Genomic DNA, 124351 nt, shown 5'->3' on the forward strand with positions numbered 1-124351 from the left:
TTCCTTCGTTTCTATCGACACAGTTACGCAAATTAGATGCGTAACCGTCTGGAAATTCCACATCGTTTGAAATCCAATCAAAGAATGCATCTTTTCCCTCTGCATCAAGTCGGTATATGGGAAAAGGAGCCCTACCATTCTCATCAACATGAAGTTCTGAACGAGCACATATATCGACTAAATCCAGTCTTGACTTCAAATTATCCTTTGTTTTACCTTGAACGTTAAGGATCGTGTTCATGAGATTGTCAAAAAAGTTCTTCTCAATATGCATGACATCTAAATTATGCCTCAGCAGATGATCCTTCCAGTATGGCAAATCCCAGAAAATACTCTTTTTGTGCCAGTTATGTAGTTCTCCAACAGCATCTACCGGATAACGCACGTGTCCACCGACGTCTGGCGTCCTATCTGCACCAAAATCTCTTAGTTGTGTCAACAAATCTGCCCCACAAATTTCCGGTGTTGGACTGTCAAACACCCTCTTGTTCTTCGTAAACAAATTCCTACTCCTACGATATGGATGATCAGGTGGTAGGAATCTCCTGTGACAGTCAAACCAACATGTTTTCCTTCCGTGTTTTAGTTGGAAAGCATCAGTGTTATCTTGACAATATGGACACGATAGCCTTCCATGTGTTGTCCATCCAGATAACATACCATATGCTGGAAAATCACTAATTGTCCACATAAGTACTGCCCGCATTTGAAAGTTTTCTTTACACGAAATATCGTATGTTTCAGCACCTTGAGCCCATAGTTGGTTCAACTCATATATTAGTGGCTGAAGAAACACATCAAGTGATCTCTTAGGATGCTCTGGTCCGGGAACGAGAATGGAGAGAAACAAAAACTCTCGTCGCAAGCACAAGTTTGGCGGTAAGTTGTATGGTGTAAGAATGACTGGCCATAGAGAATATTGTCTTCCACTCTTGCCAAATGGACTGAAACCATCAGTACATAATCCAAGGTAGACATTTCTTCTCTCATACGCAAAGTCGGGATATGTTGATTGGAAATGCTTCCACGCTTTTGCATCTGAAGGATGTCTAATCTCACCATCTGTTGAATGCTCCGCATGCCATCTCATTGGTTGCGCTGTGCGTTCCGACTGGTACAACCTCTGCAACCTTTCCGTCAGAGGCAAATACCATATCCTTTTATATGGCACTGGAACTCTTCCACTCGTATCTTTATAACGAGCCTTCCCACAAAATTTGCATGTAACCCGCTGTTCATCAGCCCTCCAATAAATCATGCAGTTATCGCTGCATACATCTATTACCTGATACGATAAACCAAGACCAGCTACCAGTTTCTGAACCTCGTAGTATGAACCAGGGGCTACATTATCCTCAGGTAGAATACCTTTTACAAAATCAGCAATCGCATCCACACAGTCTTCAGCCAAATTATAATCTGTTTTAATGCCCATCAGTCTTGTTGCAGATGATAAAGCTGAATGACCATCTCTGCATCCTTCATACAAGGGTTGCTTTCCAGCATCCAACATATCATAAAATCTCCTAGCTTGTGCATTGGGTAAATCTTCCCCTCTAAAATGATCATTTACCATCTGCTCAGTACCTACACCATAATCTACATCCGTTCTAATTGGTTCTTCTAACCTAACCGCAGGCTGAGGTTCGCTAGTACTACCACTACAAAAAATATCTCTTTTCTTAGCACGGAAAAACTGCTATCATATGTCTTGGATAGCGTATTATGAACCGCTATGTCTGCCCCAGCTATAATAGGTATACCATTTATAATAGCAGTTTTATGCACGCTGTTGTATCTATGAGATATGATAACAGTATTTCTGGTTTGCTGTTATATAGTTAATATTACTAATAATTTAAATTAAAATAAAATAAATAAAAATTGATTTATAATAAAAAATATAATAAATTTTATTTCTAAAATAGAAATTGTTTACAGATATAATCCGGTTTACAAAGCCAAACCAGATTAAAATAAAATTAAATAAAACCAAAACATACTAAACCAAAAACCTATTAAACCGAAAACCTATCCTAACTCCTAACCCTAAGCCGCCGCTCTCTCCTCCTCCCGTCATGGTCACCGCCAGCTCCTCCACCACCAGCCCCGGAAAGCTTCTTCTGTCTCCTCCTCTGTCACGCTTCTTCTGCTACCTCTTCACCATCGAGCTCCTTCTCAACAAAAGAACCACCAATCTTCCTTAAGCACCACCACCGAACATCGTCTTTTCTTCTGCCTCGTCTACATTCTTTTACACTCAAAATCAAAATCACACTCAAAATCAAAATCAAAACAGAGAGATAAAGAGACTCGTGGTTCCTCTCCGGTGAGCCTCATGCGCTTCATCTCCGGTGAGCCTCCAGCGTTCGCACGAGTCTTCTTCACCGGCGAGTCTTCGTCATCTCCATTATCATCTTCACATGTTGTCTGTTGACCAAATCTGAAAAATATAACATGAGTGAAAATCAGTGAAATTTCAATCCGGAAGTAATGGGAGAGATGAGAGAAATGAGAGTGAAGGAAAAAGAAGAAGATGAAGAGAAGAGGAGCAGATTCATACCCAAAAAAAAAGAGAAGAATGAAGAAGAAGATCTGTCGGTGTCGAGAGAGAGAGAGAGGAAAAAACAATAAAATAAAAGGAACAAATCTGTACCCTTAGATTTAGGTTAATCCAACAGCTCTAAAGGTTATCCTTGTATTTGTTTTTGATTGGTCAGAAATTTTGTTTTTCTTTTTAATAGCTATATTCTATTTCGTGATTTATTCTATTTTGAGACCGGATGAGAGTGTGTGTTTTTGCGCAAAATGGTAACTTAATTTTTTTTTTCTTTTTTCTTTTATCATGTCTTTCACTATTTTGATAATTTTTTAAGTTGTGGTTTATTCAAAATTTATATTTTGTAGTTTATAATTCAAATTTTAAGTTTTAAATTTTTAAAACTGAGAATAAAATTAGAAAATATAATTTTATTTTAATTTAAAGTAGTATAAACTGTGAACAAAAATAAAGTAATTGACTAAAATTTTAAGATTGATATTTATGATAGAGTGTTTTGAGTAAAAAATGGTATTTGGTCTTAGATTTGTATTTTTTTTTAATTTGAGTATAAATCTATTTTTTAGAAAAAAAAAGATTTAAGTAGAGAATTTTATATTTGAAGTTTAGATGTAGAGTTTAGGGTTTGAAGTGTAATGTTAAAGAGTTAGTTTTAAGATGTTGGAATAAAAAATAACTAAAATTTGAGTTTTAATTCAAGATTTGGAACTAGAGTATAAACATTAAAGGTGTTGAATACAATATGTTTGTGTTTTATTTATAATTTGGAGTATAAGGTTTGTGTATAGAGTTTAGGGTTTAAATGTATGTTTAGGGTATATGGTGTGACTAGAGATTTAAGGTTTGTGTTTGAGTTTAAGTTTATGATTCCAGGTTATAAGTATGAAAAGATTAAAGTTTAAGATTTATGTTTAGAGTTTAGGGTTTAAAACATATTTAGAGTTTAGGGTTTTAAAGATTAAAATTTGACATTTCATAACAGTTCTCAAAACAAAGCTATTATAATGTGCTATTGAAAAGAAAAAAAAAGTTATGTCTTGGCGTCTGTCTAATTTTCACCTAAGTATTGGCCGTATTAGTGTTTTTCTTTTCCCGCTCATTAATTTTCCGCAATAGCGTTTATTAACTGCTATCAATATAAATAAAAAATAAAAAATTGATCTTTCATAGCACTTCTGAAAACAATGCTATCATAATGTGCTATTAATACCATTTTTTTTTGTAGTGTACCATATTCATAATCAGTTTCCCCATGATGATACCAAATTTTGTAACTCCGCGTAAACCCATTCAAATATAGATGAGTCCAAACATCCCACTCGTTAATAACCTTTCTATTTTTACAATTAGAGCAAGGACATCTTAACTTACCTGTTTCTGCTTCCGGTTGTCGTTGAGCTATCTCCATGAATTCGTTTATACCTCGTTGGTATTCTTCTGTAAGCAATCTCGTGTTCGGATCCAAATGAGGTCGATCGATCCAAGAACGATAATAATTTGAAGAAGACATCTTTTTTTCAATCAAATTCGTGAGTAAATATAGTATGTGAGAGGATGAAGAAATGGAGTGAATGGAGAGGATGAGGGGTGCTCGTATTTATAGATGAGAAGCTGCCGACATTACCGAGGAAATTCCGACGGAATTCCGACGGCAACGGCTCCTTCCTCGGAATTTCCTCGGTAATTTGAAAATTCCCCAACGGCTCTCTAACGGCTATAATATATCCTCAGATTTTCGTCGGTTTTTTTCCGAGGAATATTGTTTCCTCGGTATTTCATAAGAAAATACCGACGAAATGTTGTTTCCTCGGAATTCCGTCGGTATATTCCGAGGAAATTCCGAGGAAACTCCAAATTTGAGTTTCCTCGGAATTTCCTCGGAAATCTCTCGGAATGTTCCGAGGATCTCATTTTCCGTCGGAATGTCCGTCAGAATCGCCTTGTTTTCTTGTAGTGGATCGTTAACAACCTGTATACATTTTTGAGCTTTTAATCCAAGGTTTTTTAGCTTCCAGCTCTTTAGGTTAAAGAAGATTTTTCACCATTGATTTTTACACATAGTTTCAAACTTTCACCTGAACAGTAACATATACAGTGGTCAGTAAAGATCTTTTAAATCTTTCTCCATTGATTGTTAGTAATTTCAAATTTTCGTTTTGATTTAGGATTTCTACAAAAAGAAAAGTTTTGTGATAGAAATAACCTCTATTTATATTACAAAAAATGATAAACTATTTGTAACATATAAGATAGTGATGAATAACTTCACATATACGTTGCACGATACAATTTTCATAAATATTTATTTTGCAATACACGATCACAACAAACTGTTCTATTTGCAATACTTTTGAAAGTTCAATAGACTTTGCGTTTTATAATGTGCAAAAAAAATTACATTTTTTAAATCAAATTCCATATATAATGTAAACTTTTTTAAACATTTAACCATTAGGCTTTGGGATTCCACAAGCAAGAATTAATAAGACTTAGAGAATAATAATGGCAAAGTATAGACCGTGGAACTGCGAATCTCATCTATTGTTTTTTCTTTGGAATGAATGTTAAATTTATTCAAAAACCAAACGATTTTTTTTACAATGAGATGTTTTACTGTAAATCAGAATTTTAAACCAAAATATAAAAATCTAATCGTGCTCCATTTAGATGCCTTAAGTCTGCCTTGTGTCAAACCAGAGACGAAGACCACCCTTTGTACTTCACCAATCTTTGTTCACAAAGAGAAGATATTCCATTCCGAATGGTCCTGTCGATAATCAGAATTAGCCTATTTAAAAGATTATTCCATCGAACATATTTCCCCTGGATGCAGGAATAGCGACATGTACTAAATGACCGCCTTGCTTTTTACCATGTCGTCGACCATTCTGTTTTCTTATGTTGCATCTGAAGTGTTTTAAATCTCTGTTCCCCAGTAAAATTCCAATATTCTTTGGGAAAAATTATTTTTTTTCTAAATAAATATGTATTCCTATAGAGAAAATGAAATTTGGTTTTGAGGCTGTTATAAATACGGGTCTAAAAATTATAGAATTAATGATATGTTTCGGTTTTGCTCTTTTTCTTTTTTTTAAGTTGATTCAAGTTTGTTCACAACACCTCCGAAAGTGATAAATTGTCGCTCAGCATATATAGCTAAGAACAAATAGTTGCAGCGAGTTGAAATCCATGTGATGCAAAAGTGGGATGAGCTCCTCCCATACTATTATAATTTCTCTCCAAGAATATAAACATTAGCGAATTCCATATGCTTGATGAGTAATTACACTAAAAAAGAGGTGGTTTCTGGTTTCCTGAGAATGACCGTAGAGAGAACAGTCTGATCTCTGTCCCAGCTGTCAACCTTCAATACGATCGTCGGTGGATAATCTGTTTTTTTAGGGTTAGCCAAGTGTTAAAGGTGTATTTTGGTGTCCTATGCGAAAACCAGATATCCTTTGCCCACGATTGCTGCTCTCCCTCTACTCTGACCAGATCATGCGTACCTTTTGTTGTAAAGAAGTTCTTAAACTTTTCTACCCTCATCTATTGCTCTTTGGTCCACTTTTAAGGTTGCGGTTGGTGTTTGATAAGTTGGAATATTCTAATCTTAGTGATGTTTACAATTCAAACATTATTAACAGAAAGCTAAAATGTTAATATAAAAAATCATTATAATATCACCACCCGTGGGTTTTTTTACCTCAGTGCCTCATCATTAAAATCCCTAATGAACGTTAACATATCAAATCAAACTTCTGCCAAAGAATATTTTCTAATGATAATCAAAATCGAACATCAGATAAAAGCAGGTCAACATTTAATAAACCAGATTATTATATTAGAACACTGCATCGAAATATCTGACTTTCTCATTATATGTTAAGATTTTATCGTCTCATACTTCAAAGTTAAAGTGTACCCAGGACCTCACTACACCTTATTAAAAGTGAGCGTCTCCTAATATTTCGTTCAAGATATAAGCTTGGGCTTTTGAGTATACGGTTCTGTTTGAGCATCCTCTACCGTCCATGCCTAATAGATCGTTCATTTGATTTGTGGCATCCTTTCCGGTGCATGGTACGTTAATTTTCTGAATGTTCGAAAATCATTTTTACTGACCCTCTAATCACCACATAACATTTTCATGTATTTTGGCTTCACTCACACGATATCGCGAATTACTTCCGATAAGTCATTCATTATTCCAGTACTCCCGTTCAAGTATGTGTAAATTTAGAATCTTAAACGGATGCGTGGCTGAAAAGGTAAGTGCACTTTGGAGATATTGGAAACCAAATTAATTCTCTTAACGTTTTCCACATATATCAAAAATTGAGATGATATAATCCACTTCCAGTCATAAAAACGCAACGTCTTCATTGAGCCCCACGAGAAGTCTCAATACGCCTCTCAGATCAGAATCGAGATGGCTAACCAACTCGATACCACTTGAAATGCTCCGACCGCCCACAACTAATAAGTCTTTCACGTTTCTTCACTCGGTCCATGGGCTTCATCCCATTTCCGAGGACAGTGCTTTAATTTTCCGAAGGTTCAAAAGTTATTGTTTACTTATACAATCACTACATGACCTTTCTAAGTGTTTTAGTCTCACTCTTACGGTATCACGAAACCTGATAGGTCATCTATCTTTCCACTACTTCAACTCAAATACGTTTAATTTTAGAATTCAAAACGGATATGTGGCAAAAAAGTTAATCACATTTTGGTGACATATAGTCAATCAGTCTTTTAAAACATTTTCACATAATGTTATATTATTATTGCTATAAGATCCTAATAGACCTTAACTCATTGGTCATAAAAAAATTGTTAAAAGACCAAAGTGAGTTCCATTACGAAAGTTGCTGCCATCAAGTAATAAAATAGGAGTGTATCTCATTTAGATTTTATACAACAACATTATGGTGAGGTCAAACCAAAGAGCAAACATATGTAACTGGTGAACCTGAGTGTAGTTGCATCAACTCCGAATATTCACCGCACTGGAGCTACTTTTGGCCTCAAATCAAAGAGCAAGCATATGGTCAACGTTTGAGATAATGTTCAGATTTTTGATAAATATTTCTTATTTGATATAAAATATATATAATCTCTCACATTATTGATAATTGTTTGAACTTCTTTAAAGTTCTGCATGAATGGATATATTATGTCAGGAAGATATAATCCTTAACCCCCTTCCCCCCCCCCCCCTTTCTATCACCACATAACATTTTCATGTATTTTGGCTTCACTCACACGATATCGCGAATTACTTCCGATAAGTCATTCATTATTCCAGTACTCCCGTTCAAGTATGTGTAAATTTAGAATCTTAAACGGATGCGTGGCTGAAAAAGTAAGTGCACTTTGGGGATATTGGAAACCAAATTAATTCTCTTAACGTTTTTCACATATATCAAAAATTGAGATGATATAATCCACTTCCAGTCATAAAAACGCAACGTCTTCATTGAGCCCCACGAGAAGTCTCAATGCGCCTCTCAGATCAGAATCGAGATGGCTAACCAACTCGATACCACTTGAAATGCTCCGACCGCCCACAACTAATAAGTCTTTCACGTTTCTTCACTCGGTCCATGGGCTTCATCCCATTTCCGAGGACAGTGCTTTAATTTTCCGAAGGTTCAAAAGTTATTGTTTACTTATACAATCACTACATGACCTTTCTAAGTGTTTTAGTCTCACTCTTACGGTATCACGAAACCTGATAGGTCATCTATCTTTCCACTACTTCAACTCAAATACGTTTAATTTTAGAATTCAAAACGGATATGTGGCAAAAAAGTTAATCACATTTTGGTGACATATAGTCAATCAGTCTTTTTAAACATTTTCACATAATGTTATATTATTATTGCTATTAGATCCTAATAGACCTTAACTCATTGGTCATAAAAAAAATGTTAAAAGACCAAAGTGAGTTCCATTACGAAAGTTGCTGCCATCAAGTAATAAAATAGGAGTGTATCTCATTTAGATTTTATACAACATTATGGTGAGGTCAAACCAAAGAGCAAACATATGTAACTGGTGAACCTGAGTGTAGTTGCATCAACTCCGAATATTCACCGCACTGGAGCTACTTTTGGCCTCAAATCAAAGAGCAAGCATATGGTCAACGTTTGAGATAATGTTCAGATTTTTGATAAATATTTCTTATTTGATATAAAATATATATAATCTCTCACATTATTGATAATTGTTTGAACTTCTTTAAAGTTCTGCATGAATGGATATATTATGTCAGGAAGATATAATCCTTAACCCCCTCCCCCCCCCCCGAAGCTTATTAATATAAACTCCTATGACCGCCAAATCATCATATTACATTTCTAAAAAACTCTACAGAACACAAATAACATAACAAAAAATATTTAGCATATATATAAATTCACTGGATTTAGAAGTGTTGGGTTGTTTAGCTTGAGAAATCATCTGGACGACCTCTCTCATGGTCGGTCTCTCAACACTATGTTCTTGAACACATAGCATTGCCACAAAGAACAGTTCCATGGCTTCTCCTAGTGGCACATTGCTCAATCTTTGGTCAATGATCTTTACCACACCTCGCCTGTTACAATTTGTCTGAATCTTTGACCATTGCACAATGTCTATCCCTTCTTCTCCAAATTTATCTACTGGTTTTCGACCTGTTATTAGCTCCAATAGTACTACTCCGAAGCTGTACACATCGCTCTTCTCATCTATTCTTAGTGTATATGCGTATTCTGCATGATAAAATCAGGTAAAATAAGCTTAGATCGACCATTTATACACGAATTTTTATGTAGGAATGAGAATTTGAATTGAATCGGTCCAAACTCTGACTAACAATGAAAATTTGGTCAAATTATCTCAGTATTAGTTAAGCTTAAAGGACCTAAAATAGAAAAGAAAATTATTTTATATTTAAGTTTACGCATTTATAAGATAATTTGTTGTTATTTGGATTTTTTACTAACCATGCCAAACTAAGCTTATTTTGGTTCTAGTTCAGTTACTATCTATTCAGAACTAAATAGACCAGGACATCAAACAAACCGAATAGTAACCTAAATGCAAGTTCAGCCCTAGTTTCGAACGTTACGTGTATTGCAAGAAACAAGTACTGGGAATCCGTCATGTACCTGGAGCGATGTAGCCGTACGAGCCTGCGACGGATGACATACACTCTGAAGCTCCATTATCTTGCAACATAAACTTAGCCAGCCCAAAATCAGCGACATGAGCTTCAAAATCAGGACCCAACAAGATGTTGTTTGATTTCACATCCCGGTGGATTATAAGCGGAGAGCAATCGTGATGAAGATAGCACAATCCTTTAGCCGCTTCCAACGCTATTTGCAACCGCGTTTCCCACTTCAAAAACACTCCAGCTTTCCCATGCAAGACTTCTCCAAGACTACCATTAGGCATGTACTCGTAAACAAGGAGATTCACGTCTTTGTTTGAACAGAAAGCGAGCAATCTCACAATGTTCCTGTGTCTGATTCTACCCAATGTCTGAATCTCTGCGGATAAACCGTTGTCGTGAGATGATGTTTTGCTAATGGACAAGAGCTTCTTGACCGCAACTTCTTCACCGTTTGGCATTAAGCCTTTGTAGACGATCCCTGCACCGCCTTTACCGATCACATTGTTCTCTTTAACGCACTCCACAATGTGCTCGCTTCTGAAACCTAGCTGTTGAAACCCTATGAGCTTCCATATATTTGAACTATTCCTTCTCGCTCTCCAGTTCTTGACCACAGCCAAAACGATGAACACCAAGAAGAACCCTAGTAGACCTAACCCTAATAACAGCTTGAATTTCGCGGAGATTTCGCCGTGGGAATTTGCATTTTTCTGGTCAAGAAGCTGAGATTGAGACTGGTTTTGAGAACCGTTGCAAGGGTTTGAAGAGTATCCGCAGAGAAAAGCGTTTCCGAGGAATGACGTGTTGTTGAAGTAAAAGAATTGCCCTGAAGTTGGTACGGAACCAGAGAAGTTGTTGTGTGAGAAATCTGCTGATGTTAAGCTCTTCAGGTATCCTATCTCCGCGGGGATGCTTTGGTTTAAGGAGTTCCAAGAAACATTCAGATAGTTTAGCATCCGAATCTGTGAAATCTGAACCGGAATCTGACCCGAGAGCTGGTTATGACTCAAATCCAAGTAGGTCAATGAGTGACAATCACCAAACTCTAGAGGTAACTTGCCAGAGAAGTTATTTCTGCTCATGTCAATCTTGAGAAGACTCTTCAAGCTTCCTATTTCACCAGGAATCTGCCCCGTGAACCGGTTAGAGCCAAGAAGGAGAATCTGTAGGCTTCTGAGGTTTCTGATTGAGCTTGGGATCGGTCCGGTTAACCGATTGTTTGACAGATTGATCTGAGTGAGGCTTGATAACCCTACACTTCCCTCCTCTTCTTCTGGTATTTCTCCAGTCAAGAAGTTGTTTTGAAGCTCAAGAAGAGATACATTAGGCAGATAGATCAAACCCTTAGGCAGTCTACCTGTCAGAAAGTTTTGACCTAGACGGAATCTCCAGAGCGACTCGCATTGGCCAAGGTCTTCAGGGAGAGGACCGAACAAGAAGTTGTTGAAGAGAATGAGAATCTTTAGGTTTCTTCCGAAGCAGAGCGATTCAGGGATCAAACCTGTGAGTTTATTAGTAGACAAATCGATCTCAACCAACCTCCCGTTTGTGCCAAGATTCTCAGGAATCTTCCCGGTGAAGTTGTTGTGCCAAAGCTTGAGAACTTCAAGATCAGGAAGGTGAGACACGAACTCGGGAATCTCGCCGTGTAACTTGTTGAAGAAGAGGTTAAACAGCTGAAGCTTTTGAAGTCCAGCTAGCTCCAGAGGAATCTCTCCTTCTAGAAAGTTGTTGGAGAGATCTAGAGTCTTGAGGCTCGTCATGTTCCCTAACTCTCTAGGAACAGAACCTGTGAGTGCATTGGTCTGAAGATAAAGAATCTCCAAGTTCTTGAGATTCCCTAACTCTCCAGGGATTGATCCTTTCAAGCTGCAGTTAGCTAAATCCAAGTGAACAAGATTGGTCAACCTCCCCAAATCCGCAGGTATCCCGCCGTGGAAGTCGTTGTAGTAACCTAAGTATAGCTTCTGAAGAGTTGTGATGTTCCCTAGCTCGCTAGGGATCCTCCCGCTTAGGTCGTTTCCATATAAAGACAGTAACGTGAGGCGCAAGAAACCTCCGTAGCTTCTAGGGATCTGGCCGGTAAAGTAGTTTCCTCCGAGGTCTAAGTAGTCGAGTTGAGTGAGTTTGGTTAGAGACAGAGGAAGCGATCCGTTGAGGTTGTTGTCGTAAGCGTCGAGTGTCGTGAGCTGAGTCATTTGACTGAAGTCAAGTGGCGCAAGCTCTCCTTCAAAGGCGTTGTTTGAGATGTTTAAGAACTCTAGGCTCGTCAGCTTGGTGATCTCTTTAGGAATCTCGCCGGAAAAACTGTTTGAGGCGACGGAGAGATAAACAAGAGACGATGAAAGACTGGAGATTTCTGGCGAGAGTGTGCCGGAGATGTTGAGGTTAGAGATGTCGAGACGAGTAATGGACTGGTTCAAGTTGTCACAAGAAACACCGGTCCAAGAGCATAGAGAGTTGAAATTTGGAATGTTCCATGAATCAAGAGAAGGATCATAGAAATCAAAGCTTTGCTTTAGAGAGACAAGGACGTTTGCTTGTCTGATTAGTGAGAGATTAAGAGATGAACTCGAAGAAGAACAGAAGAGAAGAGAGACTGAAGACATGATTAGGAAGAAAGTGAATATATTGTCTCCCATTGTAACATCAGAAAGAAAAGAAAAGAAAAAAGAACTCTCCGACACGAATCTGAAGTTTCAGAGAAGTGAAAGAGAAGAAGGGTCTTCGAAGAAGTTGCAAAACCCTAGAAGGAGATCATCATCATTAGACATCATCATGTTTTCACTGTTTTTTTAAATGATTTGGGGCTCACGATGTTCTGAAGTTGCTGCTTGGAGTGAGTGGCTTAATAAGTGGAGAGGATAATCATCATTTCAAGCCTTCGGTTTTTTTTTTTTGAATATACGAAATTATGTAAAATTATAATTAAAAAATCAGAAGAAAAGTGAAAAAAAGTTGATGTATCCAATGCATTCTTCGTCTTTAGGATTTGAGCTTTAGTTTTTTTTTAATGAGTCTTTAGCTTTTGAAAAAAAAAGCAAAAGCAATATATACTTTCACAAAAGATGAGAACATACACATCATCGCTTTTTCTTTATTAGAGAAAATTTTATAAATATTTAAAGATTAGTGCCTCTTGCCTTCTTTTTACCTTCTCTTTATCGTCTGATTTGATTTGTTTTTAGGATTATTTGAATTAGGTTCATATATATATAGGTCACAGTCACATAGTCCTCTAGGTTTTAACATAACAAATATTAAGAGTTTGATTGAACGAGATCATGAATATTATGTGCTTGAAAACCAAAAAAAATAAAGCAAAATTTGTTGTCATCCAACACTAATTTTACCTTAGTCCGAATCAAAACCACTACCTACGACGACAACTTGATTTTGACATGATTATTTAGCTTATTGTTTGAAAATCCATAATTTTTTGATACATTAACTGAGCATGGTTGAATTGATGTTTTAATATATAAATTAAAACAGTCATAAGTAATCGTCTCTTACTTATACCAGTTAAGTAAAAACATTGAAATGGCTTTATAATTTTTTTAAAAATCGTTACATAGAGAAAAAAAAAACACTCATACAGTATCATAAAGAGGACACACACTCACATGTTGCTAATATCTAACCATATAATTACTCTATATTATGAAATAAACATCGTACCTTTATGTCATTCCAATGTTTTATGTTCCATTAACTAAAGATCAAAATCTAATCCATCAGATTTAAGAGGCCAGGCATTGTCTTTGTCCAACCACTAAACTAGTACAAACCAAAGTAACTAGAATCTTTGGTAATTGTGCTTCTCTTTTTGTTTTTTGTTGTTTTAGAAGAAATTAATAACTTCTCTGTCAAGGATTCTGTTTGTGTACGCGATGTTTCAACAGCTTAAGCTCCTCGAAATTTTCACATCATGAACCTGCAAAAAGATGCTTATATATGTACATGCAATTATTATCAAATTATTTCGTAAACTGCCCTTTCCGATTATTTCCCCCTTTTCTATGATTTTAATTTTCTTTGAAAAGGATGCATCAGATTTATAAGATAAACCACAGCAGCAACTTGATATGGTATATGATCTAAAGAGAAACTATTAATATGAAAAAAAGACATAGACTAACTCAGAGCTAGCTGTACAAATATAACGGCTAATTCATTTTGTGGCTAAAGGAACATATTCAAATACGTTCACTTTAGGTTTAGTCATAGTTGACAGCTGCGAATTAATTATATAAATAGTAAAAATATCGGTTTCTTTCATACGGTTTATGGATAATGGACTGGTATGAGTTTCAGTTTATAATTTTCTAGTTGTTCTAATAAAGTAACATCTGAAATGAGTAATACGTAGAACGCAACTAAGATAGTGAAAGTTCTGGGTTGGTTTAACTCTCCTGCAAATATAATCTGGAGGAAATATTAGTTATTCAAGCATGCATATCTCATCCAACTATTTTTTTCTAATGAACTGTATTGTTGTCTCGACTAAGAGCTGGGAAAGTTTTCTCTTTTAATGAGAGTATATTAATTGATGCAATTTTTTTTTTTTGAACAATAATTGATGCAATTTAAATCTACAAAATCAGTTGAAGGGAATACAAAATTATATACATAAGGTAAAATGTTCACCGTGGAACGTTGTAAGAAACAATACAACAATAAGGATTTAAACTTCGAAAATACTTGGCGTGGGAAAATGTGATAAAGAATACCTTATAGTTCATTTGTTTATTAGTGAAAATCTAAATCAAATCTATCCATCTTTTATTATTTCATGGGCTCTTTTTTAGTTTATTCGATTTTGTTTTAGATTATTGAGATGCCTAAAGTTTGAGAAGAACAAAGAGGAGGCCCTCCCCCCATCAACTTTGCTGGCCTAAAGTGAAAAGAAAAGCCGAAGACAGCTGATTATTCATTTTTGAGCATGCTACTTTCTTTTTTCTAAAATGAACGTCTCAATCCTTTACTTTTAATTTGTCAAGCATATGAACACTTTCAGAATGAAATTTGGTATAAAACACATATATGCATATTAGTTCAACTTAATCATGAACGTCGCAATCTCTTACTTTTAGTTTTCTTCAAGCATATGAAAACTTTCATAATGAAATTTAAGAAAGAAAACACTTAAGAATTGTTAGTTCAACTAAAAATCAATAAATATTCATCTGGTTTTGAATATGGATATACAACCCTAAACCCTCGTTTATATTTAGTGATTGCTGAGAAGTGAGAACTACAGATGTTGTCACGGACTGGACTAATTCAACGCTGGAATTATTGGTTTTAAACTACGTCTATGACATTTTTTATTTTATTTCGTAGGCCAAGGTCCGGCTTACTCCTTTTGACCATGCAGGTTACTGCACCGCGAAAAATCGTCTAACATATATCGTAATTGTGACGGATTTGACTGGTCCAAGCAAGTAGGATTGCGATACAACTGATTTTATATGAATGAAGACTAACATAAATTCACGGATATTTAAGCATACTATAACATCATTGATGGAAAACGCATGCACAACCACCGATGAAGAACCCGAATCCATCATTTTCTATTTATATGTTCTCAGGTGGATATGAAGTTTGACGTTGGAGGAACCAATGTTTCCACAAAAAAAATGAAGAAGTACATGTACATCTTTCTAGGGACTAAGGTTCCAACTACATTTCTACATGTTTTGTTTTGTTTTTTTTTTTTTTTTGCTAAAAAATTTCTACATGTTTTGTTGCGCATGTAATTTAGAGAAACGAGAGTTAGTGGCTTCTTCTTTTTATCTTTTCAAATTGCAAAACTTTTTTTTTTGTAAGTGACCATCGTTCGACTTTATTTCAATTGCAAAACTTTCTCAGTAAATGGCTATGGTTTTGAATTGAGACTTTATGGAGTGGCTACTTTTATCTTCATCGCTAACTTTACTAGTAAATGGCTACGGGTTCGACTTTGTCTCTTTTCCTCATGAATTTGTTTTGCACTTTTTCTCATGGTATTTCTGTTATTTTTGTTTTGAGGATTTCATTGGCGTGCATTGACGCTTTCTTAGAAGAAATTACCCCAAAAAGGTAAATCTACCAAAAAAATTCTTCATTGTATATACCTCATCAAGGATTAATAATGTATTGATGATGGTGAAAAAGGAAAAGAAATGTTTGTGAAAAAGATAATAAATTATTTTAAAGAATCTATATATTAAAAAAAATGATTTTTTGTTTTGTTTAATTGATTTAAAATTATTTGGTTAAAATAAACCAATCAAAACAAGTAAAACCAGTTTTGACCAAAAAAAAACAAGTAAAACCAATTAAAATCATTGATCTATGAGTAATTAGGTTCCAAACTATAAAGTCGGGGAGAAATAAGTTATAATTTTTATTTCGTAGAGATCTAACACGAGGTCATAGTTTGGTGGGGGATCTGTAATATATGATATTTATTGTGGGACAATAGATTGTCGACTCTACGCTTTATTATCAAATCAATAATTATTAGAAAAACATTTAGAGTAGTATTTAGAAGACTCAGATGCTCTCCAAATGTTTTTTGTTATATTTTCATATAAAGTTTTTTTGATAGATCATTTGCATTTAACTAATATAAAACAAAATAAAATAATTAGTATAACTAATTATTTATTTTGAAAATATCAAAAGTTATATTGGTATATGAAAAATAAAATTACTTTTTTGTTTAAAAATTAAAATTTTCATTTCTTAAAAGAATACTATTTTACATTTAAAATATAATTAAACATGATTTATTACTGTAAATAAAATATTAAAAATATGTTATAAATATAAATCTATATACTAATTTTATATAATATTTCTATACATTAATCATTTGCTGATCTATTGATAATTTTATTATATAGATTTATAAGAACATATTGTATATTTAAAACGTACATCTTATTTAGCATATTTTTGTGATCAGCTATATCAATACCAATTAAGGCCTAAGACAAAAAAAAAGACTTCCACTTTTAGAGCATTGTTAGTAATGAGGTATCCAAAGGAGTTTCTCATGAATTAAATTTAATTTATAAATGTCAAAGGAAAAATTGAAGCAGTGAAAACATGACAGCATATTAATAAGATTCTTTCCATGTAGAAAACGTTCTTTTATGGAGAACTGGGAAATACGGACGGAATGAAAATTTGAAAATAATTTAAATAGTTAAAATAAATATTTTTATTTTTGTTTAATATTTGTTTTTATTTTAAAATGTTATGTTCTATATTAGTATGAATCATTATTTTATTGATTGTTGTTCTTTATTCAGTTTTATTTTCATTACAATGAACTTAATGTTTCCTTACGATTAATAAGATTATTTATTTGAAATTTTATTCTGTTTTTATTTTAATGGTTTAGAATTGTTGATTTATTTGTTTAATTTGAAGTTATTTATTGTATAATAAAATTGTTAAATTTTATTTTACCTCTAGAACCAATAATTTCGTAATTTTAAGGGTCTTAGAATATTTATCTTTTGAAGTTCTTTTCTTCAACCTATTCTACATATATTTTGATTTATTTGCATCATCTATATTTTCTAATATATATATATATATATATATATATATATATATATATATATATATAATCAATTTTGAACAATGGTCATAATCGTATTTGCATAATATTATTATTTTTTGAACAAAATAGTTATTAAAAAGTATAATCCATTATATATTGTGGTTAAAATTCTATATTATAGTTGTCTTTAGATATCATATGATAATGTATGATATGTACTTTGGAATTTTTCTTTTAAAAACAAACAATGCATTTATACAAAAATAAAATAATATAGACACCAAAAGTCATTTGTGCAAATATATCTTGGCAAATAAATTTTCAAACTAACTTATAATTTTTATATACTTGAAAGAGAGGCTTGAATAGTATCTTACAATAAAATTACAATTATTTTTATAATCATTAAACATAATATACCTTCATTTGTCTCTAATGCGGACTTTCTTTGATCTCAAAGACCTATATCTTTTTATTTTAAATTTTCTTTGATATATATATAAATAAATGTTTCATTGAATGAATCACTCGGACGGTTTCAGAGATTGCAATCAGAAACTCATGAATCACCGTGTTGCCGTCGAATAGTTAGGGTTAGGGACGAATCCCATTTTTTAGGACCGTACACACCATCAAAATCTACAGCCTAAAACACGTCATATACACGGATAACAATAAAGCTTATTCTCAGTTCCGATTGGACAACAATTAAAACCCACCAAATCTCTGAATAAATGAAACAATGAGTTTCACTGGTCTGGACAAGTGTCGTGTTCACAAAAACCGACTTTATGACATGGATATTATATAGCTTCATGAAGATTAAGAGAACATTACTTTATAATAATATAGATTGTCTCAATTTTTTTCCTCTTTTTTCATTTTTCTAATCTAGTTAATGTCGAGAAACTTTTTAAAGTACCATTGTTGCTGATGCTCTTAGGTTGGTATCGCTCAATTTACTAACTACTAACTCTTTGGTAAATCGAATAAAGTATTTAAACTGAAACTGTTGTATCCTGGTAGGCTCGGTTAAGGCTTCAATTGGTTATTATCGAAGGAGTTGAGCGAAAGTAATCTCGGGAGAATATCAAACATTACTATTATGTTATATCAAACATTACTACTATGTTTAACTATGTGTATGTGGTCGGGTGGTACAAGACGTTCTGTGGATTTTTAAGAGATCTAAATTCGAATCTGCTGTTTAATTCAGATAAACACGGCACCTGATTACCGGAACTTTTCACATTCTAAGGTATATTCTTTTTTTTTTTGTTATGCCTTAATTTGTATAGAACATAGCCGTCGTATATAATCGCGTTGTAAGATGATTTCGAGGTTTTCTAGCGAGAAGAAATTTCAAATTCATGATATAAATAATCGGTTTGAAAGATCAACCCGCAATTAAACTTGAAACTCATGAGTCATGATATCAGTCTGATATATAGTTAGTTCACACCTCACTATTTTCTCACAGCTCTGTTTCAACTCTAAACCTTTTAAATATTTACTGTTGTGTGTGTGTTAGTTGAATTAGTTCATGATTAGGCTCACAAGTGCTAATCTCAGTTCATTTCGACTGGGATAAAATAAAGGAATTTCATTGATTTACAGAAAGAATTTTAAATTGTAAAAAAAAGGTTATGAGATGATCCTGTCAATTCTTCACTTTTTGGTGTAGTCTTGTTCCTTCACTTATTGTGTTTCTTTTGTTCTGCGGTGATAATGTGTCTCCAATGTTGTATAAGTCTATGCTATTATGGCAGGTCTGTTCTTTTATGACAATGTTCTCAAAGAACTGTTTAAACTGTAGACATTTTAAATAATTAAGAAGCAGAAAAAGGCTTAATCGGTATTCCGGACTTAAGAGCATGGGCAACAATGATCTCTTGCTGCATTAATTCTCAACTAAAAATAATACTAAAAATTATAAAAGCAGGAGAGAGGAATAAAAATCATGAGATTCGTATGGTCTCCTAGAAACGTTTACAACATTTAGAGATTAAAGTTACATGTGTCATCTTGTCATTAATTTTTGTTTTTTATATTTAAATTTTAATTACATAATCAATTTATATTAATGTCAAATGATTGAGGTATTCTCTAGAGAAACTATACCACTATTAATGATGCTCTAAGAAATATATCAAAACACAGTAAAAAGATAGCCTTTAATTAGTTTGTTGGAATAACAAAGACCTGTGTTCAGTTCAAAAATAAAAATTAAAACAAAGACCTGTGTAGTTACGAAAAAAAGAACAAAAAAAACAAAGACCTGTGCCACATAAAAATGATTGCATATAACACAATTTGAATCAATACATTGATATTTTCACAAAATGTCTTGCAAGTTGCAACACAATGAGAAAATACCTGTACTCCGCTAAAACAACTTTAAGCTATTTTTGTTTTAACAAAGAATAACCTAAAACTTCCGTAGTGTCACCTACATAACGAAACCCAAGAGATGGACCAAGATCAACCTCTACTTCTGCTTCAAGACAGTGATTGACCCAAGTATACGACTCTTTCTTATGCTATCCAACCTTGACCTTGCCAAATGGGCGCAAATCGCTCATGTGTCTCGCTTTGAGGATTATATGGAGGTCGGTGAGGTCGAGATCACGATGTATGCGACTATGGCAGGCACTTTGATGGTTATGGGACATATTGCTACGAAGGAAACGTATGAGTGGCTCAAATCACGAAACTCATCCAATCATTATCTATAAATGGGCGTCTGATGAATGACATGGCCGGTTTCGAGGTAAGAAGAAATCTGTAAATGTAACTTTGAGGTTAAATGGGTAAATTCTATGAAGTTCGTGTATTGTAAAGGAAATAGAAAATGCTTGTGTTATTTTCATGCATTTTCTCTATCTTTGATAAAAATTTATGTGACTTGATTAGGATGACATGAGTAGAGGATACGTGACTACTGGTGTCAACTGTTATATGAAGCAATATGGAGTTACTAAAAGCGAAGCCTTTAAGAAGCTTTATCAAATGCGTCTAGACGGCGTAATACACACGCGCCCCCAAATTTTCTCCCAAACCTAACTCTTCGCGACTCCGCCGTTACGAACTCCGCTTGCCTCTCGGGCGCCAATCGGCATTGCGGGAGGGCCCCCACTGCTCCCACCTTGTCCATCTTCCTCTCCGGCGTGATTGATGTTGGTCAGTGACTCTGCACTTGGTCTTCTTCGGCGTCTCGTCGAAGGTTTGAGTTGTGCTTCGAGTTCTGGAGCCCTAGCGACTGCTCCATATCTCTGAACCTCTCTTAGCCGAGTTATGTGTCGCCTCTGCCAGCTTCTTTGTTATCCCGTCGGTGTGGTTCCATAACGTCGCTTTATGGCTGTCTCCGTCAAAGGCTATCTCGGGTGGCTCCGCTTGAGTTTTTGAGGTCTCGGGACTTCTAGCATCTGTGAGGAAACGACATGTTCGTATCTTTGAAGATTCAAGCTCAAGTGATTTTGCTAATGAGTGTAGCTTTAATTAGCTCCTCGTCCCTCTTTTGTTTCGGTTTTGGCGTTGCTTGTTGGTCTGAGTTTGATTTGCAGGTTGAACAGAATTGGGTAACGGAGTTTCTTTTGGATTCTTTGTGCTCTGGGTTCGCTTTGCTACTAGAGGAGATAGTAAGGCCCATGAGTGGTGATGCTGCCCCTTGTTTGTTACCGGCTTAGAGGACGAGTGCGGTCGTACGAGTTGAGCGCTATTAAACTTTTGCGGTTAGTGTTGTCCCCTCTTTTGCTAGAACTTGGACCAGTTCATTGTCCCTGCTCGGACCTAGAGGGCAGTCCTTGAGCGGGCGTGGTTCTGTTCTTCTGAGGAATAGCAAATTGCTTGGGCAGTCGGATGAAACAACTTCTTGTTAGTGTTGCGTGTCTCGTTTCACTTGTTTTCAAGCTTCTCTTCTCTTACCTAGCTTGGTTCAACTGCTCACTCAGAATTTTCAAGTTTGTATCATTATCTTTGGTCATGTTCGCTCTCAAGCAGAACAGCTAAGATATTGATTGATATTTGCTTCCATGTTTTTTTCTTTTTTTGCCGTGGAATCAAGACCAGAGGTCTTATATCTTGTCAATCACATTATGTAAACCTCAATTTTCATTTTGAAATGATATTTACCATTTAGCAAAAAAATGCGTCTAGACGACGACAAAATAGTGAACAAAGAGTTGTTGACGATAAAAGATGTGCCAAAGAGAGTTCTTAAGGAAGCCATCAATTGTGCACGCATGACCAACATTGCGTACGGCTACCGGCTACGGTGAAGGATTAACACATCCTGAAGGAAAAATTAAGGACTATATTATTTCTCTTTATATTGATCTGATTAGTCTGTAAATACTGGTTGGGCCATTGGTCTGGCAGCGCTGCGCGAGCTGTATACTATCTTAAATATTGTCGCATATCTATCTTATTAAAACAGAAACATTACAACTTCTTCTAGGTAGATTTTAAAGTTGGACCTTATGTAATTAATGTTATACTAATCTATTTATTATTAGACATGTCTTTTTATAAATAACTAATATCAACCATTACCATAGTTTTTCACTTCTTACCTTATTATTATATCCACTACGCATGTTTCCTTATATTTCATATATTTTATTATAAGCTAGATACATTCGCTAGCATATTATACTATAAGATAGATTATTAATAATACATCTACTAACATATAATACTATACGACAGATTACTAATAATACAATATATTATCTGTATTCATTAATTTGCATCTATCAATATTAGCAATACTATAAAGACGACTAACTCTATACTTTGAACCTATAAACCATGATATACTAATTTATAACAAAAATGATATTACTGTTACAAATTAGTTTTTATAAAAATTATTTATAGCAGCAATTTGTTATATAAGATAAATTTAATCAAAACCCAAATTTTTTTTTCCTGTTCAGAAAAAAAGAAACCTACGAATATATACCATTAAGTTAGCCAAAAATCTTCCGAATAAATAGTAAATCTCACCGATCCAAAAAAATGAATTAAAAATATAACAAAAGATATTATGTTTAAAATTTAGCTCACTGGGTCGGGTATAAATCTGTTCATTTCAGGTATGAGTTCTTCGAGTTCTCAACATTTGGATCTAAGTAGGTATTTGATTTTTTTTGTCCGGGTCGATTTTTTTTGATTCCGGATCATTCTAACTTTTTTTATATTATAAATCTTAAATAATATACAACATGTATATAAAGTATGTGAATCAAAAGATAAATCCGCGCAGGTGCGCGGGTCATGATCTAGTTTCATTTAAAAGTCTTTGAATCTTTAATATATTAAGTCGTTTTCATTAATTATATTTCTGTAGGACATTATTATATGCCAAGAAGCCTTTGTGAATCATGTGATCCCAATACATTATTACTACTATTAGAGTTTGGATTTTAGACTAAAATCTTCTTCAACTCAACTTTATCTTTTATTATTTTACAATTGAGTAAAACATAGGACTATCCCATAGATAGTATAATGAATTTAATTTTTAGTTTTATCTAATTCAAGATATAATGAGACTAGAGTAAAATTTAATTCCATTATAAAATTATAATATGTTTAATAAAAATAGAATATTACATTCAAAATGTTTTAAATATATAGTGCATAAGACCATTATCCCAAGCTATAAAATCTGTGAGAAGGCTAACCAAGATGGACAGAACTCTACAGGTTACTGTAAAAGGCTCTCAAGGACATGCTGGAACTGTTCCAATGTCACTACGTCAAGACCCTATGACTGGTGCTGCGGAACTCATTGTACTAATGGAGAGTGTTTGTAGAAACCCTAAAGAGTATTTAACTTGTGAAGGCCAATGCAACGAGGAGACGATAGAATCCCTTGCTAATTCACTTGTATGTACTGTTGGAGAAATCTCTACGTGGCCAAGTGCTAGCAATGTCATCCCTGGACAGGCAAGAGAAAGAGACTGACTCTCATTTTTTTTTTCGCTTTTATGAATGAACTCTAAATGGTTTCATGGAAGTGAGTTCAGGTAACTTTCACAGTGGATTTACGTACGATAGATGACGTAGGACGCGATGCTATCCTCCATGACTTATCGACTAGGATGTACCAAATATGTGACAAAAGATCGCTTTTGTGCTCCATTGAACGAAAGGTAAATAAAATGAGTTTTGTATTCAAAGTTGTTATACTCTCTGATGTTTTCTTCTTCTTAGCAACTGATTTGTTCCCGTGTTTATCATCGTTGCAGCACGATGCAGACGCAGTAATATCAGACCCTCATTTAAGTTTACAGCTGAAATCAGCAGCTCAGAGTGCGCTTAAGAAGATTACAGGAGAGATACAAGACGAGGTCCCTGTGTTAATGAGTGGAGCAGGACACGATGCTATGGCTATGTCTTACTTAACTAAGGTAATTGAGTTGAAACTTAAAAAACATCTTACTGTAGAGTTCAACATTTGTAATTGAGTTCAAGATGCTCGAGATCATTCCAATCACAGGTTTTAAAAGAGATCCAGTGTTTTAGGATGTATAACTTGTTTTAAGGGATTTGTTTTGGTTTTTTCCGTCAGGTTGGGATGTTATTTGTCCGGAATCGTGGAGGAATAAGTCATTCTCCGGCAGAACATGTCTTGGATGATGATGTTGGTGCAGCCGGTTTAGCCATCTTGGAGTTTTTAGAGTCTCAAATGTAGTTTGTTTTCATAAAAATGAAAAAAATATATATAAATGAGACACAAAGTGGAGTCTTGCGTCTTGAGACTCCTTGAATGTACAGTGTCATTTGTTGTGCTATTTGTCTTTGTTCGGGACTATGCATTTGTATAGAATTAAATCCGATTTACTTTCAATGTATGAACATTGTTAGCTATGGAGAAACTGAATAAATATCTCAAATCAAGTTAGCATACTGTAGAAATGATGATTCAACAGCAAAATGCTGTATTCTTTGCTGTTCCTTCCGTTTAAAAAAAAGATATACATTTTAGATTTTTCACATATATTAAGAAAATATATTAAAATTTGATTGTAAATATATTATATTTTTGTGAATAACAATTGTCCATAACTTTTAGCCAATATAAATCTATTAAACACTATTAATTTTTAAAAAATTTATAATTTTTCTTACACTAAAACATAAAAAATGTATCTTTTTGAAATAATTTTTTTTTCTAGAATATAAATATTTATGAAACAGAGAAAATATTTATTAGTATAACTAATATTTATTAACAACAACAAAATTCGGATTTTCACTGCAAAGATATATTAGTATGTTTTTTCACTAAGAGTGAGAAAGAGCCGCATAACATATGTGTCTTCAAGCAAATCAGTTGAGATACTATTAGAGAGCATTATTTGAACCAAACTGGTCTTCACAGTTTAATATTTTTTGAATGGGAAGCAATAACATGTTAATATTTGCAAATCAAAATTAAAAACAATAACACTTAAGAGTTTGATAAACTGTAGAGAAATATCATTGCGCAAGAAAATTTACCAATGTTTGTTTGTTTCTCTGAAAATCACGTTTATGTTGAAGAGCATTATTAACAAAACAAAAACACAAAAAATTAGATACTCAACTTATCACTGTGGCATTACAACAATTTAATAAAAGAATTAGAGTCTCAAAAAGTTGTTAAGAACATCACTGTTGGATGTTTTCGGCACCAAAAAGTTCTTTTGTTTTCCTTATCAACTTCTAGCTTAATCGGGAGAAAAAACTGTACAGTTGTTGCATCATCATCGATTGCTATTAACAAATAGTTTGGTAATTGTGTGATTTTTTAGCATGAGCAATATATACATTGTGTAACTAGTATCAAATGTATTTGAATGTGTCTTTTAGTCTTTTTCGTTGATTTGTAATTATATCGTTAATCTATCATTCAACTATTTCTCATTATATGATGAAGATATGCTAGATTTTACTATTTTGACACAAATTTTAAGTGATTGGAGACACATTTGAACAAAATAAACTGAGAAATCAAATCTACATGACCCAAAACTCTAGATTATTGATCAAATGAGTTTCCTATCATTTAACACTTGCAAACGTATAATATAGGAATTATAATGTATGTGAATGGTAGAAAATATTAAAACATACAAAATTTCACTTCAAGCAAAGAACTTGCATTTACATATGCACTTATTCTAAATTTTATATTCAATTTTTTTATTTTAAAGAAATTTGCTGAAAGTATTTTTTAAAATCATCTAGTAAATTGTTTCACGAAGATATACTAGATTGAGTTAGGACTTGACGAGTAGTTGTACAGTCTAATGTAATATTATAAATAAAATAAAAAGAATCAGTCTTGACATTTGAGGGATATACTTTCCAAACGAGGAAAAAAGAGTGAAAAACTGCTTTCATTGAGAGTTGAACTCAAGACCTCCCGCTTACTAAACGGGTGCTCTAACCAACTGAGCTATGAAAGCTCATTTGCTGAAATTTGTATCAAATTTAGAGAATAATCAAAACTTGAAAGAAAAGATAACTTCTGTTATCTATAGGATTTGATGGTAACTTGAGAGCTCCTCAATGTACTTAACCTCGATAAGAACCAGTTTTCAGGTTTGGTTCCTCAAGATATGGGGATCGTTAATAAAACTGGAAGCCCTTGATCTGCAATAGGGGATATGAAGAGTTTGTGCTTATCTCGACCTATCTTTTCTCAAGATAGCCAGCTGATTCCTTTATAGGAAACACAAACAGGCCTCTGCGGAAGATCTCTTGGTCACTTCAACAGAGCTGGAGGAAACATCAAGCAACAAGGTCTTATTAGTGCCTTGGCAGCAATTGCTTTGACGTACTTTTAATTGCTCTCTTCTTCAAACAAAGGCATGACTTCTTCAAGAAAGTGAAGGATGGAAAGCACTGCTTACTCTCGTCTACAAGCTCTTCTACACAAGGCTGAGCTTTAGAATGGTGAGACCGTTGCTGTGAAGAAGATTCTCTGGATAGATGATCTCATTTTCAACAAGAGCTTCAGCAGAGAAGTTGATATATGAGTAGTATATGGAGAACGGAAGCTGTAAAAACTGATGCGTGCAAACTTGAATTTTCTTTTCTGATGTTCTGTTTTTTTTTTAATGTTTTTTGTTTGTTGCATATATATAGAGCCCTAGTGGCCGTTCCACAAATGATTATCGCTTCGCCTGCACATTTGCACATATCTAAGGGCTACTAGCAAGTATGTTGCTTTCCCCTGCAACTTGAGCCAAGTTATATTAACCTGAGATTTTCAGATTTTCCAATTGAGTAAAAGAAGATGAAGTCTTGAACAGTATTAAGCATTGAAAGGTTTGTCATTCGAAATTATTAGAGCCAGGTACAAACAGATTCAGACTGTGAGATGAAAACACAAATCATCTTTAGGTTCATTAACCAAAAACGAACGGAAAGAGCTCCAATACCGAAGCAAAAGGAGATCCAGCTCTAAGAAAAAATAGAAAAGCTTTTACATGGAAGATCAAAGAAATCAAGCACTTGAGATGACTTCAGAGAAAATATTTTTCTTTTCTGAAGACGTCAAACTAATCCCGATCTTCATCTGCATTATAACAAAAAAAAAACAAGTAAAAGGTCAATATCTAAGTGTGCAAACACATTCAATCCAACAAAACAAACACACCAAATTCAGCAACACCCTCACAATAAGCATATATTTTTAACATGAAACCAAAACAAGAAAGTCCTTGAACTTAAAGATGAACATAAAGTTCCACAAAGTTGGACCTTATGTAATTAATGTTATACTAATCTATTTATTATTAGACATGTCTTTTTATAAATAACTAATATCAACCATTACCATAGTTTTTCACTTCTTACCTTATTATTATATCCACTACGCATGTTTCCTTATATTTCATATATTTTATTATAAGCTAGATACATTCGCTAGCATATTATACTATAAGATAGATTATTAATAATACATCTACTAACATATAATACTATACGACAGATTACTAATAATACAATATATTATCTGTATTCATTAATTTGCATCTATCAATATTAGCAATACTATAAAGACGACTAACTCTATACTTTGAACCTATAAACCATGATATACTAATTTATAACAAAAATGATATTACTGTTACAAATTAGTTTTTATAAAAATTATTTATAGCAGCAATTTGTTATATAAGATAAATTTAATCAAAACCCAAATTTTTTTTTCCTGTTCAGAAAAAAAGAAACCTACGAATATATACCATTAAGTTAGCCAAAAATCTTCCGAATAAATAGTAAATCTCACCGATCCAAAAAAATGAATTAAAAATATAACAAAAGATATTATGTTTAAAATTTAGCTCACTGGGTCGGGTATAAATCTGTTCATTTCAGGTATGAGTTCTTCGAGTTCTCAACATTTGGATCTAAGTAGGTATTTGATTTTTTTTGTCCGGGTCGATTTTTTTTGATTCCGGATCATTCTAACTTTTTTTATATTATAAATCTTAAATAATATACAACATGTATATAAAGTATGTGAATCAAAAGATAAATCCGCGCAGGTGCGCGGGTCATGATCTAGTTTCATTTAAAAGTCTTTGAATCTTTAATATATTAAGTCGTTTTCATTAATTATATTTCTGTAGGACATTATTATATGCCAAGAAGCCTTTGTGAATCATGTGATCCCAATACATTATTACTACTATTAGAGTTTGGATTTTAGACTAAAATCTTCTTCAACTCAACTTTATCTTTTATTATTTTACAATTGAGTAAAACATAGGACTATCCCATAGATAGTATAATGAATTTAATTTTTAGTTTTATCTAATTCAAGATATAATGAGACTAGAGTAAAATTTAATTCCATTATAAAATTATAATATGTTTAATAAAAATAGAATATTACATTCAAAATGTTTTAAATATATAGTGCATAAGACCATTATCCCAAGCTATAAAAGCATGTGCTTCCATCCATTTCAAAATATGTAAATTTACAGCCACTTTTTTACACAAATATATAAAGGTTTTTTGCTTCTAGCAAAAAATATTTTCAAGCATGTTAGGCTAGCCTGGGCTTGACCGTTTGTCTCTTTCTCTCCATCGATGACAGAGAAATCAGATTTACTTTGACTCGAGTTTGGGTACTTCAGTCTCAGTTCTCTATCTCTAATCCGATTGTTCCCCGTCATCATAGAAACTCGTGTCTCGCATCAGAATGTCTGTCAACGCCCTCCTCCAACTATTTCGTCCTCTCAATGTATAGCGTATTCGAACACTAATGGTGAAAATGCAAAACATAGGTGATTCCACATCCACAACACCAGTGACTCATCTAGTCACCTGATGACATGTATATGACCGTTATAATCGTTAGGACTTTAGGCTTTAGAGAAATTAGATTTATTTTGACTCGATTTTGGATACACTTTGGTCCCAGTGGCTGTATCTCTAATCTAATTCTTCTCCGTCATCGTAGAAACTCGTGTCTCATCTTACAATGTCTGTCAACGCGCTCCTCCAACTGTTTTGGTCCTCTCATGTAAGCGTATTCAAACACTAATAGTGAAAATGCATTAACATAGGTGATTTCACATCGACGAAAGATCGTCAATTACACTTTGATAATTTTATAATAGCCAATTTTAGAAAAAGAAAAATTGTTTTGTTGTTGCTTTCATCAATTTTCATTTATTTGTTGTTTTTACCTATTGAGTATCCATCAAATCCCCCTTACTTTTCTATATTATCTTGTGTGGGAATGGACCAATGACTACGATACTCATGTATTTAAACTGATCTGGTTTCCTCTTATGTGAGATGAATGATAACAATAACATTTTGATAATGCTAAAAGGCAATTCCCGGGGGGGGGGGATTCATTGTGTAGTTCCAATCATCAACATTTTTTATTTATTTCGATTGCTTTTCCCTTTCTGGTCATCCAACAAATTCCCCATCATTTTCTATATTATCTTATTTTCATTGGGGATAGTCCAGTGTCAACGCTATTAGGATATTTGACCTGGCATGTTTTCCTTTTATGGGAGATGAAGTCAACAATAGGTTTTATACTATAAATAATTAAGTCAATTACACTATGATATTGTTATAAAATGCAATTTTGTGAAAATTCCATTTCCCCCAAAAAACCAAAAATAAAATCATTTTTTTCTTGTAGCTGCTGTCATTGGAAATGCTCCATTCATGATTTAATTTTACACATTCGCAGAGGCATATAACAGCACGTGCAATTAGAGAAGTCGAACATGACACGAGTTGAAAATTTAAAAAAACATTAAGAATTTTTAAGATAAAATATATATGTTATGATATAAAATTTTAAATTTTTAGACATAGTACTAAATTTAGAGCTGAAAATTTCGAAAAAGATGTCAAATATATATAAATAAAACTATAAAATTTTAAAATTATTCTATTACATAGTTAAATATACCATTAATATTTTTTTAATAGTGTGCCTAAATAATTCGAGACGCCCTGCATATTTGTGTATATCGCAGTACATACCCTCGTTGCAAAATAATGTGATGATTATTAAAAATATCGCTTTATATGTTTCGAGGACCTGTATCACTTTTAAATCAGTATTTTTGTTGATGATCCGAAAAGATAGCAAAAGGTTTAATAAATTTTGGCATACATTTCTCTGTATTAGGGAAAATTTTGAAAAATACCTTCATATAAGATTATATTTTGAGATGACAAAAAAATATATATTTTGAAAACTGCACTATTTTAAATTCTTTTGGATACTACACTTATTTTAATGATATGACATATTTATCCAATTAAATATTTTAATGATTTAGTGAATTGAGTATATTCTTGTTCTTAAGATCTTTAAAAAAGCAAAAAATCAATCATACAATAATACAAGCGTTTTAGCAGATAACTAAATGACCACTTGTTCAAATTAAAAAACAATTTTTGTCTTGATGTACGATCAGGCATGCATGAAAACTCAAACGGAAATATGAGAAGCAAATGTGCATTAATGTATTCTTTTCTTTTTTCTTACTGTTTATTACTGTAATTTTCTGCTTTGCTTAGCACACAATGATTCTAGAGAGCAATGATATTTTGTGAATTCGGGAATTTGAAGTGATTCAATGCATACGTTCTTCTATGCTGTGAAAATACCAATCATCATCAACATTAGCATATTTTATTTTAAAACATTATTTATTTGATAATAATACTTTCAAATGTAAATTTTAGCTATTATAATTTATTATTACTAGTGAAAATCGGAGTAAAAGAGTCTTACGACATGTAAAAAGTGTGAGTTTTCAAAAGAAAAAAAGGTATTGTAGTTTTCAAAATTTAAATTATAAATATAATATTTTCAAACTATCCCATACTATTAATCATTTATTTTTTATCTCAAAAACTAAAATATAAAATCATTAGTCCTAGATGCTAAACATTTTCCTACGTATGAAAAGAACGCTGAGAAAATATATGAAAACCTTTTTTAAGAACTTATAAGATTCTTTGAAATTGATTTTATTCCACTCCTTTAACTTTTCTAAATGTTACAAATGCATAGCTGGGAAATCTTTATAGCCTCCCAATATATGAAAATCTTTTAGGATATCTGAAATTTTCTACTTCAGTATCAAGATTTCAGTTAATAATTTATATACTAATATCTTGAAGACTTGAACACTAAAAAGATAAATTTTCGAGAGTGTTTTCTAGAACCTATCAATAATAAAAAAGAAGAGAATTAGAATAAATCAACAACTATGTTATGAATATTATGTTTATGGATGTTCAGCCCATTAGATATTTACTTGTAATCTTGTTCCGTTTATGGCCCATTGTATTTAGGTCCATGTCGCCATGTATTTCCTATATAAGGAACACTTTGATTCAATAATAAAACACAGTTTCACAACACGTTATCAGCACGAAACTCTGAAATCCCGAGCTACCTCAAAAACTCTAATTAACGGTGCACTTCAAACAGCTCGTTCTCTTCAACCGTAAGGATCCAGACGACGAGCCACATATCAAATTGAAGCTCTTGACGAGACGAATCTAAAGCCGTCGGCCTTGACTCTATCTGACGTCGGACGCGCTCTCAATCGCTATTCTAAGACGCGCCGTCAAGTGACCTAAAACCTTAATTTCGGCTGCAACTTCAAACTGTCATATCTCTCTAACCGTAAGGACTCAGATGACGATCAACCTATCAATTTGAATCTCTCGACGAGAAGAATCCAGTGCCGCAAACGTCACATCAATCCGATTTCAGACGCGCGCTCACCTCCCGTTTTAAGCTGCGCTGTCAAAACCCTAATCCATCTACGATCTCTCTTTCTTTTGGTGGTCCGGTTTCAGATCTTCTCTAAACAAAGGTAAACTGTCTGAAACTCTAAAAGAGAACACAAACAATCGAATTTGGTTTGATGTTAAAGGTTATGACAATTAAAATTTTGCAAAATCCCTAACAACCTAGATTAATAAGTCCAAACCCATCCATGAGTAAATCGGAGCTCTTAAACCTAAAGTTCGATATGAGATTGTTAATCAATTAAAATCACAGCCTCAATGGCTTGCTGAATCTCGAAAACATCATTGATCTGAATGATCAAATCGATTTTAAACTTTGAAGTTGATCATCTCCTAAAACATAATTATGATCGATTTCTTATAAACCCTAGAAACTTACTATAAAAAGAAACTTTATATTTTCAGAATATTTCTAGAAAATGAAATTTTTTATTTTTAGAAAATTACTATAAAAAGAAACTTTCTATTTTCTGAAACTTACTGTAAAAAGAAACTTTCTATTTTTAGAAACTTACTATAAAAGGAAACTTTCTATTTTCTGAAACTTACTGTAAAAAGAATCTTTCTATTTTTAGAAACTTACTATAAAAGGAAACTTTCTATTTTCAGAAAATTTATATTTTCAGAAACGTTCTATAAAAGGAAAAACTTTATATTTTAGACATATATCTAAGCCGTGTGACTTGTTTATTAGGAAATCATTAACTCGATTGTTTGCTTGATCACACGATTTATATGATTGATTTTTTCTTATAAAGATTAAGTGATATATAATATGAGATGTCGAAAATCAACTTGGATTATGCTGTCCTAAATCTCTAAAGAGATAATCATTTAAAATGGGCACTGGATACCGATGTTATCCTAAAGTCAAAAGAACTTGGTGAATGAATCACAGAAGACGATATTGCCAAACGAGAAAGATTGATACATGGCAATATTAGTTATTAGCCACCATCTAAATGAGAGTTTAAAGAAATCAGTACCCCAGTAAAGAAAATCCACTAGAACTTTGGACCGCCTTACAGCGGAGATATGATCACCATAAAACGGTGCTATTACCAAAGGATAAAATTTGAGTGGAAGAACCTGAGATTTCAATACTATAAGTCTGTGGATGAATACAACTCGGTTCTGTTTAAGATAGTTTCAATGTTGAAACAATGTGGTGAAGAAGTAACTGAACAAGATTTTCTCTAATGTGTTACTGCAACAGCAGTATTGAGAAAGAGGTTTCACCACCTATACTGATTTTATCTCCTGTTTACTATTGGCTGAGACCAATAATGAGTTATTAATGAGAAACAGTGAGATATGAGACCTCCTGGTACAAAATCATTACCCGACATTTCTAGGCTGACTTTGGAGCCTAAGAAAGAAAGTAATCTCGTCCAGCACAACAACCATTCCGGCCCTAGCCGTGGGAAAGGTTATGGACGAGGTCGTGACACATTTAAGACACATGGGCGAGGACGAGGCCGCAGTACCACACCCGGCTTTAGCCGTGGTCGAGGTCGAGATCGAAGTGTGTCTTTTAAACCTTAAATAAAATCTTATTTGTGTCACAAATGTGGTATGGGTAATCACTGGGCAAATAATTGCCAAACTCCAAAGCACTTGTATGAGCTTTACATAGAGAGTTTGAAGAAAAATCCGGAAGCCAACATGGCTTACCGAGATGGTGAAGATGACATGGATCATGACCATACTGATCAAATAGAGTATGAAACTCATGAAAAAGAAAATGATCAGATGGATTATGAGACTTCAGATGCCTTGAAAAAAATCTCGACATCAAAACTCTATGATATGGATAAGAGTATATATGAGTTTATAAATAAGAGTATAGTCACTCGGCCAAGGCATTATATACACCTAATAAAAGATCCATTGAGTTATAAAGATTTAAAAATGAATGGTTTCCGCATTGAACCAATGGGCAAAAAAAAAAAAAATTCCTTAAGATTATAAAGAAAGTAAAAATCGCCCAAGGCATAAAAATGGTCGAGACTGTACTCCCAACTGATCTAAACTATGCTAAAAGATCAGTATGATAAAGGTAAAAGGTCTAGGTAACCAGATAGGTTGACCACAAAATTTTATACACTTTATGGCATGACTGGACTAGCCATCCAGGTCTTTAAAATTGATGCAAAGATTGATATCGAAAAAGGCACAAAAGAGTTATCCCATAGAATCTCACGTTGTGTAACATGTACACAAGGGAAACTCAATAGGCTATAATGTTCCAAGCATCTAAAATATTTATAGCATGTTCATGAGGGGGAGAAATGACACTCCCGTGGTCCATGAACAACACTAAAAATCCGAGTGACATGGTCTATGACCATGATAGAACTTGGCTGAATTCTTTGTGATACAAAGATCACTAGCTAATGCTTGGGAACACATGGATTTACATGTGATAAACATATGCATCAGGCCATATAAAGTGAGCATAGATATTCCCATCTAAGAATGATAAAGGGTCATGATCCAGACATAGACCATCCTAAGAGATTATGTATAGACCACCACAATAATATGTGCCGTCTAGGATGGAACCTCATAAAAAGATGAGATAAGATTGGGAATATATGTTGGATATGAGAATGTTTTCTCCCACGATTTTATAAGAAACCTTGAGCCAAATATGGGTGATCAGATTAAGGCCAGGTTTATAGATTGCATGATTAAATCCGACTATCCAACATCAGGGGGAGAAAGAAATAAGCTGGTACAAGTATAAAGAAATGGAATGATATTAACCATCCTTGTCTTGGCAAGATCCTCGGACCAGAGAATATGATTTAAGACGTCCAAAGAAAGATCATACAAAGCTAGCTAAAAGAATGCCAGACAAATTAGACCCGAAAAGAAAAGAAAAAGAATGACTAAGTCATACCAGCTTAAGCACCACGAAATTAATGTCCTAGAAGAGACATAATCAAGTTGCTATAGAGTCTAAAGATAGACCAATATGTTCCATAAGATAAGGAACCTCGGAAATAAAAAGAAAGGTGCAAATAAAAGACATATCTGAGGTCATAAGGGAAACCAGACCATACATTTAGATAAGGCTGCGCAGCTGAACATCTAAGATACCAGACCATGTAGTTTGGGACGCCAAACTGCAAGGTAATAAAGGTTCTTAGTAAGAATGAAATCTCTAATCGATTAGTTCATGTCTGGAACACAATGGAACACTATAAAAGAAGTGTCGACACATACATACACAAAAGATAAATATGCATAAGAAAATAGCACTTGAGTTTAAAAGATATAAGCGAGGATCAGAACCCACGAGAATACAAGAATGCATTCATAGACTAAAAGAAACTGTGGGGGTTTAAGAAAGATTCAAAGAATCTATAAAAGAGATGGGTGTATTGGCCATATATAGAAACACCATCTGATAAGATAAAACCAGTGAAAAATGGGTCATGTGTGGGAAAGGAAAAGAAATCGTGAGACATGGACTAAGGTGTTCATATTCCTATTTAAAGCATTCAAGGAATGGCTTGATTACACAAGGATACTCACAAAAACCAAGGAACAGATTATAAAGAGATATACTCCTATGTGGTGGATGCTACTACAAATCCGAAAGTGATAAAGGTCTGGATATAAGAAAAGAGAAATGTAGTAAGCAGCATGATTGATCACTGGATAAAGAAATGATAAGAGTATCAGAAAGATGAGAAAATAAATTCTCATAGAATAGTTTTGTTCCTAAGCTATTCATGGACTGAAACGAAAGGCAGCTGCATATAAAGCATATAATGCATGTAAAGGATAAGACTAAGTAATACTTAGTGAAAGGAGTTCTATAAGAACGTCCCTGAACACTCCATGAATATATTATGAAGGAAATTCCTTGTGTTCATACTTAAAGAAAGGATGATTAGATCGATTGATTCTTGGACAGGCTATGATAAGAATACAATGATCTATAGTGGAGATGATAGCCATGAATATGTATTGAGATCTATGATCCAAAGTACCAAGAATAGAATGTGATATGGTCAAAAGAGAATAAGAGGATGAATCCATCAGATTCACGACCAAAGACCCATATCAACTAGGATCACGTCCAACCTAGTTCGACCTTAATCATCTTGGTTCTAGTCCAGCCCGTTCCGATCCGTTCCCTTCGGTCTTGTCCGACCTGAAACGTCCATAGCAAGGGGAACGGCATATTGATCCAAAAGTGGCTTAGTTTTGATGAACATCAAATTATAGCATGATAGCCATTCATGAACAAGTTATGGACATATAATAAAGAAGGTTCATGAAGAGTTTGGTCAAAAGCTATGAACGGGACACACACAATGGACATAGCATGATCCGAGTAGATCATGGATATACTAAGGCATTCATGGTCGAAATTTATCTAAGAAAGATTGACCATGTAATCATCTCGGTCTTGTTCCGGCCCCGTTCCGGCTCGGTCTCCTCGATCCTGTTCCGACTAAACCGGTTCCAGTGACCACTATATTCAAATCGTGGTATGGCTATGGACAAGGCATGTGTCCTTGGTCCAGGAAAGACTTTACATAAGTACTTTTAAGACTTATGCACATCCGACCAAAAGAAATGTATTGATATGATTGGCGCCTTGATATGGCAAGCCATACTAGGTCGGATAAGTTTTTATGGATATGTTCAGACCATAAGACATTGATACTAAAGCCATACACGTCCCCTGCCATAAGTGTTATTGGCACTTTACTTAGATAAATTTGGCATGTCCGAACATGAGACAATGGGACATGATCAATATATCCTAAGTTGCCTTCTAAGGAACTAAAAGTTTGAGATTGATTTATACTAACAAAACCCAAAAGAAAAGGGATTGTTTGGTTTTAATAAATGTTACAGGTTTATACAAGGTCTCAAACAGGTTATACACATTTGGAGAATGATGAAGAAGCACAAAGTACTACAAGTTCAGTCATGAGAAATGTTAGCCGATTTCTTCACCATGTCTACACCAACTACACATCTATGAAGTCTACCTATCCGTTTGGGACGTGGCAACAGAAGGACCAGTTCAAGATTTGGCGCCCATGAAGCTAAACCATCAAAGTGTCCATGCGCCAGACTTGAAGAACGGAGGTCCAGAACAGGGGGAGTAGTGTGTGTTGTACTATTTTTCCTTCACTTCGGTTTTGTCCCACTGGGTTTTCCGAGTAAGGTTTTAATGAGGCAACATTAAGCACACTACAAGCTCTATATGGTTCTGGCATCCAAGGGGGAGTGTTATGAATATTATGTTTATGGATGTCCAGCCCATTAGATATTTACTTGTAATCTTGACCCGTTTATGGCTCATTGTATTTAGGTCCATGTCGCCATGTATTTCCTATATAAGAAACACTTTGATTCAATAATAAAACACAGTTTCACAACAAACTATTAGTTTTCTGTGTGTGTGTATGGAAGATTTCGTGTTAATGTTCTTATTTTTTTGGTATATGATCTAGTTTTATTTTTCACCTTTACAGTTTAAATTTTATACGAATTTTAAAATATTAAATATTAAATTATAAATTAATATATTATCTATTTATCTATAACCAAGCATATAGTAATAGATATATATTATAGAATAATTAAATCAGATTTTATTATTTTGCATACTATCACGCAATAAATCTTAGGTCATACCAAACCTAATTCTCTGTTTCTGTATAGAAACGAAAGAAATATATTGATGTCCTGCTTTGTTTTGTTTAGGTACAAAAAAGAAATATCCAAAAATTATGTCAACACAACGATACTATATATATACACGCAAGGTCCTCCCTATAAAATAGAGTCGTGAGCACGATTAGATACACAAATCACTAATAACATTCATTGAACACTTACACAAACACGATTTCTGATTGAAATCAACTGTCAAAATAAGAATGGAGATGATCTTAGTTTATCTATGTTTAACCACCTTATTAGCCCTTCTCTTCCTAAAACAACTCTTTAAACGAACAACCACCACCAAACTTAACCTACCCCCGTCTCCATGGCGGCTTCCCATCGTTGGTAACTTTCACCAGCTCAGTCTCAACCCTCAACGCTCCTTTCGTTCTCTTAGCCTCCGTTATGGACCACTCATGCTCCTTCACTTTGGCCGTGTTCCGGTCCTTGTAGTCTCCTCTGCTGAAGTAGCTCATGACGTTATGAAAACACACGATCGTTTATTCGCCAACCGCCCAATAACCAAAACTGTTGATAAAGTTACGAATGGTGGGCGAGATCTCGTGTTTGCCCCCTATGGCGAATACTGGAGGAATATTAAGGTTTTCACCTTTCTTATTATTTTGTGATAACCGTAAAAGTTAATATCTAAACTCAATTATGTCTGGAAACTAAATTTATAACCTAAAATAATAGAAACTAAAAAGGTCAAATTATCTTATTCCTTGAAAGCATTTAGTAGGCTGAGCGTTAAAATATCCCTTCAGATTCAGTTACGGTATTTTGGATTTTCGGATAATCATGTTTAAGGGTATTGCATCTGTTCAGGTTTTATGATCTGCAACGTCTCAACGGTGTTGTAGATAGTATATACATATATAAATGGCCTATTAGCCTATTAGCCTATTAGTGATATATCCTAATTTTTCTTTGATCTGATTTGGATGCAGACTTTATGCATAGTGCATCTTCTGACCAACAAAATGGTTCGGTCCTTCCACAAAGACAGAGAAGAAGAGATTAATATTCTTATGGAAAAGTTGGGGAAAGCGAGTTCATCTTCTTCAACAATAAACCTTAGCCAACTTTTTATTACCCTAACAAGCGATGTAATGAGTAAAGTTGCCTTGGGACGAAAATATAGCAGTGACCAAGACACAATCGATATCAAGACATTAGTAAGGACATTCGCACGGATCTTAGGCACATTCCCTGTAGCGAATTACATTCCTAGTTTGGCATGGATAGATTGGATCCGCAGATTGGACGGTAAAGTAGAAGATGTGAGTAAAACGTTCGATGATTTTTTGGAAAAGGTCGTGCAAGAACATGATGTAGATGCAGAAAAAAAAAGATCAGGTTTTGTTGATACGTTGTTATCGATCCAAAGAGAAAAGATGACACCATTCGTTTTTGATAAAAGCGACATAAAACTCATCATCTTGGTAAGACACATTTAAATATTTTATGATGTAATATTATGAATGAATCATTTAAAACTACTGTGTAAAATAATCTTTTTGTTCCTTTTTAAGGACATGTTCTTAGGGGGATCGGCAACAACTTCGTCACTGCTAGAATGGACGATGACAGAACTTATGAGACATCCAGAGTGTATGAGGAAACTTCGAGACGAGATTTGTTCCGTTTCAATGCATAATTTATATGTAAACGAGGAAGATATAGAGAAGATGAACTACTTAAATGCTGTAATCAAGGAGACACTTCGTTTACACCCGCCACTCTCCGTACTAATCCCCCGACAACTAAGCGAAGATATCAAATTAAAAGGATATGACATTGCTGCAGGCACACAGGTAGCATTATTTTATGAACATTAATTAGTAACAACTTTATATGTTACGTGTTTCGTTCTTTGTAAAATCTGCATATACATTACATGCCAAATTATTATGTTTACTTTCAAATAAAAATAACATATGAATAGTTTTATCAAATGTTTTAAGAATGATGTTAAAGCAATTACATTTTAATTCCAATACAGGTGATAATTAATGCGTGGGCAATCCAACGAGATAATGCGACATGGGGACCAGATGCAGAAGAATTTAAACCAGAGAGACATTTAAATTCATCTTGGGATTTTCAGGGACAAGATTATAAATTCATTCCATTTGGATCAGGGAGAAGACTATGTCCTGGAATTAGATTGGCATTGGTATTGGTTGAAGTAACGGTGGCAAACCTTGTGAAACGGTTTGACTGGAGAGTCCCGGTCGGACCACATGGAATGGATAAGCCTGATCTAGCAGAGGCAGCTGGTATAGAGGCTTGTCGCAAATTCCCTCTTATTGTCTTTCCAACTTCTGTTATGTTCCCCATTTAAACTTTTCTGCACCATTATCGCCATTGAAACCCGTCTGTGATGATTCTGCTCCTCGCTTTTCGTTATTGTTAGCCGACTCTTGAGTCTATGGTAAAATTGAAGTGCATGTGCACTGAAGATTTCGGTTTCTTTTTTTTCTTTCTGTTTTATATGCTGTATTTCTTGTTCAGAAAATCGCGACATGCAATCGGTGTGATGATGACCTAAACTTAACGATTTGCCGAAAAATCGGAAAAAAGAAATCATGGAATTTGAGTAATTTTATATTTCCTCGGTTCCAAAATACACGCAAGAAATCATGGAATTTGAGTAATTTTAATATTCCTTCGGTTCCAAAGTACACCAAATTTTAGGATCGTACACCATTATTAAAAACTTGTTTTTATCTTTAAAATAGCAGTTAAAATTAAAATTATTTAACCAATCACAAAAAATACTACAAAATATCATTGGTTTCACAGCTTTTGATAAAGTTAAAATGTACATTAATATATGAAAAAATCATCTATTTTCAAATATCAAATTTTTTTTAAAAACATCATCTATTTAGAAACAGAGAAAGTTTTAACTATATTTACTATTAAATTTTAATTTTAATAAAGCTATATATATATATAATTTTATTTTGTGCATATAGATTGAAATTAAAAATATTATGCATAGTAATTACATAATTATACAATTATTTAATTGTTTAGATACTAATAAAATTTAAAACATTAGTAGAACTGCTGCGTACTAAACGAATCTGTTTTATGTGCTGATATACAGGTAAACAAATAAATGAAGTCCCATTTGCCAAAGTTTTTCAGCCTCGTTATATAAGTGCGGTACAAATATATATTAAGTAATAATCTCTCTGGTTTATAATAAATATCGTTTTAATATTTTTTCTTTTTAATATGAAAATTATCACTTTATAATTTCAATGCAAATTATATTTATTTTTAAAATTAATTGTAAATTGGATTGATTTTATAAATATTTTATTTATCTTAAATATTATTGATTAGATAGGTGTAATTAATAAACAATTATATAAATTTCAGCTATTTTTTAATCTGTGTAGAAAAGTGGAAATGACATTTATTTAAAAATAAAATGAGTAATTTTAAATAACTAGATGATATAAAATTGATTTATAGCATTGATAGTTCTCATTTCATTCTTATTCATCATCTTAAATGTTTTCAAAACTAATAAATCTGTATCATTGAACTTCATTATTTAACATTATCATTGTAGTAATTTAGTTGTTGAATATTCTTTGATTTAACACCTCTATTAAATATTGTCGAGACTAAATTAATTAGATTTTGATGATGTTATGGCAATTTTAGAAGAGAAAGAACAGATCATTTTTGTTGTTGCTGTCATCAGTTTTTGTATACTTTTTTCCTTTTTGGTTACCCAACAAATTCTCCATCCTTTAAATAGATTATCTGGTTTCACTGGGAATAGTCCAGTTCAAAGAACCACCTTTCACAAGTATTTTACACGTATTTTCAATTTCAATTATTATGGCTGTAACTGGTTCTTTGTTGTAGGAATATCATGAATAAAAGTAATGAATATTTTCGGAATAGAAAAAAAATGGAATGATGAATAAAATGGAATAGAAACTGAAAATATTAATGGAATTGTTAATTCCACTCATTCCATTCATTCACAAGGGTTTATATCGTAGAACAAAAGGAATAAATTTTACAAAGGATATTAGTTTTTATTTCATTCCAAAAATGGAATATATGGAATTGTTTTGGAATGGTGTTCATTGTGACTGGTAATTATTTTTTGGAATGTTAGAGCATCCTTAACGCAGGAAGCTAAAAAAGAGGTGCTTAAGTTTTTATTTTTTTAAAATATTTTTTTTCTGTGTGATTTTAAAAAAAAAAAAAAATTGGAAAGGATCAATCGCGGGCCACCACGCGTCGGTGGGGCCCGCGGAAACACCAAACAACGCTGCTTATACAAGCAACAAATCATGTGTGGCTTGTGTTTTCTATGGGACCCACTCATTTATTTAATATTTTTGTTCCAAGCGTTCTCTCTAAACAACTGCCGTTATTGATGCTCTTACGGAATGGTGCATTCCAAACAAATCTATTCCACAAAATGTCGTTCCAGTTACAATGTAACGTGTATCTACCTTATAGACTTTGTACCTTATCTTCTTGTACTAGTCCAGTGGACTTTCTCTTTGATGATAACTACTTTCTTGATCCGTCCTTTAGAAAGGTGGAATATATTTTTATTTTAAATTTTTTTTAGAAATTTAGTTTTTATATTTAAAAGGTGTATATATTTTCTGTTTCAAATTATTTTTTAGAAATTTAATTTTTATATTAGTATTTTTAAATTATATTTATATTTTTCTTTGTAATCATATTTATATATAATTAAAGATAGTTATATGATATATTTAGATAATAATTTACATAAAATTATGAAATAAATTAGATATAACATTTTATCAACTGGTCATGATCTCATTTTAATAGTATTGATGATCTCGTATGACAAAAAAAGAATAGTCCAATGACAACCTTATGAAGATATTTAAGCTGGTATGTTTCCTTTATGGGAGATGAAGCCAATAATAAGTTTTGTATTAGAGATTTTAAAATGGAATAGGGTTATCCACTAATAATTACACATCAAACAAATATTATACCCTCTCACCAAATAATAAATAGAAGATAATTAATATAAGTCAACAACTATTAGTTGTAGTGTGGAAGATTTCGTGTTAAATATTCTTAGATGATCTAATTTCATTTTAAATATTTTATGGATAATAAACATGATCGGTTCTAGACCAAACTGGATAAAATATTTGTAACAAATCTTTAAATTTTTTGAAATTTTACATATAAACAGATTCTTAAATTTGTAACAAAAAGAAAATTAAACCCCAAACTATAAAAATCCTTTCTAAATGGTCTATAACCCCCAAAATCTCATGAAATATTAATTGATTATAAATTTATAAATTATAAATTATCTAAGCACTTAATACTTAATAGTATATGTTACTAGTATAATTCAAACAGGTTTTATTATTTTGCAAGATATCAGGCAAATTTATATATTATATATATTCTTTATAATTTTTTCTAATGCAATATATTAATGTCCTGCTTTGTTCTGTTTAGGTACAAAAATAAAACTTATATCCAAATATTATGTTATTACTGTTTATATGCCAGGTAAGGGATCCTCCCCTTATAAATGGAGAGTCGTGAGCACGATCAGATGCACAAATAACATTCATTTGATCAGAAAAAAAACTAATAATATTCGTTAAACACTTAGATAAACACGATTTCTGACTGAAACCACCTTTGAAATTAAGAAATGGAGATTATCTTAATTTCTCTATGTCTAGCCACCTTATTAGCCTTTCTCTTCCTAAAACAACTCTTCAAACGAACAACCACCACCAAACTTAGTCCACCACCGTCTCCGTGGCGGCTTCCGATCATCGGAAACTTCCACCAGCTTAGTCTCTCCCCTCACCGCTCCTTTCGTTCCCTTAGCCTCCGTTATGGACCACTCATGCTCCTTCACTTTGGCCGTGTCCCGGTTCTCGTAGTCTCCTCTGCTGAAGTAGCTCATGACGTTTTGAAAACACATGATCGTATATTCGCCAACCGACCTATGACCAAAGCTATAGGCAAAGTTATGAAAGGTGGGAGAGATATAGCCTTTGCCCCCTATGGCGAATATTGGAGGAATATGAAGGTTTTCACTTTTCTAATTCTTTTTCTGACAACCGTAAAATTTAATGTTTAACATTGGAGTATATGTAAGTTTTAGAACTAAATTTATAACCAAAAAAATCTATACAAATGAAAAAAGTCAAGTTTTCTTGTCACTCAAGGCATCTAATGTTGTCAACTAACAAATATCCACATCGAGTATTCTCACAACTCATAACTCATTCTTTGTTATTCATCTGATCTAAATTATCCAATGTCTCAACGGTGATGTACAAAGGTGATGTACAGTAAAACTAAATAAATAATAATGTTACGATATAATATTTTATTAAGTTATGGAGTTTTTAATTTACATTTATTTTCAAGATTTACATAGTTTATAATATATATTAGTATAAATAAAAAGGACAATTGTTTTCACGGTTTATATAAATATTAAATTTAGGGTTCATTTTAGTGATAATTTGGTGTATAGAACCTATGTACTTATTAATATAAATGTGTTTTAGATATAATATAATAAAATATTATCAAAAAATTTTAAATTTGTAAGAAAATTTGAGATAAAATCCATTGAGAATAAAGAATAATACAATATTTAATATAATGTTAGTGCAATCATATATATATATATATTTTTTTTTTAAAATTTATTTATCTAATTATCTTATCGAATAATATAATATTTTGAATTATGGTAACTTGGAGCCAATATAATTTATTAATAAATAATGTATTACTTTATGGAACATTAATTTATAAAGTTCTATACTCCCTCCTTTCAGTCATTTTGGAACTATTTTTTGTTCCAATATATGTAACGTTTTCCAGAAATCTATGTAAAATATAGTAGTAGTGACTTTATTTATCCTTTACATTATTTATTCTAGTTGACAAATTGTAAATATAGTAGTAATGACTTTATTTATCCTTTATATTTATTCTAGTTGACAAATTCAATTCATCTACCTTCTATGTTGGTTGACAGAGGATAGTAAATGAAATATACAAGATGTCATATATAAGTCATATATAAAAAAGGAGGGGAATAGAATACATAGGAATGAACTATTAAGAACACCTTTAAAGGGGGGGGGGGACGAAGAGGGGATAATATAAGTAGAAAAGATGCAATTAATAAAAATAAAGGAAAAAATTAAAAAGAAAAGAGAGAGAAGTTGAAGAAGTTATTAAAAACAAGAGATTAGAGCATCATTATCTCTAAAACTTTATTTGACCATGTATTAGTGAAGTCCGCGAACAAACAGTATAATAACTCCACCAAATTCACTTCTTGCAAAAGAAGGAACTATTTACTTGTTTGACTTTTAATTATGCTCTTAGAACTCCAAATCAACTCTATTGTCAAAATGTCAACTATTTACTTGTTTGACTTTTAAAAAAGCAAATTTAGTTAATTAATTTAGTTTTATTAAAAAAACTATATTTTGTGATTTTAAGAAACCCATGTCGGTTGCCACCATTAAAAGTGCTCTAATGATAAATGTCGTCTTGAAACTGATTTGATGCAGACTTTATGCAATATGCATCTTCTGAACAACAAAATGGTTCGGTCCTTTCATAAACAGAGAGAAGAAGAGATTAGTACTCTAATGGAAAAGTTGGAGAAAGCGAGTTCATCTTCTTCTATAGTAAACCTTAGCCAACTTTTTATTACCCTAACAAGCGATGTAATGAGTAAAGTTGCCTTGGGAAGAAAATATAGTAGTGACGAAGGCACAGTCGATATCAAGACCTTAGTGAAGACATTTGCACGGGTCTTTGGCACATTCCCCGTAGCGGAATACATTCCTAGTTTGGCATGGATAGATTGGATCCGCAGATTGGAGAGTAAAGCAGAAGAAGTAAGTAAAACATTCGATGATTTTTTGGAAAAAGTGGTGCAAGATCACATGATGTAGATGCAGATAACAAAAGAACAGGTTTTGTTGAAACGTTGTTATCGATTCAAAGGGAGAAGATAACACCATTCGTTTTTGATAGAACCGACCTAAAACTCGTCATCATGGTAAGACACATTTGAAACTTTTATCATGTAATATTATGAATGAATCATTTAAACTACTGAGTAAAATAAACTTTTTGTTCCCTTTTAAGGACATGTTCATTGGGGGGACGGCCACAGCTTCGTCAGTGCTAGAATGGACAATGACAGAGCTTATTAGACATCCAGAGTGTATGAAGAAACTTCGAGACGAGATTTGTTCGGTTTCAACGCATAATTCATATGTAAACGAGGACGATGTTGAGAAGATGAATTACTTAAATGCTGTAATCAAGGAGACACTTCGTTTGCATCCGCCAGTTTCAATACTACTCCCCCGACTATTAAGCGAAGATGTCAGATTAAAAGGATATGACATTGCTGCAGGCACACAGGTAACATATCTTTATGTGCTACGTGCTACGTGTTACATTACATGCGATGCGAAATTGACCGAATAAAACTGGACCACCATGAATTTATTTTTTTAACCAAATGAAAAAAAAAATCCACGTTTTGTGTATATATTTTGCAAATAATTTTATAAGATGTATATCTTCTTAGTGTAAAATATAATATTTCAGACTTTAAAAATAAGTGTAACAGAAGCAAAATATTATCGTTCTATATTAACCCATACCCAATTTTTAATACTACTATTAAAAAAAAACGTTAAAACAATTAACGTTTTAAAAAAATCCAATACAGGTGATGATTAATGCATGGGCAATTCAACGAGATAATGCGACATGGGGACCAGATGCAGAAGAATATAAGCCAGAGAGACATTTAAATTCATCTCTGGATTTTCAAGGACAAGATTATAAATTCATTCCATTTGGATCAGGGAGAAGACTATGTCCTGGAATCAGATTGGGATTGGTATTGGTTGAAGTGACAATAGCAAACCTTGTGAAACGGTTTGACTGGAGAGTCCAGGCCGGACCACATGGAGTTGATATGCCTGATCTAGCCGAGGCAGCTGGTATAGAGGCATGTCGCAAATACCCTCTTATTGTCTTTCCATCTTCTGCTGTGTTTCCTATTTAAACTTTTTCTGCAACTCCTGGTCGTTTTTGTGACCCCGTCTCTTGACTCTATTGTAAGAGCGTCTTTGCATTATTCTGTTTTCTTTTGTTATATGCAATAAGATTTGAATCTTGAATCATGTCTATAATTGTATTCGACATTGCCAAATTCAGTAGCACTCCTCAATAAGATTTGATCAAACCATATAGTGAATGATTTGGATTAATGGAAATAGACTTTGAGCATAAAAACTAAAATTACCAAATTAGTTTTCCTACACATATATTTGTTCATAAGTATAAGGCCCTTGGGCCCCCCACTCTTTTTTTTGTTATGCGGACGAAGCCCATAAATAAGAAAAGAGAACCAATCAGTAAGCACACGTCATACCAAGTGAATGTGGGGCCCAACGTGGTGCAGCTTTAAGTCAAGAGTAATCGACCAACCAAACAACAAGAGATTGAGAAGATCGAAAAGAAGAAGAAGGAAGAAGATCGAAAACGATGCCTCTGAGTGCGACGATGGTGGGAGCTTTGCTGGGACTCGGTACCCAGATGTACTCCAACGCTCTCCGCAAGCTTCCTTACATGCGCCGTAAGCCCCTAGTTTTTTTTTTGGTTTTCTTCTCTTCTCTCCATTTCCCGGTTTCTGATTCTTGTTGAAAAAAAAAATCTGGGTTAAGATCCGTGGGAGCATGTGGTGGGTATGGGACTCGGTGCTGTGTTCGCAAACCAGCTCGTGAAATGGGATGTGAAGCTCAAGGAAGATCTCGAAGTTATGCTCGATAAGGCCAGAGCTGCCAACGAGCGCCGTTACTTTGGTATGTTTTCAATTATAAGTCTTTTTTTTTTGTTTCTTATGTGTTGATTCGTATTTCGAAATGTAATCATAGTGTTGTAATGGTTTGATTGTCCTTTTTTTACCTCAAGGTTGAATCTTTTGCAAGTTTAGTCTGTTTAGGCTATAGCTTGTTGCAGATCAGTTTATTACATAGGCTGTAATACTATTTTGCATTATGGATACTAGAAACTTGATTTGAATTTGAACGGAGGCATTTTTATTTATTATTTATTTGTTACAGCTTTGTGGAACTTTATGTTCATCTTTAAGTTCAAGGACTTTCTTGTTTTGGTTTCATGTTAAAAATATATGCTTATTGTGAGGGTGTTGCTGAATTTGGTGTGTTTGTTTTGTTGGATTGAATGTGTTTGCACACTTAGATATTGACCTTTTACTTGTTTTTTTTTTGTTATAATGCAGATGAAGATCGGGATTAGTTTGACGTCTTCAGAAAAGAAAAATATTTTCTCTGAAGTCATCTCAAGTGCTTGATTTCTTTGATCTTCCATGTAAAAGCTTTTCTATTTTTTCTTAGAGCTGGATCTCCTTTTGCTTCGGTATTGGAGCTCTTTCCGTTCGTTTTTGGTTAATGAACCTAAAGATGATTTGTGTTTTCATCTCACAGTCTGAATCTGTTTGTACCTGGCTCTAATAATTTCGAATGACAAACCTTTCAATGCTTAATACTGTTCAAGACTTCATCTTCTTTTACTCAATTGGAAAATCTGAAAATCTCAGGTTAATATAACTTGGCTCAAGTTGCAGGGGAAAGCAACATACTTGCTAGTAGCCCTTAGATATGTGCAAATGTGCAGGCGAAGCGATAATCATTTGTGGAACGGCCACTAGGGCTCTATATATATGCAACAAACAAAAAACATTAAAAAAAAAACAGAACATCAGAAAAGAAAATTCAAGTTTGCACGCATCAGTTTTTACAGCTTCCGTTCTCCATATACTACTCATATATCAACTTCTCTGCTGAAGCTCTTGTTGAAAATGAGATCATCTATCCAGAGAATCTTCTTCACAGCAACGGTCTCACCATTCTAAAGCTCAGCCTTGTGTAGAAGAGCTTGTAGACGAGAGTAAGCAGTGCTTTCCATCCTTCACTTTCTTGAAGAAGTCATGCCTTTGTTTGAAGAAGAGAGCAATTAAAAGTACGTCAAAGCAATTGCTGCCAAGGCACTAATAAGACCTTGTTGCTTGATGTTTCCTCCAGCTCTGTTGAAGTGACCAAGAGATCTTCCGCAGAGGCCTGTTTGTGTTTCCTATAAAGGAATCAGCTGGCTATCTTGAGAAAAGATAGGTCGAGATAAGCACAAACTCTTCATATCCCCTATTGCAGATCAAGGGCTTCCAGTTTTATTAACGATCCCCATATCTTGAGGAACCAAACCTGAAAACTGGTTCTTATCGAGGTTAAGTACATTGAGGAGCTCTCAAGTTACCATCAAATCCTATAGATAACAGAAGTTATCTTTTCTTTCAAGTTTTGATTATTCTCTAAATTTGATACAAATTTCAGCATATGAGCTTTCATAGCTCAGTTGGTTAGAGCACCCGTTTAGTAAGCGGGAGGTCTTGAGTTCAACTCTCAATGAAAGCAGTTTTTCACTCTTTTTTCCTCGTTTGGAAAGTATATCCCTCAAATGTCAAGACTGATTCTTTTTATTTTATTTATAATATTACATTAGACTGTACAACTACTCGTCAAGTCCTAACTCAATCTAGTATATCTTCGTGAAACAATTTACTAGATGATTTTAAAAAATACTTTCAGCAAATTTCTTTAAAATAAAAAAATTGAATATAAAATTTAGAATAAGTGCATATGTAAATGCAAGTTCTTTGCTTGAAGTGAAATTTTGTATGTTTTAATATTTTCTACCATTCACATACATTATAATTCCTATATTATACGTTTGCAAGTGTTAAATGATAGGAAACTCATTTGATCAATAATCTAGAGTTTTGGGTCATGTAGATTTGATTTCTCAGTTTATTTTGTTCAAATGTGTCTCCAATCACTTAAAATTTGTGTCAAAATAGTAAAATCTAGCATATCTTCATCATATAATGAGAAATAGTTGAATGATAGATTAACGATATAATTACAAATCAACGAAAAAGACTAAAAGACACATTCAAATACATTTGATACTAGTTACACAATGTATATATTGCTCATGCTAAAAAATCACACAATTACCAAACTATTTGTTAATAGCAATCGATGATGATGCAACAACTGTACAGTTTTTTCTCCCGATTAAGCTAGAAGTTGATAAGGAAAACAAAAGAACTTTTTGGTGCCGAAAACATCCAACAGTGATGTTCTTAACAACTTTTTGAGACTCTAATTCTTTTATTAAATTGTTGTAATGCCACAGTGATAAGTTGAGTATCTAATTTTTTGTGTTTTTGTTTTGTTAATAATGCTCTTCAACATAAACGTGATTTTCAGAGAAACAAACAAACATTGGTAAATTTTCTTGCGCAATGATATTTCTCTACAGTTTATCAAACTCTTAAGTGTTATTGTTTTTAATTTTGATTTGCAAATATTAACATGTTATTGCTTCCCATTCAAAAAATATTAAACTGTGAAGACCAGTTTGGTTCAAATAATGCTCTCTAATAGTATCTCAACTGATTTGCTTGAAGACACATATGTTATGCGGCTCTTTCTCACTCTTAGTGAAAAAAAATACTAATATATCTTTGCAGTGAAAATCCGAATTTTGTTGTTGTTAATAAATATTAGTTATACTAATAAATATTTTCTCTGTTTCATAAATATTTATATTCTAGAAAAAAAAATTATTTCAAAAAGATACATTTTTTATGTTTTAGTGTAAGAAAAATTATAAATTTTTTAAAAATTAATAGTGTTTAATAGATTTATATTGGCTAAAAGTTATGGACAATTGTTATTCACAAAAATATAATATATTTACAATCAAATTTTAATATATTTTCTTAATATATGTGAAAAATCTAAAATGTATATCTTTTTTTTAAACGGAAGGAACAGCAAAGAATACAGCATTTTGCTGTTGAATCATCATTTCTACAGTATGCTAACTTGATTTGAGATATTTATTCAGTTTCTCCATAGCTAACAATGTTCATACATTGAAAGTAAATCGGATTTAATTCTATACAAATGCATAGTCCCGAACAAAGACAAATAGCACAACAAATGACACTGTACATTCAAGGAGTCTCAAAACGCAAGACTCCACTTTGTGTCTCATTTATATATATTTTTTTCATTTTTATGAAAACAAACTACATTTGAGACTCTAAAAACTCCAAGATGGCTAAACCGGCTGCACCAACATCATCATCCAAGACATGTTCTGCCGGAGAATGACTTATTCCTCCACGATTCCGGACAAATAACATCCCAACCTGACGGAAAAAACCAAAACAAATCCCTTAAAACAAGTTATACATCCTAAAACACTGGATCTCTTTTAAAACCTGTGATTGGAATGATCTCGAGCATCTTGAACTCAATTACAAATGTTGAACTCTACAGTAAGATGTTTTTTAAGTTTCAACTCAATTACCTTAGTTAAGTAAGACATAGCCATAGCATCGTGTCCTGCTCCACTCATTAACACAGGGACCTCGTCTTGTATCTCTCCTGTAATCTTCTTAAGCGCACTCTGAGCTGCTGATTTCAGCTGTAAACTTAAATGAGGGTCTGATATTACTGCGTCTGCATCGTGCTGCAACGATGATAAACACGGGAACAAATCAGTTGCTAAGAAGAAGAAAACATCAGAGAGTATAACAACTTTGAATACAAAACTCATTTTATTTACCTTTCGTTCAATGGAGCACAAAAGCGATCTTTTGTCACATATTTGGTACATCCTAGTCGATAAGTCATGGAGGATAGCATCGCGTCCTACGTCATCTATCGTACGTAAATCCACTGTGAAAGTTACCTGAACTCACTTCCATGAAACCATTTAGAGTTCATTCATAAAAGCGAAAAAAAAAATGAGAGTCAGTCTCTTTCTCTTGCCTGTCCAGGGATGACATTGCTAGCACTTGGCCACGTAGAGATTTCTCCAACAGTACATACAAGTGAATTAGCAAGGGATTCTATCGTCTCCTCGTTGCATTGGCCTTCACAAGTTAAATACTCTTTAGGGTTTCTACAAACACTCTCCATTAGTACAATGAGTTCCGCAGCACCAGTCATAGGGTCTTGACGTAGTGACATTGGAACAGTTCCAGCATGTCCTTGAGAGCCTTTTACAGTAACCTGTAGAGTTCTGTCCATCTTGGTTAGCCTTCTCACAGATTTTAAACACACAAAGTTTGGTTATGAATAAGTTACCTTGAGTCTAGTCTGTCCTGCAATTCCTTTTACTACTCCTAGAGGATAACCAACATATTCAAGCACAGGCCCTTGCTCAATGTGAACCTGCATGAGAATAAACCAATCAATAATTATCAACATACTAGTCTGTACTGTTTAACTGAAAAAGGATCTATTACCTCTACATAGCCCCAAACAGTTGCAGGATCATACTTGAGCTGCATAAGATTTTCCTCTGTTATGTCTATGGAGTTTTGTTTTAAAGCATCTTGCACAGTTATACCACTGAGCGAATGAATATGGAAAAAAAAGGTGAGTATTGTATACTAGAGAAGAAGCTAAGGTCTTTGAGTAAAACCTTTTATCAGTAATCTCCAACCGAGAAACTGGCATGATACCAGCAAGAGCAGCACTACCTAGGAAAGTACATTGAAATCTCACACCTTCCTCATCACTAAACGCAATCACCTGAAATGTGTAAGCAACGTAAGTTTTCTTGTTTATTCTCAGCATTAGCCACAATGAAATATAACTGGACTAACCTCAACGGGTCGCTTTAGTTCTCCTAACTTCCCATTTACTTTCAGAACCTTCAATGCAGAGATAGCAGAGATTATGCCTAATGAGCCATCGTATTTACCAGCATCAATAACAGTGTCCTGTTTAAACAAGTAAAGATCAAATGGTCAGCACTATCATCTCACTCAAGATCGCACAACAGGTAACAAGAAAATGAAGATTGTTAATGTACCATATGGGAGCCAATAAGAAGAGCCGGCGTGCTTCCATTATTTGGTTCCACTCGACCATGTACATTCCCCATGTTATCAACCCATCTGCAAAAAATCCAGTTTTTTTTTTCAATTTAGCAAAAGCAAATTTTTTTGTAGATAAAGACTATAAACCAAAGAGAGTGGAGTTAAAGCTAACGTTGATAGACCAGCATCTTCCATCCATCCACGGATAAGCTTTATTGCCCTTATGGATGCTGGACTCATGAAAGTTCTCTCTAAATGAGCAGCTGCATCACTCACCTACACATTCGAAAATTACATCAAGAAAATACTAATATATGTTAACAGTGTGATCTTCAAAGAGATTTTATGAAATGGTGAGATGAAGTATGATCTCGTGAGTTTTAAGCAATCTTCTTAGAAATGTTGATGTCAAACCAATGTAATACAGAGAAGCATTCACCTTTTAAGATAACACTAGCTGGATCCCTCCTTATAAGAAACTTAAGAAAGGTTCCATAAGCAAAAAAGAAAAATACTTTTAAAAGTACAATATTTGATTAAAATAAGAGCAACCCCTGAGAGACAAGGACACACTCAATCCAGTTTATCAATCATGTTGGTCAAACGAGAAGACAAACATTCGAAGACATATGTCATAAGAACGTTATAGATTTGTATTAGAATACATATTGACCAGTAACAATTTTGAAAACATATAATAAACGAAAGCTAAGCAATAGAACCGTCATGAACATTCTGTTTTTACCTGTCCAAGCTCGTGTAACCTTGCCACGGTTTCGTCTCTAAGGATCGCCTGATGCAGATCTTGCTTCGACCCTTCCGTTTCACCGATTCCTTTTCAGACAAGAATCTCAAATAATATCAGAAACAAACCACAAAGATATGGCAATGACTCATCGACATGAACCAGCGCAACATCACGAATGAACATAAACCAAGAATCACAAAAGGCGACAAAAGAGATAGAGATTTACCGAGGGAGATTTGAGAAGAAGAAGAGGACGTGGAGGACGACGCGGAGGAAGAAGACGAGGAGGATGAAGAGGAGACAGCGAGAGGAGATAACAGAGAAATCACGAGGCACCAGAAGATCACAAGCGAAGGGTGATGATGATGATGATGGTGGTGGTGATGGTGATGGAAGCTAGTGTGGTAGGCATTTGAGAGGATATGATAAGATCTAGAGGAGGAAGGATGAAGAACCGCCATGGCTGCCGCTTTGGAAAGAGCTTTAACGAGAGAAGAAAACGATGAAAACAAAGAAGACAGCCACGGAACGGAACCAGACCACTGACTCTCAATGCTATCGTCGGTATTTATATATATGAGGATGGCTTCTATGGTGGAAACGAGGCGGCTGGTGGGGCCCGTAGTCCAACTTGGACGTCAGTTTGGGGCCCATATTAAGTCATGACGTGGCAATTGTCAGTGGAATCTTGTGGAGAAGGTCACATGTAGTGTAGGAATCATGTGGATCTTGTAATGAACAAATTACCATTATTTGTTTTTTTTTTCTGTTTACTATAAAGTTTATTAGGTACACTAATCTTCTAATCTTGAATAAACCAGTGTCAAAAAAGGCGATAGGCACTAAACGGACATTGATTCTCGCCAAAAACATCCTTAATGAAAAGCTAAAACCATCCAGTGTTTGACATTTTTCAAATCAGTCAAAACAAGTGGTTGTGTAAATACGGCTTATTGAATATCAACCTAAACTAAAATCTGCAGTGCAATTATTAACAAATAAAAGAAATATAACTATACGTTCAGAAATATTTAAAGAACAAAGAACTATAACGTTTGAAATTGCATTTACATACATGTACCAACAGATAAAGTAGACCATTTTGATAGTTTTAGAACGCTGCACCACGCATCATATATGTTAATGTAAGATAAGCAAGCTATGCTATGTAGAACACACAGTAGTACAGGGTTATTCAATTCCAAGAAATACGACTATATTTATTCTTTCAAAAGCTCTTATACGTTCTTCTTAAAAGCAATAAATCAAACAAGCTCAAGACAAACCTCGACTTGTTTGCTAGTCAACTCGTTCAGAGATCTAAGACAGACTCTGAACCACCTAAGCTCTTAACCCCTAGATGCTTTGCTTCTCCTTCTTAGGACGTACAAAACTCTCTATTGCTAAAAGCTCTCCCTGTGTGTTAACCGGCAACACAGTGCCAACGCCTCCTTTATATATTTTTGAGGAAGCCCTAGATCTAATCTATCTACCCAATGGAAACTTTCCATTTCTTCTACTTCAGCGAATAAGCCAATCTTCCTTTTCTCTTTAGATCGATTGCTTCTTCTTCAAGTCTTCCTTTAATGTCCCTCTTCATTAAATCTTCTTTTAATACATCGGTCTTGATACGTGCTTCTCACGAACCACCTCTCTGATGTAGTAGTTCATGTCACACTTCATGAACTACTTCAGCTCTGCTACAGCATCGTCTTCCCATACACCTTCAATCTCCCCCTTTTTAATTCGTCGTCTCACAAGTACCTGAGATAGAAGACAAGAACCAACCACACACAACAGCACCAGTATATATGTCTAAACGTTAATTCAACCAACTCAAGACAATTAAGAACATACTTATATTATCCTAAAACCGGGTTTAAGCAAATTAATACATAAGATCAAAAGATAGCATATGCAAATGCTCCCCCATAATCTTAGCCAGTCTGAAAACATGGATAACAAGGAATTGCAACAAGTGGTGCAATTGAAATAACATAGACATAAAAACAAAGCAACAAAACACAGCTCCCCCACAATCTTGGTCTTCTACATCCTAGTCTTCTTCTTCTCCCCCTGCTTGTGAGCACACGGATTAAAAACACCAAGAAAAATACCTCACATATTCATAAGGATAGGGATACTAACCTGCTACAGCACTCTGAAGATCCTGAACTATCTCAGCTAGCGCTTGAAGGGCTCGTGTTGTGTCCTGTAGTGCCACTTGCAGATCAACACGGCTGAGTGGTCCTTGAGGGATGGCAACTGATCCAAGTTCATAAAGGGATACACGACGTGGTGCAGTTCTGGAGCTTGGTGTAGCAGTTCGTGGAGCAGGGATCGGAGCAGGAGATGCCTGACGGGTTGTCCTTGCAGAGCTTCTCTTTGGTTCAGCTTTAGCTGGTCCCTTTCCTTTCGCTAGTCTCTGCTCATAGATCTCGCCCACTCGTTTATCCTTCTTGTAGAGAACCGGACGTTGGAGCTTGTCACTAGGATAGGATGGAACCGCCTGCTGACTTTGAAGAAGTGCCATGATCAAGCGAGGGAAGATCAACCAGCGGGCATCATTGACTTGAATCACTCCAAGATTAAGAATCTGTCTGAACATCATCTTCCCCAAATCAACACGGACTCCATGAGCCATCTTGTAGATCAGTCTTGCTCTCTCAAGTGAGACATATGTCTTGTGAGTCGAGGGAATCCAGTTGTATGCAGCTATGATCATCAAGGCCCCGTAGCATGGAGTAAGGTCCGCTGTAGTGAGACCATCCCATTCTGTCTTTGTATCTCCGGTGATGAAAGAAGCTAACTCAGTTACCGAGATATCATCCAACGTTGCGGCTTCCTCCTCTTCTTCCTCAGTAAGTGGTTCCCAATCTATGGCATTATTGAGGTGCGCAGGCGAGAACTTGTACTCTTGTCCCCGTACAGAGACAACCACTTCATCAACATCCGCTTCAGCTTTAGTACTCGGCAGACCTGCATAGAACTCAGCTACAACTTGCTCAACATACACTGCAAGACTCGAGACAGTTGATTCCATAGATCCTTTCTTGATAACGGCCAAGTAACCCCACTGATCAGCTTCCTTCATATCCACCGAACGCTCAGCAAGTACTTTACGCTTAAGGAACTGATCATACCTTTTCTTGATGAGAGGAGACATTGGTTCAGCACTTTTGTCACCAGACCTTCTCGATCTCAGCTGAGGCGAGGCTCCTGCTTCCTTAGCCAAATATGGAGACTTGGCTGCATCTTCTGGTGTGAGAAACTGAGATTGAGTTGGTGTACTCGACTCCCCTGTCTTCCTCTGTTTTGCAGAACGCAACCCTAATCGCTGCAGCACTCGTTTCTTTCTTACTTCCTTCTGTGAAGCTTCAACATCTATGGGTTCGTCATCCACCGGCTTGCCTGACTCAGCCTCGGCTCCACTCTGTTCCTTCTCGTCCTCAAAGACAACCAGCGGTAGAGGAGACTCATCCTTCTCTTCCAATGATTTATCAGAGACTGGCACATCTTGAATGTCAGCATTAGGAGATCCGAGTTGCGGTTGCGGATCTGCTTCAGGCACTTTTGCTGATGGTTCTTCTCTAAGACCCGGAGTTCTTTCATCGCTATCCTCTGAAGCAGCTTTCTCCTTCGCGGTGTTGAACGAGTCAAGCTCCTCAGTAACCTCAGGTAGAATATCAGAAACGGGCATATCGTTTCTCGGCGGAGGCGATTCAGGTTCACCATCAGTGAGTGACCTTCGACTTTCTTCAGGCGCTGCATGTGCCTCTCCCTTGGATGATGCGACTTGTTGAGCTGCTTTCTTTGCTTTCACCATGGTAGATGTCGGTTTCTGTATGAGAATCGTGTGAGAGATGAAGAGAGGCTGCGAGATTGAGCTTCTTAAGCACGATGGAAATTTTCTAGGGCTTGTTCCCCACTACTTCCCTTAACGGAATAAAACTGAATCAACTTTTCTGATATTGCAGATCTGGTCCCTGACTTTTTATCCTCTCCTTTGCATGCCTACAACATTTTAATTTCTCTCATCCACACACAATCATTAGGCACATTCGTGAATTATTAATGTATCATCAGACTTTCAAGATAGTAATAAAACACAAGTCACAACTCACAATTGGCTGAATCAAGATTACTATAAAGCATTAGATCAATTCAGTTCAGTTACCATTTGTGTGAAGTGCTTCACGAGTTGCCTCAGTGCTTGATTCAAGCTGCACATATAACTCTTCCTAGATCTTATATTCTGGTGCAGCCGATTGTCTTTTTATGGCTAGCTTTCACATTGATATGCCTTCATCAATGCTGCCGGTTTTCATTCTTTATTCTCGTGCTGTGAAACCCCTGTTGTTTCCCATCATGAATCTATCAAAATTTTTTTTTTTTTATTTTCTGAGCATCTTTCTGTATCATTGCTGGCTCTTTTTTTTGAGAGGGGGGGGGCCACAGATTGACGTGAAACCTGTACCATTACAACATTGACGGCATATCAAGCAGCTCTTTTCCACAGCGTTCTCGGGTTCCAAAACCAATCTGAATCATATGTACATCCCGAATCAGCACCTGCACTATTCTCTGCACAACTTGACTCAACAATCAAGATTACACACACTAATTGCATTTTTTAATGTGATAAATCGATTAAATTCAAGAGATTTAGTGAATATATCAGCCAACTGCAAATCAGTAACTACATGTTCGATTACTACCTGATTGTCTTCAACTAATTCTCTGATGAAGTGGTGCCTTATGTCAATGTGCTTCGTCCTTGAATGTTGGACCGGATTCCTCGAGATATCAATTGCACTTTTGTTGTCACAATACACAAGAAAGGGACCCGATTGCATTCCATAATCAGCTGACATCTGCTTCATCCAGATAAGTTGTGAGCAACAGCTACCCATGGCAATATATTCTGCTTCCGCCGTAGAGAGTGATACAGAGTTCTGCTTCTTGCTCAGCCACGAGATAAGATTGTTTCCAAGAAAGAAACATCCTCCACTGGTACTCTTTCTATCATCAGCACATCCTGCCCAATCAGCATCACAGTATCCCACCAAGTTCTTGTTGGAATTCTTCGAGTAATACACGCCCAAGCTCTCTGTTCCTTTGACGTACTTGATGATCCTCTTAACTGCATTCAGGTGTGATACCTTTGGCTTAGCTTGATATCGTGCACACACACCGACACTGAATGACAAATCCGGTCGACTCGCAGTTAAGTACAATAGACTGCCAATCATCCCTCGATAGAGCTTGACATCCACATCTTCTCCTGCTTCATCTCGTGCCAGCTTCAGTGATGTACTCATGGGTGTCTTAGACACTTTGGAGTTCTCCATACCAAATCGCTTTACGTAACTGTTAGCGTATGCACTCTGAGATATGAAGACACCTTTCTCTGATTGAGACACTTGAAGTCCAAGAAAGTACTTCAGTTCACCACACATGCTCATCTCAAACTCTTGAGTCATATTCTGAACAAACTCATCCACCAGCTTCTGTGACGTGCCTCCAAAGATAATGTCATCCACATAGATTTGAACAATGATTATCTCTTTTCCAACTTCCTTGAAGAACAACGTCTTGTCTATACTCCCTCTGATGTACTCTGCTTCTAATAGAAACCTTGTGAGTCGTTCATACCATGCACGCGGTGCTTGCTTCAACCCATATAATGCTTTCTTCAGTCGATACACATAATCATGATGCACTGGGTCCTCAAATCCCTTTGGCTGCTTAACATAGACTTCCTCCTGAAGGACTCCATTGAGGAAAGCACTTTTCACATCCATTTGATGCACTTTGAAATTCAGAATGCACGCCATTCCCAGAAATAACCGAATGGATTCCAATCTTGCAACTGGGGCAAAGATTTCTTCAAAGTCTACTCCTTCAATCTGTGAGTATCCTTGAGCTACAAGCCTTGCCTTGTTACGAACTACTTCTCCATGCTCATCAGTCTTGTTCTTGAATATCCATTTAGTGCCAACCACGTTTACTCCTTTAGGTCTAGCAACCAGTTCCCACACATCGTTCCTGGTGAATTGCTCAAGTTCTTCCTCCATTGCGACAATCCAATATTCATCACGTAGTGCTTCAGTGTGTGTCTTAGGTTCTATTGATGAAACGAAACATGCGAACTGCACCATTTCTTTAAAGTTGATCACCTTTCCACGCGTTTTTCGTCCTTCTTCAATTCCTCCAATCACATCAGACTTCGAATGATTGCGATGAACTTGCTGAATCACTGGTTGCGGTACTGTATCTGAGATCGGACCTTCCTCAATGACTTCAGTCGCAGCTATGGATGATCCACCTTCTTCCTCTTCATCTGATCCCATGTTGTAGACTCGGTATGCTGAACAAATCATCAAATACAACATTAACTGATTCTTTAATTGATTCTGTCCGTTTGTTGTAGACTCGGTATGCTGAACTAGACTGTGCATAACCCAGAAAAAATCCTTCATCACTTCTTGAGTCAAACTTCCCAAGGTAGTCCTTGTCATTCAGTATGTAGCACCTGCATCCAAAAACATGAAAGTAACTAAGATTAGAAGTTTTGCCTGTCCACATCTCATACGGTGTCTTTGTTGTCCCTTTTCTGACATACACACGGTTGATTGTGTAACACGCCGTGCTGAGTGCTTCAGCCCAGAACCTCTTGGCTATCTTGTTACCATGGAGCATTGCTCTTCCCATTTCCTGTAGAGTTCTATTCTTTCGTTCAACCACTCCATTTTGTTGAGGTGTCCAAGGTGCTGCAAACTGGTGAGCTATTCCTCTTGATTCAAGAAAGGTAGTCATGTCTTCATTCTCGAATTCTCCTCCATGATCACTGCGTATCTTCTTGATTCCTCCCTTTTCATTTATGTGTTGAAGCGCCCAGATTTTGAAACTTTCAGACACTTCTGACTTTTCCCTGAGAAAACGAACCCAAGTGAACCTGGTGTAGTCATCCACTAGTACAAACACGTACTTCTTTCCTCCGATACTCTCGGTTTGCATAGGACCCATGAGATCCATGTGAACTAGATCCAATGGTGCCTTTGCCTGAACATCTGGTACCTTTTTGTGTTGTATCTTGACTTGCTTTCCCTCATTGCATGCACCACACACAATCTTGTCATCGATCTTGAGTTTGGGTACTCCTCGAACCAAGTCGTTGCACACTAGATTCGTTAGATTCCTGAAGTTCATATGTCCCAAACGTCTGTGCCATAGATCAATATTCCCTTGAGCTGACAAGCACTTAACCTTCTTTTCCCACATGTAGCAGTTATTGCCAGATCTCACACCTTGTAGTACTGTTACACCATGTTGGTTTATGGCACGACAATCAATTGCTGAGAAGCACACCGTAAGTCCGTCATCACACAGTTGACTCACGCTGATCAAATTAGCCTTTAATCCTTTGACAAAGTAGACATTCACCAATTTAGGTACTTCTGAGTTACACGTTGTACCTTTGCCTTGAATGACACCACATCCTCCATCTCCAAAGGTTACCTTTCCTCCTTTTACCTTTGACACTTTGTCTAGATACTCAATGTTTCCTGTCATGTGTCTAGAGCATCCGCTGTCGAAGTACCATGGTTCCTCAGATTCAGAATCACTTGACACTCGCGCCATGTTACATCGTATGGTACTTCTTGGCTCAGTCACTATCTTAGGATACAAGTCGGTTTTCTTCATCCAGCCTCGAGAAGTCTTCCCTATTCTCCAAAACTTGTGTTGTCTCCATACTTGTTTGACCCGTTCCAGATACTTGTAGCAATATCTCTTGTAATGGCCAAACTTCCCACAGAAGAAACATCCACTTATCTGAGCTGGAGTAGTTTGTGTCTTAGCTTCTTCAGCATGCGTAAAACCTCCAGACACAAAGCGTGTTGTACCTGTTGAGCTACTCTGTCTTCCAGTGTAACCAAGTCCCATCAATGAGTTTTCAGTTCTTCCACTGCTCAGAATCTTGTCAAGTTGCTTGGTTCCCGTGAGCATCTTAATCTTCCGATATTGCTGATCTAATTCAGCTTGAAGATCAGCTGCTCTCTTTCTTTCAGCCAGTAGTTCTTCTCTGAGCTCGTCCGCTTGCTTAGACAGGACCAATTTTTCTTTAATCAGATTCACACTTTCCTTAGCCAACTCAGCTTCTCTGTTGAGGTCATCCTTCAACACTTGTACTTCAACTTCCAGTCGTGCCTTCTCTTTAGCCAATGCCAAATTCTCCGTTCCCAGCTTCACTAGCGTCTCTCGAACTTCCTTGTAGCTTTCATCTAAGTCATTTTCTTGCTCAGCCTCACTCTCAGATCCTGAGTCACACTCCACGATTCCTAGAAACGCCACAAAGTTGTTCACTTCCTCTTCACTTTCGCTGTCGGACTCGCTGTCATTGATTCCTATCATGGATTTTTCTGGCTTTCTCCTACCATCCGACTCGCACTCAGCTTGAGTGTGTCCATATCCCTTGCAGTTATGACACTGAATCTCTCTTCTTTTCACTGTGGGACACTCAGTTCGAAAGTGACCATACCCCTTGCATTCATAGCACTTAGCATCATTCTTCCTGTAGTTCTTCTCTGGCTCAGACGTCTTTCTACCTTGGCTAAACTTCTTCTGCCCATTCTCCACTTTTCGTAGAGCTCTATCAAACCTTCTGACCAGGAGACTCACAGGGTCGTTATCATCCATAGGCTCCTTTTCAACTGATGCAAGCGCAATTCCTTTTTCCTTCATTCCACCAGACACACCAGCTACTTCCATCTCATGAGCTTGTAACATTCCAACCACTTCATCAAATGTCATCTCGTCAGTGTTACAGGAGACGGTCATAGCTGCTTTGTATGCCATGAACTTAGACGGCAGGCACCTCAGGAACTTCTTCACAAGTTTCTTCTCTTTGTATTTCTTCCCAAGCGTAAGTGCTTCTTGTGCTAGTGAGCTAATCTTTGAGCTGAAATCTCCAACAGATTCATTATCCTCCATCTTTAGCTCTTCAAATCTTGTTGCAAGCATATCCTTTCTAGAACTCTGAACCTTTGAGGTTCCTTCAAAATGCTTCTGCAGAATATCCCATGCATCCTTTGCTGCCTCGCATCCTTGAATTAGTTCAAACTGCTTCCTTGCTACACTGCAATGTATGACAGTTAGTGCACGAGCATTGAACTTAGCCATCTTGTTCTCATCATCAGTCCAGAGCTCCTCCAGTTTTGGAACGTCTGTTCCATCCTCGGCTCTTGCAACAGGTGATTTCCAACCAGATTCCACAGCCTTCCACGCCAATGGGTCAATACCCTTGATTGTAGCCTTCATGCGCGCCTTCCAGAATCCATAGTTTCCTACTTCAAGGATCACCTTGGAACTTATCACCAACTCGCGATAGCTATCCATCTTACTCCGCAGGATCTACCTGTTTAAATAAACAAAGCACAGATACCTGCTCTGATACCAATTGTTAATGTAAGATAAGCAAGCTATGCTATGTAGAACACACAGTAGTACAGGGTTATTCAATTCCAAGAAATACGACTATATTTATTCTTTCAAAAGCTCTTATACGTTCTTCTTAAAAGCAATAAATCAAACAAGCTCAAGACAAACCTCGACTTGTTTGCTAGTCAACTCGTTCAGAGATCTAAGACAGACTCTGAACCACCTAAGCTCTTAACCCCTAGATGCTTTGCTTCTCCTTCTTAGGACGTACAAAACTCTCTATTGCTAAAAGCTCTCCCTGTGTGTTAACCGGCAACACAGTGCCAACGCCTCCTTTATATATTTTTGAGGAAGCCCTAGATCTAATCTATCTACCCAATGGAAACTTTCCATTTCTTCTACTTCAGCGAATAAGCCAATCTTCCTTTTCTTTTTAGATCGATTGCTTCTTCTTCAAGTATTCCTTTAATGTCCCTCTTCATTAAATCTTCTTTTAATACATCGGTCTTGATACGTGCTTCTCACGAACCACCTCTCTGATGTAGTAGTTCATGTCACACTTCATGAACTACTTCAGCTCTGCTACAGCATCGTCTTCCCATACACCTTCAATATAGTGCATTAATATTGTGATGAAATAAACTAAACACAAGTAGTGATATCCAGAAAATCATGATGGTAACGTTAGCGTATAAAAAACACTTTTTCGTATTTTCCGTCTCTTCCGTTATTGATTTATATCTTTTTATATGCATTTGGAGATTTTATTATATGTCTTTAACCAGAAATTTGTTTATTTGAAATGTTTAGTGATTCGTGAGTCGTGATGCAATTTTCCTTTTACCTATAAAGCAAAAAAATGGGATCCACTCCATCCCCACAGGACGAAGATTCTAGCATCCGACCTACTATTTCACGTGATCGACGCACGTGACATACTTGGTTTATATCGTGTGGATGCTTTCATTAAAAGTTTAATATTAAGTTAGTGTTACTTGTTACTTTATAAATAGCTCCTGTGGCGTACGTACGTTATTCACTGATTTTTTTTTTTTTTTTTTTTTTTTTTTTTTTGGACGCACATATTATTTTGGTTTTTGGACGCACATACTATTTTGGTTTATAATTATTCACTGATTAATATATTAACACAAATTTCATGATTCATGACTCACGAGACATAAATCATACTGTCTGATTTAAAAACATACATAAATTTTATGTCAGAACCACTATAATTTTCTTATATGAGCACTATACTTACATAATTAATTTTTTTAGTGTATATATGTTGATGTTAGCCTTTCTTTTTGCTAAAATTGATGTTTTTTTACTTAACTAAAATTGATGTTAGCCTTGAAAAAGTGGATTATATAACATTTTCATAGGAGTTCACGTAGATACATATATACTCATCGAGCTCAAATTGTTAGTCGAACCAAAGTAAATTTAGTTATGATCTAAAATTAGTTTTTTGTTATATTATTATCTGCTTACGCCAACACATAACCCGTTTTGTTAAATTGAATATTCTGAGCCGGTACGTTTGTAAATTGTCCAACTTTATAAAAAATATATAGAAATTGTCCAACTTCAATTATTGCATATCTAGTCATGCACATTAACTTTTTTCGACTTGTTATATTAAAAAAAAATGTGTCATGCACATTAACATTCGTAAAAATAATAAACTAAGGCCATATAATTGCCCTCGAACATGTTTGTTGTTGATAGGACAAATCCATTTCACGATTTTCGAATTTTGTTTACAACAACAAGTCAACAAATGCAAATTTAACCAGCTTTATTATTTTAAAAATTTTGCATCGTTCAACGGACTTTTAGTCTTAGGACATTCCCAACTTAACCTGATATTTTCCTACGATATGGAGTAAAATTGAATGACTGATCGTTCGTAGCCAAGTGGTTACTGAGCTATACCTTCGGATCCTGGCGTGAGGGGTTCGACCCTTCTTTACCTCAGTCAGAAGATTAAAGATCTAAAGTGACCAAAGTTGACAAAAAAAATGGAGTAAAATTGAATATAAAGTAACAAATGTTCAAACCTAATTTTATATTTTATTCCATTTTAAAGTTTACTCTATAAATGGAGTAATCTATTTTTTGTTTGTATGATTTTATTATAGAATGAGAAATGAAATATGATTGAAACACTTTTACTTTATATTCATTTTTACTGTATTTTGAAAGAAAAAAATTGAGTAGTGCATTAGAGATACTCTTAGCTAGGAATGACACATAACAGATATCTGGAATTTTAAGAATATCAGTGATCTACTGTTCTGTACGAATAATCGATTTTTCGATCTGAGATCCGTGATGTTTTGGATATTCGGTGTTACGGATATCCGAAAAAATCAGTATATTTACCGGATATCTGATTCGATCCGTCGATCCGATAAAAATAATAAAAAATTCCATTTTTTCAAATAAATTAAAAGAAAAGGAATTTTATATAGAATAATAATATTTCATTACAAATTATTTAAAAAAATTAGTAACCAAATAATTAATTTAGTGGGTAAAATAATTAAAAATCTATATAGAGATATTAAATTATATATAATTTTATATATGCATATGTACATTACGGATCAGATTAGATATTCGTTTTTAAAAAATGAGTTTTTGTGATTTGCTCTTTTTGGTGGATATTGAAGTTTAGTATTTATTTTGATTCGTAAAGTTACGCATATCCAGATTTTTCGGATCGAATTAAAAGGAATAACAGATCGAATCAAATTTTACGGATATAGCTTACTCAGTCCCCTACTTGAAACGTGTAGGATTGATCACGATGAGTATTACTTAGGGCTTGACTGGTTTCCCCGCTACCACCCGCAAACGCAGCTTTTGCGATTGATGGCGGTTGACAGCGTTTCAAAACAATCATATAAACCGCTACAAATCGCTGCAAACCGCTCTGAACCTCTTAAAATCAAAAGCTGATTCCAGCTAGCGTTTGCGGTTGCGGGCGGTTGCGGTTGGATACATAAATATAAAATTAAATTTTAAAAATATTTTAAATTTTTAAATTAAAAATTAAAAATCTGAAAATAAAAATATTATAAATAAAAATATATACGCATTTTAATTATTAATTTAAATTCACAAACATTATCATAATTTTTTTATAAAAATTTTAAACTAGCTATTCATTAGAATTTTTAAAAAATTAATATAGATACAAATATAAAGTATTCTTTTAAAAGTTTTAATATAAATCTTCAAAAAATTAATTATTAAAATTATAACTTTCAACTAATTTAAAATAAATAAATAAATAAAATATTATTATTAATTATATTATATTAATAGTTATTATATTTTATCAAGATAGTATGTTTTATATTTTTTATAATATTATAATATGTTTATATTGGTAACTTATTATTAAACTGCTGCAATATTTCATAATCAACCAGTCACAAATATCCCGCAAACGCAACAATTTTCAAACGTTGTGCCAGTCATACAAAACGCTAAATAACGCTTGCAACCGCAACCACCCGCAGCCGCAAACTCCCGCAACCGCAACTGCAACAGCTGCGTTTGAACCAGTCGGGCCCTTACTTTAAAATGCTGAAGCGGTTGAAATGTTGAAAAATAAATGTGACCACTTACAATCAGAGCCGCTGAGTCTTTAAGATGCTATAAACAAACAAGAGAACATTTTTATTTTTGTTAATCTATTCATAATGTATTTCTTTCAGTTATTACTCTTATTTGCATAAATTAATTATTTGACTTATTATTTAATGAACTAATTAATGTAAACCAGTCACTCAGCCATTAGGCATTTGTTGTTGAATCCAGTTGTCCACTAGTATGTCTTGAAGGTGCAATGTCAAGAAGCCGCTAAACAACAATTAAGCATATTGTTAGATTATCAGAATTTAAACATTAACAAATTATTTATTTATTATATTATATATGTTAAATATTATCTTTTAAAAATTACTTTTATAAGATATCAAAAAAAAACTAGTTATACAAAATGATAAATCGAACAAACTTGTGTGCTTATAATAGTATAATAGCAAAAGCTCAATGTTTGATTATAGACAAATTAATTAGTACAATATAATATACCTAAGTGAATTGTAAACCACTTTTTAATTAGGGAACATGGTAATTCTAAAACACGGTTAAATTTAAATTATTTAAAAAATCAGAGAACTTAATATATTTTATTGCTTAGACAAGTTATATTGATTTGGACTAATTTGAAACAATTTAGAAAATCATTTCCATTATGACCATGGCAACGAAGATATTATACCGTGCAATCCAAATGGGCCAATAAATTCTGAAGATATTAGGCCCAAGTTTAAATCGATAAATGATGTGGTTCGTGGGGTTAACATTGTTGACAATATGTTTTCCGGGTCGGGTAATGGGGAATCGGGGACCAGATTAATTGGATCAGACGAGTAAGGTTTTTGAGAATGTTGACTAGGTGGTCGTTGACCACTAGATCAACGACCACCAGATCAACGGTGGATATAGGATCGGTTGATGGAGACGGAACGTCTTGGACCGTCGATTTTTAACCCAGTTATGTTGTTCCCGAATTTGATCAACCACGTGTAGTACACGCTTGTAGCGCGTGAAGGTGGTGGGTTCGTTGAGACAAACGCACCTGTTACTGCGAAAGTTTATGTAAGGGTGGATCAATGAGTTTCATTGTTATTACATTGAAGAGTTGTTGGCAGACATTTACTAGTTCCTTTTACTTTCTCAATACAATGCAATGACTAATAAATTTGCTAGTATTATTACTTCTGAAATTATGTTTTGGTTCAACAACTATCTGCTCTATTTTTCCTTACACTAGAAATTTAGAATCAAATAAAAGTAACTTTGTAAATAGTTGTCTACAAAGTACGGCAACAAAAGAAGAAAGATCTATGAAGGAGACTTCAAGGCTCTGCATCTACTTATTTAGGTGTTCCCCTTAAAGTAAATTAATTGATATTCCCAACATTGAATTTCCATTACTCCCTCTGTTTTTAAAAGATTCATGTTTTAGAAAAAAAATTTGTTTCAAAAAGATATATTTTCTACATTTTCAAGACATTAATTAATGAAAAATTGTATATTTCCAAAAATATAATTGTATTTATTAAAATCTTATTGGTTCAAAATTTTGGGGAATTGTTAATTAATAAAAACAATGCATTGGTAACTAAAATTTTATGTTTTTCTTAATAAGTGTGAAAATTCTAAAACATGGATCTTACAGGAACAGAGGGAGTATAATTTTTCAGTAATCATTCTGCAAATTTCTTTTTTTTTTTTTTTTGCAAAAGAAAGCTAAAAATTTTTTTTGTCATGGAAAGCTAAATACTTTATTAACAAAGAAAGTCGGTGAAAATCAAAAGTATTATTCTCTTATAATTGATGAATAATTTGGAACAAAGCAAACTTTATGACGATTAAAGTATAACATGGGGTGTAAGCAAAGTCTAATACGAAAGATTTATTTTCTCATAAATCAATGATGCTTCAGAAGTTCGTACGTATAACATGAAATATCATAGTAAAATTGCAGAATCTATCTCTCAAAAAACAAAAACAAAAAAAATTGCAGAATCAGACAAATAAATTAATAATTGGTTGATTTAAAAGTTAAAACCGTAAAATGACATATATTGTATTATTATATAGACTAGTATAACATAAACTACGAAAGCATAATCTATGATTAAAAAATCACAAATTTATTGTCATTGGCCAGTCATCAAAGAGTTGTATAACTTTATGAACTCAGCTTTATACCAAACATGCATGCTTGATCTTTTTATAGTCTTTGCATTTCCGTGTGAATAAAGCAAAAATACCTACTAAAAATAAAATCATTCTGTTAAATAAAATCGGAATTCGAGTCGGTTCATTGGAATAGTAAAGCAAACATTTCCAACACAAATAATGACCTTTAATGACTAGCCTGCATCTTCTTTATAAACCACTCCTCATAGTTTACTCTCTCTCTCTCTCTCTCTCTCTCTCTCCTTCTCTCAAGAAAAAGGCAAAAATCAAGAAGAACGAGATGAGACTCTATCGCTTTGTTTGCTTGTTACTGTTTCTCATCACTGTTTCAACTAAATTTGATGAGATATCATCCTTAAGAAGAGACATGACAAAGCTTCTTGAAATCCAAGACAAGATTCAAGCAAGACTCGCAGCCACTCCTTCTCTCCCACCATTGTCCTCTCCTTCTTCTCCATTTCCCAAAATGGTAAGCATCTCCCACATTTTCAGTATGTGTATATACACGCACGTGTGAATGTATTTTGTTAGGGGAAATCGGCCATAAAAAACCTCAACTTTGCACGAATTGCCAAAATAAACATAAAATTTTGGGCTGGCCAAAAAAACACTAAACTTTCATTGACTTATTAATTAATTAACAATGTTTTCGTTGACTTGCCAATTTAGCATGCCGTCAGTTAATTTAACAAACGTCGTTTATTGTTGGCGTTAAAGTGAAACGACGTCGTTTTCAAATGAAATGAAACGACGTCGTTTCATATGATTTGAAAAATAAAAACAAGTAGCCCCTGGATTCGAACTCGGGTTGTGTAGGACATATGACAAAGTGTTTTACCACTGGGCTAGTGACACTTTCATTGTTTTTACTAACATATTTAATGTTATTTGATACTCATTGAATATAAATTGTTTTTCTAAAAACTTAAAAATATCTTTAAAATTCCAAACAATTGAAAAAAAAATTATTTTTATAAAATTAATTTTGAAATTAAAATGAAAAAAAAATTTCCTAAAAAATAAAAATCTTTTAAAAAATTCAATATCTAGCTTAAAATCGAAATTTAAGAAAAAAAAAATTTATTTTATAAAAAAAAATTAAATTTCGATTTTTTAAGCTAGATATTGATTTTTTTTTTAATTTTTTTATTTTAAGAAAAAAAATATTTTTATTTTAATTTCAAAATTAATTTTATAAAACTATTTCTTTTTTCAATTTTGGAATTTTAAAGATATTTTTAAGTTTTTAGAGAATTTTTTTATATTCAATGAGTACCAAATAAAATTAAATATGTTAGTAAGTACATTGAAAATGTCAATAGCCCAGTGGTAAAACACCTTGTCATAAGTCCTATCCAACCCGAGTTCGAATCCAGGGGGCTACTTGTTTTTATTTTTCAAATCATATAAAACGACGTCGTTTCATCTCATTTGAAAACGACGTCGTTTTACTTTAACGCCAACACTAAACTACGTTTGTTAAATTAACTGACGGCCTGCTAAATTGGCAAGTCAACGAAAATATTGTTAATTAATTGGCAAGTCAATGAAAGTTTAGTGTTTTTTTGGTCAATCCAAAAGTTCATGTTTGTTTTGGCAATTCGCGCAAAGTTGAGGTTTTTTATGGCCGAATTCCCATTTTGTTAGCGTGTGAGTATAATTGTGTTGGTGCAGGTGGGAAGAGTTATATACCCAATTAGCTACGGAGCTGACCCGACAGGTGGACAAGACAGTAGTGACGCAATACTCGAAGCTTTAACCGATGCTTTTCAGTTACAAACTGAGCTTAACATGCTGCCACGTGTCGCTGATCTTGGAGGTGTTATTATTGATCTCCAAGGTGGCAGTTACAAGATCGGAAAACCTCTCACGTTCCCTTCCTCCGGTGGTGGAAACCTCCTGGTTAGTACCTTAAAAGTCTTTGCTTATGAAAATTTGCAAAAAAAAAAAAATTTTGAATACGTACTTTTATTTCAACAAATTGGACTTTTTATTAAAGAAACTTTATACAAAATTTTGGATATTTTTATAAATATTTACTTATTTTTCAACGAATGGGACTTTTGTTAAAATAAAGCTGTAAACTAATATTGAATCTTGACTTGTTGTGTAATTTAGGTAAAAGGAGGGACTTTCCGGGCATCAGAAGTGTTTCCCGGTGATCGGCATTTGATCGAACTCGTGGCATCAAACTCCGGTAAACCAATGAAAATGTCTCCACAGGATACATTCTCCGACCAGAAAGACCAGAACTCTGGTATCTTCTTCGAGGATGTGACCTTCAAAGACGTTCTATTCGACTCGAGCTTCAGAGGAGGGGGTATTTTGGTAATCAACTCAGCACGTATCCGAATAACAGATTGCTACTTCCTCCATTTCACAACACAAGGGATCAAAGTCCAGGGAGGTCACGAGACGTACATCTCAAACACCTTCTTAGGACAACATTCGACGGTCGGCGGAGACAAACGAGAAAGACAGTTCTCCGGGACGGGGATCGATATCTCGAGCACCGACAACGCCATAACCGATGTGGTCATATTCTCGGCAGGGATCGGGATCTTGTTGAACGGGCAGGCTAATATGGTAACAGGCGTGCATTGCTACAACAAAGCTACGTGGTTTGGTGGAATAGGCATTCTAGTGAAGTCGCATTTGACGAGGATAGACAACTGTTACCTCGATTACACGGGGATAGTCATCGAAGACCCCGTTCACGTTCACGTCACAAACGCTCTGTTCTTGGGAGATGCGAACATCGTGTTGAGATCGGTGCATGGGAAGATTAACGGTGTGAATATTGTTAATAACATGTTTATTGGTGATCCTAAACACAATTTTCCGATGGTTAAGGTGGAAGGAGAGTTTCATGAGGTTGGTCAAGTTGTGATTGATCAGAACAACGTTGAAGGGATGGTGATGAAATCAACGACGGGGAGGTCTAGAGTTTCTGGTAATGGGACGAGATGGGTCGCTGATTTTTCCTCTGTTTTGTTATTCCCTAACCGGATAGAACATTATCAGCATTCGTTTTTCGCGCAATCTGGACAGATTCCTGCGAGTGCAGTTACTAATGTTTCAAACAATATTGTAGTTGTAGAAACTGATAGAGCTGTAACTGGAACCGTGTCAGTGATCGTTTATCAGTAGTAAAAACAACAATGTGTGCATATTTGATCATTTGTCCTAATGAGAATTTAACTCGTTATTTTCTAAAACATCTATATATAAGCTCCTTTTATTCGCGCCTAAAGCCCACTAAGGCCTAAGTTTTTGGGCCAAAAACGTTTTCGAATAAATTTGAAACGAAAACTCAAGAAATGGGGGTGCATCTAAAGAGAATCAAAACTAGAAGGGTCTTAAATGTAATTACTATTTATCAATTTATTGTAAAACCCCCCGCAAAGCCCTAACTATTGACGTCACTCCTCTCCAACATTTCCCTCTTCTTCTCCGTCAGCCATGTCTATGATTTCTCACCGTCTCAGGCGAGCGTTACTCACAGCTACTTCATCTCTCAACCGATCACTCTCTCTCTCTACGGCTTCCGTTGCTCCAACATCTGTGTCGACGGCGGTACAGAGATCCGTTCTAGGGAAGTTAACGGAAGTGACTACTCGAGCTCCGGCGAGGCTGTTTTCGACGAGGCAGTACAAGCTCTACAAAGAAGGAGACGAAATCACGGAAGACAATGTTCTGTTCGAAGGATGCGATTTCAATCACTGGCTCATCACCATGGATTTCCCCAAGGATAATCCTCTGTCCCCTGAGGAAATGGTCTCTGCCTACGAGCAAACTTGCGCCGCTGGGCTTGGTATCAGGTTCGTTTATCACAAAAGTCTGTGTCTTTGAGATTTTGATGTTCTTTTATTACACAATCAGTTTGCTTTCGTGGTGTCTGTTCCTTTGCTCATTTAGGATATGGAATACATAATATGTGACGTTTGTTTGTCTCTGCTTGGGATGTTTTTTACTGATGCGTTCGAAGCTAAACAAGACATCACTCATATTAATTTTTTTTTTTTTGTTTTTCTTTGGGTGTTTGTGGTTGAGTCAGCTTGGAAGAGGCCAAGAAGAAGATGTATGCATGTAGCACAACAACCTACCAAGGTTTTCAAGCTATCATGACTGAACAAGAATCCGAAAAGTTCAAGGGTTTGTAGTTTTTTAATACACTTGTTCTTTTTTTTCTTTGAAGAAGTTATTTCACTATGGATTTCTCACTTGTTTTGGCATGTTAACAGATCTACCTGGAGTGGTGTTCGTGTTGCCAGATTCATACATTGATCCTGAGAACAAAGAGTATGGAGGTGAGCATGGTTTTTTGCAGAACCTTCTCATTACTGATTCTTGCAACTCTACCATTGTTTTTTTTTTTTAAATATTTTCTTGTTTTTCTTCAGGGGATAAATATGAGAACGGAGTTATCACACACAGGCCGCCACCATTGCAGGCGAACCGGAGAACCCGTGAAAAGTTCAATCAGAGATCTGACCGTCAAGGCGGCAGTCCTCAAAACTTCCAAAGAAACACACATTATGGTCAACAACCTCCAATGCAAGGTGGTGGAGGGGGCTATGGTGGTCCTCACGATCAGGGAGGTTACAACCAAGGACCGCCACGATCTCCACCACCTCCATATCAGGGAGGTTACAACCAAGGGCAGGGATCTCCGGTGCCTCCATATCAGGGAGGTTATAATCAAATCGGACCTGGGAACTATAGCCAAGGACCACAAGGAGGGCCTAGGAATTTCAGTCCGCAGGGGAATGGAAACTATAGTCCTGCACCTGGAGCTGGAAATCCCAATCTTGGATATGGTCAGGGACATACTGGTCCTGGACAAGAGCTGAATCAAACCATTCCACATGCTGATCAGAGGAATGCAGCTGGAGACTGGAACAACAATAATCCAGCAGGCCAACCAGGATCTGACCAAGTAAGTGCTTCACCTTAAAATGGAATTTTGCATTTAGTTGCACTCAACTTTCCACATGTTTGGTACTGATATGTTCCTTTGTTTCAGTTTCCGCAGGGAAGAAGATAATAGATAGACACACGATGCTTGCTGCTGTGAATTGCGCTGAATGACGAGAGAATATTCAGAGCTACACTCTCTATTAAGTTTCAGAGTACATATAGGTTCTTAGTCATCTTTCTACGTTGTTTGGCTGCACCAGTAAACTTGAAACACTTTTGCAAATCATTCTTCTAAAGATCATTATTCTTCTAGATTTTTAGCCATATCCATCAAGCTATTCTATCTTATATTAAGTGTAGTGACCAAAGATTCAAAGCAACTCTGATGCGTAACTTAGAAAGAGATGAAAAATGATTAATCCTGTTAACACTTGGAGCTCTTTACAAGGATATAACGTTTCTAATAAGGCTACGAGACAGTAATTTCTTGTCTCTTCTTGACTGGTGGCAGTTTCGATAACACCCAAGTAGGAGACTCGTTTAGCCAGAGGGCTTCACCAGTCTCTTTGTGCTTGAAATCAGGAGCTTTTGCGTTTCTCTTCACACAAACAAACAACAACGATATTGTGATATATAGTCAGTTAATTCAAAAGATTGATAAAGACAAAACTGAGAAAACGATATACTACCTTGTCGATTCTATTGTCCCACCATTTATCAGGATTCTCAACCAATTCCTTCCATGATTCTTCTCCTACACCATCATTTCAGGCCAGATTTTGGTTCAGAGGAACATAAAGAACAAATGCCGGCACACATCTTGACATGGAAAACAATGGGAACTTTACCTTTGAGCTGTTTCACTCCTCTACCTTTAGGGACAAGAACATCAAACTCGAGTCCTTCGAGTTTCGGCAAAACCCAAGCAGGGGCCTTATTTAGCCACAGTGAGAGACTGCTGTCCTTGCTTTTGAAATCAGGATGCCTTGGCTTTACCTGCATGCAGGCAAAACAGAGGAGTCAAAAAACTAGTAAAAAGATATAGAAAACACCAAACTAAAATAACGGGAATAAGATGTGGTTGTTGATAGGTTGTCAAGTACATGGGCCACTTACCAATCCATTAGCTTTATTTTCGCGGTGATCCCACCAGTCTTTAGGATTTTCAATGAGGCGATTCCAAGAATCAGAAGCTTCATCCATAACTATATTCTTCTTAGCTCTAGCTAATGAGTCAAAAAAATTCATCAAACCATTAGCCCAAAGAGTTGAAAACAATGGCTAGCCAGATACTACGAGAGATACAAAAAAAAAAACTAGCTTCCTAAGAGCCTTGCTCAGACCCAACACAGGCTTGAATAACAGTTGATATGAGACGTACCAGGCTGCTTCCTAATGCCAGTTTCTTCCTTTTCAGATGATGATATAACCACAGGCGGTGACACAGGCTTCTTCTTGATGCCATGTTCTTCCTTTTCAGATGATGATACAACCAGGGGCGGAGAAGCAGGCTGCACAAAGCTAAGATTCTGTACCAATACCTGTTATCAGCAAACCAAACCACCTCAGGTTACAAAGATCTGTACAACTAAAGAAAAAAAAAACATATTCAAGAGTGAAAACAAGCAATACAATTTAGCTGTAGTAAGGGCCAAACCTGGACATTGGATTGAGCATATGTCATATTGGGAGGAGGGGAATCAATGAAAAGCTTGCCAGAAACATGAATAAGATCGTCTTTGCTTATATAACGATCAGCTGTCTTCGCTAAATCACCTTCAAATATAATCGGAATCCTGTCAAGCAAAAGCCACAACCTTTACATGATAATCACACCAAGCAATGCGTTTTCATTACAATAAATGATAAAAATAATAATCAGTACCAGAAAGCAGTGGAGGAATCTGAAGCAGACCTCTGAGAAATAACAGTGCCTGCCCAGAACTTTCCGTCGGGAGAAGCTTCGAACTGAACTGGCTGATCCACAAAACCAATCAGATTCACCCAATTCGCTGCTTCCTTCTCGTAAGCTATCTCATTTGGCCGACCCACTTCCTTCTCCTTCTGCCTCTCAGTCACCAGCGTCTTCGGAGGTGGCTTGGCTCTTTGTTTCTTTCCGCCGCTGCTTCCGGAGACGGCGGAGGGGTGGAAACGGATTCGCTGAGGGACGATTCGTTTTCCGGTTGGGGTTTCGGGAGCTCTCGAGTGGTGGAGAAACGGCGAGCACTCGATTCTTGTCAGGGAGGATTTGGAAATCAGATTCATCTTTTCATAAAAACGAGGAACAATCAATCAAATCCACACCAAGGGATTTTGACTGTGGAGGAAGACACCCTGATTTTTGTGAAGGGTTTAAGGAGCAAGGAACACAAATAGGAGAAAATGGATGATGAATGGATAGTGATTAGTGATTTACTGTCGTTTAATTGCCGCCGCGTGATTCATTGTGTCTCTTATTATCACAGTACATATTTGGTTTCACAGATTTTTATTTGGGCCTATATTTCTTTTGAACTGAGCCCTATTTAGGTCCATACTTTACTTTTGATTTGCTCTTTCTTATAAAAACTTGAGCGGAAAACCGAAATCAACTCAAAATAACCCAGACAATTCTTATGTTTCTTTTGCAAAATAAAGATAATCAAACTGTGAATGAAAAACCAAATATATGTATTATATATGTAATATGTATAATTTTAAAATCTATTTAAATATCAAAAATTTGGAAAAATTCAAATTTTCAAAGTATCTAAATTATCCAAAATAATCTGAATCATCTTAGGTTTTTATCCAAATCATCATATAGTTACTTGAAATATATATAATTTTCATAAAACTGACTAGGTTTGTTTGGTTACACATATATATGACATATCCGACTCAAAAGAACGAACTATACCAGACCGAAACTGAATCAATTTTCATAAATATATGAAATGGATCATATATGTTTGCAGCAACAAAGCTCATTTGGCTCCTCCACTATTTACAGAAAGAACGAGAAAGTAAAACTCAAAGGGCTCCCTAATTTTTGTTCAACCCAAACCAAAATGAAAAAAGGGTAAGAAAATGTAAGAATAAGATCGATGTGGATGTAAACTGCTTGGCTATCTATGCATTTCCTTCAGAGGCATATCACCAGCACAAAGACCATGCACTATCCTCCCCTGTTCCTCCTCTTCTTTGGAGGGAGACGTGCATCCTCAGCAGCAGCCGTAGATATTCTTCTTCGTCGACCTCCAGACCTCGCTCTCCTTGTAACCAAAAAAATCCTGAAAAAACGATGAAAGATACCCACATCTCCTTTCCTCCTTCCCCCTGTCCTCCTTTTCCTCGCTTGACGATTCACCAAATTTATGCTTGACAAGGTCCCAAACTGATTCATCACGTTGTCAATCTTACAAGCCAGAGAACAGAAGTTATCTACTTCGCAGTTGTACTCCGTATGGTTCTGGTTCAGTCGTATGAGCTCTCTGCCTGCATTGACTTCCACCTGCAAAAAACGAAACGCATTTAGTTGATCATCATTAAGTACTGTTTCTGTCATCTTGATACATGGTACATCACTTCTTGCTTCTTACCTGGACACGTGAACATTCAACAAAACGTCCGAGTTCATCAACCCAAACGCAGTTTTCATCTCTATACTTGAGAACCTATAAATAATATCAAATTCCCATGTCAGAGACACCATAGCTATTGCCAATAACCGAAAGAAAACTCGGCGACCACCATTCAAGAAAAATCAGTCGCGAACAAGTTACCTTAAGCGTGGGTTCCATAGGGTATGTGCATCTTGTGCACACGGTATCGCAGGATCTTAATCGGAGGACGCGTTTTGTTCTGCCGTGATTTGCCTTGGGACAGAGTTCAGAAAAGCTGTCTTCCACCAACAGTTGAATAGCTGCCAATGATCCCATCAGAGAGAGGAGGAAGACTATCTCGTGATCTCTTTGGTATAAGATTATGGATTCTTCAAGAACGGGAGAATAATAGCTCCGGCGATCTCTGTGAAAGAAGAAGATTAATTTATGCAAATTGATTACTTTCAAGAACGAACAAGACTGGAGAGAGAGGATAGTAAGATGCTAACCAATCGGATGATGTGAGGAATAAGCTTGCTCTGATTATCTTGGTGACGGAGAGTAAGAAGCTTGGTCGAAGATCTCTGTTACGTGAATAAGAAGTTACGCTCTGTTACGCTCTGTTACGCGAGGGAGAAGCTCGATGATAAAAGAGTATGAGAGGGAAGTGTTTTCGAAACGGATTATGTATTTTATATACGCTAACGGATCAGATGAATTCGTTTTTTATATCGTATGTGAATGAATCCCTTAATTTCTCGTTAATGGGTCTTGTCATTTGATATTTCATAATATATTAATATGAGATAAAAAACTACAGAAAGAGTTAGGCCTGGGCGTTCGGGTACCCATTCGGGTTCGGTTCGGGTTTTTCGGATTTCGGTTCTATTTTGTAACACCTTCTAGGTCCCATTCTAGTAAATCTACAAGTTCGGTTCGGGTTCGGATATAACACATCGGTTTCGGTTCGGTTCGGTTAATACCCGAAGTAACCATATATCATTCGGATTCGGGTTATATCAGATCGGTTCGGATATACCCTAAGTAAAATCTAAAATTCAATAGAAAAACATAAAAATATATACTTATTTATATATAATGGAGTATTTAAGATATTTTTTTAAAAAAATTAGATACTTATTGTTAGATATCATGTTGAAATAAACATGAAATTGAATATTTGAAGTACATATTTATGTTTTAAATATTTATATTATATATTAATTCGGACATTCGAATCGGTTTGTTCGGATATTTTTCGGGTTTTTCGGGTTTTCGGGTTTTTCGGATTATCCATTCGGGTTCGGTTAATAACACTTCGGGTTCGGATATGTTTTGTAACACCCTACAAGATCCATTCGGATATTTTTTAGAATTCGGATTCGGTTCGGATCGGGTTTTTCGGTTCGGGTTCGGTTCGGATTTCGGGTTACGGGTTTTATGCCCAGCCCTAGAAAGAGTTATAATATTTTAATTTAAGCATTCCGCTTAATAACTTATGCTTTCTTTTAGCCTTAAAAAAACTTATATCTGAAATACACGTACATGTAAAAATTAAATTTATACTCTGTTTCTTTTCCAAAAAACTGGTGTAAGACTTTTTATTTTCTGTCATCCCGATTATGATAAATGATAATAGTATGTTGAAAAGTTTAAAAAAAAATAATTTGGTTATCTATGTTATTAAAGTGCATTTATCATTTATGGTACTTGATTATCCACATAAAATCTGCATAAGCATATTTGAGCTGAAATATCCGAAATATTTTGTACTTGTAGTTTGCCGGCTTATAATAATTTAAATATATATTTTGGATATTAAAATGTATTTTAGTGAATTTATCAAATTTTATTATCATTTAAAAACTATTTGTAAAAATTATAAAACTATTTTTATTTTAAATTCAATTCCTACATCATTAATTATGAGGTTTAGAGAAATGAAATAGAACCCAACAGAGTTCTTTAAACAGATTCATCTACACACACCTTACCTTCACCAGTTACCTTGCAGTTGGTGAGCTGTGTTCTTCCCAAAGTAGTGGAGAGGGTTCTACGTCTATATGAACATGAGATTCACCGAAAATGCTAAAGCAAACTGTAAAGTAGAATAGAATAGAATATGATATATTATTGTGTTGTGATTGATAAGAGAATACAATATGCATATATATATATTGCTAATATTAACCTAATGTTAACAATAGATAATGCTAACTTTCCTAAACACTTAATGTAAATATGCTAAAAATATCTTGAGATTGACTTGATCTTCAAATCTTTCCTTTTAGTCTTCAGGGTCTTTATGGGTTTCACGGGCTTCACAATCTTGGTCCGTAAGATACACATCTTCCGGCCCGACATATCTCTAATACTCCCCCGCACGACAAACGTGGGATGCAACACGCAAATCTGCAACCACAAAGCAGACCACGTATGTCGTGGACACTATATCGAGGAAAACAAATCAGTAGATTCCTTCGGGAATAAACTTCAACTTAGACAACGAGAGATGAAAACTTCAGTTCTTCTTTGGTCTTGACAATGGGAATACATCCCGTGGGCGCAACTGCAGCTCCAAAATAATCGTCCTATCTCGGACAGTCCGTAACTTGGACTAAACAAATTGACCTAAAACTTGAACGTTCTACTAGAACTCCCCCGTAATGGTTAAACTATAACCAACAGTATTCCAAACTATGGAAAAATCAAAACAAATATTGAGACATTCTAAACTATAGAATAAATCTCTTAAACTAACCCATGACCAATCATCTCCTAAAATATTCCCGTGACAAATATTGTAACAGGTTAACAAACCCAAACCCGAACCCTTCAAACTTAAAAACTTGTCAAAACCGTATGATAAATCAAGACCTTAGCTTAGCATAATAATTATTGGATGTATCCAAATCAAGCTAGAAAAAAAAAACCATTAACCTTTTCTAAATTACTATAACCAAACCCAATGACTTTAATATAAGGAACAAATCACGTGCACATTACTTCATGCTTTCACGTCATTATCCGGGTCATCTTCATCGTCAGTATCATCACCATCTTTTTCAGCATCGCCAACACCAACGATGTGCACCATCAAAGCTTTAAAAAAATGGAAGTTTTAAGTTCGATCCCAAAGAATCGTCTGCTCTGATACCATGTAAAGTAGAATAGAATATGATATATTATTGTGTTGTGATTGATAAGAGAATACAATATGCATATATATATATTGCTAATATTAACCTAATGTTAACAATAGATAATGCTAACTTTCCTAAACACTTAATGTAAATATGCTAAAAATATCTTGAGATTGACTTGATCTTCAAATCTTTCCTTTTAGTCTTCAGGGTCTTTATGGGTTTCACGGGCTTCACAATCTTGGTCCGTAAGATACACATCTTCCGGCCCGACATATCTCTAATACAAACCCGGTTCAGATACCCAAATCAAGAACCAATGGTTGGCAAGCTTCTTGGAAGAAGTTCTTGATCGACATGATGTACGCTAGTCTCTACCCAAACTTCCCTAACCAACAAAGCTTCTCAACCAACGACATGGAGCCAGCTCACATTGCAGCTATAGACAACGTGGTGAAACACAACAAAACCGACTTCGAAGTTCCTTTGCTTATGGATGGTTTTAGAAATTTCTTACCGAACCTGAAACTTCCTCCGTCTTCAAATCTTCCATCACTCAACCTCTTTAACGTTCCGGTTTCTCTCAAAAGTCTTAAAGCTGCAGATGCTAAGCTTGGTCAAGACGTTCTTCGTTGCAACAATGTCTCTGAGATTTCATGCTCATCTGGTGTGCTCAACATTTCCTGCTCTTTTGAATTACTTGCATAGTACCAGAAGCCTTACTTTCACAGATGCAGAGTATATAAGCAAGAACTAGCCGCAGTATATGTGTGCTAATGGTTGTCCAAGATTGATGACAACCAGAAAGATATCTCCACGTGACTAAGTTCCTTAGATACATACCGTAACCGAACTTCCTAGCTAGCCAAACGAATCTCGGGTAAGTTTCCCGGCTTGATATGAAGAACATATCAATACATCAGATTCCCGATGTATTTATGGTTGAAAGAAAGAGTGACGAAGCCAATACTATCACCAAACACTATTCTCACTTGCGGTGATGCCCGGTTTGTCAATAACTATTTGGGAAAGTATAAACCAATCATATACCTGAAGTGGAAATTATTGGCGCGGTGTCTTGATCTGCAAATTGTTCGTTGGGGATCTTCCTCCTAAACCGTCTCTACGAATAGTTGCCCTCAGTATGGACAGATGTGCCTGACATTTTTTAAGCAGACAGTACTGATGGTTGGTCGAGAATGTGTTACAGTTGACAGAGGTTTCTGACACATCTCTTATGTTAACTTATATCATATTTATGTGACTTGTAACATGTCTTGACTGCTTTAGTTCCAGATCTAAAGGAAAGCAAATTGATTGTTGACTTGTTTCTATGTGAGAGGAGAGTTTTAGAAGCACAAACATTGATAAGCCTTTATGAAAGACACAACTGCATTTCATTTTAAAGAACTTTTGAGTAAAATAAAAAAATAAAAAACACACGCACAAAAGCGATCAGAGATGCATTAAGTTCTCAATGTCATCAAATCCAATAACGTCCCATCTTTTGGTGTTGTAGCGGTTGGATTTGATTTCAACTTTTCTCAAATGATTCTTTTGTAGATTGTAAAGAAACACGTAGAAAAGAGTTGTAACTTGAGTTAAAACGGTAAGCTGGTCGGGTCCAGTACGAAATATATGTTGAGGAGCCAAGACAACGTCACCGTTTCTAGTTGTACCTTGTACCGTCAAACGCATGTTTTGGACTATGTGCGTTTTTATCATATTCAATTGAGAAGGATGCAACACCAGAGTCTTCCTTGACCACCTATTCTTCTCTTCATCTTCCATAACCCACAGTTCCATCACACCGTTACGTACAAGATCGGCGTGGTCTAAAATAGCTATTCTTCCATCATATTCTATAATCTCAGTATAATAATACCGAGACCAATAGGCATTTTCAGGCTTTTGGAGCACACTGATTTTTTCAGAACTAATATCGAATCTCACAAACAGAGGTTTAATCGAATTAGGAACCAAAGCTAGGTAATACATACGCCCATTGATAGTCAATCCTCGTGTGCAAGGACTATGTGGTTGACATGGGCATGGAATCTTTCTCCATTGAAATGATACACCTCCTCCTAGTGTGAAGACCCAATGCTCTAGCAGGAGCTTTACGATCCTTCTTCGAACTTTGCGTCTTGAAACTATGCAAACCACTTTATATTGATCGTGGACAAGGTCGTGTGCGATATGGTATATGAATATGATCTTACTAAACTTGTGATCTCTTGCTATGGTGCTGGATTCTTCTAGATCAGGTAAGACAACAAGTTGCCTAGTGGTAGTGTTATATATTTGTGCACTTGTCCCATTTGTAAAGCACATCAAACCACGATAAACATGAGAGACAGAGTAGCCTTTCATCGCTGAGATTGTCAAATCTTGGTCAACTACAAAAGAACCGTCCAAGTCAAGAGAAGACGAGGATGATACTAATATCTTTTCGTTGTCGAAGCCCAGCCACATGTATAGACGTGGCGATGATGAAAGGTTGGTGAAATATTGGGAACAAATCAAGGTTGACCAGAACTTAGAAACGGATTTGAACCTAATAAGGGATTTAGCAGGGAGTCTCTTGAGAATCTCTATCACGAGATCAAAAGGAATCTCCTGTGACGGTTCGTGGCTCTTGCATATGTAGCTTTGTCTTCTCCTTATTACCTTCGACCTCCTCTTCATTCTACTTGTCTCCCGCTGTAAGGTGACTGCTAGGTCAAAAGAAGAAGGCATACTTTTAGTATCACACAATACTGTTTGTGAATTGTGATAGAAAACATTAATGGGTAATATGCCTTTGTATCTAGTTATATGATGTAATCAAAATAAATTATGTATTGATTTCGAAAAAAAAAAAACGAAAAGCTATTGATAAACATAAAGATATCGAGGATTTTAGGGTTTTCTTTATTTAATTAATTATTTCACAAGTGTATATTTTTTTGTTTATATTTGAATTTTTTTATAATTCTTCCAATTTTACTCTGTAAATAGTAAAATATCAATTACTTGCTTGGCAAGAATGCCAATAACTTGATTTTAATAAAATAAATATTTTTCTCAAGAAACCAAGCAATATTTTTTTAAAAAAGCTAACCGGATTGTTACTTGGCAACCTCATTTTAAACAAATCACAATGGACTTCTAATATTTCGTGAATTTTTTTTCTATTTCTTAAAACGATAATGGCTTGTTTGCTGCAATTAAAAACTTGCAGTAACTTGTAAGCTTAATTATTAAGCTATAAGTGCTGTCAGAATAAGGTAAATTAACAACTGTTTACTTGAAACTATGTAATTTTTTTTCATTTTCCTTAACTTGGGTATGATTAATAATTATGTTTTAGAGTTTAACTGGAATTGCTCAATAATTATATTCTCTTAATTATGATTGTTTATTTTATAAATTATATGTTGTATTCTTCATTTATAAGCATTTAACTTTTAAACTTGATTAGTCATCTTTTTCATGATTTTATGTTTGCTAAGTGCTCCAAAAGTTTATTTGATAACCGGAGAGTAACTTAGGTGAACAAAATATCTCTAGGCAACAAAAAATGATGTTAAAGCACTTTGTGAACACACATTATCCTAAATTTGGTGCAAGTTAATTTACGGGAGCATTTCAGTTTTACCACAAGTTAGAATTGGTATTTCATTTGGTTAGAATTGGTTAAGGGATAATATAATTTGAGCTGTAAACTATTGTTACGTTTGTTAGTGTTTACACAGCTGAGAATCAAACTTAAGAATATTTTTTTTTAAAAGGGAGCTATATAAACTAACAATAAGAAATGTTATAATTATTTATAATGAGTTGTGAATAGGTGAAAACTTTAATGAAAACTTTTTAATTAGATAAAATTTAGAACTCTAAATTAATAGAGTAGATTAAACAGCACCAACAATGTTTCCCCTCAAACTGAATTCAAGACTTTCAATTCACAAACACTTCATAGGAGCACTCCAAGTCGTATTCTTAACTTGTTCAGATAAAGATGAATACTTTCTCCAGTCATCAAGAACGAGATTAAGATCATGAAGCTTCTTCTCTAATCCAATACAACAATTAGCATGCATCGTACACACCAAGTTTATGTCTTTGCTCGTCTGACAAAACCCACCAAAATAAACCGTGTCAAAGAATCTCATCTGGATTCCAATCTCTGAGACTATAGCCTTATGTTTGATCTTGTTGAACACATCTTGGTCATGTAACTTTGGATAATCTAGACGAGATTTGTACCAAAACTTGTAGAAATCGATGCTTCTATGGTTTGATTTCACATATGTGAAGCCTCCGTTTACCCAATTGTTTGAGTTATAAGGATCACCAAAGAATCTATCACACGCCATCTGAAAATCTCCATCTGGATATAGCCGAGGAAATGGATCTCTAAGCCACATTATATCTGCATCCTAATTACATATAGGGAAATTTTCAAAAAAACAACATCGTTTCGTATTATTTGAATTTTTTTTATATCAAATGTAGCATTTATTATTCACACATATGGTTGTACTTTATTTTTCTAAAATTCACACAACTTGGAATACCTGCTTTAGTTGTGATATTTGTTTGTAACTGCGTAGGGCCTTGTTCAATATAATGTATTAAATTCAGACAAATATATTATATATATGTAAATACTTTTCTTAAAACCTTAATTGGAATTGAAAATATAGATAAGTTATGTTAGCGTTTATATGGGTCCTATGCTAATGCAAAGCACATCATCCTGTAAGACGACCGTAAGTTATACACAGATTTTCTTGATCATAGATTGATCCAAAATATTTTTAAAGAAGAAAGATTTGACATGGGTTGATGAAGATAAGTACCGTGAAGATGAAGTTAAATCCCATTTCAAGCACTTGTGTGAGGAGTTCGATTCTCCTCCACATCATTTTGAGGTAATCAGGAGTAGCAAAGCGTTTCTCGCCGGAGAAATCAGTTCCTGATGTTTCTAAATAGTAGCAATGCGGGTGAAGTTGTGCGCACCGATCAAATGCCTCGGGATCCAAGCAAACAACAACCACGTGTTGAAGTAGCTTCAGTGTTCCATGTCCGATACGAAAGCTTTCAAGAAACAAATCGAACAGAGAATTTGGCTCTGCCCATGCTTGGTTCAACGTAGTTACGATAACCGTTCGATTCTCTGTTGATGCATTCTCAAGAACTTCCCTAAAACTGATTGATTTTGATCTCTGAAAGAAACAAGAAACACGTTTCTAGTTAAAGATTCCAGAAAAGATCAAACCCATTTCAGACATAGCACACATTGGGACATATGCATGAGTATTAACAGCTTACTGTTTGTGGAGAAGACGAAGAGGGGTGATCGAGCAAAGGAAGAGGATAAGCTGTTTTGTAAAGAAGTAGACACGAAACAGTTAAACCGAGAAACAAGACTAAAATTTTCTTCACTTCTTTTTGGCTGATGGCAGATACCAAATCAAGAAACTTTGAAGAGGAACTAGGTGAGGAGGAAGAAGAAGATGAAGAGTTCATGTGTTCTTGAAAAGGTTTTGAGCGTTTCTTACTTTTCATCTCTGTTTAATTTGTTGGTTCTTATAAAGGGGATCGTTTTATTTATATTATTATTAGAATTGAAATACCTTTTTGTTTACAGATTTAGATTTTATTTTATTTACAGATTTAATTATGTATTTAAAACCAATTAAACACTTCATTTTTATTTTACTTTTTACAGATTGTGTCACAACATTTAAAATTAATTTATATTATTAAAACTGAAATAATATTTGGTAATTCTTTTTATTTACAGATTTATACTTCTTTTTATTTAGAAATTTAGCTAATGCATTTAGAATAAATTAAATACATCCTTTTTACACTTCTTTTACAGATTATGCCAAAAAATATTTAAAACTAATTAAAAATAGTAAACTTCAAAACTTATCTAACTAGATTGATATTCATATCTTGATTGTTAATTATTTTAAATTAACTGATATTATGTTATATTAACCCAATATTATGTTGTTAGCGGCTATAACATAATTATGGTTACTTTTTTGTGGTTAAAACAAAAAAAAAACTGAAATATATAGTATATATTGTATAAAACAATATTTATATGTAATATTATCTTATTTACTTTAGTCAAATATAAATATTTTGAGAGTTCAATTTAAAAAAAAAACAAAATATCATAAAATTAATAATAATTCATATAAAACTAATGCAAAAAATTAAAAATTTAGTATGTTGTTTTATTTTTAATTAAATAAACAAAAACAAGAACTAATATATGAATAGTACAATTACATCAAATTGCATTAATTTTTTTCTCTTTTTTGTCATTAAGTTATAAATTTAAATATAATATTATGTATAAATAAAAATATCATCAAACATATATACTATAAAATATATTCTACTCTAAATGTAATTTAGAAACATAATTAATATACATGGTATTTATAAAACAAGTAGTTTATAAATTTAAGTTGAGCACAAGTTAAATCAAATGTTTACGCTGGATGCTATCAAATTCTAGTTTTATTTTATTACATAATCCATTTATGTATGTCAGGGTCTTTTTATGAGAAGACTTTTTATGAATCGTTTATGAATTTTAAATTGTGAAATTTGCATTCCCAATCTTTTTTATTTTGTGAATTTTCTATTATAAAACATGAATGATCCTGAGAAGAATGATTCGGTGGATGAGAAACGGGCACTGGAATATCTTTGTACATTATATTTTATAAAAGAATTTAGTACTACTATGTATTAATATTATCAAAAAGAAATTATCAAACTTCTTTATTTGCAACGATATTATCAAACTTGAGCAACCTCTATTTCATCAAGAGAGTCTTTGCTTACTGAGTAAGATCACAACATATACAATAATCCGAGTATACACATTAAGAGATTCTCCTACTTCATCAAGAGTTTGCTTTAAACGAAAATATCTTCCTTTAATTCTCTTACTTCAAAACCTTCCATTCAATTGTAGTAATACTTTTGTTAAAATTTTTAATGCGGGTTAATGAATCAGACAAATACAGTAAATCCAAGTTCACATTGAGAATAACAAAAACAAATAGTACTCCCTCCGTTTTATATTATATGTCGTTCTAAGTCTTTGCACACAGATTAAGAAAACATTTAATTTTACATATTTCCAAAATAAAAATACTATTACCAATACACATCAACCAATATAAAAATAGAATAGAGAATATTTTCAATAAATTTTGCATTGAAAACCGAAAACGACACTTATTTTGAAACAAAAATTTTGCTCTAGAACGACATATAATTTGAAACGGAGGGAGTAGTAATATTAAGTAGTTTTGACTAAAAGCACTAATATTAAGAGAATAATTATTTATTAAAAATATTATTTAATATATAATTTCAACCAATTATAAAATAAACAAAATAACGTATAATTGGTTACCCACTATTCCGTGAATGAAAAGCTGCATTGAAATGTTCAGATTATTTATTTGTAAAATATTTTTTTTTCTAAACTACTTACAATATGCAACGGAAGGAAATATTAATTTTTTTCGGTCATCAAAATGGTTTTATTTTACTATATTTTTTTCTGTTTTATAATAAGTATCATTTTAACATTTTTCCTATCATACAAAAAATGTTATTATACAATTTCAATGTAAATTTACTTTTTTTTAGCTGAAAATTAATTTCAAAATATATTCATTTTATAAATAATTTTATTTATCTCAAATATTATTGTTTATAAGGATGTAATTAATATCAGTATACATATATTTATGCTATTTTTTAATATGTGTGAAAAATGTTAAAGTTATATTTATTTAGAAATTGAAGGAGTATTTGTTTTGTTGAAACTGATGCACATTAATTAGTGGACCGTTTCTTCCATTACTTTCTCAACACGTGCCTTTTGATATTTGTCTTGGTCACGTTATTTCACTTAGTCGTGGATGCAGTCATTATTAAAACAGAAACATTACAACTTCTTCTAGGTGGATTTTTAAGTTGGACCTTATGTAATTAATGTTATATTAATCTATATTATTAAAGTTGAAGTACACATTGGAGATGTTTGGAAACAAAGATAGTAGAATAAATGAAATATGTTTGGCAACATGGATAGTAGAGATGTATATTTTTTTTTATTTACACATTTAGCCATTGTATTTTCACTAAATTAATAACAAATGAGAATTGCTTAGAAACATAAATAACATATTTAATACTTCTTTTTATTTAAACATTTAGCCATTGTTTTCATAATAAATTAAACAACTTTCTTTCTATATTTTTTTTATTTACAATTTTGTCACTATATTTACAATTCTTTTTATTTACAATTCTTTATAGTGAAAATAAAAACACAAACTGAAATATAAATAGTATATTATATAAAACAATTTAAAAACAATATTATTACCTTATTTAGTTTAGTCAAATATAAAAATTTCAAGAGTTCAATTTTTTTTAAAAAAATTCATAAAATTAATAATAATTCAAAGAAAATGCAAAAAATGAAAACTTTGAAACATGGATAAAATTACGTCAAGAATAAAAAAATAATGGCTTATTTTATTAATAAAAATTGGAAATTCACTATATCAGTTTTAAAATATACAAAATGGACTAATCTAATTACCTAAAAAGATTGTTTTGTCTAAATAATCATAAAATAAAATTTAAATTTTATATACATATTTCAAATCAAAATAATAATTTAAAATTTATTTATATCAAAAATTAATTTTAAATATGCATATATTCAAAAATTATTTTTACTAAAATATTTTCCAATAACCATTATTTATAAGATGGTATATATAAAATACTATTACTTATATGATTATTTATATGATGGACCATTTTTTTTTGACGTCGAAAGGGTATTCTATTATTTATATGATGGCCAATACAATTAATTATATGATGACATATATATGATACATGTTTGAGTTTCGGATTTGTTTGAGTTTCGGATTTTCAGGGTCAAAGATTTCAGCTCCATTCATATATTTCTAAATTTCAGTTCGAATTATGACTAGGGCTGGGCGTTCAGGTATCCATTCGGGTTCGTTTCAGATCTGCTTGGGTTTTGGGTTTCTAAGGTCAAAGATTTCAGCCCCATTTAGATATTTCTAAATTTCAGTTCGAATTATATTCAGATATATTATTTTTAAAATTCATTATATATTTTGAATTTCTTAAAATCTATAAATAAAATAATATATTGTATATAAATTTGAATAATATATGTCAGAATACCTAAATTTAACATATAAATTGGTTTGGTTTAAATTTTGGATCAAAAATCAATAATTATTTTAAATATTTTTGGTGTTTTGAGTGTACTTCAACTATGTTAGATATTTATACTTGACTATTTTATATATTTCAAAATTTAAACCAACCTAAAAGTATCATATATATTTTGGATGTTTTTATATACATTAAAACTAAAAATATTGTTTAAACAAAACATCAATGTAAAAGTATTGTACAGTTGCGTTCTAAAATTATTTATTTTAACAACAAGTCAAATAAATATGTTGATTGGATAGAGAATAAAAAAAAAGCCAGAGAAACACATTGTTTATCAGAGACACTTTATGTGTCGAATTTATTATAAAGAAAGTTTCACTAAGATAAATACATTCAATAACTACAAATATATAATATATTTCATAAAAGTGGAAATAGTACCCGCGCTTTCGAAGCGCGGGTCAAAATCTAGTGTATATATTATTCCGTTTATTAATCTCATTAAGTTAACGAGTCAAGTAATTCATAATACGAACAATGATTTGACCAGGGACTGAAGTTGATAGCTTACTGGCTAATAAATACAAATATTTGGCTTACACCATCAAACTTCTCTTTTCTAGGATACTACCAAACAAATGGTAACCATCTCTTTTGGATTCTAGTAGTTGTCAAGAATTGTCAATTTGGGATCAAATTTGTTATGCTTAAACAATGGAGAGTGGTAAGAGGACTCCGTGAGTCTATCGTCAGTCTAGCATGGACGTATAAGTTGTGATTTTTTGGCAATCAGGACAAGAAACTTTGTAAGTCGTTCGAATATCGCCATCAAGAAATTCCCAAAAAGCAAAAGTATATGTGAAGAGAAAAACCATATCACGTCACTTACAAAAAGAGAAAACATCAAAGAAGAAAAAGGTCGGGATAAATCAGAGCACCGAGTAATTACATTTCCACTTTAGTCCGAAGTAAACACAGCCTCACCAATAAAACAAAAACGAAATTTGATTTTCAGACAGAAATCAATTTTGAGTCAAATTAGGTATTTAATATGGAGTGCAAAACATAATTAGGTACTCCCTATGTTCCAATATAAATGATGTTTTGGAAGGGTTATTTTGTTTCAAATTACATGAAGTTTTGAAATTTTAAAATTAATTTTAATTTTATTTGGAACTGTTTAACTAATTAGATTTTATGGTCTTTTTAATTATTGGTTAGCTAATTTCAATATTATATTTTTGAAACAACTTTTTAGAGAAATCTAGTTTTCTTATATTATAAACAGAGGGAGTATATTAATATACGTATTTAATACAAGGGCCAATGCTTTCATTTGTACAGTTGTATGGCTTTAATTTTCCGCCAGCGAATTAAAGTCTATGACCATACCGTGTTCGTCTTAGATGCCAGAAAATGTGTTATGTGATGATACTGTATGTATGTTGAATTATTTATATTTTCTGAAACAATGAAACAAGTAAAAAGTAAAAAGGAAATGATTTCCCTATACTAATGAAACTTCAAAAATGGGTTGGTCCCTCTAATAAATGAACTGAATTATTGCAAATAACTTCTCACCAGTTCTCTTCTTCTATATATTGAGACTCTCTCTCTCTCAAATGTCATCCCACTAGTTCTCTTCTTCTATATATTGAGACTCTTTCTTCTCTCACACAAACAAACAAAAACAATGTTAGGTGAGGTTCCAAAAAAAAGTTTTCTTCTCTCACACAAACAAACAAAAACAATGTTAGGTGAGGTTCCAAAAAAAAGTTTGTGATGGATGCAGACGCTCACGCGGATCCTCGTTGCAGCTGAAACAAACCCATGTCGCCATTACACATTGTTTGGTATTTGCCTCTCCCGAACCTCTCTTCTAGCAGTCTTCCTCTGTTTCTTTTGCTCTTTGCAAATGTCACACTTGAACCTGATTTTATGAAATATTGTAGGCAGGCTGTAGCTCCCACCCATACACATGTTGCACAATGTGTAGTGGCTGCATGGCGTTTGTTTCAGCTGCGACAAGGATCCAAGGATCCGCATGCGCGTCCGCGTCTGTCACAAACTTCTTTTTTTGGAACTTCATCCGACATTATTTTTGTTTGTTTGTGTGAGAGAAGACAAACCCGCTCTTCGTACCCGGGTCACAACCCCGCTCCGGGTCATTTGCTCCGTTTCTGATCGTCAAGCCGAACGGTGTTGTAGCCTCCGCTCCCCGTGACCGCTCCAGCTCCCGTTTCATTCACAGCGGCGTCTGGTTCCCGTTTCATCAAGTCGCTGTGAACACGCAGTAACTCGAGCTTGACTTCTTCTTCCTCTCCTTGGCCAAGCCCCTCTCTCGCTGCGTCTCTTCGTGCTCAGCTCAGTGTCAAGTTCGTCCTCAGCCTCACCGTCATGGTCGCCGTCTCGCTCAGCCGTGAAACCCCGCGTCGTCTCGTCTTCTCCTTCGCAGCTACAACCAAGCTTCTTCGTGGCCGAGCTCCTCCGTGAAGAAGATCCAGTTCCGTTCATCCGTCGCGGCTCCAATCCGACATCTCTCCACCGGAATCCATGGCGACTACAACTCGCCGGTGCTCAGTTCTCTCGTCGTGGCCGTCGTAAACGTCGGGATTTACAGCCACGAGAAGCTCTGAGTCGTGAGCTCCAATGGCCACTTTTGGCCTTTTTGCAACATTGGTCCCTGAACTTTTGTAAACATCGTTTCTGACCACAAAACTTTGGAAATTACATATAACTCTTTGCAAATTGACCCAAAACTTCTAATTGTGCACTCCAAACCCTGTTAAATGCAAATTGACAACTATACGGACTATATATATATAAATGCAACCTAAAATGACTTATAATAATCTAAAATATGAATCTAAAAACCTATAAAAACATGAAATATCATTAGACTACTTTCTGAACCACAAATAAAACTCGAGCTTTCTTGTAGGTTCGTCCTCTATTGATGATCTGCTTTTGGTAATCTAGTCTAGTCTACTCATTCTATTTTTCTAACCAAAATGTTAAGATAAGATTACATTTATAAGAATTCAGTGTACAATGTTAATCAGTGGTCAACTGTACGAAGCATATCTTATCATGTCTATGCGTTCTTCAGATAGTCGCAAAACAGAGTCGTATAATAATCATGTACAATGTGGTCTCGATATTTCTTTACTGTTGGATTAAGTAGATAATTTTAAGTGGGTTGGGTTTTATAATCATGTACAATGTGGTCTCTTTCGGAGAAGAGGCGATTACCTTTTATGCCTCTGATGGAATTTGATCGTCAACCGATTTTCACAGTCCTAGTAGGTAGATACATTGTTTGCAATTCGTCTCCTAGCAACTCTTGGTTTTTGGTCTCTTAATTGTTTACTCTTGTTGTTTCTGATTATTGTTTAGGCATGATTTTTATTTTTAACAAAAATTTAATTATTAATTTAGATTAGAATACTCATGATTTTGTAAGAACCTCTTAAAAATTATTTAGGATAGTCGTAAGCCCTTATAAAAAGGAAGAAGTGTTCTAAGTTCATTTGAAAGATTTCTAGTGGGTGCATTCAATTTAAAATCTAAAATCATTTGATTTTTATTTATTTTTAGATGATTTTTAGGTGAACTGAAACTTTACAATGATTTTAGTTAACCCAAGAAATTCTTATAAATTAAGATATTTGGGATATTTTGTAAAAGCTAAGAAATTTCACCAAAACACTCTAAAATGGTTAGAAAAAAATCTAAAATTCATATAACTTAAGGTAGTTTTAGTAACAGTAAAAATAAATTCAAATTTGTATAATTTTAGATTTGTCATTTTGATGTAAATCATCTTAACCTTCCAATTGAATACATCCTCCCCTGGTACATACTTATTTTTCTTGAAAAATTCTGATACAGTTAACGTTATTTTGCTACAATTTATGTCACTTTTGCTGGCGTATTAGTTCTTGCATTATTTCAGCATATACCTCAAGAGAAATATAATTCTCATTTTTTTTTCACTTTTGAAAATGCTGGAATATTTGATGGTTAAGATTACCCAATATCATACTCTTAAGGAAATATACAATCGTTTTCTTACTTCAAAATAGTTGTAAAAAATCTAAAAACTTTGACATTCAGCCCATAATTGTGACAGAGTGACGCATATTCCACTTAGGATCCGTTTCTTTTTATAAGCTACCAAATTATATGACTGAGACAAAATTCTATACAACCAAGACCAAGAGAATAATGATTCTAACAATTTCATGCCATATTCGATCTATTGATTCTATTTTTTAAAACAAAAGTATTATTAAAAATACTATTGATGTTACGTGGTATAATCATAGAAAAAACTCATGGAATTACAATATATTTCAATAAAAAATCTGAAAGCAAAATAATATAAAATAAATATATAATGATTGCGACTAATTTATAAAATCAAATTTCTTAAACTTTGATAATTAAAAATAGATCAATATTTATTTATTTAAAATAAAATATTTATTTGACTAATTACTTAGTATATCAGATAATAGTTAATGTTATGTTCTTTCGATTGCAGCTTTTGCGTTTTATTCCATAAAACAAACAATTATTTATCAAATACCAGATGATCAAATTAGCTTATTACTATTATAAAAAATATTAAAAATAATTTAACCAATATATACATTAAAATATGAAATTCTTCATTTCAGCTTTAAATCATCAAATATAAAACTATAACTAGATCTTAACCCGCACAACTGTGCGAGTGATTATTTTATTTTTAGGCATATAATTATCTTTTACATAATTAATTTTACTATTTATCATATTACTAATTGTTTAATATAACATTTTAAAAGACAACAATTCTATAGTTCGCATGCAATAATTTAATTTATTTGTTTTAAAGTTTCAATGATAGCATATTTTAAATCATGTGATACAAAATTTTAAAATGAAAAATCTTATTGGTTAAATTAATATCATAGTTTAATATAAAATTGTACATTAGTTTAGTTATAATTACAAAATTAATTAGATAATTTAAAATTTTGTTTTGTTAAAATGACATATAAATTTAAATTTTAAATTAACACAACATTAAGGGGGTGACTGGTTTTCCCGCTACCACCCGCAAACGCAGCTTTTGCGGTTCATAGCGGTTGTTGGCGTTTCAAAACAATCACAAAAACGCTATAAATCGCTTTAAACCGCTTCGAACCTCTTAAAATCAAAAGCTGGTTCCAGCTAGCGTTTGCGGTTGCAGGCGGTTGCGGGAGGATAATTTTTTTTAAAAAAACAACATAATAAATAAAAATAATACTAAAAATATCCAATAAAAATTTTCAATTGAAATATTAGAAATTGTAAAATGTATTCATATTATATTTCAATTTATATCATAAAAACTCAAAACTAAAATATTTTCTATAAATTTTTAAAATTTGATAATATGATTTTATAAATATAAATTTTATATTTATCATATTATTATGATTTTTAATATTTTTATAATTACATAAAATATAAATATAATTAAATTATTATTTAACAGATGTTGCGTTTGGTAGTTTACCAGTCATAAGAGTCCCGCAAACGTAACAATTTCTAACAGCTGTATCAGTCGTACAAATCTTTAGAAAACGCTTAAAACCGCAACCATCTGCATCCGCAAACTCCCGCAACCGCAACCGCAACCGCTGCGGTTACACCAGTCAGGCCCTAACTAAATATTTTTTTAAGTGAAAATGAAATATAAATTTATTTTAAATAAAAACGAAATTACTTAAATATTTAAAAGATTTATTTTAATGAAAAATGGAATATGCATTTATATTGTAAATTAAAAGATGAAAAGATTTTATTCAGATATAATTTCAGAGTAAATATAGGTATATCTATTTGATTTTATTTGTTTAGAATAATTCAATTAGTTTAAATACTTATACATAAATTAATTGAAACAATTTTTTAAAGGGTGGTCCAAACAATCTTATCATAAAAGTTCGGTTGGTTTTGGTTAACGAAACAAATTCTGAAGGTAACAAAACAAAACTTAAACCGATTTGATTAGCTAAAGTACCTAACCTAAACCAATTGGCCACCCTTTTACAATAAAATTTTCCTTAATGTGACACAAGCTCTAGTGAAATATGTCATACTCAGAATCGAATCAAAAGTTTATTCTAGGGACGTTTGGATATTTGTTTCAGTTCGTGTTGGTTACTTCGACTCTAGGATTCACTTAAGAATTGAGGGGAATTCGGTTTTGATCGGTTCAAGTATTTTCTCAGTTAGGTTCAAATAGTAAAACTAAGAACTGGTTATATCCTGAAAATTGAGTTCAGTTCAGTTAGGTTTACTGAGTAGTTTAGATAAAATATCGGCACAAAAAAAGAAAAAAAATCAGGCCTTGGAAAACACGTTTGATTGTTCTCGTGTTTGTGAGATGGCCACCGATCATGAATGACGCTGCTTCATCTAGCCATATGTTAAATCTTGGTTCTTAGGAACGTGTCAGGACTTCTAATACACGTACTAACATTCATCACGATTATAAAGAACTTCAACGTAACCAAGGCCATGACAGTTACTATGGTTTAGCCTTGTCATTAGTATCCTTTATTACCCTTTTATTTATCAGCAATTGTTTTACAAAAGTTGGAGAAAAGAAAAGCTAAACATAATAGACTTGTCCAACGTTTAAAAGGGTTTCATGGGGAACATGTAAGATAGCACTATTCGCCCTACACATCTTAGAAAGAAACCGATAAACATAGTCAATGGCTATCTTCTTTGGAAGCAATGATCCTTTTCTTGCTCTCACCTTGGTGTTTCCCATGATATGGACAACCCCTGTCTCTTTACAAATCTTTAGAAACTCCAACTCATCTTCCTCCTCTTCCTCTTTCTCTTCCTCTTCCTCCACCGTGTAGTTCTGACTGAAACTCATTGCGCTATGCGGTGAATCAGCTGGAACTATCGTGGATTCCGAGTAGTCAACCATCGATGAGAACATAACCATGTTGTTATCGTTGCCACCGTGGTTGTTGTTGTGGTTACGTATCAATTCATCTCTAGACTCTTGTCTATGGTTGAAGGAATAAGGGCTATAGTTTGAATCCGACTCCATCATTGTTTCGGTTTGAATGAACGAGAAGAGGTTATCGAACAGTTTGTTTTCGAAGTTGTCGTCCTTCCTGTGCAGATCTTTGTAACCATACCTATCACATTTGTATAAGAGATTTCAATCTCTTTGTCTAAAGAAAAGAGAAGAAGAAAGGATAGTATACCTGGCGACGCAGCGGAACATTCGGAATGTCTTTGGTCCGATTCTCTTGACAAGAAACCTCTCTTCTTCAGGGACGGTGTAGACCGGGAGGTACTTTACGCAGACAAAGACTACCACAGAGTGAATTGCCGGGAGGTTAGTGATGAAATGAGAGAAGATGTGAGGGACACCACTCGCTAGCTCCGTGTGTACTAACCCGATCCCGGGGACACGTACAAGACCCAGGCTGGGACCCAAACCGAGTATCCAACTCATGGAAACTCTACTGTGCACTTCAAACTCATATTTCTTGACTGTCACGTAATTCCAAACAAACATTACCAAAAGACAGATCGCTGCTATGATGAGCGGGACCCATCCTCCTTCGTTGACTTTTAGGAGCACAGCCGAGAAGTAGGACAGTTCCACCACGAGCGAGAAGATGGCGAATACAAGGACAAGGATCCAGTGGAGCCGCCACACGAGAAGCATGGTCAGCACCATCAATAATGTGGTCACGAGCATCACGACCACAACCGCAGTTCCTAATATTAGCCAAGATACCAAAAAATAAAAGTCAGATGAATACTCAAAAATATCTAACCTAAATGCCAAACATCTTGTCATGTATATGTTACCGTATGCATTTCCGATCTCGGTTTGGTTCTTGAAACTAGCCGTGACTGCGATGCAACCAAGCATGAGTATCCAGTTAATATCAGGGCAATAGATCTGACCTAGGAACTTCTTGGAAGTGTGAACAATTTTAACTCGAGGGAAACACCCATGAGACACGGCCTGTTTGATTATCGAATAAGTCCCTGAGATGGTAGCTTGGCTCCCAACGATCGCAGCTCCGGTCGCCACTATTAACATTGGCCAATATACACTTTCTGTGGGGTCAAAACAGAAAGAAAATTAGCTAGGTGAGCTTTCAACTCAAAATCAAAAACAGAATGATTTTTTAACCATTATCTCAGAATATCGGCAATGATCAACCGGACCAGATTTTGGTCGCATCGACTATGGATTGGACTAGATTATATTGTGCGGGCTATGATATCATATTAAGTCAGATGAGTTCCAAAAAATGACAATAAGTAGATTGACTTATATCTTTCATTATAATATTTCTAACTTCTAACATGGGACTTTCTCCCTAATAAGAGTTTCAGTTTTCTGTAAAATCACACTAGTGATGTCAAGACTAGTAAAGCTTTTAGAAAAGGTTTAGGACAAACCAGGGATTGATGCATAGAAGGCGTCTTTATAATGTTCCTTATGGGTCACAAGATATGCAGCTTGTCCGCAGTATGCTAGAAGAAGACAAGGGAACACAAAAAGTGTAAAAGCTAGCTGTATCGCTAATAAAGGAAAATAAGAAATGTCCGCGTATAGTGCCTCCGTGCCTACAATTTTTTTTGATAAGAAACATTTTAGAAATAATTTCTAACTTCCAATTTGAAACTTTCGTAGCTAATATAAACAATTTAGAGATAACTAAAGAATCTTTTTGAAGCTAGTTTCACCTGTTATGCTGAGAAGAATGCCACCGAGCGAAATCCAACCATCTCGCCCTCGTCTTTTGAAGTACAAGTATACATATGTTGGCGAAAAGGCTTTTAAAACGCTTGTATCGTGTTTGCAGATGTTGTATATACCAGTGGCTCCAATGAAGAGGAACCAAATAAACACTATAGGGGCAAAGAGCCAGCCCACCTTGTCTGTACCATAGTGTTGCATACTGAACAGTCCAATTAAAAGGATGACAGACACAAGCACAACGATATCTGCAAAACAAAAGGATCATAGAAAGTGAGCAAAATACAAGCTGACCAGAAAAATTTGAAATTTGACAAATTACCGCTGCTCATCTTTGGATTGTTGACTCTGATCCCACCAGTGGCTGAAAGAACTGTTAAGAAAGAAGGTTTCATAAACTGAAAAGTTTGAGTGTAACATGTCAAGAAACAAAGGGGGAGAAGCAAAGTTACCGGAGATGGCTGGGGTTAAGATACCATCACCTATCATCATACACGTGCCTAGAAGAACAATGACTAGAAGGGCTCTCTTCTTTGAATGTCTACTCTCCAACCACTTCTTTGTTTTAGCAGCAAAAGATCCTTCAGCGACTAAAGTTCGACTATAAGTCGTGAGATCCTCATCGCTGCGTTGCTGATTCGGGATGAGATTCACTTTAGCATGTCTACAGAGCAATGAGTATATAGCTAAAGTCCCACCTGCGCACACAACATTGATCAAATCCGAAAGAAACATAAACTAAACCGGTTTGGTTAAAAACAATGATTAAGCTTTTCTAAAAGCTTACCTTGACCATTGTCATTAGCTTTGCAGACAATGAAGACATACTTGATGAGAGGTATAAGCAAAAGAGAGTAAATGATCAAAGAAAGAGCTCCGATCACATCTTCACTATCATCAATTCCATCAGGGAATGTATTGTAGAACACATACAATGGAGAAGTCCCTAGATCGCCGTAAACAATCCCTAGACTTTGGAATGATAGTCTCAGTAACATCCACATTGACAAGCCCTGAAGAAAAAGCAAAATTAAAAAACCTAAACTTTTCTCCATTTCTCTGAAACAGAGTGAAACAGAGTAAAACAGAGTGAGGCAGAGTAAAACAGAGTAAAACAGAGTGAAGCAGAGTAAAACAGAATGAAACAGAGTATGTAGTTACCTCTTCGTTGTTCATGTTCTTGAGCATATTAGCTTCTTCGTCCATGGGTTGATCGAGACCCTCCTCAAATTCCCTCATAGCTTCTCTGTCTCTCTCTTCAATCGTGCTTTCTCCTTCTGTAACAGATGCTTCTACCTTTTCCGCCATCTTTTGTAATCCTGATATGAGACCAATCTTGAAACTCTTTTTTGGTTTGACATGAATATAAGAAGCGACTCGAGTTATTACAGAGCACGTAATGTCTTGTCAACTCTGGTTCTGTCATGGAATTGAATAAAGGATACACCGGAAGGAAAAAAAAACTCAAAACTAGTGAAGAAAGTGACACCACCCTTTAATAAGAATTCTTAATTTAGAAATAAAGAGAATCAGTCAATCAAATGATACTTTGAAAGACGTTCACAAAACTATGGACTAGTGGTATATACTTTTCTGTTTTTCAAACATTGGCATATACTTCGATTTCTGATTGTAATATTTGTTGACAAAGCAATCATAACTTATTGACACCGTATGAAAATGGTTGTGTATTTTCTTTTGCTGTTGTTTTCAGCAACCTGACAGTCTGACACATGCCGCTCAACTTCTATAATCGTGTACCATGAAATCCTTTTTGGTACACATGTAATGGGTCGTAACACAAACATTAATGGTTATATAATATAAAATTAATAAAATTTGCATTAAAAACTAAAAACTTCATTTAGTTTGAGTTATTATTATTTTAAAAATATTAAATTTACTTTTACAAATCAAATTAGATATATAATTAAAAATATAAAAAAATTGAGGTATTAAAATATCAAATATACGCATATCTGTGCAGCGGATCGAATTAAATTATTGATTATTCCGATTAAATGGATCGAACCACTAATACATCAGAAATCTAGATATTTGATTCATGCTTACCCTTAAAGCATATACATCACTATGTGAAGCTCGCAAAAACAAAAGATTTAAATATCAGTTTTTTTATAATATTAATTTGAGAACCATCAGTCGGAAAGACCAAAGTTAAACAAACAGTCATCTTGAACGGATATGCTAATAATATCTCTTCCTTTTATTAGAAAAAACTGACAATAGAACAATACCTCTATATTCTTCACACGACTCAATTATAATCCAGAAGAGTACGAGTACATATTCCTATAGTTATAAATTAAAGGTGTATACTTCTATTGATTGAGCAAGTATATATGAATTGTGATGTACATAGTGTAGATGGCCAAAGATTAGTTATTGTTGGTTGCCGATCGTGATGTTATGAGTGCTCATACTAATAAGAATTGGTTAAGCAAACATATTCTTAAAATAGACGAATTTTTTTGTTCAAAAAATAGACAATTTAATATATAATATGATAAGTGTGAATTATCTCAATTATTGTTAGTTGATTTTAAGGTCTCTAGATGAAAAGGTATAGCTTTTAATACATCAACAATAATTTGTAAGCTGTTAGGGTATGATAAAACATTTAAATGAATTCCATTGACTATATATAAGTCTATAACCAATCGTGAACCACGCATAATATATAAAAACTGATATTTATACGGTTTGTGTGGACATATGATAGAGAATCTTTAAATCATTTATATCCTGCTTATTTTATTATTGATCGAATTGTGGTTATATTAGTTTACAAAAAAAAGAAAAGAATTGTGGTTATATGAATAACTAATGATATTTTTTGTTTAAAAGATAAAAAAATAAAAGGTTTTTTTTTGTTAAAGATTATGGCAATTTACTCCTTCGAACTAGAAAACGGGTACAAAGAAACCATACATACTCCAAAACCCTTTCAGTCCCATTAACGACTGTTACAATCTCAATTCCCATTATCTGACCATGGAAAAATAAAAGTTTTCCCTATGCAAAGTGTTCACGGTACTTCCAAATTTAACTATATTTTTATTAATTATATTAATATTAATTCGAAAATGTAATAATGTTTATTGATTTTGGGTAAATACTATGATGAATTTGACCCCAAGTAATAAAATTGCTGGTACTTTTTATTGCATTACATGACGCGAAACAACAATCAATAATGCGTTATAATTGATAAAGTGGAAAACATTATTCTATCACGTCAATTTTGATTTGAATACGTTGAATATTTTTTTTTTGAAAGAAATACGTTGAATATTTTGATGGTTGAAAATTATAGTTCACACAATAACAGTACTGGAGGAAATATAAAACGTTTTCCTACTGTTTGTATTCTTCCTTCAATTTGTCAAACAAGCTTATCATAAATAATTCGGTTCATACGCTCGCTTAGCAAGCAAAATTAAATTAACATAACCAAACTAAAACCGGTTTGGTAAATTAAATACCTAACCAAAACCAATTGGCTACTCCTCTAGTGCTCTACACTTTTTGTTCCTTAGTATGGCACAAGATCCGATGAAAATATTATTTGCGTTGTTTGCAAAAGCTTTTTAAGAACTCTCAATTTCAAAATACAACGTAGCTTAAAAAGATTAATACTAAACGAAAAAAAAATCCCTAAGAGATCTCCTTAACTCCTACCCAAATACGTTTGATTGGATAAACACAGTTTGATTGTTCTCGTGTTTGCGAGATGGCCAACGACCATGTGTTGTTATGCTATTTAGCCATCTGTTGAATCTTGGTTCTTGCGATAGCGCAAGGACTTCCACTGCACCTAATAAGATCCATCTTGAAAAAAGAACTTCAACATGAACATGTCCATAACAGTTTATATGGTCTAGTCTTGTAATTGGTATCCTTTATTTCCCTTTATCTGCAATTGTTTTACAGAAAAAAAATAGAAAGAAGAAAAAAGCTAAATATAAAAGACTTGTCCAACGTTCAAAAGGTTTTCATGAGGAACATGTAAGATAACACTATTCTCCCTACAAATCTTATCAAGAAACGCATAAACATAATCAATCGCAATCTTTTTAGGAAGCCATGATCCTTTTGTTGCTTTCACCACAGTGTTCCCCATGATATGAACAACCCCTGACTCTTTACATGTCTTCAGAAACTCCAACTCATCCTCCTCTTCCTCCACTGTGTTGTTCTGACTGAAACTCGCTGCATTACGCGGTGAATCAGCTGGAACTATCGTGTCTAGAGTTGATACCGTGTAGTCCACCATCGATGAGAACATATCCATGTTGTTGTTGTGGTTGCTATTGTTACGGAGCAACTCATCTCTAGACTCTTGTGTATAGTTGACTGAGAACGCGCTGCTGTAGGTACTTGAGGTTAAAGCTGGCTCCATCATAGTTTCGATTCGGATGAACGAGGAGAGGTTAGTTAACAGTTTGTTTTCGAAATCGTCGTCTTTCCTGTGTAGATCTTTATAACCGTACCTATTAAAACATTTTTAGAGACAACGTACGGTCTTATAAAACTTTTTGTCTAAAGAACATATATAAGAAGAAGGGACAGTACCTGGCCACGCAGCGGAACATTCTGAACTTCTTCGGTCCAATTCTCTTCACAAGAAACCTCTCTTCTTCAGGGACGGTGAAGACAGGAAGGTACTTTACGCAGACAAAGACTACAACAGAGTGAATCGCGGGGAGGTTAGTGATGAGATGAGAGAAGATGTGAGGGACACCACTCGCTAACTCCGTGTAGACTAACCCTATCCCTGGGACACGAACAAGGCCGAGGCTAGGACCAAGACCGAGTATCCAGCTCATGGAAACTTTGCTGTGCATTTCAAACTCATACTTCTTGACTGTTGCGTACTGCCAGACCGACATTACTAGAAGAGAGATGGCTGCTATGATGAGCGGAACCCATCCTCCTTGGTTGATCTTTAGGAGCACAGCCGAGAAGTATGACAGTTCCACCACGAGGGAGAGGAAGGCGAATATAAGGACAAGGATCCAGTGGCACCTCCACACGAGCAGCATGGTTAGTACCATTAGCAATGTAGTCACAAGCATCACAAGCACAACCGCAGTCCCTAACCTCAACAAGATATAACCAAAACAGTCAGTTGATAAGTATTGGAGATAACTCCAGAAGTACGATGTGCATTTTGCAGACCAACTGTTACAGACCGTTAAAATCCAAATATGAGTTTATGAATCCCAAACCGAATGATATTATATAAACTAGATAGTTTGCCCGCACATGCAGGCATAATTTTCTTTAAAATATTTATTGGTGTATATTTATTAATTCAAAAACTCATCATAATAATAAGTATTATTTATGTTTTCAAAAAAATCTAAATTAAACATCAAATTTTTATATATGATCAAAAATTTGATACAAATATATATATTTATTATTGTGTTAGAATTTTTAAAACACTCACATACTTGAAATATTTTAGAAAATATATTTATACAAATGCTTTTGATTGGTTAATATTTAATTGTAAATTGTTTTATATCTTAATTTTTAACTTCTATAATTAAAAATAATGTTTTCAGATAACAATACAATATATAAGAATTATCTTTTTATTTCTGACAATATTAATTTATAATCTAATAACATATAAATATAATATTATTAAATTAAAATTTGTTTTTTAACTTTTAAAATTGAAACAATTATTTTCAGATACAACACAATATATATAAGATTTTTTTTTGACAATATTAATTTATAATGTAATATAACATATACACATAATATTATTAACCTAAAATTCGTTTTTAACTTTTAAATTAAAAAGTATTATTTTCAGATAACAACAAAATATATATAAGAATTATCTTTATATTTTTGACAATATTAGTTTATAATCTGATATAACATATAAATAATAATATTATTAACTTAAAATTCGTTTTGATTTATATAATAAATTATATATAAAATCATTAAGGGTAACAAAGACATTAACCGTTTTAACTTTTAACGTGAGAGCTCCGTTGCAAAAGATCACTTCGCAAATAATAGTATAATAATAATAGATCTTATTTTACCAAAGATTTGCTGATTTAGTTATATATCATAAGATTTAGATAAGTTTTATTCGTAGTTGACATAGATTTAAGTTTTATAAATACTAGATTTCGTGATTTTTGGTAAAATTGTTAGTTGATATTAAGCATTGTTTTTCAATACTGTTAAAACAGAATTACAAAGTTGGACTCAACTTGTTTTTTGGTAATTTTTTTTTTAAAGTACTACATAACATAATTAATACTCTTACAACGTCCTCCTTAAACCCAATACATTTATATTTATAACAAAATTTTCTCCTAACTCAGCATTATATATGGTAACAATTGATGTCAAGACAATATTTATAATAAGAATTTAAATGAGAAGATTATTAACAATTTTTCTATAAAGATATTATTTATAATAATAAACATTAATGTCTCCAAATCTTAACTTATTTAAACCAAAAAAAAAATTTGTAACTAGCTTGTTAACATATCTTAATTTCCTCACGGCAGTTTAAATTTATATATTCACAATAGTAACAAATAAATACTTCAAATATTTTTTATACGATTTTCTAAAAAAAAGATATGTTAATATCTGATTTCCTCAAAAAAAAATATACGATTTTCATATCCGATTCTGACCCGCAGTTGAACCAGTAAACTCGGTGATTCGTATATAACCATGTTCAAATTTAATGAAAATTTTGTTAATTAAAAATCTGAAACCAGGTAAAAAACTAAAACATTATCGTTAACACAATCACTAATCATGGTTGACATATTAAAAGATCCAGAAAAGCTGATAATATTTTAAAATTTAATTTTATATACATTTAAATTGTATATAAAATTGATAAAACTATTAGATTTTAACTTTTGTACTTTGATAAAAAGAATTATTATTCAAAAATGAAGAAAATAATACTAGAGAAAATAAAAATTTATTTATATGACAATATTAGTTTGTTCTTGTTATTTATATTGTTTGAGGAATAATTTTAAAGATGTCGGATCGTATAATTTTTCTTTTGAGAAAATCGTATAAGAAATATTTTAAAGTATTTATTTGTTACTATTGTGAATATATAAATTTTAATTTCTGGGAGAAAATTTAGATATATTAACAATCTAGTTACAAAAATACGTGTTTGTTTAAATAAGTTAAGATTTGGAGACATTAATGTTTATTATTATTTTATAAGAAAATCATTAATAATCATCTCATTTAAATTCTTATTATAAATATTTTATTGAAATCAGTTCTTACCATATATAATGCGAGTTAGGGTAATTTTGTTATAAATATAAATGTATTATATTTAAGGATGATGTTTTTTTTGTTTAAGGATGATGTAGTAAGAATATTATTTACATTATATGGTATTTTAAAAAAAACAATTAGCAAGTTGGGTCAAATTTTGTACTTCTGTTTTAATAGTATTGATATATATATAAAGTTATCTCCAATAATAAGCAAGAACCCTTTCATTTCATCAAAGGCCAAAGGGCTTAAGATCATCACTGTCACCATACATCTTACCGTATGCATTTCCGATTTGGCTCTGATTCTTGAAACTAGCAGTGACGGCTATGCAGCCAAGCATGAGCATCCAGTTAATATCAGGGCAATAGATCTGACGAAGGAACTCCTTGGAAGTATGTACAATTTTAACACGAGGAAAACATCCATGAGACACAGCCTGCTTAATAATCGAGTAAGTCCCTGATATCGCAGCTTGGCTCCCAACGATTGCAGCTCCTGTGGCGACTACAAACATTGGCCAATATACACTCCCTATGGAGTCAAAAAATATCAAAAGAGAGTTTCAGCAGTACTAATGAAGAGACCATTAAAGCGCCTTTTATAAATAAAGATATGTTTAGGACAAACTCGGGATAGATGCATAGAAAGCGTCGTTGTAATGCTCCTTGTTGTTCACAAGATACGCAGCTTGTCCGCAGTATGCTAGAAGAAGACAAGGAAACACGAAGAAGGTGAAAGCGAGCTGTATCGCTAGTAACGGGAAGTAAGCAATGTCTGCGTATAGAGCCTCAGTGCCTGTTATGCTGAGAAGAATGCCACCGAGAGAGATCCAACCATCTCGTCCTCTTCTTTTGAAGTACAAGTATACATATGTTGGCGAAAACGCTTTTAAGACGCGAGTGTCGTGCTTGCAGATGTTGTATATTCCAGTGGCTCCAATGAAGAGGAACCAAATAAAGACTATAGGGGCGAAGAGCCACCCGACTTTGTCTGTGCCGTAGTGTTGCATACTAAACAGTCCAACTAAAATGACAATAGACATAACCACAACAACGTCTGAAACAACAACAACAACAAGTAGCAAAGTTAGCAAGAACTAAGTGACATAAGGTGCAGTGAATGTTTTGTTACCGCTGCTTATCTTTGGGCTGCTGAGTTTGATCCCACCAGTCGCTGAAAGAACTGTGAGAAGATGGTTTTGTCATCAAACTGGAGTATAAAGAAAGAAAGAAAGAAAGAAATAAAGAAATGCAAGAAGGTCGTTAATTACCGGAGATGGCTGGAGTTAAGATACCATCACCGATCATCATACAAGTCCCGAGAAGAACAACGAAGAGAAGAGCTCTCTTCCTAGATTCTTTACTCTCTAACCACTTCTTTGTTTTAGCAGCAAAAGACCCTTCAGCGACTAAAGTTCGACTATAAGTAGTCAGATCCTCATCGCTGCGTTGCTGATTCGGGATAAGCTTCACTTTAGCATGTCTACATAGCAAGGAGTATATAGCTAAAGTCCCACCTGCACACAAAACATTCCTATAATTAGTATAGACTAAACCGGTTTGGTTTGATCATCCTTTTTAAAAGCTTACCTTGACCATTGTCATTAGCTTTGCAGACAATGAACACATACTTGATGAGAGGTATAAGCAAAAGAGAGTAAATGATCAAAGAAAGAGCTCCGATGACATCTTCACTATCTTTAATGCCATCCGGGAATGTATTGTAGAACACATACAATGGAGAAGTCCCTAGATCGCCGTAAACTATCCCTAGACTTTGGAATGATAGTCTCAGTAACATCAACATCGACAAGCCCTGATGAAAAAAAAAAGGTGCAAAATATTTTATAAAAAACCTAAAACTTTCTTGAAACTGAAACAGAGTAGTTTAGAGAGAAAGTAATTGTTACCTTTTCTCTGTACATATTCTTGAGCTTATTAGCTTCCTCATCCATGGATTGATCAAGTTTCTGCTCTAGCTCCCACATAGTTCCTATGCGTCTTTCTTCAATGGTGTTCTCTCCTTCTTCTACAGATGCTTCTACCCTTTCTGCCATTTTTTTTTCTAATCAGGGAAACAACAACAGAGCTTCTTGAATTTTCCCTAGAAATCGGGAGTCGTTTGGTGGGGAAAGATTTGCCTGAGATGAGACAAAGCAAATCGAAACTTTTTTTCTTTACATAAGTAATGTCTAGTCATTACAGAACAACTTGTGTCTTGTCCCATAAATAATGTCGAGTCATTACAGAACAACTTGTCCCTGGCCTTGTCAACTCTGGTTCTGTCATGGAATTGGATAAAGGCTACACCGGAAAGAACCTGGTGCAGAGAGGGACCCTCCCTTTTTATCAAAGAATCAGTCAATGAAATGATAAATCTGAAATAATAAAAAAAAATCTGAAATAATAAAATAAAGAAAACCCAAAAGAAGAATCTTTAACAACTACGACGATTACACGAAAAGATGTCTTTTTGTTTTTTCTTCTTTATTTCTTTGTTTCAGATATTAACAACAACAGACAGTGACCGAAGAGAAAAAAAAACGAGCTGTAGACTGAATGATACAACTTTATAAGTTATGAAGACTGACAAACCTGAATACTAGTGGCAGAGAGAGACGCGAACGCGAGCAGTTAAACTTTCTTTTCTTTTGTGTTTATTTTTGTATCGGTATATACTTTTTTGAGTTTCCTTTTCGAATATTGGCATATACTCGGATCTGAAACTTGTGATTGTGACATATGACATATCCAACTTTTGAAAAAAACATGCAAACCAAGGAGAACATTATAATAATAAAAAGTGTAGGTTAGCAAACCCTTTCACAAAAAAAAAGTGTGGGTTATTTTCTATTTCAAAATAGTATCATTTTACATTTTATTGTAACTTTACATATTTATTTATTTTGTCTTTCTAATAACCAATATTTTTATTACAATCATTTTTATTTAGTTAATTATATATTAAATAAGGATTAAATAGATATATTTTGTAAGACAATGAGATATGTCACAGTGAGATTTTTTGCAAAACAGAAAGAGTATATGTTAAAATATGTATAAGCTTAATTTTATACATTATGTTTAGGAAAGAAAAAAATAGTTCTATTTTTATTTTGACACGTTAAACGCATTCATAATTTCGTGTTAGAAGAGTAAAATGGTAACTAAAACGAGTTTTCAATACTTTAAAATAAAATAAACGAGTCTTTAAATACTTGATATAGCGGTCAAAAATATAACTTACTGTAAAATGTATACTGTGATGCTAATATATTCCATATTTATTTTTATTGCTTTCAAATTCATATGTAAATAAGTAAAACCCCAACTAAAAGTATAATCTGCCTAAATATTTTCTACTTAATGAAGTTTTCTACTTATAGCTTTCAAATTATTATTAGGAAGTTTAATTAGAGAGATGTCTTTAATGAACAAAAATTATATATATAAAAATTTATTATTTTCCCTTTCATTTCCTTCCCTTTCATTTCCTTATAGTTCTAAATTAGAATTATAAATTTAATTTCCTTATTTCTTTATAGTTATTTCCCAAATTACAAGTAACAAAAAAGAGAAATCTAATAAAATTTCCTAATTATCAAATAAACTTTACGGGATGACGTTGAATTTATGAATTTAATAGATTTCAAAGAATTTGATGACATACATACTATAGTTTTCATGTTGTTACGAGATGTTTGTTTTACCATTTTTAAGAAATGTTTTTTTCCTTTCTATTCTTTTTTATTCATTTTATTTTTATAGAATAAATTTGTTCTTCACCAAAATTGATAAAAAATAATATTCATCTTCATTCCTCTGTGTTTTTTTTTTACTCATTCATAAATTTCTTTGATGGTTACCAGTTAGACCTTTAATAAATGATTTTAAACACACATAGGTAAACAAGGAACTTTTTAGTCATGAATAGGGCCTCTGTAGGCATCGACGGGATATTGACTTACCAGTAGTGCTGGATATACGTTAAGTACAAAGATGACCAAGTTTTGTGAAACCACAACTTTTTTTTTCCTTTTAACGGGTCTAAGCATATATATATAAACAAATATGGATCGCTCCGCCTTCTCTCTACTTACAGAGCTCTTCTCCGACGTGATTTCAGTCTCCGGCCGACGGGTGGGTTCTCACAGCCACCGCGTCGGTCCGGTTTGGGTGTATAGTTTTATTTTCTTTTCTTTTTCTGCATGTGTCGTACGGTGAGAGAGATCGGTGTCTCTCCTTTTTGATTCCGGGGTGGGAAGCTTCGTCAGTTCCTTCACCGTCGGCTTTTGACTCCGGGAAGTAGAAGCGTCTACGGCCTTGCGTCTCCGGCTTAGGGTTCCAATCGGTGGTCATGATGGGGTTTACTGGTGACGCAATTCAGTCTTCTCGACGCGGCGGTTTGGGATGAGATCTCGAACAGATCGATTGATGCTCTCCAAACTTGGAGCCGCGGCGAGGAAGTTATCGGAAAGGAAGTTCGAAACATCTCCAATCTAGTGTTTGTGGCTCTGGAGGAGACCGCGACGCGGGTCGCTTTGAAGTTCTCCGCAATTAGGAGCACAGCCGTGGAGGATGCAAAGGATTTCGGTGGGATTCCGGCGGAGCGCAGGTTGGTTTCGCCGGCGGTAGGAAGACTAGGGAGAAGGTGACACGTGTTTCCTCATTGTCGAGGTTCAAACACGTGTTTTCGACGTGGCTGGGTTTCGATCCATGGGTCGTGGGTTTTATTTTTAGTTTATGTTGGTAATTTGGGCCTGGATTTTGGGCCTTGGTTGTAGCTCTATCGGGCCGGTCCTGTTGGACTTGGGCTTTTTTAATAAAACTCTTAGAAGGAAAAAAAAGAAAAAACAAACATGGAACAGTAATAATTTTGACAAATTCTGTTACACAACTTACTTGTCGATACAGACAACGAAGGTGTCACAGGGGCAATGATGGTGTGATAAGTGCGGTAAATGCACCGACTAGAGATTTGTATACAAAGTACAACTTCAACCCTGAAGGTAAATTAAAGAAGATGCACTTAGCGTTTGATAATTAAAAACACCTGTGGAAAAAAAAATCTGTGAAAGTATAAAATATGTAATTTTTCATCATATACCGAATATAATATTAGACCATAAACTTGATGTGAATATAATGCCGATATCTGTCTACAAATTACGTGTGCATGGCTGTAGTTGTATGAGCTCATACCGTAGATCCTCTCAGACTCTTAGGTATCTTTAACTCTGTACTAAAATGTGACCATGGTGTGCTTGGAAACCAAGGGATATGATTATCTCCTGGGTACAGATCGGTTTTGAACCAAAATATAGCAGACATGGAGAATGGAGGTGGCACATGGGCATTGATGGTGCGAAATGTACGCTAAATACACCGACTAAAGATTTGTAATAGACCAAAAAACATTGAAGCAAAAGTAGAACAACAATCAAAACGCTCAAGTGTTTAGAGATACATCAAGTTCTCAACATCATCCATTCCAATAACATCCCACTTTGTTTTTTTTTGACTAAGTATCCCACTTTGTTGTAACATAACGGGCTGATGATTTTGTGATTTCAACTTTTCTCATATGGTTCTTTTGAATATTGTAAAGAAAAACATAGAAATCAGTTGTTTCTTGTAGGTCGATGAAAATATTGAGCGTTCGCTTAGAATACCTTATAACTTGAGGTACAAGGATAACCTCACCTTCTCTAGTTGTATTGTACCTCGTGGCATCAAACTCGAGTTAACGACCACAGGCATGATGAGTATATTCATCTGAGAAGGAGGCAACACTAATGTCTTACTCGACCACAGATTCGTCTCTGCATCTTCCATAACCCATACCTTCATCACACTTTCGTTTTCAAAACCATCACCTTCGTTTCCAAAATTAGGATAGTCTAAAAAAGCTACTCGTCCACCCCATTCTATAATTTCAATCATAATAGGCAGCCGCGGTAAAAAGGCAAGATCCTCAGGTAGTCGGGGTACACTGATTTCTTCAGAAATCATATTGAAACTCACAAGCACACACTTAAACAAATGCGTCCTGGCGAGGTAATAAAGCATACGGCCATTGATATTGATCGTATTAAACTGTGTTAAAGGACGATGTGGTGGACAACTACTTTGAATATTTCTCCATCGACTTGATACATATCCTACTTTTAATATATTATAGAAATTCAAAATAATTTATTGAAAAATAAATTATTTTGAATTTTTATAATTTAAAATAAAAATAAAAATAAAAAATAAAAGAAGTTACAACAACTCTTCCCTCTTTTCTTCGGCTTTTTCATTTATGAGAAACTAGAACCATAAGTTCCAACAGTTATGGAAGCAAACTACGTAAAGGGAAACATGGGCATCGTGATAACTAATACATGCAAGAATAATAAAATAAAGATAATAATTGGTCGAGCCAATTTCACTTGGTAGGATTTTTTTTTTTTGATGATCGTGGGGATCCCATGCGGTAAACCCAGTTTAATTTCCACGAAATCTTCCATCAGGACACGCACGGTTATAAGTGGGAGGATGGTCAAGACGACTCGAATCCAGGGGCGGATACTCCAACTGGAATTCCATTACCACAAGGCCAAGAGCTCTTGGTTTTGTTACGTTGAAGTAGATTTCTTCGTATGGTTAGCTTGCCGGTTCATTACTTGATTAATTACCCACTCATCAAAACGCCTAGTCTTTTCTTTCCTTAATATCTTAACAACCTCTACTCTGTCTTTCTCTACGACTCTGTTTCATGTATGACTTCCAAGGTGTCATGCTTTTTTTTTTACTAATATGTTGTACACAAAGACTGAAATGCATCAGGAATGAGTCATATACTAAAGGCGCGAATAGTCTTACATATAAAAGACTTTTTAACATGTCAAACATTTTTATGAAAAATCAGAGAAACTTAACGTTTTAAACCAACGTATTATAGAGCAGAGTTTATTCAGCAGAGTGGAGTCTAATCCTCATCAGAGGTTTCATAACCTTCATCTTCAGATGGTACATAGTCATCAGCAAATCCACGATTACCATGGTAGTCAAGAAATGGCCCCCACTGTTTGCGTTTGAGCTTGTCCACATCAGGCAGCTGGGGAGGAACACCTGGAAGAGATAAAAGAAAAATAAAAATATGAGGTCAAAAGCAGTCAGTCTCTAAATTCCTTCACAAGCAACAGAGCAAAAGCAATAAGTTTTTTCATAAGCTATAATAAATCAAGGCATGTCCGTTAAGGTAATACATCAAGACATGTCTGTTAAGGTAAGATCGATGAGGATATTAAGTATTAGCACGTTCAAAAGGAATCTATATATAAGATTCATCACAAACCAAAATCACAAGAAGATCAAATCAGAAACAAAAGTATTGAGAGTTCAAAAAATAAACCACATTCAGAGAAAAAAAGCAATTCATTTTAAAAAGCCATATACCATATTTTGGAGCAAGAGAGGAGGCAAAGGGTCTTGCCATGAACATGCTTAGGCGATTTGGCATTGACTTCCAGTGGAGAGAGACCTGAAAGAGATCAAAGAAGAAATAAAAAGTATAAGAGGTCAGTCTCTAAATTTCTTCACAAGCCACAGTCAAAGCAAAAGTAATTTGTTTTTCAGGCATGTTTGTTAAGGTAAGATCGATGAGGATATTAGGTATTAGCAAGTTCAAAAGGAATCTATCTATAAGATTCATCACAATCCAAAATCACAAGAAGATCAGAACAGTAACAAAATATTAAGAGTTAAAAAAAAAGAGAGAGTTGATTCATAACTTCCTTTCAAGCCACAAATTGAGAGCAAAAAGAAATTTGTTTTAAGAAGCCATATACCATGTTTTGGAGAAAGAGAGGAGGCAGGGGCTTTGCCATGAACATGCTTAGGAGATTTGGCATTGGCTTCCAATGGAGAGAGACCCGAAAGATAAAAGTATAAGAGGTCAGAGTGGTGAGTTTATTCACTAGAGATGTGAATGAGTCAAATTGTTATCAGATGATTCAAACCCTTTGTTTTCAGAAGGCTCATGATAGTCATCAGCGAAATGATGCCCTTTATGGAACTCAAGCAAAGATAAGGTTGAAATTTGAAAACTTGCACTAATTTTGTAAACTACATGCAAATGTAATAATCTTTATAAGCTTTTTTGTTAGCTTAGTTATTTAATTTTCTTTTATATGACAAATGTGGTTTATTTATCTAAATATTTTTTAACTAAATGATTTATTCTAACTTAGTTCTTTAGCTTTTTATACTTTATTCAACTAAGACATTTCAAAACGTACCAACAGCTCTCTCTCTCCAAACTTCATCACAAATATCACAATCACAATAAGATCTAGATCAATAACAATTCATGTTCGATAAGCTAAATAAATCACTGGATCTCCATACTACATACGTTACAAAATACATCGCTAACAAGTGATAATCAAGTATCAGCAAGTTTGCAATCAATTCAGTTTTTTGGGTCTATATATACAAATCACAAGAGATTTATTTTTAGCAGACTAGGAGCAAGCCGTAGTGAAAATCCTTGTTGATTTGACTGAGAGAATCTCCAGAGGAGTAGGCTAGAAGTGATTATATATAAAAATCTACAAGCAAATCCACACCGTGGATCAAGAAACCATGGAAAGTAGTCAGTGATGCAAGGACATGGAATGTTGTTCTTTCATTGTGAATCAGTTTGAGACAGTAAAACCGGTAATAATATATAGATCCAATGCAGAAGCTCACCGCGAGCTTGAGAACCGGTAAATGAAAGCTTAGAGGATGATCACGAAGGAAGAAGGATCAACTCGAAGAACAGAGGTTCAATGGTGAAAGATGATGAACATAATGAATAGAGAGAGTTATGGTTTAAGAAGATTGTTTTAATGTTTGATTGATTGATTTTTCCGTAAATGAGAAAACGTTAAAATATAATGTTTACTAAACCAAAGAACTAAACCAGAAAACTTAACCAGAAATTAAAGAACTAAACCAAAGGAATAACCAGTTTATCATGTCACAATACTCCTTTCTTCAGACCATCTTTGTCCCCAAAGATGATAACCTTGACAGCCTGTAATTCACAAGATATTGAGGTCGTAGATTCAAACGTGCCACAGATAATGATGTTTGTGCTGACTTATCCTTTAGCTCCAGCGTTGAAGTAACTGAGAATAGCTTGCATCTCCAATTATGTTTCACTTGGAACTTCTCTTCTTCGCCATTAATCAGTGTCTCATCATCACTGTCCAGATTCATCCACTTCTGCAACACTATTCATAAGTGTAGTTTCCATAAGTTCCAGAGTTCTATTCTTACTCTTTACGGCCTTAGGATCAGACTGAACCGAAGCTCTATTCTCCAAAATTGAACAAGCCTTAGAGATTAGTTTTGTTTTTGGCAGCACTTTTTTTGGAGAGTAATGCTTGATTACACCAAACTGAACCATCAATCTATGCTTTAAGGCATGTCCAATTTATGAAGTCCCTTCTGCTCTTCTCAAACCATTTCGGCACCCCTCTTTTTAGGTTCAAATACACGAGATTTAGTTGTTCTTTATCCCCATATCCATTGCTGTAAGAACTTCTCCATTGCCATTGATTCATCCGCCAAAGGAAGCTCTTCATCAACCAGTATTGTTCTCTTTGAAATGATTTTGAACTTGAATCTCGCCATGACTTAGGACTCTTAGTTAGCAGCCTCGTATTTTCTTCCAAACCCAAATAAGGCTCTTCTTCCATAGCATAGCAACATAACTACCACTAAGAAGATCCATCACGCCTCTGTTCTTTCCAGTCCAAAACATAGCTTTGACTACATAGAACAACTCGTGCTCTAAATGCCCTTTCAATCTCTGATCCCACATCACATCACATTCGTGAGAATTGGCACTTCTAAATCATGATAATTGGACAACGACGTATGAGAACATGCTACTAACAAATCAAGTTCTCCAGACTTGATTCCCTGCCAACACGTACTACACTGCCGTTGCACTAAGCTCGTCAATCTACCGCAAGCGTTACCTTCTCTAACTCTTTCCACTGATCATGTTTAGTAACTACTCCACCAGGTTTGTACTTAAAGTTCCACGATTTGAGACACATTTTTGTTGCTAGCGTCAAAACCTGATCCTTTCTAAACTTTTGTAGAAATGTAACTCTTGCGGTAGATTGACGAGCTTAGTTCACATCTTCTTCTTACCGATGTAGAAGTACAATAGTTTTGACAAGAGTTGGGTTTTCTATTAAGATATCAACTTTGTACAGAGACCTAACACTAATTAAGTAGAAAGATGTGAACTCTATGGGGTTTTTTCTAATGCAAAGGTGTCACCACCACCTGTTTTAGAATTGAATTGTTGACAGGTGGCTCGTTTAGTGGGAGTGACAACAGCAATGACGTAAGCGCTCGCCAATATTGACTCTCTAAAATTTTGTATTTATGTATATAAACTGTATTTTAGCTGAAACATAATACTATATAGAAGCTTTAGTTGATGTCTTACTCCACCATCCTCAGCCACAACAGCTTCCTCTCTCTCGCTACAAAGTTCACTACTCGTGGATCTCGTCAACATCATCGCAATCCACTCGTGAGTCTTATATGTTTTGTGTTTGATCTGAGTACTGATTTCTAGACAAAATTTTCCAACTTTTTATCCCTTGTTTTGTTTGTGTGTCCACACTAAGATGCTCTGTTTTTTTTGTTCATGAACCTCTGTTTCTCATACTATGATGCTCTGTTTTTGTTCATGAACCTCTGTTTCCCAAAACTGAAATTTGATCGTTTGCTTTGAATGTTTGTCATTAAGTGTACACTATCAATGGCTAGATCTGCGGTTGATGAGACATCAGACTCCGGAGCATTTCAAAGAACTGCATCAACGTTCCGTAACTTCGTCTCAAGAGATTCCAATTCTCAGTTTCCAGCTGAATCTGGTAGATACCATCTTTACATATCTTATGCTTGTCCATGGGCTTCTAGATGCATCTCATACTTGAAGATCAAAGGACTTGACGATGCAATAAGCTTCTCGGTTCGTAGACTCAAAGCCCTTTAAAACTGCTTATGTTCATCATGACAGTATTGATTGAATAGTTTCCTTGTTTGGTTTGCATCAGTCTGTTAAACCCATTTGGGGAAGGACCAAGGAAAGTGATGAGCACATGGGATGGGTCTTCCCGGATTCAGACGCTGAGGTTCAAGGAGCTGATCCTGACCATCTTAATGGTGCTAAGAGTGTAAGAGATCTCTATGAGATTGCTAGCCCAAACTACACCGGGAAGTATACTGTTCCTGTAAGTCTTTTTTTTAAAAATTTTGGCTTCTCAGTGTTTGTTTTTGTAAGTCATCTTGAGTTGGAACTAGATGGTATTTTTCTATGACAGGTTCTGTGGGATAAGAAGCTGAAGACTGTTGTGAACAATGAGAGCGCTGAGATTATCAGGATGTTCAACACCGAGTTCAATCATATTGCTAGAAACCCTGATCTTGATCTTTACCCTTCTCAACTCCAAGCTAAAATCGATGAAGCTAATGAATGGATTTACAGTGGGATTAATAATGGTGTCTATAGGTGCGGTTTTGCAAAGAAACAAGAACCTTACGAGGAGGTAAGTGCTAGAAAGTGTATGAAGCATTAGATAGATGAAACCTTTTAAAACGTTTTTTTTTGTTCATCTTTGTAGGCAGTGCAACAAGTGTATGAAGCATTAGATAGATGCGAGGAGATTCTTGAAAAGCATCGTTACATCTGCGGTAACACTCTGACTGAAACAGATATCAGATTGTTTGTGACACTAATAAGATTTGACGAGGTAAGTGAAACCGACAAGAGCTAAAGAAACACAATTAGGGGAACAAGTTTTTTTATTTTGAAACATTGATGATGCAGGTTTACGCGGTTCACTTCAAATGCAACAAGAAACTCTTAAGAGAGTATCCGAATCTGTTCAACTACACGAAAGACGTATTTCAAGTCCCTGGTATGAGTAGCACCGTGAACATGAATCACATCAAGCAGCATTACTATGGAAGCCACCCTTCGATCAACCCTTTTGGGATCGTCCCTCAGGGGCCAAACATCGATTACTCCTCGCCTCATGATCGACACAGATTCTCCAAATGATAAATAACCAGTCTTTCGCACTTGAGTTCTGTCTTCAGAAGTTTCCAAATAAAGTTTGTCTTTGAATAGCATATACTTTGAGAAAAATAAAAGCCTGATGTTTATCATGTTACAGTTTGCAGACTTGCAGTCTCAGAAGTTGAGACCTGAGACAATGTTGGTCTGATCATAAATAAACTTTTCTTCCGAATACAACATTGCGTTTCCTGAAAATCAAGGCTTCACGTTAGATTTACAATCTTGCTAGAGACCTCGTTCATAAAAAAATATTGTAACAAATTTTTATTTAGTTTGGAAACGATTATCCAATCCTGTAGCTGGTTTGTTTGTCTCCACAGAACTGAAAGTCCAAAACCGGATTTTCCAGCTGCTGTCTCAACCGCGAGCCCTGAGGTTGTAACGCCATGAATTCACATTTTACATCAAATCGACTGTTCTAGAAATTGAATCAGTTCATATTCTCTCCATTTCGTCTACATAACTTCTTTAAGGTCCAAGATCCTGCTGTTTCACGTTTTCTTACGAGAACCAAACATGTAATCTAGAGACTTTTGGAAAGACTAAAATACATAGTAAAAACTTCCGATCAAAAACCAAAATAAAGGTTGATAAAATGCAACAAATCAGATTCCCTACGGCTAACCTTCAAGAAATACAATTTGACTTCATTAACAAATCACTATAGTTTTTACCAACAAAAAAAACAAAGCATCAATGCTATTAAAACGGCAACATGACGTATTGGTATAGGTGTGGTCTAACTATTTTAAAATAATTATTAAAGTTTTTTTAATTATTTAAGAAAAATATTATACAAATAAAACACAAATATAAAAGTTAACAATTTAAAAAATATAAAACAAAAAATATACCCACCTTTGGTCAGAATATAGTTTTATCTATTAAAATAAAAATCATGAATTTTTCATGTTGATATTTTTAAATGGACCATCACTTAAAAAATCAAAACATTGTGCTTATTAATAAATACACTATTACATATAAACAGTTTGATAACTAATATATTCAACATATGTATCTTTAATATTCAACAAATATATTTAATCATGATGATTTTTTTAATTATAGTTAATGCTATTATTAATTTTTTATGAGTACAGTTTTACGGGTTTTCCAACAAACATGTAAAATATTTATCAAATATTATTATATAATAATATGTTAGCTATGAAAATAAATATATAGAAACTAAAGTTAAATATTTTCTAAATATTTTTTAAACATAAAATATATACATATCCAAACTATTATTTTTATGTTTTATATTTTCATTTGATATACTAATTTAAATTATTTATTTTTGTAACAAGTTAAGATTTATGACATCTAATAAAAAATATCAAGACTTAAAAATTCATAAATAGTTATATGTGTAATGTGAATAATAAAATTAAACTTCAAATCCAAAGTAAACCAAAATTAAAACATTGTTAATAAATTGTGATAATAAAATTGAAAAAACCTAACTTCTTTACTAAACTTTATACAAAACAGATTTTAAAACATAACTAAAAGCTAAAATAAAAGTAGAAGTTATTTATTGATTCAACCAGTGGTTCAGATAACGGTTTCCAAGTTTTAGTGAATTTTTCGGCTTTTAAAATATTATTTTCACATAATCCAAACTGGATTTATCTTGGATCACCGGGTTTACCAGTTCGATCTTGGATCCGGGTCGGGTTTCAAAACACTGAGTATATGACTTTAATTTTCGGGTCGATTCCGGATCAGATTTTTTAGTATGAATATTTTTGACTAATTATGTTTGGTAACTACTAAAAATATAACATATTGTAAACTTTAGGAATAAAGTTCAAAATAATTTTTGAAATGCATATGGCACAAGTTTATAGTTATGCACCTGACACATTTAATATAGTCACCAAAATTCTATTAAATTAAATTAATATTAATTACAAAAATAATTACAAATAAAAATAAAAATTAAAATTAAATTTCTCAAAAAAAATTAAAACAAAAATATATCTTTGAAAGAACGAGTCAGAATCTAGTTTTATCTATTAAAATATAAATCATATTTTTTCATATGTGATATTTTTAAATGGACCATCACTTAAAAAATAAAAACATTGTGCTTTTTAATAAATACACTATTACATATAAACAGTTTCATAACTAATATATTCAACATATGTATCTTTAATATTCCACAAATCTAGCGTCCAAACAAACCAACACAATTTATTTCAAAAACTTTAAAATGTTAAACAGATAACCAGCAAATTCGAATGTTAGGTTAATAATAATACCAAATCGGGTAGAGATATTCCATCACCATCAACTTGCTATCAAAGTTAATTTTTCACCACTATTAAGGTGCTGACTGGTTTTCTCGCTACCACCCGCAAACGCAGCTTTTGCGGTTCATAACGGTTGTTGGCGTTTCGAAACAATCACAGAAAACGCTACAAATCGCTACAAATCGCTTCAAACCGCTCCGAACCTCTTAAAATCAAAAGCTGGTTCCAGCTAGCGTTTGCGGTTGCGGGCGGTTGCGGGAGGGTAAATTTTTTTTCTTTAAAAATAGAATAAATAAAAATAATACTAAAAAATCCAATAAAAATTTTCAATTGAAATAATAGAAATTGTAAAATGTATTCATATTATATTTCAATTTATATTATAAAAATTCAAAACTAAAATATTTTCTATAAATTTTTAAAATTGAATAATATGATTTTATAAATATAAATTTTATATTTATCATATTATTATGATTTTTAATATTTTTATAATTACATAAAATGTAAATATTGTTAAATTATTATTTAACAGATGTTGTGTTTGGTAGTTTACCAGTCATAAGAGTCCCGCAAACGCAACAATTTCTAACAGTTGTACCAGTCGTATAAATCTCTAGAAAACTCTTAAAACCGCAACCACCCGCACCCGCAAACTCCTGCAACCGCAACCGCAACCGCTGCGGTTACACCAGTCAGGCCCTAAGTGTTAGACTTATCTAACATATCAATCTGCTGTTTCAAAATCCAAAACCGACATAACACACAAACAATTAAAAACATGATCAATCATAAATTTAATCCATAAAAATTAAAAACACTTGTGCGGTTGCGAGAATCACGATCTAGTTATAGTTTTAAACTAGTAAAACCCGGGGAGAAATATCTTACTGAACTGATCATATCATTGTATGCATGCATCATCATCATCTATGAAATGTTGAAAAATGATTCCATGTGTATGTTTACTTTAATTCATTCTATTAAAAAAGGAATGTAACCTATCGATAAATATTATGTCTAACTATGTATTTTATTTATTTAAGAGATTATTTTATCAAATTAAATTAATATTAAACACAAATATGACTATAAAAACTCAAATATAAAAATTAAACTCTAATCTAATCATTATTTTTCTTTTATGTTTGTTTTATCAATTCAATTATTTGCACGTTTTTATTTTATATTAAAATCAGTTTAGAAATTTAGGTGAAGCAAATTTAGGGTTGTTAATATATTATAATTTGATTAAATTAGATTATAAGATGTGAATGTTGATTGTATATTATAATGCATATGAATGGCTTCGAACCCCGCCTCTTATAAAGTGATGGTACACAACACACCCACTAGAAGATAGACAGGTTTTGTAAAAAAGTGACCGGTTTTTTACTTAATGAAATGGCGGCCGAAAGTCCATTTTTCATTAGTTTGGACCTAGGGTCGTCTCTGGTTCTTATGTTTTATTTTTTTTCTTAAGTCATCCCGGTGTGAGTTTAACTCGTTCCGGTGTAGATTTTAGATACTGTTTCCTATGAACTCTTAGTTTTTGAGACTATTTTGTTGAACCGTCAGCTTTTGTATGAATACTGGTATTTGGCGTATAAATGAATATCAATTTGGGAAAAAATAACATTTTTTTCAACACTAGGCTTGGTTGGGAACTGGGATTGATCGATTAGTGTGGTGGACGCCATGAGTCATGACCATTAGCTCAGTTGGGTCGCCTACGGCTACTATACTGTGTTCGTGTCACTAATCAAAATTTGAAAGTTGCTCAAAAAAAAAAAAATTTGAATTTTTTTGTTTATGCGAATAAATCTTCAATATTGAATGGATGCAAGCAAAATACTATAGCAGTGTGTGTAACGGTCAATGGTTGAGCAAATAACGCATCAATTTTTAAGACCGATATCTGTTGCTATTTAAATTTTCTTGTTGGCTAAATAGTTGTTGATACAAATTATTTTTATTTCTTTAGACTAACGCAATACTACAATAGTTTGGTTATTTTACAACTTAGTACAATGGCTAGTTTGGTCAGGGCATCTCGTAAACTCAAAATGATACTCACATTTTTTTAAGTGAGGTAAATTCAAAATGAATTTACATTTTACTTTAATGGTTCTTTTCATTTTTTTCCTCAAAAAGAATAACTTCAAATATATTATGTTATTACTAATTATCATTTCTAAAACTTTATTATGGTTATTATTTTACAGACTTACAAATTTTATCCAAATATGATTTTAACTAAATCTTCACTATGTACATATGTTTAGTTTTTTTTTAGAAAAAGATACAAGGTTTTATATAAACTTATAATTATATTATGAAAGTATTAATAATTTTTTAAAAGTTTTTAAAATATTGAGTTCTTAGATATAAAACAAAATTATATAAAAGCTTGAAAATTAATTTATAAATAAAAAAGTTAACACACAATAAGGGTTGAGAAAACACTATTTACAAACTCATTTTCTTCCTCAAAATAATGCACCATTGCAGAAGATTTGTTTTCTTTCAAAATTAATGACCATTGGACATATACAACAGTTTCATCCAGAGTACTTCGATTGATTGGATATTTAAAATTTATTAGCTTACAAGAAATCATGAATTGGTCCACAAAACGCGAAAGCAACAATTGAAAGCCAAAATACCATAGTAGAACGTCTAATCGATTTTGTCCTTGCCTCTTTTACATGTTCAACTTTTAGTTTAATGGTACACAAGATAAGTGAAGAAAACCCCCCACATTTTTGTCACGTCAAACGTACTCAACTTTAGAAAAGACGATATTGAGTATTTATTTGGCCCCGCTCCTATGACATTTGTGGTTGAACATTATTACTGTTGTTGACAAATCTCGTGATAGTAATGGCTACATATGGGAAATGTGTATGTCGTATAGTCACACTCACATACAATCATGTATTGTGGAAGTATAATTTAAAATGGTTGGCAATTGTCTTTTTATCTGAAATTATATTAAACTAAAGTTTTTTTATAAAAAAAGTTAAACTAAGTAAGTGAAAATAAAAGATCTATACAAAAAGATATAAACTGTAAGCAAACATCAATATGAATGGCCGGTTATTCTTTTATTAATTAATCAAAATCTGAAGTGTCCATCAAATCACAATATTATTATTGTAATGTAAACCAAATTATAATGCACCGCTGGTCATAATGTTAAGGCATGTTTAGTTCAAAGATTAGTACGGTAGTCGATGTTTGTCCATGACATTGTAAATCAAATGTTTATTTCAAATTTTGTTTTTATATGAAAAATATAAACTAAACATCTCTGATAGATATTATAGGACATACACATCATAAAACTAAAGCAGTTGTTCATAGAAACCTCTCAGGCACGAGCCCCGAGACAACCTCAAGACCATGCTCCCTGGCGCCGGGGAAGCGATTTTTCGCCGGCGCTGGACCCTCTTGCCGGTTCTGCTAGTCTTCCTCACCTTTGTTCTCATGCTTCGCTTCTTTACTGAGGTTCCAGTACGTTTGTCTTTGATTTGCAGAAGAAGGAGATCTCGTCGGTCTCCAAAACGAAGACGAGCGCCGTGGTTCTCGTTCGTAGTTTTCCCGGTGACTCTTTCTCTCCGTTTGGTCTCTACTTCGGCGATGAGTCGAGAGGGCTTTCTCACCTCCTCTCTGTTTCAGTTCACGGTGACTCTGCCCGTCGAACACTCTTCTGGATGTCGCAGGACATGTCACGCTGTTGACTCCGTCCAAACCTATCAACTGTCTAAGGAGCTCAGCTATCAACCAACGAGCTCCCTCTTTCCGTCTCCGGGAAAACCCGTGCTCGACATACCACTGTGGTTTGCTCCTTTCAAGTCATACGACACCAGATCTACAAGCTTCACGAGAGTAAATCCGAGTTTCATCGGCAGCTCTTCATTCTTTCCACCGCTCAAAGTGAAGCTTCTTTCTCCGGCGTGGATCTTCACCAGCGACTGTACGGCTCATCTCAGGCGAATTTTATCCGGCGTCCTCTCTTCCGGCACCGAGGTACAGTGCAGATCTAGATCCGGAGCGTCTCTTTTCACTCTAACAGCGTGGAGTGAATTGTCGACTCAGTTTGATTGGGCCTGGCCCATATGGGCTATAAAGCTTAACAGCCCAAGTTTAATTCTTCCAAACCTCAGAGTTATTGAAGGTATGATCAGACCGTTATTGGTTTTCGATGTTTGGATTATTTTGTCAGATATTTCCGGTGGGTTCACCAGGAATTCCTCTTGTTGCGTAATGCCATATTTATACTGTGGGATGATTTTACTGGTGGGTTCACCAGGCCATGTTTCGATTTCACCATCCTTCTCTAGTGAGAAGTGTCCTTTACCACCATCCCTCCTCTCTATGAAAGGAGATGTTTTCTTGGTTTCACTACCGAGTATCAGTTTCAGTTTTTTCACCAGTTTGCTATCTTGTGGAGCGGTCTGTACGGGGCCTGAAGATGCAATCGAGATTACTCATGTTTTTCTCGTAGGTGAAAGCTGGCTCTCAACGTCACTTGTGACTATTTCTCAGCTGTCCGACTTTGTCGTGAAAACTTTATTGACGCAGTCAA

At 34.2% G+C, this 124351-nt stretch overlaps 15 protein-coding genes, 1 long non-coding RNA gene, 2 other non-coding genes and 1 pseudogene across 21 annotated transcripts; 8 read left to right on the forward strand and 11 right to left on the reverse strand.

Moving 5' to 3' along the window:
• Positions 1 to 1888: 1888 nt before the first annotated feature.
• LOC108851493 (uncharacterized) lies at positions 1889 to 2874 on the reverse strand. The gene is made up of 2 exons (XR_001949323.2): positions 2564 to 2874; positions 1889 to 2443 (listed from the first exon to the last, which is right to left on the reverse strand). It is a non-coding gene; the product is annotated as an uncharacterized LOC108851493 (long non-coding RNA).
• A 6043-nt stretch (positions 2875 to 8917) lies between these two features.
• Positions 8918 to 12574, reverse strand: LOC108855261 (leucine-rich repeat receptor-like serine/threonine-protein kinase BAM3). Its single transcript, XM_018629031.2, has 2 exons — positions 9718 to 12574; positions 8918 to 9318 (listed from the first exon to the last, which is right to left on the reverse strand). Exons 1-2 carry the CDS (start codon positions 12365 to 12367, stop codon positions 8933 to 8935), a joined length of 3036 nt encoding a protein of 1011 aa, XP_018484533.2. The 5' UTR covers positions 12368 to 12574; the 3' UTR covers positions 8918 to 8932.
• Positions 12575 to 22966: 10392 nt separating this feature from the next.
• On the forward strand, positions 22967 to 24165 carry LOC130511849 (allantoate deiminase-like). Its single transcript, XM_057009588.1, has 4 exons — positions 22967 to 23241; positions 23322 to 23447; positions 23544 to 23705; positions 23867 to 24165. Exons 1-4 carry the CDS (start codon positions 22981 to 22983, stop codon positions 23987 to 23989), a joined length of 672 nt encoding a protein of 223 aa, XP_056865568.1. The 5' UTR covers positions 22967 to 22980; the 3' UTR covers positions 23990 to 24165.
• A 1509-nt stretch (positions 24166 to 25674) lies between these two features.
• Positions 25675 to 25748, reverse strand: TRNAT-AGU (transfer RNA threonine (anticodon AGU)). Its single transcript has one exon. It is a non-coding gene; the product is annotated as a tRNA-Thr (tRNA).
• Positions 25749 to 37403: 11655 nt separating this feature from the next.
• On the forward strand, positions 37404 to 39780 carry LOC108852812 (cytochrome P450 71A16-like). Its single transcript, XM_018626296.2, has 4 exons — positions 37404 to 37907; positions 38256 to 38750; positions 38841 to 39122; positions 39311 to 39780. Exons 1-4 carry the CDS (start codon positions 37521 to 37523, stop codon positions 39650 to 39652), a joined length of 1506 nt encoding a protein of 501 aa, XP_018481798.1. The 5' UTR covers positions 37404 to 37520; the 3' UTR covers positions 39653 to 39780.
• A 3132-nt stretch (positions 39781 to 42912) lies between these two features.
• LOC108852547 (cytochrome P450 71A16-like) lies at positions 42913 to 46513 on the forward strand. The gene is given in 5 exon segments (XM_018626050.2): positions 42913 to 43396; positions 44907 to 45285; positions 45288 to 45403; positions 45493 to 45774; positions 46088 to 46513. Coding segments are annotated over 5 exon segments (1506 nt in total). The 5' UTR covers positions 42913 to 43009; the 3' UTR covers positions 46430 to 46513.
• Positions 46514 to 46841: 328 nt separating this feature from the next.
• Positions 46842 to 47932, forward strand: LOC108851554 (uncharacterized). The gene is made up of 3 exons (XM_018625001.2): positions 46842 to 47002; positions 47091 to 47228; positions 47669 to 47932. The coding sequence occupies exons 1-3, from the start codon at positions 46912 to 46914 to the stop codon at positions 47683 to 47685; spliced, it is 246 nt and encodes an 81-aa protein (XP_018480503.1). The 5' UTR covers positions 46842 to 46911; the 3' UTR covers positions 47686 to 47932.
• Positions 47933 to 48783: 851 nt separating this feature from the next.
• On the forward strand, positions 48784 to 48857 carry TRNAT-AGU (transfer RNA threonine (anticodon AGU)). Its single transcript has one exon. It is a non-coding gene; the product is annotated as a tRNA-Thr (tRNA).
• A 1479-nt stretch (positions 48858 to 50336) lies between these two features.
• On the reverse strand, positions 50337 to 53652 carry LOC108855867 (allantoate deiminase). 2 transcript variants are annotated; one of them, XM_018629785.2, is made up of 12 exons: positions 53323 to 53650; positions 53094 to 53182; positions 52521 to 52624; positions 52342 to 52426; positions 52133 to 52249; positions 51949 to 52058; positions 51770 to 51875; positions 51609 to 51695; positions 51291 to 51533; positions 51085 to 51210; positions 50827 to 50988; positions 50337 to 50665 (listed from the first exon to the last, which is right to left on the reverse strand). In XM_018629785.2, exons 1-12 carry the CDS (start codon positions 53555 to 53557, stop codon positions 50543 to 50545), a joined length of 1587 nt encoding a protein of 528 aa, XP_018485287.1. In that variant the 5' UTR covers positions 53558 to 53650; the 3' UTR covers positions 50337 to 50542. The 2 variants fall into 2 exon arrangements, with proteins under 2 accessions (XP_018485287.1, XP_018485288.1); XM_018629786.2 differs by lacking the exon at positions 50337 to 50665 and having other exon boundaries at positions 50970 to 50988; positions 51085 to 51170; positions 53323 to 53652.
• Positions 53653 to 68488: 14836 nt separating this feature from the next.
• On the forward strand, positions 68489 to 71550 carry LOC108850110 (polygalacturonase QRT3-like). The gene is made up of 3 exons (XM_057009019.1): positions 68489 to 68799; positions 70005 to 70232; positions 70449 to 71550. The coding sequence occupies exons 1-3, from the start codon at positions 68500 to 68502 to the stop codon at positions 71478 to 71480; spliced, it is 1560 nt and encodes a 519-aa protein (XP_056864999.1). The 5' UTR covers positions 68489 to 68499; the 3' UTR covers positions 71481 to 71550.
• A 178-nt stretch (positions 71551 to 71728) lies between these two features.
• LOC108854654 (multiple organellar RNA editing factor 1, mitochondrial-like) lies at positions 71729 to 73566 on the forward strand. Its single transcript, XM_018628266.2, has 5 exons — positions 71729 to 72151; positions 72388 to 72485; positions 72575 to 72640; positions 72734 to 73269; positions 73357 to 73566. Exons 1-5 carry the CDS (start codon positions 71793 to 71795, stop codon positions 73375 to 73377), a joined length of 1080 nt encoding a protein of 359 aa, XP_018483768.1. The 5' UTR covers positions 71729 to 71792; the 3' UTR covers positions 73378 to 73566.
• Positions 73567 to 73651: 85 nt separating this feature from the next.
• Positions 73652 to 75668, reverse strand: LOC108854650 (protein OSB2, chloroplastic). Its single transcript, XM_018628263.2, has 7 exons — positions 75136 to 75668; positions 74908 to 75046; positions 74632 to 74791; positions 74367 to 74476; positions 74099 to 74246; positions 73940 to 74004; positions 73652 to 73848 (listed from the first exon to the last, which is right to left on the reverse strand). The coding sequence occupies exons 1-7, from the start codon at positions 75513 to 75515 to the stop codon at positions 73720 to 73722; spliced, it is 1131 nt and encodes a 376-aa protein (XP_018483765.1). The 5' UTR covers positions 75516 to 75668; the 3' UTR covers positions 73652 to 73719.
• Positions 75669 to 76208: 540 nt separating this feature from the next.
• Positions 76209 to 77513, reverse strand: LOC108854655 (uncharacterized). Its single transcript, XM_018628267.2, has 4 exons — positions 77344 to 77513; positions 77015 to 77258; positions 76832 to 76906; positions 76209 to 76743 (listed from the first exon to the last, which is right to left on the reverse strand). The coding sequence occupies exons 2-4, from the start codon at positions 77168 to 77170 to the stop codon at positions 76408 to 76410; spliced, it is 567 nt and encodes a 188-aa protein (XP_018483769.2). The 5' UTR covers positions 77171 to 77258; positions 77344 to 77513; the 3' UTR covers positions 76209 to 76407.
• Positions 77514 to 81425: 3912 nt separating this feature from the next.
• On the reverse strand, positions 81426 to 82782 carry LOC108853200 (F-box/kelch-repeat protein At4g19930-like). The gene has a single exon (XM_018626647.2). The coding sequence runs from the start codon at positions 82714 to 82716 to the stop codon at positions 81433 to 81435; it is 1284 nt and encodes a 427-aa protein (XP_018482149.1). The 5' UTR covers positions 82717 to 82782; the 3' UTR covers positions 81426 to 81432.
• A 1095-nt stretch (positions 82783 to 83877) lies between these two features.
• LOC108852670 (uncharacterized protein At4g15970) lies at positions 83878 to 85524 on the reverse strand. Its single transcript, XM_018626167.2, has 3 exons — positions 85297 to 85524; positions 84825 to 85190; positions 83878 to 84401 (listed from the first exon to the last, which is right to left on the reverse strand). The coding sequence occupies exons 1-3, from the start codon at positions 85492 to 85494 to the stop codon at positions 83925 to 83927; spliced, it is 1041 nt and encodes a 346-aa protein (XP_018481669.1). The 5' UTR covers positions 85495 to 85524; the 3' UTR covers positions 83878 to 83924.
• Positions 85525 to 95825: 10301 nt separating this feature from the next.
• On the reverse strand, positions 95826 to 99465 carry LOC130510935 (potassium transporter 9-like). 2 transcript variants are annotated; one of them, XM_057007651.1, is made up of 9 exons: positions 99188 to 99462; positions 98814 to 99039; positions 98479 to 98724; positions 98349 to 98399; positions 98014 to 98274; positions 97726 to 97893; positions 97123 to 97377; positions 96507 to 97029; positions 95826 to 96437 (listed from the first exon to the last, which is right to left on the reverse strand). In XM_057007651.1, exons 1-9 carry the CDS (start codon positions 99332 to 99334, stop codon positions 95891 to 95893), a joined length of 2424 nt encoding a protein of 807 aa, XP_056863631.1. In that variant the 5' UTR covers positions 99335 to 99462; the 3' UTR covers positions 95826 to 95890. The 2 variants fall into 2 exon arrangements, with proteins under 2 accessions (XP_056863631.1, XP_056863630.1); XM_057007650.1 differs by having other exon boundaries at positions 96507 to 97377; positions 99188 to 99465.
• A 2466-nt stretch (positions 99466 to 101931) lies between these two features.
• Positions 101932 to 107608, reverse strand: LOC108835323 (potassium transporter 9). 2 transcript variants are annotated; one of them, XM_057006952.1, is made up of 8 exons: positions 107265 to 107606; positions 106945 to 107170; positions 106626 to 106871; positions 106487 to 106537; positions 105983 to 106411; positions 105632 to 105886; positions 102623 to 103145; positions 101932 to 102540 (listed from the first exon to the last, which is right to left on the reverse strand). In XM_057006952.1, exons 1-8 carry the CDS (start codon positions 107409 to 107411, stop codon positions 102006 to 102008), a joined length of 2412 nt encoding a protein of 803 aa, XP_056862932.1. In that variant the 5' UTR covers positions 107412 to 107606; the 3' UTR covers positions 101932 to 102005. The 2 variants fall into 2 exon arrangements, with proteins under 2 accessions (XP_056862932.1, XP_056862933.1); XM_057006953.1 differs by having other exon boundaries at positions 102335 to 102526; positions 107265 to 107608.
• A 3203-nt stretch (positions 107609 to 110811) lies between these two features.
• Positions 110812 to 111945, reverse strand: LOC130511082 (F-box/kelch-repeat protein At4g19930-like; annotated as a pseudogene).
• Positions 111946 to 115808: 3863 nt separating this feature from the next.
• Positions 115809 to 117673, forward strand: LOC130510543 (uncharacterized). The gene is made up of 6 exons (XM_057006955.1): positions 115809 to 115942; positions 116162 to 116386; positions 116472 to 116648; positions 116739 to 116963; positions 117039 to 117167; positions 117245 to 117673. The coding sequence occupies exons 1-6, from the start codon at positions 115847 to 115849 to the stop codon at positions 117476 to 117478; spliced, it is 1086 nt and encodes a 361-aa protein (XP_056862935.1). The 5' UTR covers positions 115809 to 115846; the 3' UTR covers positions 117479 to 117673.
• Positions 117674 to 124351: the final 6678 nt, after the last annotated feature.

This window comes from Raphanus sativus, chromosome 4 (assembly GCF_000801105.2).
Source record: "Raphanus sativus cultivar WK10039 chromosome 4, ASM80110v3, whole genome shotgun sequence".
In the NCBI taxonomy this organism is placed as follows: domain Eukaryota; kingdom Viridiplantae; phylum Streptophyta; class Magnoliopsida; order Brassicales; family Brassicaceae; genus Raphanus; species Raphanus sativus.

Bases quoted from the DNA above. Each gene is read 5' to 3' on its own strand.
- LOC108855261 (XM_018629031.2), bottom strand. From the start codon at position 12,367: ATGGGAGACAATATATTCACTTTCTTCCTAATCATGTCTTCAGTCTCT. The intron at 9,319-9,717 runs GTACATGACGGA...TTTATCATGCAG, and splicing joins GTACGGCTACATCGCTCCAG to AATACGCATATACACTAAGA.
- LOC130511849 (XM_057009588.1), top strand. From the start codon at position 22,981: ATGGACAGAACTCTACAGGTTACTGTAAAAGGCTCTCAAGGACATGCT. The intron at 23,242-23,321 runs GCAAGAGAAAGA...AAGTGAGTTCAG, and splicing joins GCAATGTCATCCCTGGACAG to GTAACTTTCACAGTGGATTT. The intron at 23,448-23,543 runs GTAAATAAAATG...TCATCGTTGCAG, and splicing joins TGTGCTCCATTGAACGAAAG to CACGATGCAGACGCAGTAAT.
- LOC108852812 (XM_018626296.2), top strand. From the start codon at position 37,521: ATGGAGATGATCTTAGTTTATCTATGTTTAACCACCTTATTAGCCCTT. The intron at 37,908-38,255 runs GTTTTCACCTTT...ATTTGGATGCAG, and splicing joins AATACTGGAGGAATATTAAG to ACTTTATGCATAGTGCATCT. The intron at 39,123-39,310 runs GTAGCATTATTT...ATTCCAATACAG, and splicing joins ACATTGCTGCAGGCACACAG to GTGATAATTAATGCGTGGGC.
- LOC108851554 (XM_018625001.2), top strand. From the start codon at position 46,912: ATGCCTCTGAGTGCGACGATGGTGGGAGCTTTGCTGGGACTCGGTACC. The intron at 47,003-47,090 runs GTAAGCCCCTAG...ATCTGGGTTAAG, and splicing joins CAAGCTTCCTTACATGCGCC to ATCCGTGGGAGCATGTGGTG.
- LOC108855867 (XM_018629785.2), bottom strand. From the start codon at position 53,557: ATGGCGGTTCTTCATCCTTCCTCCTCTAGATCTTATCATATCCTCTCA. The intron at 52,250-52,341 runs GTACATTAACAA...TTGTTTAAACAG, and splicing joins TTCTTATTGGCTCCCATATG to GACACTGTTATTGATGCTGG. The intron at 51,211-51,290 runs GCAAGAGAAAGA...AAGTGAGTTCAG, and splicing joins GCAATGTCATCCCTGGACAG to GTAACTTTCACAGTGGATTT.
- LOC108850110 (XM_057009019.1), top strand. From the start codon at position 68,500: ATGACTAGCCTGCATCTTCTTTATAAACCACTCCTCATAGTTTACTCT. The intron at 68,800-70,004 runs GTAAGCATCTCC...GTGTTGGTGCAG, and splicing joins CTTCTCCATTTCCCAAAATG to GTGGGAAGAGTTATATACCC. The intron at 70,233-70,448 runs GTTAGTACCTTA...TGTGTAATTTAG, and splicing joins CCGGTGGTGGAAACCTCCTG to GTAAAAGGAGGGACTTTCCG.
- LOC108854654 (XM_018628266.2), top strand. From the start codon at position 71,793: ATGTCTATGATTTCTCACCGTCTCAGGCGAGCGTTACTCACAGCTACT. The intron at 72,152-72,387 runs GTTCGTTTATCA...TGGTTGAGTCAG, and splicing joins GCCGCTGGGCTTGGTATCAG to CTTGGAAGAGGCCAAGAAGA. The intron at 73,270-73,356 runs GTAAGTGCTTCA...CCTTTGTTTCAG, and splicing joins GCCAACCAGGATCTGACCAA to TTTCCGCAGGGAAGAAGATA.
- LOC108854650 (XM_018628263.2), bottom strand. From the start codon at position 75,515: ATGAATCTGATTTCCAAATCCTCCCTGACAAGAATCGAGTGCTCGCCG. The intron at 74,005-74,098 runs GTAAAGTTCCCA...ATGATGGTGTAG, and splicing joins AGGAGTGAAACAGCTCAAAG to GAGAAGAATCATGGAAGGAA. The intron at 73,849-73,939 runs GTAGTATATCGT...GTTTGTGTGAAG, and splicing joins GGGACAATAGAATCGACAAG to AGAAACGCAAAAGCTCCTGA.
- LOC108854655 (XM_018628267.2), bottom strand. From the start codon at position 77,170: ATGGGATCATTGGCAGCTATTCAACTGTTGGTGGAAGACAGCTTTTCT. The intron at 76,907-77,014 runs GTAACTTGTTCG...TATTATTTATAG, and splicing joins CTATGGAACCCACGCTTAAG to GTTCTCAAGTATAGAGATGA. The intron at 76,744-76,831 runs GTAAGAAGCAAG...CGTTTTTTGCAG, and splicing joins TTGAATGTTCACGTGTCCAG to GTGGAAGTCAATGCAGGCAG.
- LOC108853200 (XM_018626647.2), bottom strand. From the start codon at position 82,716: ATGCCTTCTTCTTTTGACCTAGCAGTCACCTTACAGCGGGAGACAAGT.
- LOC108852670 (XM_018626167.2), bottom strand. From the start codon at position 85,494: ATGAACTCTTCATCTTCTTCTTCCTCCTCACCTAGTTCCTCTTCAAAG. The intron at 85,191-85,296 runs GTAAGCTGTTAA...TGTTTCTTTCAG, and splicing joins CTTCGTCTTCTCCACAAACA to AGATCAAAATCAATCAGTTT. The intron at 84,402-84,824 runs GTACTTATCTTC...ATATGTAATTAG, and splicing joins GATTTAACTTCATCTTCACG to GATGCAGATATAATGTGGCT.
- LOC130510935 (XM_057007650.1), bottom strand. From the start codon at position 99,334: ATGGCGGAAAAGGTAGAAGCATCTGTTACAGAAGGAGAAAGCACGATT. The intron at 99,040-99,187 runs GTAACTACATAC...CTTTTTCTTCAG, and splicing joins AGAACATGAACAACGAAGAG to GGCTTGTCAATGTGGATGTT. The intron at 98,275-98,348 runs GTAATTTGTCAA...TTTGTTTTGCAG, and splicing joins CAATCCAAAGATGAGCAGCG to ATATCGTTGTGCTTGTGTCT.
- LOC108835323 (XM_057006952.1), bottom strand. From the start codon at position 107,411: ATGGCAGAAAGGGTAGAAGCATCTGTAGAAGAAGGAGAGAACACCATT. The intron at 107,171-107,264 runs GTAACAATTACT...TTTTTTCATCAG, and splicing joins AGAATATGTACAGAGAAAAG to GGCTTGTCGATGTTGATGTT. The intron at 106,872-106,944 runs GTAAGCTTTTAA...TTTTGTGTGCAG, and splicing joins AGCTAATGACAATGGTCAAG to GTGGGACTTTAGCTATATAC.
- LOC130510543 (XM_057006955.1), top strand. From the start codon at position 115,847: ATGTCTTACTCCACCATCCTCAGCCACAACAGCTTCCTCTCTCTCGCT. The intron at 115,943-116,161 runs GTGAGTCTTATA...TTTGTCATTAAG, and splicing joins AACATCATCGCAATCCACTC to TGTACACTATCAATGGCTAG. The intron at 116,964-117,038 runs GTAAGTGCTAGA...TCATCTTTGTAG, and splicing joins AACAAGAACCTTACGAGGAG to GCAGTGCAACAAGTGTATGA.